The sequence below is a fragment of the Gossypium raimondii genome, chromosome 3, assembly GCF_025698545.1.
Source record: "Gossypium raimondii isolate GPD5lz chromosome 3, ASM2569854v1, whole genome shotgun sequence".
Lineage (NCBI taxonomy): Eukaryota > Viridiplantae > Streptophyta > Magnoliopsida > Malvales > Malvaceae > Gossypium > Gossypium raimondii.
Genome location: NC_068567.1, coordinates 59,386,944 through 59,528,999, shown reverse-complemented (window position 1 = coordinate 59,528,999; position 142,056 = coordinate 59,386,944). Strand labels below are relative to the sequence as shown.

The 142,056-nt window shown below is 33.3% G+C and overlaps 15 protein-coding genes, 2 long non-coding RNA genes and 5 pseudogenes across 26 annotated transcripts; 17 read left to right on the top strand and 5 right to left on the bottom strand.

Moving 5' to 3' along the window:
* Window positions 1-5,452: 5,452 nt before the first annotated feature.
* Window positions 5,453-6,749, top strand: LOC105795102 (acetyl-CoA-benzylalcohol acetyltransferase). Its single transcript, XM_012624573.2, has one exon. The coding sequence runs from the start codon at window positions 5,453-5,455 to the stop codon at window positions 6,743-6,745; it is 1,293 nt and encodes a 430-aa protein (XP_012480027.1). The 3' UTR covers window positions 6,746-6,749.
* A 5,849-nt stretch (window positions 6,750-12,598) lies between these two features.
* LOC128039657 (uncharacterized) lies at window positions 12,599-13,593 on the top strand. The gene is made up of 2 exons (XR_008194111.1): window positions 12,599-13,069; window positions 13,214-13,593. It is a non-coding gene; the product is annotated as an uncharacterized LOC128039657 (long non-coding RNA).
* Window positions 13,594-15,769: 2,176 nt separating this feature from the next.
* Window positions 15,770-21,528, top strand: LOC105795103 (hypothetical protein). Of its 4 annotated transcripts, none has more exons than XM_012624576.2 (6): window positions 15,822-16,074; window positions 16,180-16,263; window positions 17,296-17,378; window positions 17,480-17,682; window positions 18,583-18,661; window positions 21,434-21,528. In XM_012624576.2, exons 1-5 carry the CDS (start codon window positions 15,872-15,874, stop codon window positions 18,652-18,654), a joined length of 645 nt encoding a protein of 214 aa, XP_012480030.1. In that variant the 5' UTR covers window positions 15,822-15,871; the 3' UTR covers window positions 18,655-18,661; window positions 21,434-21,528. The 4 variants fall into 4 exon arrangements, with proteins under 4 accessions (XP_012480033.1, XP_012480030.1, XP_012480032.1 ...); XM_012624578.2 differs by lacking the exon at window positions 21,434-21,528 and adding an exon at window positions 19,427-19,702; XM_012624579.2 differs by lacking the exon at window positions 21,434-21,528 and having other exon boundaries at window positions 15,770-16,074; window positions 16,183-16,263; window positions 18,583-18,813.
* A 221-nt stretch (window positions 21,529-21,749) lies between these two features.
* LOC105796021 (ras-related protein Rab7-like) lies at window positions 21,750-22,902 on the top strand (annotated as a pseudogene).
* A 4,882-nt stretch (window positions 22,903-27,784) lies between these two features.
* LOC105795101 (classical arabinogalactan protein 1) lies at window positions 27,785-28,449 on the bottom strand. Its single transcript, XM_012624572.2, has one exon. The coding sequence runs from the start codon at window positions 28,351-28,353 to the stop codon at window positions 27,988-27,990; it is 366 nt and encodes a 121-aa protein (XP_012480026.1). The 5' UTR covers window positions 28,354-28,449; the 3' UTR covers window positions 27,785-27,987.
* An 824-nt stretch (window positions 28,450-29,273) lies between these two features.
* Window positions 29,274-33,793, bottom strand: LOC105795098 (bifunctional riboflavin biosynthesis protein RIBA 1, chloroplastic). The gene is made up of 7 exons (XM_012624569.2): window positions 33,631-33,793; window positions 31,893-32,289; window positions 31,563-31,784; window positions 30,847-31,169; window positions 30,546-30,675; window positions 30,010-30,306; window positions 29,274-29,819 (listed from the first exon to the last, which is right to left on the bottom strand). The coding sequence occupies exons 1-7, from the start codon at window positions 33,681-33,683 to the stop codon at window positions 29,559-29,561; spliced, it is 1,683 nt and encodes a 560-aa protein (XP_012480023.1). The 5' UTR covers window positions 33,684-33,793; the 3' UTR covers window positions 29,274-29,558.
* A 5,904-nt stretch (window positions 33,794-39,697) lies between these two features.
* LOC105795100 (uncharacterized) lies at window positions 39,698-41,174 on the top strand. 2 transcript variants are annotated; one of them, XR_008194110.1, is made up of 4 exons: window positions 39,698-39,840; window positions 39,955-40,027; window positions 40,115-40,182; window positions 40,920-41,174. It is a non-coding gene; the product is annotated as an uncharacterized LOC105795100 (long non-coding RNA). The 2 variants fall into 2 exon arrangements; XR_008194109.1 differs by lacking the exon at window positions 40,920-41,174 and having other exon boundaries at window positions 40,115-40,354.
* Window positions 41,175-45,817: 4,643 nt separating this feature from the next.
* On the top strand, window positions 45,818-49,178 carry LOC105795097 (dicarboxylate transporter 2.1, chloroplastic). Its single transcript, XM_012624568.2, has 4 exons — window positions 45,818-46,813; window positions 47,287-47,600; window positions 48,154-48,602; window positions 48,731-49,178. Exons 1-4 carry the CDS (start codon window positions 46,004-46,006, stop codon window positions 48,844-48,846), a joined length of 1,689 nt encoding a protein of 562 aa, XP_012480022.1. The 5' UTR covers window positions 45,818-46,003; the 3' UTR covers window positions 48,847-49,178.
* A 4,109-nt stretch (window positions 49,179-53,287) lies between these two features.
* LOC105795094 (phytosulfokine receptor 1-like) lies at window positions 53,288-55,960 on the top strand. The gene has a single exon (XM_012624567.2). The coding sequence runs from the start codon at window positions 53,470-53,472 to the stop codon at window positions 55,534-55,536; it is 2,067 nt and encodes a 688-aa protein (XP_012480021.1). The 5' UTR covers window positions 53,288-53,469; the 3' UTR covers window positions 55,537-55,960.
* A 1,375-nt stretch (window positions 55,961-57,335) lies between these two features.
* Window positions 57,336-64,424, top strand: LOC105796020 (phytosulfokine receptor 1-like; annotated as a pseudogene).
* Window positions 60,937-62,185, top strand: LOC105796019 (uncharacterized). Of its 3 annotated transcripts, XM_052628649.1 has the most exons (5): window positions 60,937-61,133; window positions 61,250-61,544; window positions 61,647-61,718; window positions 61,875-61,950; window positions 62,045-62,185. In XM_052628649.1, the coding sequence occupies exons 1-4, from the start codon at window positions 61,008-61,010 to the stop codon at window positions 61,886-61,888; spliced, it is 507 nt and encodes a 168-aa protein (XP_052484609.1). In that variant the 5' UTR covers window positions 60,937-61,007; the 3' UTR covers window positions 61,889-61,950; window positions 62,045-62,185. The 3 variants fall into 3 exon arrangements, with proteins under 3 accessions (XP_052484609.1, XP_052484610.1, XP_012481120.2); XM_052628650.1 differs by lacking the exon at window positions 61,647-61,718; XM_012625666.2 differs by lacking the exons at window positions 61,875-61,950; window positions 62,045-62,185 and having other exon boundaries at window positions 61,647-61,858.
* Window positions 64,425-65,994: 1,570 nt separating the features above from the next.
* LOC105796018 (phytosulfokine receptor 1) lies at window positions 65,995-76,412 on the top strand. Its single transcript, XM_052628959.1, is given in 7 exon segments — window positions 65,995-68,025; window positions 68,028-68,288; window positions 68,291-68,311; window positions 68,314-68,590; window positions 69,453-69,832; window positions 70,061-70,067; window positions 75,647-76,412. Coding segments are annotated over 7 exon segments (2,067 nt in total). The 5' UTR covers window positions 65,995-67,670.
* On the top strand, window positions 72,825-73,618 carry LOC128039868 (uncharacterized). The gene is made up of 2 exons (XM_052628648.1): window positions 72,825-73,112; window positions 73,229-73,618. The coding sequence occupies exons 1-2, from the start codon at window positions 72,828-72,830 to the stop codon at window positions 73,541-73,543; spliced, it is 600 nt and encodes a 199-aa protein (XP_052484608.1). The 5' UTR covers window positions 72,825-72,827; the 3' UTR covers window positions 73,544-73,618.
* Window positions 76,413-79,107: 2,695 nt separating the features above from the next.
* LOC105795095 (phytosulfokine receptor 1-like) lies at window positions 79,108-81,855 on the top strand (annotated as a pseudogene).
* Window positions 81,856-82,616: 761 nt separating this feature from the next.
* On the top strand, window positions 82,617-83,633 carry LOC105796017 (phytosulfokine receptor 1). Its single transcript, XM_052628958.1, has 2 exons — window positions 82,617-82,938; window positions 83,539-83,633. The coding sequence occupies exons 1-2, from the start codon at window positions 82,617-82,619 to the stop codon at window positions 83,631-83,633; spliced, it is 417 nt and encodes a 138-aa protein (XP_052484918.1).
* Window positions 83,634-83,737: 104 nt separating this feature from the next.
* On the bottom strand, window positions 83,738-87,913 carry LOC105795092 (uncharacterized). Of its 2 annotated transcripts, none has more exons than XM_012624562.2 (14): window positions 87,608-87,913; window positions 87,299-87,375; window positions 86,868-87,026; window positions 86,539-86,752; window positions 86,374-86,460; window positions 86,141-86,280; window positions 86,001-86,081; window positions 85,808-85,872; window positions 85,548-85,723; window positions 85,345-85,475; window positions 85,169-85,256; window positions 84,885-85,098; window positions 84,692-84,798; window positions 83,738-84,597 (listed from the first exon to the last, which is right to left on the bottom strand). In XM_012624562.2, the coding sequence occupies exons 1-14, from the start codon at window positions 87,773-87,775 to the stop codon at window positions 84,184-84,186; spliced, it is 2,121 nt and encodes a 706-aa protein (XP_012480016.1). In that variant the 5' UTR covers window positions 87,776-87,913; the 3' UTR covers window positions 83,738-84,183. The 2 variants fall into 2 exon arrangements, with proteins under 2 accessions (XP_012480016.1, XP_012480017.1); XM_012624563.2 differs by having other exon boundaries at window positions 83,738-84,594.
* Window positions 87,914-91,799: 3,886 nt separating this feature from the next.
* Window positions 91,800-93,923, bottom strand: LOC105795093 (14-3-3 protein 6). Its single transcript, XM_012624566.2, has 4 exons — window positions 93,319-93,923; window positions 92,528-92,650; window positions 92,229-92,345; window positions 91,800-92,125 (listed from the first exon to the last, which is right to left on the bottom strand). The coding sequence occupies exons 1-4, from the start codon at window positions 93,802-93,804 to the stop codon at window positions 92,066-92,068; spliced, it is 786 nt and encodes a 261-aa protein (XP_012480020.1). The 5' UTR covers window positions 93,805-93,923; the 3' UTR covers window positions 91,800-92,065.
* On the top strand, window positions 93,886-96,122 carry LOC105795090 (40S ribosomal protein S6-like). The gene is made up of 4 exons (XM_052628957.1): window positions 93,886-93,906; window positions 94,522-94,630; window positions 94,803-95,075; window positions 95,572-96,122. The coding sequence occupies exons 1-4, from the start codon at window positions 93,886-93,888 to the stop codon at window positions 95,808-95,810; spliced, it is 642 nt and encodes a 213-aa protein (XP_052484917.1). The 3' UTR covers window positions 95,811-96,122.
* A 70-nt stretch (window positions 96,123-96,192) lies between these two features.
* Window positions 96,193-99,322, bottom strand: LOC105795089 (2-carboxy-1,4-naphthoquinone phytyltransferase, chloroplastic). Of its 2 annotated transcripts, none has more exons than XM_012624557.2 (11): window positions 99,077-99,322; window positions 98,671-98,920; window positions 98,314-98,417; window positions 98,160-98,231; window positions 97,936-98,074; window positions 97,706-97,824; window positions 97,523-97,622; window positions 97,397-97,435; window positions 97,201-97,311; window positions 97,016-97,081; window positions 96,193-96,477 (listed from the first exon to the last, which is right to left on the bottom strand). In XM_012624557.2, the coding sequence occupies exons 1-11, from the start codon at window positions 99,172-99,174 to the stop codon at window positions 96,370-96,372; spliced, it is 1,206 nt and encodes a 401-aa protein (XP_012480011.1). In that variant the 5' UTR covers window positions 99,175-99,322; the 3' UTR covers window positions 96,193-96,369. The 2 variants fall into 2 exon arrangements, with proteins under 2 accessions (XP_012480011.1, XP_012480012.1); XM_012624558.2 differs by having other exon boundaries at window positions 97,706-97,812; window positions 99,077-99,321.
* Window positions 99,323-102,273: 2,951 nt separating this feature from the next.
* Window positions 102,274-105,261, top strand: LOC105796016 (ABC transporter G family member 1-like; annotated as a pseudogene).
* Window positions 105,262-112,688: 7,427 nt separating this feature from the next.
* On the top strand, window positions 112,689-118,842 carry LOC105795091 (non-specific lipid transfer protein GPI-anchored 5-like; annotated as a pseudogene).
* Window positions 118,843-132,968: 14,126 nt separating this feature from the next.
* LOC105795087 (ABC transporter G family member 1) lies at window positions 132,969-135,808 on the top strand. Of its 2 annotated transcripts, XM_012624556.2 has the most exons (7): window positions 132,969-133,058; window positions 133,165-133,523; window positions 133,615-134,085; window positions 134,172-134,258; window positions 134,367-134,492; window positions 134,597-134,791; window positions 134,870-135,808. In XM_012624556.2, the coding sequence occupies exons 2-7, from the start codon at window positions 133,281-133,283 to the stop codon at window positions 135,668-135,670; spliced, it is 1,923 nt and encodes a 640-aa protein (XP_012480010.1). In that variant the 5' UTR covers window positions 132,969-133,058; window positions 133,165-133,280; the 3' UTR covers window positions 135,671-135,808. The 2 variants fall into 2 exon arrangements, with proteins under 2 accessions (XP_012480010.1, XP_012480009.1); XM_012624555.2 differs by lacking the exon at window positions 132,969-133,058 and having other exon boundaries at window positions 133,103-133,523.
* Window positions 135,809-142,056: the final 6,248 nt, after the last annotated feature.

Below are 142,056 nucleotides of genomic sequence, written 5' to 3'. Positions count from 1 at the left end.
TTTTATATAAATATATTCTGTACACTATTAATAAAATTTAAAAATTACAATTGAGTCCAGGATACTATCATGTTTTTCTTTCATTTTATAAAAATAATATTTTAAATTCACTTGTACAAATTTTTATTTTATAATATATGTTTATTTATATACACATATTATAACTTATCTTTGTTAAGTAAAAAAATATTTATTAATTACGAATTTAAATAATAATATAAATAGTAATACTATCTTAAAGTATAGTAAGAAGAAGAGTCCGAGGATTTAAACTCAAAGGGACCAAAATAGAAAAAGAAAAAAACCTCCACTTTCAAATGAAATCAAATACTTAATTTATAAAAATTTTCTAATTTTGATCACGAAATTTTAAAAGTTATAAAATATCATTAAATTATTCAAGTTTTCATTTAAGTTATTGGGATGTTAAAAGCACTGTTATATGACATTTTTTGTTCACATTGCTTACACTAGTTGAAAACTCTCATTCCTATTCTCTTCTATAATTTATTTTTTTTCGTGAAACAACTTTTAACATCATGAATATGTGAACTAAAATCCTAACAACTTTCTTCTATAATCTTCGACACTGATCAACATTGACTTGAATTTAAAGTATATTCTTTTACTCATTGATGAGTACTGATCTGTCGTGCTGATCTTTGAGTTGTTGCTTGGAGTTCGTTAGTCAAATTTAAAAAGAACAACTTAACAATCCAGTAACTTAAATAAGGGTGAGCAAAATTCAATTCGATTCGAAAAACTTAATAAAAATTTTAAATTTTAAATTAAATAGTTCGAGTTATTCGGATCAACTCGAATAAAAAATTAAATTTTTCGATTTAACTTGAGTATGAATTACACAATTCAAGTTATCCGAATATCTGAATAAGAAAAGGTAAACTACGTCGTTTTGATAAATGTTTACTTTTTCTAAAGTTAAAAGTCAAAACTATTAAGTTAAAAGGTAAAACTACGTCGTTTTGATGAATGTTTACCTATTAAGTTAAAAGGAAAAATAATTATATTGTTTATGTAGTTAAATAATTTTGTACTTTGTCTACTAGTTAAATAATTGATCTATTTAAATAAAACATTGAATATAAATAATAAGATCAATTAACTCAACTCGATTTGACTCGAAATTTTTTTACTTGACTTCATTCGATTCAATTTGAAAAAATTTCAAATTAAATTTGGTTGCTAAAATAGGATTCATCAATTTGACTAACTCAAAATTTTTTTACTCGATTCAACTCGACTTAATTGAATGTTGACTTTGAAATAATTGAATTAAGTAACTAACTTAATAAATTAGAATAACAGTAGGTGAAAGAGGAAAGTGAGAGAGGGTGATGGCATGGAAAGCGGTGGTGGGAAAGGAGCCACGTAACGCACCATTCTCCCCCACATGCATGTCCCCTCTGCTTGTTGGGGATTGGACTCACATTGTTTGTATTCAATGAAAATTCATTTCTCTCATTAATTATATATTAATTCATTACCATAACCTTACAAACATTCCCACTTCCCTCATTTTCCTTTTTCTTATTCAATCCTCCACTTGCACCTTCTCATTCTCATCTTTCGTGCCTGCCTCCGGTCATTCTTTATTTCTTAATTACCAATTGCACCAACATATATATAGAGTGTAAATAGAGTTGTTCATGGGTCGGGTCTTGAAAAGTGAAAAAATTTGAGTAAAAATATAGGTCCGAAAAATGAATTTCAACAAAAAAAAATACCTATTTTCTAAACGGGTCTGGCATTGAGTAGGTTTTTTGGTCTGGGTCTAGGCCCGACTCAGCCCAAATTTACAGAAAAAAATACTACTACTGTTTTTTATTGTTTTTCTTTTTGCTATTTTTTCATTGTTTTGTTATCATTTTGCCATTATATTGCTACTATTTTATTGTTATTGTTTACATGTTGTATAACTCTTGTTTTATTATTAATTTTGTTACTATTTTAGAGATATTTGTTTGCTAAGTTGAGCTTATCTTAATGTTATTTAAGTTTTTTTCCATTTGTTAGGAAACATTTATTTTAATATTTTTTTATTGTATTTGATATATTATATTTTTAAATTTATTTTATATAAAAAAATAATATAAAAGAATTTTAATACGAGCTATACTTGGACAAAATTTTAAGCCCATTTTTAGGTCCGGGCCTAGAAATCGAGCCTAATTTTTTTACTTAGTCCGGCTCGACCCACGAACAACTCTAAATAGAAGTGTTTATGAATCAAATCAAATTCATATATAGTATTAATGTCATACTTTTTTACTCATGTTCCGTTTGATTTGAAATATGAATCTTAAATTTTATTCAAACTTACACATATTTGTAAATTATTATTCCAATCTTGTTTAAGTCTATACATATTATAAATTATCTAAATTATAATTGAACAAAAATTGCATATTATAAACATGAAAAATAAGTTGATTCAAATTTGGGTTTCCAATAAAGAGCCCAAGCTCAATTATATTTTAAATGAATGTTTAATTTTGTTTAAATTGAGTCCAATATTTTTATCAAAACTCTAGTAAACGTATCATGGAAGTTTTTGTACTAAGAATTAAATTGTATTTTATTATCCCTACTTAAAAAATGGGCAAATTAGTCCCTATATGTAAGATCAAAGAGCAAATTGGTCATTCTGTTAAAAATTCTATCAATTTTTACTGTTAAAAACTGATTTTTGTACATTAACATGAGATGCGCGTGGCACGCCATGTTTAACTGTTTGAATATTTCATTAGCCACACCAGTTTAAACAGTTGAAATAGCTGAAATTTTTAACAAAAAATATCAATTTGCTCTATGATTTAACATACAAAGATTTATATAATCATTTTTAAGTAAAAGAGATAAAATATAATTTAACTCCTAATATTTTTACCTCAAAACTCTTTTGAGTGTGTCATTGACTATAAACAGGTAGGTTAGTACTTTGGACAGGTGTAGAGTGGAGTGATGGGCAAAAAGCCCAAAACCAGATAGATATGCTTTAGATTAGCAGGGGTCCATTGGCTGTTCAGGTCCCATTTTTTTTCTTTCTAGTTTGAATATATTAATGGATAAGAAATGTTGAGAAATGCCCTTTTCTTATGAATCATTGAGGGAAAACAAAAATTTCCCACTTTTTCTTTGTATTTTCCTTTTCACTTTTAAGGGTGAGTTCATGAATGATGTTTTTGGCATTTCATCATTTTTAGGGTTCTCTCTACTTACATCCCAACATGAGTTTTGGTGGGTCAAGCTGACTTGTGTTTGATAATTGAGTGTATTAAAGTTTTAAAACTTTGGAATTTTCTTTGTCAATTGGAGTTTGAAATTCTTTTGGTTTTGGGCCGACTCCAACTCAAAAATCCAAAGATTTTAGTGCATTTTTCTCACGGTTTTGGTCTTGAATGCCATTGATCTCTAAAGCAGCTGGCATTTCAATCAGCTTTAAACAGCACACAATGGCATCCGCCTTCCCCTGGCCAGTTCAAATTGAACTCCGACCGATCCTCGATTGGTAATCGGGGAGCTGCAAGAGCTGGTGTCATTTTACGTGATTGCAAACCACACTAACATGTCTAAACTCCTCACTTATTTTAAGCATATCTTAGTGACATAATTTCTGTTTTAATTCCTTTTGTTTTACTTTTATAATCTATTTTATTGTTTTTTATTATATTTTTTTAATATAAAATATAAATTTCATTATTATTAACTTTTAATCATTATTTCTTGTCAATAACATAAGAGAGCAGTGATTAAAACCTCTTGTTGATATCTCTAAATGACTCGTTTGATTCAATTCTCTCTCCCCAATTGGCAAATTGACTTTGTACTGACTAAACTATCATTTCACATTATTAACATTTTACAATTTCATAGCCCTATTTTTAATCTCACTACCAACAACTTCAATACTACACTAACCACTACTATTTTTTAATCTCACCTAAACAATCTTACCAATATGATTGCCCGCTCATCCAAATGAATCCTTAAATTCACCTATATTCAATTCCCATACACTATAAATCAATAAAGTATCTAACAATTACAATAGAGTTGCTCTCACTTTTCTATGAATAAATGTTCAATTAGTCATTTAATACTGGATTACCCGCCTGAAAAATAGAAAAGTTTGGATGAGTTGAACTTTGGGTAAGATTTTTGGCCCGAATCTAGCTCGACCCGAATATATTATGTTATAAAAATATTATATTAATTATATATGTTAAATAATAATTATATATATATATATTTATTTTATATTTATATTAAATCACTAACCCAATAACAATTAAACTCATTACCCAAAACCTAAAAAAAAAACTTACCTAACTAAATAACCCAACCCAAAATATAAATTTTAAAAAATATATTTAATACAATAAAACATTTATTGTATTTTTAATATAATAAAATATTTATTACATTTATGGTAGTTTTTAAAATAAGTACTTTTTACTGTATTTTTAATGTGTTAGAAAACGTTTATTTTATTATTTTTAGTGCATTTAGTGTATTATATTTTTAAAAAAATATTTTTAAATAAAAACTAATCTAAAAAACTCAAATATGGGTGAGCTGAATTGAGCCCGGGTTTACCGTTCTTAAATTGGGTCGAGCTTGGGTAAAAAGTAGTCCATTTTTCGGGTTAAGACCGGGCTTGAAAAATTGGTCTAGATACTTTGCATGGGCTCAACTTGAACCCGATCCGGCCCATGAATGCCTCCACTCAAGAGTAAGTCTAAGTAAGAAAATTCGAAAAATGATCCAAATCAAGTTATTTGGATGATTTATAGGATACAAGTCCATAATCGTAATTATCTAAACTAAACTAAAATTTATTTTTATTTAATTTATAATTAAATTATTTTATAGTGTAAAAATAAATATTTTAAATTTCAAATAATATAAAAATTATTTTAAAAATACTATAAAGGTTATGTAATTTTTTATTTAATTGAAATTTATTTTTAAAATAAATTTACCTAAAATACATAAAATAAAATAAAACTTATCTTATTAAAATAAATCTAAAAACTGAAAAATTGCAAATAGAAACACATTATGATGAAGGGTTGACAAAATTCCGAAAGAATTTAACTCACTGGATGACCTATAGAATTAAAGTTTTATACAATTTTTTCTCCTGGTCTTATCTGGTCTACCATCATGCAGCGACAAAGAAACTATTAATTAGCTTGGAAAAATCAAAATTAGATGTTGTGGAAACTGATTTTGTTCTAACACTTTGTAATAAAGAAGGTCTTAAAAACCATAATTATGGTGATTTGCGTTAGAGCACAGTGATCTTAACTTATAACTCCCATGCATTTTTCTCTAATCCTTCTAAATTAAATTCAAAGATAGAGACTTGGATGCAGAAAACTCAAAATACCATTATATAAAAGGCATTGCAAAGATCCCAGTTCAAAAAATGGAGGTCCAAATCCAAACACGAAAGTTAATAAAGCCATCGTCTCCAACACCACTTCACCTCAGAGAATTAAAGCTTTCATGTTTCGATCAAATCGCTCCTCCAGCATTCGGTTCCTTCATTTTCTTTTTTAAAGCACCCATTAATGGCCACCAAACACTCAAAAAGCTCGAGTCTTCACTCTCCGATGTATTAACCAAGTTTTACCCTTTTGCTGGTAGGTTCATCCAAGACCGAAACGCCATTGATTGTAACGACCAAGGTGCTGAATATTTAGAAGCTCGAGTCAGTGTTAGTCTAAACCAGTTCATATTGGAAGAGCTCGACGTTAAATTGGTGAACCTTTTGGTCCCTTACCCGAATGAGCTCGTGTTTACCCCAACAATCCTGGCGGTTCAAATCAATGAATTCGATTGTGGTGGTTTAGCCATCGGAACCAGCTTTTCCCACAAGTTTGCTGATGGGTTCACGATTTTTGGGTTCATGAATGGATGGGCTACTTGTTGTAGAATTGGTGTCGATGCTGTGAAATGTTTGAGTTTCGAAACTGAATCCCTTTTGCCTGATGGGTTTAAACCAACGTATAAAATCCCAGTCCCGGATGATAATTTAGATACCCTAATCACAAAGAGGTTCATATTCACCGCGTCCACCATAGCTGCTCTGAAAGCCAAGGTGGGGGTAGGGCAATTTTCTAGGGCGCAGCTGTTGATCGCCCTCATATGGAAGGTACGTATTTCAATGGCGAAAAAGAAGGATTCATTACAAATTTTCCCATACAATTTTCGTGGGAAAACAGCTTTACCCATACCATCAAATGGAGCAGGCAACCTGTTTATAAACATCCTCGTACGATTCACAGCTAACGATGACAGGAACCCTGATTTGCTGCATTTGGTGAATTTAGTGGGAAATGAACTGAGGAACGCCGCTGAATCATTCGGGAAAGCTGAAACTGCTGAGGATTTGTTCTTGTCAGCGACGAATTCATCGAGGGAGATCCATGAAACACTAAGTAAAGGTGACACTGAAATTTGTATCTTAACGAGCTTGTCTAAGTTTCCATATTACGAAGCTGATTTTGGGTGGGGAATGCCTGGTTGGATAGCCAGTGTGCATAAGGATGTAGAAATGGTTTTGTTGATGGATACTAGGTTTGATGGTGGAGTTGAAGCATGGGTGACATTGGAACCTGATAACATGGTTAGATTTGAGCAAGATCCTGACATTTTGGCTTATACTTGCAAACCTTCAGACTACTTCACTCGATGCTTATTGGGTTCTGAGAATTAAAATCCACACAAGTGAGTTTAGTCAACGATACAAGTATTGATGTTATGTTTTCCTTAGATTTGAAGTTTTTTTTTTTTACCTTTATTTGGTATTAAAAATTAAATATATGAATAAAAGCTTAAATTAATTGGTTGACGCAATATTTTTTAAAGTTGACATTCAATTTATGCTTTAAACTTTATTTTTCAATCTTTAAACCACGACGTCTTTCTTAAAATGAAAAAATTATGGAACAAATATGTGGGTTTGAAAATTTTCTTTAAAAACCCATCTAAAGTTGAAGCAAAAGTGAATCTAGTGTTAATTAGGGGCAATTTGCTCTTTCTCAAATTATTAGGGTTTCAGTAAACAACTTTAATCATTGTTTTCTTATGGGGTTTTTTATTGAAATAAATTTAAAAAAAATTAAATGCCGAAATAAGTTGTCAGATAGATTAATTACCGAAATGGTATGTTTTTTTAATGGCGCGACAAGCGCCAATGAATTTTTTATATTAATTTTTTTCTTTTAATAAAATATTATTAATTTTTTCCCAGATCAGTATATGACCCGGGTATAGATACGAGGCGCAACGAAAATAAGAAGATAGGGAGAAGAAAAAAAGAAAGGAAAACAAGAAGAATGATAATGTATTTTGGTTTATTTCTTTTTAAATAGAATGTAGAGTCTTGTTAGTAATTTTATTATTTGAAAGTTATTTTGTTAGGTTATTAATTTTGTTCGCTTCTGAATGAAAAAGTTTGTATTAAAAATTTTATGTAATTTTTTTGCATTTCGAAACTGTTTTAAGAATTTTGAAAAATTTTTAACAGATCTAGTATTGAAGATGGAGAATCAGTTTTTTGTATGCGTTTATTTCGATGGAGAAATTTTGACAACAACCGTGGGATGTATATTTGAATGTCGCAAACAAGTAGCAATGAAATTTAATAGAAATATCTCGTTTGATGATATGAAGGAAAAAATTAGTGAAAAAATTTATAGACGTTGTGGGAGAAGGATATCAAAACTTTTCTACAAGTTTTCAGTTTCGACGGATCCAATAAAATTTATCGAAATGGAACTTGTAGACGATGAAGATGTGGAGACAATGATCGCTCTTTATTGTGGGACTCGGAGCAACCAAAATGCACCGATTCAGTTATTTGCTGAGTTAGCTTGTGTGGAGGCAACTAAAGATCTCACTCCATTAGGTGAAGAAGATGGAGTTCAAGAGCCGTGTATGGTGCTTCTGGTATCGTATGTTGATAGTCAATCAACTATACACGGGACCGATATTGATCTTAATGCTGCACCCAAGACTGATGTGGTTGGCGATGATGTATACTATAGTAGTGATCTTGTTGATCACGAAGTTCATAGTGAGAGTGATCCCGACGTAGACGAGGTCCCGGATGATATTGAAGACGAAGGTGTGAATGAGGATGGAAACGTTAACGCGTCTTTAGTCAAAAACCAGATTCGTGGTATTGTGGTACACAATAGTTCTGGGTGATACGGCGGGAGGAGTGGAGTACGGCGGTGGAGACAAGCCCGCGAAATAGTCATCGCCCCCCAAATCTGGATGATAAGAACTATCCTTAGAATGTAGTTTCGTCTCTACCTCCGGCTCCGGCTTTGGGTCTGGTGCATGATACGGATCTGGAAGGGGTTGCCCAATTCGTGTCGTATTCGGAGGCACTACCATCGATCGCCCACCAAACAGAAATAGTTTCCCTATCTCACAGTACTACTGTATGTACTCTAACGAGGATTGCAGATCCAAAGCACAATCCATCTGAGGTACCCTCCCCATCCGATTGTTCCACATCGTAATATATTCTTCATGCACTTCTCCCCAATCATGTCTATACATCCCCCTCTTGTTCATCTCATGGATCTCCCCCAATTGTATTGGCAGTATCGGGATATACTGTATGCAACCGAACTGCCGGAGTACTCGATTGCCATGATACCGCTCCACTACCTGAAAATTGATAACGGGTGCGCTAATGCACCATAGGTTTGAGTCGACGTGGGCAAATGAGGGGATAACTGCCATAATTTCTGGAACAGAATACGACATCCAAATAAACTGCACAGTTAATAACATTGTTATATTAACGCGGGTTGAGTGAGATAAAATAATAAAATGAAGTTTATATTGGAAAAACTTACCCACTCTCCAGCATGATTCTCAATCATTAGACGGTATATCGGAACCGTGTATGACCTCTCGATACCCGGATTGGTACTCCATCTACGAAAACAAATTGTTAGAACAATATAATCTAAAAAAAGTCAACTAATTATTATAATGAGTAAAAATTCATCACCTATTAACGAGTGGAAATATATATGATTGGTGACTAATGGATGCCAAGAATGAGATCCAGTAAAGTGCCCACGACTGCAGCAGTATGAGGCATCCGCCTATGTCCATCGTAGAAGGATCTGTCGTCCGACAAAGTTCGCGATACCGCATGGCTAAAACAGCGGACCCCAACTGTATAAACGGGTGTTATGCAAATTGGATAATAGGGGTAAGTACATCAAGTGGACCTTACCGCTGTTTGCATCCGGCATGAGTACACCCCCTATAAGGTGCATAATGTAAGCTAGAACTGCCTGCATCACCTCCCATTCATTGGCAGTACTCGACAAATGCTCAAAATTGACCTTTAGCCATGAAAATCTCAAACTGGTAAATTTTCCCTCACTTTGTGAGCGTCCAAGTAATTCATAGAGACTGAACTTACGCCCGTGACCGCATTTCCGTCGATGGGAAGCCCGAGCTATAGTGCAACATACTTTAGAGTGACGACACACTCTCCGCACGGCAAATGAAATGTATGGGTCTCCAGACAGTATCGCTTGACTAAAGCTGAAATCAAGTCGTATCGCAGATCAAAAGTCCGGATCAATGCCGCTGACCTGAACCCTGCTAACTCTAAGTATGGTATTAGGAGTTCATTTGACAGAAACCCTACACTATTAACACAGCTCCTCAATACGCGGTACAGACCCTCATTATTAAATTAGCAAAATAGTTAATACAATATAATTTAATTCAACAAATAACATGAGTGTCAAATAAAAATTTTATTACCATCTCATTAATAGTACTTGATATGTGATTATTATTATTATTAATCAAAGAACCCATTTCTTTGCAAATCGCAATTAAAAAATGAATTCATTTAATTTGTTTCAAAAATACAATAAATTATTTCAAATTTCAAAAAAAAACACGGTAAATAAATATCTAATAATTTCTCATAATTTACCTACAATAAAAAAATTTATGTCGATTACAATAATATAATTAAAATTAATATAAACTATTTTAAAACATACTAATTAAAAAATGAAAATAGAAATAGATACATACCCGAGTAGTTTATGTTCAAACAACCTATAAAATTATATAACAACAAATTTAATCAAAATTTTAATAAATCAATAAAACTGTTAAATAAATAAAAATCAAATACAATTATATTATATAAAAATTAAATGAGTTAACAACAACTATATGATTAAAAGAGTCAGTTATGATTAAACTTTTAATAAAGTGATTTTTAATTTTTTTATAAACTTATACGTTAAACTCACCAAATACTAAAATAAACACAACAATTTATAACTTAATCCTATCTGACAAGCGCGGCCTATTTTTTACCCGTATTTTGACCCGTTGACTGTATTTTTACCTGTATATATATTTAAATATTTTTAATAAAAATAAAAATTAATATTTTATTTAAACAAAAAATATTTTTTAATATAAAAAATTGATTCGAGTCTGTCAGATAGGCGCGACTAAAATTTTTTTTAATACAAAAAATTGATTGGCGCTTGTCAGATAGGCACGATTACAAGAAACATACCATTTCGGTAATTAATCTATCTGACAACATATTTCAGTATTTAAATTTTTTAATATATTTGGGTAAAAACCCCAAGTTGATATAAAAAAATAAATGAGTTAACAACAACTATATGATTAAAAGAGTTAGTTATGATTAAACTTTTAATGAAATGATTTTTAATTTTTTATAAACTTATATGTTAAACTCACCAAATATTAAACTAAACACAACATAACATACTAATAAATTAATTTTGTAAAGTAAGAGATGGAATTCATAATTAAGAGATTGTGAAGGTGTGAACTAATAAATTTCTTTGTTTCTTTTTAACAAAAAACTTTCATTTATAACCAAAATTCCAAGGTAAATCCCACTTTAGTACTTTAGCATAGATAAAACTAGTTTTATATTCTTAAATAGATCAAATGTTATTAATCCCTTAGCGAATTTATAATTTCATAATAAAAAGATAAAAGATTAAACAAATTTAAATTTCGAATATAATATTTAAGTCTTACAAATTTAAATTACTAATAAATTAATTTTAAAATATTAAAAAACACAAAATAATTTAAATTTGGGCACGGGAGCTACTCGAAGTAATTATTGAAAACTTGAAAATCGAATCTCGATTTTATTTGAAAAAGGAGTCGCCACCGATCTTTTTTTTAGGTGTGATCGGACACCAAATAAAATCTTTTTTTTTTAGAAGAATTTTTTTTAAAACTTTTCTAAAAAAGAGATAATTTTAGGTCCACGTCAAAATCCAGAGAAAATTAGGGTCCGGGAGTCGATTACGCGCGAGGAACGTATTAGCACCCTCGCGACGCCCAAAATTGGTATCTTGTTAAACGCATGTTGTCTTAATTTTCAAAAATACGAGTTCCATTTAATATTTAGTCGAGATCCGATTGAAATACGAGAACCCTTTTTTTAAAAAAAACACGAGAGTTTTGAAGCGCAGTATTTCTTTTTTTAAAACGAAAGTTTTTTTTAAAACACGAGAATTTTTGAAAACACGAGAATTTGTAAACACGAAAATTTTAGAAACGCGAAAATTTTTAGAAGAACGAAAATTTTTAAAACACGACATTTTTTTTTAAACACGATTTAAAAAACAAAAAATGAAATGCAAGAATATTTTGAAACACGAATTTTTTTTAAACGCGAGAATTTTTGAAAACATGAAAACTTTGAAACACCGGAGTTTTTGAAAACACGAGAATTTGTGAAACACGAAAATTTGTGAAAACACGTATTTTTTTTAAAAACACGAAAATTTTTGAAACGCCGGAATTTTTAAAAACACGAAGATTTTTAAAACATGAAAATTTTTGAAAACACGAAAACACAAAATTTGTCGAACACGAAAATTTTTTGAAAACACGATAATATCAAAAAATATTCACGAGAATTTTTTATTTTTTTTGAAACACGAGATTTTTTTGAAAACACGAAAACACGAATTTTTTTAAAACACAGGAATTTTATTATTATTATTTTGAAACACGAGAAATTTTGAAGACATGAAAATTTTTTAAAAACGATTTTTCTTTAAAAAATACCGTATTTAACACGAATCGATGATATTCACCCTGATATGGCGATGAAACCATCGAATTAGTGTTAAATCAATTCAATTTAATATTTAATCGGGATTCTAATGAAACACGGGGATTTTTATTGAAATACGAGGAATTTTGAATATTTTCGATTTTTTAGAAGGGCGTCCCGTCTTTAACACGAGCCATCGATATTCATCCAACATAGCGATGAATTCGATGATTCGATGCTAAATCGGTTCGTTGCCTTATGCATTAAAATATTTATCATTATTATTATTTTAAAAAAATATGTAATTAAAATGACATAATAATATCTATGAAAAACTATTTTTAAACATACTATTTTAAATTAAATAAAATAACATTTAAATATATTAAACAAAATAAAATAGATTAAAAAGGAAAAAGAAAAAAAATTTTAACCAAAAGCCCAAAGTCTTGGAAGACAAGCCCTTTTTCCTCTTTTTTGCTGCAAATTGAGGCTTAGTGGGCCGTCAGTGGTGTTGGGCCTGCGCTGGGTCGGGTCCACTGGTGGTGGGCTGCTGGTGGCCTACCAAAAAAATGGGCTGCTGTTTTTACATTTTTTCTTTATTTTATCTTTTTCTCTCTTTTGCCTTTCATCTTTCTGTTTCTTCTCTTCTTTTTTCTCTTCAGTTACCTATTTTACTTCTTTTGCTTGCTGTTTTTTCTGTCTTTGTCTGCTTATTTGTGGAGGTGCGACGGTGGTGGGAATGTAAGGGCGGGCCGGCGAGCACGGTGGCGGCGAAGGAGCGGCGGGTTTTTTGAAGTTATTCTTTTGTTTTTTTGCTACTCTTTTGTTTGCTTTGCTTTTCTATTTGGTTGCTTGCGACTTTTCAGGTGGTGGGGGCAAGGGAACGACAACGGTGGCGGTGGTTGAACGACGGTGGTGAGGGCTTTTGCTTGCTGCTGCTTGATTTTTTTCTCTCCTTTTTTTTGCTTTTTGGTTGCCGAAAATGAAAAAACCCCCATTTCTCTTCAATCCTTTCCTTTTAAAAGCTCCAAATTTTGTCCTCTTTCTCATTGTTTGCAGGTGGCAGATGAGCCATGATGGCCTAGGGGGGGCTGCTGGAGTAGCTCGGCTGGGAGGGGTGCGTTCGGCTGCTGCAGCGGCGATTAGACAAGTCCAGAAGGACTAATTGCATAGGATGCAAAGCTTTTGGGGCAAAAGTGTAATTTTAGCAAAAATATGGGCCAAAATGTAATTTATTAAGAGTTTAGGGGTTAAAGTGAAATTTTGAGAAAGTCTAAGGGTCGAAATGTAATTTTAGAAAGTTTTAGGGTCAAAATGTAAATTTTAGAAAGTTTGGGGTCAAAATGTAAATTGTGAAAAGTACAGGGGTTAAAATGCAAAAAAAAATTTAAAAATTCTTTTTTTTTAACACGAAATTAATCCCGGACAAAATTCAGTAATTACAATTTATGTTCTTAAATAGATCAAATGTTATTAATCCCTTAGCGAATTTATAATTTCATAATAAAAGATAAAAGATTAAACAAATTTAAATTTCAAATATAATATTGAAGTCTTACAAATTTAAATTACTAATAATTTAATTTTAAAATATTAAAAACACAAAAATTTATAACATAATCCTAAATTACTAACAAATTAATTTTAAAATAATTATAAAAAGCAAAAAAAATTACATTCATACAAAATACTAATCTAAAACTATAAACACTAAACATAAATAATTTATAATTAATAATTAATAAAAAATCATAATATCTTAATTAAACTCTTTAAATTATAAACAAAATTATTTACTAAAATAATCTATTACCTTTTTTCTTTCTTTCTTCTTCTTCTTCTCCTTTCTCTCTTTTCTTTCTCTTTTCCGGTTGATACATGGGGTTTGGGGGACCATTTTTATAAGGTCCCCCATTTGTAATTTTTTCCCATTGAAGGGACAATAGCCTAGTGGAAGGGACAGAGGCAGCAGCATGGGCATTGGCGCCTATCTGACAGGTGCGACCCGTTGACTCATTTTTTACCTGTATTTTGACCTGTTGACCGTATTTTTACCTATATTTATATTTAAATATTTTTAATAAAAATAAAAAATAATATTTTATTTAAACCAAAAAAATTAATATAAAAAATTCATTGGCGCCCGTCAGATAGGCGCCATTAAAAAAAACATACAATTTCGGTAATTAATCTATCTGACAACCTATTTAGGTATTTAATTTTTTTAATATATTCCAGTAAAAAACCCTTTTCTTATGTTATTGACTAAAATTTTTAACTTTACCATTAGGTTTTGATTTGGAAAGATTTGACGAAAGTAAATTGTGGTTTTAAAACTAAATTAAGGCTAAGGAGACAAATCTTGTTATTGTTAAAAAAATCGAGATATTTCAAAAGAACAAATTTTGAAACATTTGTTTATAAGTTATTATATTTCATTATCTAATAAAAACCAAGTTGAGAGGGTGGACTCGCACATTTAATCTAAAAAACTAGTGTGTGTATATATATTTGAGTCTTTCTACTTTTACGATTTTTATCTAATTTAATTCATCCTCCTTAAATCTTAAAAGTATACATTATATGATGAAGTATTCTTATGTCTAACACGTATCAAGCTTTATATGTTGGCATTAGATTCCCACCACCTAATTGAATTCAGGTCAGTTCTTGACATTTTTGGTTTCTAGGCAAAACAATAAAATGGGGTTTTAGATTCTTTCAAAATTGGAGAAAAATTCTTTTAGGTCCCTTAAAAGTTGGTAAAAAAAATTTGAACCCTTAAAAGCTAAAAAAATTTTTTTGAGGCCCCTTAAAAGTTGGTAATTTTTTTTTTTTGACTTTTAAAAGTTCAAAGAAATTTAAACCTTTTAAAAATTAGAAAATAATTCATTGAACTCCTTTCAACCTTAGCCCTGAACGGCCTCCCTCCAGACGACCCGAGGGCCAGGCCTGATTGGATTGCTGGCAATCTTCTTTCTTTCTGTTCTTTTTTATTAAGGATTCGTTGCTTGTAGAAGAAACTTATATTAGTCCCATTAACCAAATTATTTAGTCTATTGTTACACATTTGTTGATTCATATTCTAATATGACAACTAAAGTACCCATTATGAATATTTAATACGCAGATAATAATACTATCATTACATACATGTCATTATTTAGTTCAAAAGAATATTTAATATACTGTCACTTCATAAAATTCATGCACCATTTATGAATAATAATACTACATTTTATTAAAGTTTTAAACCCAAAATCTTAAATCTAAGGGTTATTAATATTTTCTGATAGATTTAAATAAAGCTATTATTATTTATTTATAAGTCCTCCATATTTTTTATTTAATTTAAAGATGACGTATCATATTATTATTCATCGATGGTGCGACGGTAAATAAATATTATCCCGTACTAAAATACTAAAATCAGTAAATGTTTTGGTTTGCAAGGAACAAGAAACATGTTTTGAAATTTCGTGCTTTGCTCAATTCAGTATGTAAGAAAGTTGAAGAAGCAATATAGGGGTTTGCCTTTAAGCTTTGTTTTGAGTCAGGTTTAACTTGTAAGGAAGAGATATCAGGAAATACATGTGAAAAACCATAAACATTATCATCATCATCATCATCCCTTGGCGTGCTGGAACACTCTTTGGTCCTTTTTTAAAGCAGTTTCACAACAAAATCCCATTGATTAACGAAAAAAAGGAATTGGTGATGAAAAAGATGTTTACCAAAGGTTGGTCAGTTTCCTACATGCTGCAAAACCGCATTGAAACACTGTTTCATCCTTACAAAACATTGGGAAAATCTTCAGGTGACAAGGGTAAGTTACCTGGTTTCGCTGTCAACAACAACAACCAAGGGCTGAGATTCATTAGCAACAATATGGGATTCTGGAGAAAAGTCGATACTAACATGTCAGTAAATATTTATAATCTTGTTGAATTTCCATTTTGTACACTAATATTAACCAGTTTCAGGCTTTGGGTTTAAACAATTTTTTTTTTCTTTGCGTTTAACAGTAGCGCTATGAAGGATGTGAGGGAAAATGATCACAGCCCAGCAGGTGCTGGTTCAGGTCTTCCATGGTGCAGCTTCTCACGCTGGTATCAACATGCTGGGGTTTTGTTTTTGGGTCAAATTCTGGGTTTGGTCCCTCTATTATGCATAATTTTGAGATTTAGTACTTACACTTTGATTTATTATGATTTGATCCCTATATTTTTATAGTGTTTTTAGTTAGATCATTAACTATTTCTGTTAAAATGGTCACTTTGATTTTTTTTATAATTTCCCTAACTTAACAATATTATTTTGTGTTGAAAGGCATTAATTTTTTTAATTATTTTAACTAATAATACTAACGAAGCCTTGACATTATTGGCTAAAGCTAAGGTCGTGAGATATTGATGCCCCATGCATAACTTCGGTTAAATTATGTGTGTTGGGTTAAATCTCATCATATGCATCTTTTAAAAAAATAAATTATTTGGCTCTTGATATCAGTCCAATTGCTCTATGTAATACTCGAATTTGATTATAGTTGATTTGATTGAAAGGAGTGTTTCTAAAAGAAATCCATGTCAACCTTTTAGTTATTTGTGCCGACTTATAACATTAAAAATGGTGAATGTACTCAAGAAGTCCCTTTATTATAGGGACCGGATCAAATTATTCCTTTTACTAATAAATGGGTCAATTTAATCCATATATTATTAGAAAGAATCAATTAAGACCAAATTGAATAAGAGATAATATTTACTTCTTCTTTTTCTTAAAAAATGACATGAAATTTATTTTATTTCATTTATAGTTCAACCCAAAACAAAATATTTCATCTACAAAATCATAAGAAGCTTTCAAAATATAACTCATTTAAACAGAAATGACATTTTAAAATAATTGAATTAGTAAATTGATCCATTTAATAGCAAACGGATTAAATTTATACAGTCCCTATAATAGAAGGACCAAACAAGTACATTCACCCACTAAAAAATTATATTGACCAAATTATGTCAAATAAAAAACACAGGGACTAAAGTTTCAATTTGAGCATAATGGAAGGATCAAAATCAAATTTTAATCTTCATTTTTCAAAGTTTTAAACAATTCTGAGGATCATCAATTTCTTGCAGGGCAAGATGCCTTTTGGGAGCTGTGTTAGGTTTCTTTTTTCCACTCTGGAAGGTACAATGTGCCAATTTAAAGAGGTTTGAAGGTATATTTATGTCAAAATCCATTACTATCAGTTCCAATAAGAAAAAGAACCCTTGGGAAAACGTATAATACAATGATTACAAATTTGAAATGCATATTCAGGAGAAGCAGAGATGGTGGTGGAAGGGGTGGAAACGGTGGCGGAAGTGGTGGAAAAGGTAGCAACGGCGGCGGAGAAAGTATCAGCTGAGGTGGCGGAAAAGCTTCCCGATGATAGCATGCTGAAAATTGCAGCAATGGAGGTGGAACATGTTTCTGAAATAACTGCCCATGATGCTCATGCCACTACACACTTCATTCACCAGGTAATAAACCATATATCCACACTATTATTCATCAATTTTATTATGAAATTATCAAAAATTCGTTTCTTTTACATCATCTCAACTTTACCATATTAACTGTAAAAGTAGGCCCTTGTAATAAAAGTAAGATCGCGTTTTACTTCCTTTACTTAAAAAGTGGAAAATTCATCCTTGTACGTTAGATCAAAGAGCACATTGATTTTTTATGTTAAAAATTTCATCCATTTCTACCGTTGAAAACTTACGTAATCGACAGAATAATCAAAATGTTACACATGATGTGTCACGTGCACCTCATTTTAATATATAAAGACCAGTTTTTAACAATAGAAATGGATAAAAATTTTAACAGAAGGATCAATTTGATCTTTGATTTAATGTATAAGGACTAATTTACCCGCTTTTTGAATAGAGGGGCAAAGTGTAATTTGACTCTTAATACAAGGGCCCCATAGTACTTTTACCCGATTCTAACAAAAGTTTCATTTGTTTTTTTTTATCGATTTTTTTATAAATATAATTGTTACATAAATTTTTTTGACTCATAACATAGACGTGTTATAATTTAGTGTGTATGTGTGTGTAAATATACACATCGTATAAGATTCTTTTATCGTAGGAACAAGATTAAATTAGTTTTTTTACTATTAAATTAATCAATTTAGTTATTCAATTATTTAAAAAATAAAAAATGCCAAATTTTATGAGAGTTAATATTTATTATTTAAAAAGTATTATTTATTTTTAATAATTTTTTATAGTTCCAATCCATAAATGGGGAGGATAATGCGTTTCAGCGCACTCAGACTTACGTTTTCCTACATTGACAATCATACTCATGTCAATCAAGTTAAGACTCAATCGAAAACTATTGATACTTTTTGGTTAAACATTATACAGGTTGAAGAAATAAAGCATGAGTTGGATGATTTGGTTAACAAAGTTGGAGAAGCAAGGACCCCAAAAAATTGATTCATAGGTAAAACTTCTTTGAATAAGTTTTTAAAAATAAGTTTGCTATTAATTTTAACAATTCATGTAATTTTTTTTTAAAAAGTCGTCGTATTAATTGTATTAATTGTATAAATATGAATATAATATAAATTATTTAACACATTATTTTTTTTTAAATTTATTGTGTTTTGTGAATAAAGATATTAGATTTATTATAACAAATTTGTGTTAATAAAAAATTAATGAACTTAAATTTTTGTAATTTTTAAAGTGCCGAACAGAACAAATTTTCTATTTTGAAGGCTAAAGCTCTTACTTGCGCCTCTAACATCAAACACTAAATTTCACTTTGTGTAAAAATATGTGTGGGCATTGTTTAAACTTGTTTATGAGCTAGCCACACTCGAAGGCTCGCCTGAGATATGTGAGTGTTTGAATAAAAATATGTGATTCGAAAAATAGGTTCGGCTTGAGCTTCAATATTTAAAAGATGGGTTTGGTTTGGATTTCAACATTCAAGGCCCAAATCCAGTCAAGTCCGGCTTATTTTACACTTTTGTAATATAGTTTATTTCACTTTCATATATTATGTAATTTATATTGCATAAAATTAAATATTTAATAATACAATACTGTGTAAACATTAAAAAATATGTTAAGTTCTCTAAAATTAAAAATTTTAATAAATATAATTTAAAAAGTTAAATATTAAATTAAAACAATATATTTATTTTAAAATAATATGAGTGAGCATAAAATGGGTGGGCAAAATTTTAATATCATATTTCAGGGTGGGCCGAGCTTTTGCAAACACAAAGTCATACTTAAGCTTGATTTGAATCCAACCCAGGCCATGAACACCTCTAGCAGTGTCTAGATTTATTGTGACTTAAATCTCGTCATGTGTGGGTCCTATCCAGAATTATTTGAGTCTAAATAGATTATATCCTATTTGTGTTTTGTAATGTTTAATTCTATTTATAGTAATGGTGATGTAAAATGATACAAGAGAAGAGACGACTACGTCTATTTATAGGTTAAAAATTCACCAACTGTTGTTTTTCTATCTTGCCACTCTTTTTTTAACAGGAATTTGAGTCACACAATTTTAACAATAGCAAAATTTAACCTTCGAATGATGGGAAAAAAAGCCGTCAACTATACGATGGCTGAATGAACAAACACAAGTTGGACCAAGTGAAAGCACAAACTACATTTTATGTTATTTCATAATTTCAAACAGTAATACATCTTGGAAAATTCATATAATATTTCTATATAACATATTATTAAGAAAATTCCCTAACGGAGAAGTAACCTTATTTGCATCTGATTACGTATGTAATGTATCATTTTCTTATTAACTACTAATATGTAATTCATTCATTATAATAATATTTTTGATAACATTGCTTTTATGTCTCTAAACAAAAGAGACTAAAGAGAGTAGAATGTTTATCCCATGGTTTGAACTAGCCCGTATAATGCTAGGGGAGGCAACAGCATTTGATTCGTTTCGTTCCACTTAGATTCAAAAATATTTTCACTCAAGCTTCATAAAACATCAAAATGTGAGTAGACTGTCCGACCCGACTAGATGACTTGATCTAGTAATACGAGCCACGTTTAATGTTTGAGCTATTTCTCTAAACCACCTAGTAGCCCCAAGAACTTGAAGGTGTGTTTGAGGTCGAAAATGTTGTAGCCTAAGAAATAAGCCAATTGATGCACAAACGAGTCAAGATGCAAAGGCAGTGGACTTTGAGTAATAATCTTTAGCATGAATCCGAAATCATAAGTGCCATAAAAAGTAATCCAGGTAATACTTTTCAGACCATAGCAGTTGAAAACCAAACCGTAATCCCAAAACTTCTTTGCAAAATTTTTAGAATCAATCCCCTTCTCTTTATTCTTCTCAAAATTTATCCCTTAATGTTTGAGCAGCTCGATCGAATCGCTAGCATAGCGGTCTCGATTGATATCGAAATCTCTGAAATTAAATTCCCAAACGTAAGAAAAGGGAGAATAAAAGTCCGGTAAATTACCCCCAAGCATCTGAAATACTCAAGCCGAGCTGAATAATTTGAAGCATGTCAACATTCGACTTCATATACTAATAATTGATAACCGGATTGCCATCACGGATCACTTGCTTATTGGGTTTAAATATCATCCCTGGAAATTCAGTATCTATAAAGGATACCTCAAAATTGCTGCCTTAATCATCAAAAGTTCACTGTCTAAATCTTCAGCAAAAACATGTCTCATAAGGATGGACTTATTGCCAGAAATCGACATAGTTGGTCACAATAATCTCTTCTTTCTCAATTTTATAGTATTTCGTTACTGTCTCTACTGAGTGCCGACTTAAGTTGTTTTGTGTGAACTTTAAGAAGTGTTTTTAAGCTTGTTTATTGAATATGTGTAATTTCACTCAATTGAGCTAAGATTATATATAAGCCCCACAATTAGACCCACCTCAATTAGGATTTATCTTTGTAGTTTTTCATTTAATCCCACCTCAATTAGGATTTATCTTTGTAGTTTTTCATTTAATCCCACCTCAATTAGGATTTATCTTTGTAGTTTTTCATTTAATCCCACCTCAATTAGGATTTATGTTTCTAGTTTTTCATTTAATCTCAGGTCAATTAGGATTTATGTTTTTAGTTTTTCATTTAATCCTACATCAATTAAGATTTATGTTTTTACTTTTTCATTTAATCCCTACTCAAGTAGGATACTTCTGTTCGAATTACCGGTCTTGTTTGTTGTCGAATGATTGTGAATTGTGCAGGGTAGGGAAGACGTGTTTGATGAATCAGTATCCTGCAGCAGTCGTTTTTTACTAATTATTGAGGAAAGCAGAGAAATGAAGTGTTTTTTGTTATAAGTTAATTTGAATTAGTGCTACTATTAGTTATGGTTTTGTTTGCCTTTTAGATATGTAAATAAGAAGTTTAGCAACCAGTACAAGGCAACGATTGGAGCTGATTTTTTGACAAAGCAAGTGCAGTTTGAGGCTTAGATTTCACACTCATCTCTACTTTTTAACATTTAGATGAGATTGTTTTAGTTGCTGTATTTGTTTCTTTGTGGGATCTTAATCTACAATGAACGACTATGGTGTGCTATTGACTAGTGCCTACTCCTTTGTTGATGAACCAAGCTCTAGCTTTGGTGAACTAGTGCTTAACCAGGATTTCTCTATGATATTTAACTCAGAACTGCCAATGCTAACTTTTTCCTTTTCATTCATTGAAAAACTCCATGGCTGCTTTTTTCTTTAGTTATATCATTGACCAATTGACGAGGAGTTGTGGTTATTTGACTAGGGAATTATGTTGCGCCACTTGTTGACTAGACTTCTGTGATTTAGCATTAGACAACCTCATGGATCACTATTGAGTATTTTCTAGCAGATTGTAGCATTGCATTCTAAAACTATCGAAGTTTCTTTTAGCCTTTTTGTGTTATGAGTGACCACTTAGCTCAAAATTCATCAATATTTTCCCCCAGATCTGGGACACAGCTGGCCAGGAAAGATTCCAGAGCCTAGGCGTTGCTTTCTATCGTGGTGCTGATTGTTGTGTTCTTGTATATGATGTCAACTTATGACAACAATGGAGAGAAGAATTCCTTATTTTGGTATATATTCTGAACTTCTGAGTAGTGATGAAAACCATCTACCAACTCTCTGGGATTTATTCGGTAGAGAAATGACAATTTGAGATACCTTGCAGGCAAGCGCTTCGGATCCTGAGAATTTCCCCTTTGTTGTTTTGGGGAGCAACATCGATGTTGATGGCGGAAACAGTAGAGTGGTATGTATTTTTCAATTCTTCCTTTACAGTGTCACTTGGTATTCTCTTTCTTCCTAAAAGATACAATTATGAATTATCCACTTTGTTTTGACTCTGTAGGTGTCTGAGAAAAAGGCCCCAGCATGGTGTGCCTCGAGACATCTGCCAAGGAAGGAGTTAATGTGCAAGAAGCTTTCCAATGCATAGCGAAGGATGCTCTAAAGAGTGGGGAAGAGGAAGACATGACCATAAAGTAGTTCTACTGCAACAAACATAACATTCAGCCGTTTCAAACAAAGATTATCCCCTGTTTCCTCTGCACTTTCAGCTGCTTTTAAAAGTTTCATCACTATCTTATTACTCAAATTGGAAACCTTGAAAGGGTTGTTATTGAATGTAAATCAAATATGGAGGATTGACCAGAATAGGGATTATTTTCTTGATAGACATTATAACAGTAACTACGTATAATATATAATAAATAATATATACCTAAATATACGGAAAGATATATAATATATTTAGATATTCGTAAAATATAATATCCCATAATAATATCTTAATAAGAATACCTTAACTATATAAAAACCCAAGGGTTCAATTCTTGTAAAATCAAACAACCCCAGCACCATGGAAAGCACCTAAACATCACTGATATGTACTCTGCCAATTTATGATTATGAATGTAATGCATCTTTTTCATGTTTTGAATATCCAAGCAAATACACTAAACCCATCATAATGAAGCTTCAAATTCCAAACAAGTAGGAGATTGTAGTTTTGGAAACATATTAATGTAATATCTTCAATAACATTGCTTTTATGTCACTAATCAAAAGAGACTTAAAAGAGAGTAAAATATTTCATCCTATGGTTTGAACCAGTCCGTATAATGCTAGGGGAGTTAGCAACATTTGATTCGTCTCATTCCATTTAGATTTAAAAACATGCTTACTCTTGAGCTTCATAAAACATTGAAGCGTGAGTAGATTGTCTGACTCGGCTTGATGACTTGATCCGACAATATGAGTCACGTTTAATGTTTGAGCTATTTTCTCTAAACCACCTAGCAACCCCAATAACTTGAAGGTGTGTTTAAGGTCGAAAACATTGTAGCCAAAGAAATAAGCCAATTGATGCACGAATGGGTGAAGATCCAAAGGCAATGGACTTTGAATAAGAATCTTTAGCATGAATCCGAAGTCATAAGCGCCATGAAATATAATCCAAGTAATACTTTTTAGATCATAGCAGTTGAAAACCAAGCCATAATCCCAAAGCTTCTTTGCAAAATCTTTAGAATCAATCCCCTTCTCTTTATTTTTCTCAAAATATATATGTTGACGTTTGAGCAGCTCGATCAAAGCGCTAGCATAGTGGCCTCGATTGATATTGAAATCTTTGAAATTAAATTCCCAAACATAACAAAAGGGAGAATCAAAGTCCGACAAATTACTCTAAGCATCCAAAAGACTCAAGCCGAGCTGAATAATTTGAAGCGTGTCAACATTTGACTTCATATAGTAATAATTAATAACATGATTGTCTTCACAGGTCACTTGCTCACTGGGTTTAAAGATTATCCCCGAAAATTCAGTATTCATAAATACAAAAGGATACCTCAGAATTGCTACCTTAATCAACTAGAGTTCATTGTCCAAATATTCGACCCTCGGCCTTCGCCCCCACAGATTCCCCATCCTTCCACTTTTTTTTTAATAGGAATTTAGGTGACACAAATTATTCGAGATTTTTCATCATTGAGAACAATAGAGTAAAATTAATCTATATTTCCTTTAAGAATTAATTCTTATTTCAAGAAAAATTCTTCAATAATTCTTTAGCCAAACTGGGGTCAAAGATAAACAACATTATCTCCTCGTTGAAGAATTCCCAGTTTTACGTGACATGGGGTCACGTTTAACGTTCCAAGTTACAACATTGGGATACAAAACTTTCACAATTTCAATTCTGCTGTCCCCTTCTTTGAATCTCCTTTACCTCATTAAAATTAATATCATCGCCATAAAAGAAAATAATGGAATTAAGCAACAGGAAAAGAAAACACTAACTCAAATAAGACTTACCGCGTCCACCCCATCCTAATCAACAATCTACAATAATTTGTAAAAATCTCTAAAAGAATGAGTTGTTTTATTAGCACCCAACAGAAGGGCAAGCATTAAAATTGAGACTTCAACCACAAGCAATAGCAAACCATGATGCCAAATTCAGAAACATTCAATTAAGAGCAGTCACAATCGGACCACAAATTAAAACACAATACATCAGCTCAGCTGTGTTTAAGCATTTTTTATCTTCTTCAACATCATAGGAAATTTCATAGTATCAAATAAAAAATTAATCCTACAATTTTATATAAAATTTCTAGCTATTATATGTGTACCCTTTTCCTTCTTTTTTTTCACTCAAAATCCCTACATTACCATCATCTAACCGGCAGTCATTAGACCAATAACAATGGATATCCTGATCCAAAATCTCTGTTCAAAACGGCGCCGTTGTACGACAGCTGCTCTTGGAGTCGTCGTGATCGGCGACAGAGCAGGACCTGGCTTCTCGTTGGTAAGCAGCGACAACAAAGGAACAGGCGAAAGGTTTGGTGCCGGAGAAGTTGACGACGGTGAGGTTGACGAAGGTGGTGCTGATGCAGCAGGGATTGTGTCATTGTAGAAACCAAGAAAACCATTAAGAAAAAGCGACGAATGGTGGAATGAATCATCTTAATTGGAATATTAAACTAATGGTTATAGAAAATTGAGAAAAAAAGAGATTGAATTATGTTGGGAAAGTTGAAGAAGTTTGAGTGTTGACCAAATGCAATGATGATATGATGAAAAACCATAGGTTTATATAGAAGACGATGAAAAGTTGGGGGTAACATTTGAGACGAAGCTTCGAAAACATGATTTTTGAAGATTTTCAAAGGAAAAGACTGAGAAAATCCAATTTTCATTGAGGCGTGGAGGCTTTGATTTGGTTTTATGCGTGAACGTTAAGCTTCATCCATTTACTAAATTATGATTTATTCACTCAACTTTAAAACATTACAAAATGATCATTAAACTATTTAAAAGTTTTTATTTAAATGTTAAAATCGCTATTGTATGGCCGTCTTTGTTCGCATTGTTTTCACTAATCGAAAACTCTTCTTCCCCTTCAACTATTTTTTTTATGAAACATCATGAATCAACGAACCAAAATTTAAACCGTTTTATTCTTTGATTTCTAACATTGATTATCAGATTGACTTGGATCTAAGATATATTCTTCTACTTGTTGATGAGTACTGATCTACTATACCACTTGTTACTTAGAGCTCGCTAGCCGAATTTAAAAAAAAAATAAAACTTAACAGCCCAATTATTTAAATGAAAATTTTCGAATAATTCTGTAACTATTTTGTAATTTTTTAAAGTTGAACAATCAAAACGTAAATTTATTAATAATTTAGTGCCATTGAGTATAATTTTTTTCTATTATTAAATTAATCCCTTAAAATGAAATACATTTTTTTAATATTATTTATTATTTATAATGTTGGAATTTAAAATTTATTAGAAAACTCTAGGAATTTTGGTGGAAATTAAATGATTGAGCAGGTGTTGAAAACATGTGATGAAATGATATATGGAAACATCAAAATTCAAAGCGAAGATACAATGCATGTTCCCTCTCTACTTCCTCATTTGCTACCCTTTACACCAACAAAATAACATTATTATATTTTAAGTTTTAAAAAGAAAAAGAGGAGTGTTGTCAACGAGACGACGACGTCAAATGCACTCAATTTAGTGGAATCATTACAATTCTAAAAAAGTTTTAACTTCTACTATTACTCCATATGCTTTGTGAAAGTTGTAAATTTAGTCTATGGGTTTTTATTTGATCAATTTGAGTCTTTGTACTTTTCGAATTAGCCAATTTTAATCCCTATGTATTTTAAATTTTGAAATTTTATTCTGATTCAAACATTAATAGCGATTAAATATGTTTGGTTAATTTTAATTACTAATCATATACTATTCATCCAGTTGTCTATTTAGTCTATTTTCTCCACTTAGATCATTTTAAGTCCCTACAATTTTCAATCTTGAAATTTTCGTTTAACATAAATGACAGTTTTAATCAATTAACTAACATGACATGACATGGTGCATCGATTTTGGAAATAATATAATTTTATTTAATGAATTTAAAAATTATTATTTGGCAGGATTAAAATTTTAAAATGTTAAAAATACAAGAACTAAAATGACTAACTAAAAGTATAGTGATTAAATCTGCTTTTACTAAGTACGGTGACTAATAACAAAATTTAACCTTCTAAAAGATGCACTTGACTTGATCTGGACCACCGCGTTAGAAATCTTTAAAATAAAATTATTAAAATATATAAAATGTTAAAAGACAATTATAAAAATATTCAAATATTATTAAAAATATTAAAAATCAATAAATGGCAAATTAAGGTGACTAAATGATATTGGAGCATTTCAAAGAGAACTCACATTGTTGTTGCGCAACTAAGCATACTTCCTAATGGTCTTCGGTAAGTAAATTAATTAATATTAAAATGCTACTGATAACTTTTTTCATCGGACTTTTTTTTACCTCCATTTTGATCGAGAACAATAGCGCCTATCTAGAGGTGTTCATGGCCGGGGCGGCCCGGCCCGGCCCGACGGCCCGCCCGAAATATGGGAGGGTTTGGGTAAAAATATAGGCCCGAAATATGGGCTTGGGCAAAAAAATGAGGCCCGATTAAAAAACGGGCCGGGCCTCGGGCACCACTTTTTTGGCCCGGGCCCAGCCCGGCCCGGCCCAAATAATAAATATTTTTATTTTTATTTTTTATTTTTTAACTTTAAAATACTTTTAAAATACTTTTTTAAAATTTTTTTAATTTTAAATTTTTTTTAAATACTTTTTTTAATTTTTTTAATTTTAAAATTTTTTTAAAATACTTTTTTTAATTTTTATTTTAATTTTTAAAATAAATTTTTGGTATTTATTTAAAAAACGGGCCGGGCCGGGCCCGGGCTTATGAATTTTTTCCCGGGCTGGGCCTGGGCAAAATTCTAGGCCTATATTTTGGGCCGGGCCGGGCCTAGGACCCAGGCCGAAATTTTTTCTGGGCCCGGCCCGAACCCGGCCCGGCCCATGAACACCTCTACGCCTATCCCACGCTCCGATCATTGTTCGCGGAGATGACGAGTTGGCACCGTCGATGGGGACAGTGTTAATGTTACCATTTTTAAAAAATCAGATCACATTTAAGAATGCCAAAATCTTAAGATCTAAATATAGAATAAGAGGATTAATTCACAAATATAAATACTATTATATTATATACGAATACAGTAATTGAAATCGCAAGCATAATACATAATTCATAGGCAGTAATATAGGTAATTGTATAAATTTACCATTATATAAAGAACAAAATTTCAAAATAAAACTAAGGAGAATACATAAGCTAAATTTTATTTATACTATCATCGAGAGAAGGAAGATCTGGATATGCCTACAGTACCATAGCGACCATCAACACTCCAACCGCAACAGATCCAGCAGCACCAAACCTAACGGCACTATTCTCCGCTGGTCCCGGAGCTCCGGCAGGAGGTTCAGAAATTGACGTGGGACTGGCATTCGGTGACAGAGCAGAAGGAGATGGAGGTGACTCAACAGTTGCTGGAGACGGTGTAGTCGCTGACGGAACCTCCGACGGAGACGGAGCAGATATTGTAGGAGGTGAAGAGATCGGTGTCGGAGTAGATGACGGAGATTTCTTCGGCGAAGAAACAGGAGACGGCGTCGGAGATTGTGCTATAACGGAGCAAAAAAGCAATGCCAGCGTGATTAAGTAAACGAAACGAGAGAGAGCCATTGCCGTTAAAAGAAATGCAAAGAGGGATTTAAAATAATGGAGATTTTTAAATTTCTTCTTTTTTGCTTTAGTGTACGTACGAGGAAGAGGAAAGGACCCCGGGGGGCTTATATAGATAACAGGATTCAATAATAACCGTTGGATAGTTTCTATCACGGATCTCTAGGAAATCAAACGGTTGTCATTTGCTCTAGTAAGAGGGTTTGCTTTTGTGCTTTTATTGCTTTTGCTTTGGCCTTGACTGATTGGCTTTGGCTTCTTTACTACTTTGATTTTTTGTGCTTTTTAGTAACGACTACAAAGCACGGTCGTCGTTTGCATCTTGACCGTTGATGTGGGGCATTGTGATTAAATCTGAAGCGTTGAAGCTTCTGCTGAGTGGGTCTACATGTTTGAAACGGTCGAGAACCTGGAAGATCTAACGGTTCTGATCAACTGCGAAAGACAAGTACTGTACGGATCTACATGACACCACCTGGAAATAATATTTGAACGAATGATTTAAATTTGGATACTTGTAATTTCTTTGTATTGAAAATTTGAATTTTGAAGTTATAATTATTATCTTCCATGTAATTAGCAAATGTAGATAAATAATAAATGTAATTTTTTAAAAATTCAAATTCAAATAATTATAAATATATTAATTTTGATTTTCTCATGACACTAGTTTAATTTATTAAATCGATATCTTAGGTGATGCATTATAAATGATAAGTAAATAATTAAAATATTTTCAGGGCATATTTCAAAACTTGAATTTTAAAAATAGTATAAATTAAGTAATAAAATATTTAAAATTTGTTAATAATTTATTCAATTGAATTTGAAATTTTCACTATTAGTATATAAATACTTTTACATTCACCAAACATAAATTCTAGATTAAAATCCCATTGTGAAAATAAAAGCGAAGTACATGCTAAAAGCATTTTTCATTTTAAATTTTATTCATATAAAATTCGAATTACAACACTAACAAATGAGAGATGTTATTTAGAAAAAGAATGAATGGCAATGGCTCTTCCTTTTGTATAGGAAACCGAATCATATTTTCTACATGGAAGCATATGCCAAAGTGAATGCTTAAATCTTCATATTTTTAACCAAGTTCAGAGATGTGATGTATTGATGTCAATTTGTAGCAATGGATCATGTCAACGAGTTGCCTACTACATCTAAAAGCAAAGCAGCAGCAGCAGATTCTAGGATTCAGATGCAGTCGGAGCAACCGTGTTACCATTGCCGCCGATAATGAGACTGTTCAAACTGCCGTTAAAATCTAAGCCATATACGTGACCCATTTTAGCTCGTTTTGTTTCCAAGTATCTCTTATTCTCCCTTGTAATAGGAGTTAGTAGTGGAACCCTGCTTGCTATTGTTAATCCATAACCCTTGAGTCCACTGTACTTGGCCGGATTGTTAGTCATCAGTTTCATCGTTCGCACGCCAAGATCCCTCAGTATCTGCAAAGAAGAGTCGGAGGTTATGTTTTGCCAAACATTTTTGAGAGGTAAGAAATAAGTAAAATCCATCAGAGCAAATGGTTAAGCCCACAGGTGTAAACCAGGATTCGGATCCTTCTCGATTTATTATTTACCAAACTTTGTTTTTAATTCCATTCATTATTTCTTCGTTTTAGAATTAGATATATACCTGTGCGCCAATGCCATATTCTCTTGAATCAACGGGCAATCCAAGTTCCACATTTGCTTCGACTGTGTCACGACCAGCGTCCTGAAGATTATATGCACGAAGCTTGTGGCCCAAACCAATTCCCCTGCCTTCATGTCCACGAAGGTATACCAAAACACCCCTGCCAGCAGCCTCAATCTGTTTCATTGCAAGGCCAAGCTGATTCCCACAGTCACATCTAGCGGATCCAAATATGTCTCCCGTGAGGCATTCCGAGTGAACCCTCACAAGAATATCTTGCCCATCTCCAATCTCACCCTGTTTACACCGAAAAAAGAATCATGCAATATTCTTCAGAATGAATGCTTTTGATCTAAGAAAACCCAAAGTCTAAAAGAATATATAGAATGATGATACTTATGGAAATATAATAGGAAATGTGATGAAAATAGATTAAAACATTTCTGACTTGACTAACCATTAGGAAAGTATTTATACAGGATTTACAGATAATACGTGGAAGTGAAACTTCCTATAAGAATTTAATATGTCCTCACCTTAACCATTGCTATATGCTCAATCCCATCCAATATCGACCTGTAACAATGGGCGGTGAATGGCCCCCACATAGTTGGAATCCGTGCAGCACCAGCAAGCTCAATTAATTTATCCCTCTTTCTCCTATACCTGTCAAATCATAAGTAGCATTAGAAGTAGTCCTTTCCTTTATTGTTCTTCAAGGAATCAATAGACAATTGATAATAGTTTTGGCAAATTCAACCAATGCAACTTAACCATAGGCTGCATGAATGATATAAGTAGAAAGCACAGAGCTGGATATGATACTCATTTATTTACCTAATTAAATCAGCAATGGATATAATTTTCAAGTTCTCCCGCTCAGCAAATTGGCGAAGCTTTGGTAATCTAGCCATGGATCCATCATCATCTACAACCTCACAGAGAACTGCAACAGGGTCCAGTCCAGCTAGCACTGCTAGATCAACAGAAGCTTCTGTATGCCCAGCTCTTTTTAGGACACCACCTTCCCTATACTTCAGTGGGAAAATGTGACCCGGGCGGTTGAAGTCCTCAGGTTTGGATTCTCTAGAAGCAAGGGCCAATACTGTTGTTGCTCTATCATGAGCTGATACACCAGTTGTAGTACCGTGTTTTGCATCCTGCAAAATTGATTTTCATGGAACAGAAAAGTTGAGACCCATTGAAATTGTTCAACTATATAGTCTTGAAGCCATCTTTCTGGAACTAAAAGTCTAGAACCAACTAGTCCTCAGTCATACGTTGTTTAAAGTATTATAAAATGGTGTATACAAAACTGTTCTATGAGCTTAAAAAAAACTATAGGCAATCACGATCATAAATATCTTCCACGTATGTAACATTATCAGCATTCAGATTCAGCCCCCAGTAGCTGGCTATAATTTTCAAAGCATTAACAGTAAGAAACAATTAAGCCTGAAGCTTTAAGTTAGTATCATTGAAGGAACTTCTTTCCAAATAGAAAGTGAAATTACTCATGTATTTGGATATGGATATAAGACAAAATAACATACCACTGTAACTGTGAATGCAGTGCGGAGTTTCTCTTCATTCTCTCTTTGGTTCACCATCAAAGGAAGCTGCAACCTCTCCAGATCTTCCTCTAGCATGCTCACACAAACGATCCCAGTTCCATGCTTCACGATAAAGGCCATTGCTTCCGGTGTCGCCAACTCAGCTGCCATTATAAGATCTCCTTCATTCTCTCTGTCCTCATCATCTACAACCAATACCATCTGCAACATTAATTCAGATTAGTAAACGAAAGGACCAATATGCAGTAAAATAAAATACAAAAGTATTATCAGCTCAGGGAACAAAAAGAATCCAAGAAAACAACAAACCTTGCCCTGGCGAATGTCCTCGATTGCCTCAAGGATGGAAGCAAAACCTTCAGTTGGACGATCCAAATCAGAATCATCATTATTAATGGGAAAGCCATTACTTGTAGGAGCAGTATCGGCCGCAAGAGTTCCAAATGCTATTGCATCTTGTTGTGCTTCGATCCCTACCGATTTATCACGGAAGAGGGTACCATTTGTTGTAGCATCATTGCCATTCGAATAAGACAGGATGTTGCCTTCTCCAGATACAAGTGCAGCTCTAGTTTTGCCACCACTTTTAATAACAAAGGATGATCTACTATCCAACCGCGTCAAGGCCAAATCAGGTAAGCAGCCATTTGTTAAGAATAGATTTGTGCTGTGCAATCCATTAAAGAATTTGAAACTTTTGGATGACCTGAGCAGAAAGATAGTTGAATAAGAATTTCCAACAATCAAACTGTACTGATAATTGTAAAGACTGCATACAACATTGATAATGCATTAAACATCAATCACTTGGGGTGCGTCCGGACAAAATCCCCCCAAATATTTTCTTTGAACAAACTCTAGCAACTTCAGGCAGAAATTCAGCATTATTAGAATCTGATAAACATACCCAAAAAAGTTACCTTAAAAATAGTATGTAGATATGAGTGGAATGATCTGATGATTGCTTATCAAATTGATCAAATGTGAAATAGCAGCAAAAACAAATAAGTGTTGTATAGGTTATTCTTTTGTTTGGTTTACTAAAGTTGTACCTTTTATTTCTTTCTAGTTCTAGCCGTTTATTGAACACTAAATACAAAGGCATTTATCATTCAAAGAATTCGTAAATAACATTGCCACATTGCTTTCCAGCCAAGGCTAAATTTTTATGTAAAGACAGGACATTTTTGACAAAATGGCTAAATTTTTAAGTTAATAGGTAACAATCTCTGGTTGCGAGGTATGGGACTTGGATAGCACTTTAGAAAGTATAAGATTCCCTTGTGCATTTATACAAACTTAGGCTCTCCTACCCTAATAGCTAGCTTTTCAGGTGCAATCCGCCAAACATTCACCGTATCTCTCAGTGGCTAATAAGCAACACTTGCGATGAGCTCAACATTGCAATGTCTGATCGAGGTTCAAATAAATAAAACTAGTGTCATCTGCCGCTCTGATGGTATTACCGGAATTACAGCATTTGTCGAGGTTAGATTAAGCCAGCGTAGAGTCAACCACCGTAAACACCAAAACTGCAAAAAAGCTTGGCGGACTAAAATATGCCTAATGGTAAGATATAGGACAAAGCGTGATGAACTAGTATATACCTAATCCCAAGGTATAGGACTTGGATCTCGCATAAAGTACGGAATTTCCTTAAGAATATGGACCTAGGCTCTCTGATCCTAACGCCTAACTTTTGGGTGAGATTCTTCAAAGTTTCATATCACCGGCCATCGGAAACCTTGAGTCGTTTAAAATAAAAGTCAACGACCAATCAAAATAAAAGTGAAAGACCAAATCCAATATAACCAAAGCGTCTGTATCAGATCGAAACGGAACAATTACTCCATAAAAATAAAAGTTGACATTTGATTCAAAATTTGATAGGAAAACCAAATAATAGAAGGAATCCATATTGGAGCAAAAAAAAGAAATGCCAAAGAGAATACATAAGAAACCTAACTTACTTAAAAAAAAAGAGTGAGAATTTTAAATACAAACTATTAGAGCCAAACCCGTAAAAGAAACAGACAAGAGAGCTTACCGAAGACGAGAAAGAGCTGCAGTTGAAGGAGAAGATACGTTGAAAGAAGCCATTAGCAGCCAAACGAAGAAGCTAAAAGAAATTTAATGGGAGGAATTTCGGTATTGTAATTTTAAAGGTTTGGTCCTCCACTTTTTTGTTTATATGTATATATTTATAGAGGGTGCGATGGGAAGGAAGTAAAATGGAAGGTAATTCACGAAACAGCGGCGAATTGTCGTTGTCTAGTTGTGGTCTCATCCCTTACCCGCGGGTGAGCTAATGACAGCTTAATTCTTTTCAAATTCGTGTAACTTTTTTTTTATGTTAAATTTCCTTATTTTTTATTTTAATAGTTCATGTAAAATAGAGATAAATCAACATACTGTCTACATTCAATAAAATAATAATAATATTTAGTCCACAAATTTAGAGTACAAATCTCAAACTTATACATGAACTTGATTTAATGTCTAATTGTATACATGAACTTTAATTTGATGCAATTATACACGAGGTTCAAATGTATACTTAAAACTTTAATTTTGACATAATCATATACATTTAAATAAATAAATATATCAATTTATTTTTATATTTGATAAATATAATTATTTATGTATACAATATATAAATATAAAATGACTTTATATCAATAATTGTATTAATAATTTACAATAATTGGATCAAATCAAAATTTCATGTATAAAAAGTACACAAAATCAAAGTTCATGTATACATTTGTACATTAAACCATGGTACATATACAGTTTTGAGATTTGTCCCATAAATTTAGTATTTTTTTCTAATTTGGTTAATGAATATTTTTGTTCATACTAATCCAGAACTTGACAATTCTTCTCAATTTTGATATCCAACCGTTAAGGTATGATTATGTGGCATTCGAGATTGTGTCATATCATCACTTAAAAATTCTTAAAATATATATAATTGAAAAATATATTTTTTAAAAAATAATGATGTGACATAATATCAAATTATAACACCATCGTACCTTAACGGAATCTAAATTCATAGACCAGTTTGAAAAATCTATCAAATTCTAAAATTAATATGAAATAAAAAAAATATTCAAAGGACAATCTAAACAAAGTTACCAAGTATTTAAGGTGTTAGTAAAGACTTGTTAATCAATTCCCCAAATGTGTGTTATGTATATTTTTTATAATTTATTTTCTTTCACTAATATTATATTTAAGTGTATAATTAAATTTATACCTGAGTCAATTAAACACTTATTTAATTGAGAAATGACTAAAAATTCGTTTTTTCTTTCAAAATAATAAATTTTAATTTGAACATAGAGCACTACGATGATTTAAGCCTCAACTTCTTTCACTAATACTTTTTTTGTCCACAAAATTCCAAGTCAATACCTTACTTAATAGACATCGAATTATTTATCGCACCGCAATTTCCTTGAACTCTTTTTAAGTGAGATTAGAAATCAGTTCCAATTGTTGAAATAGGAATTTTATCACTATTGTTTAAATACAACCTGTCATTTATAACAACTTTTCACTTATAAAAGTAACATCCATAATTATGAAGTATTTTATTTATTAAATTAATTCTCTACAACAATATATTGCCTGAAATTTTAAGTAAAATTACAACTATTTCATATAATCAACCCTATTAATTATAATTTATTCAATTAAAATAATGTTAATTAAAATATTATTTCAATAAAGTACTTAAATTTTATATGAAAAATATATTAATATTTTTATTAAATAAAATAATATTCAATGAGTGGAATTAAAAGAAATTAATTTCATAGACTATTAAGTTTCCTAGTTAAATATTTTATTACGAAAATGGAATATCATAAACTTATAAATTGATTACTTGAATTTAGTAACTCATGATAAATTAATTACTTTAATTTGATAACTAATACTAATTAATTGGACTTGTTAGATTTATGAACTCCGTAATTAGTCAAGTGAAAGAATGTAAAATAAAAGACGTAATGATGCATGCACCCGATGTACGTATTTTAATTTTGTTGATTTGCTTCCCATTTTTTCTTTTGGTAGAAAATGACAGCATTAAGCAATTATAATAGATAAGCCATAATTAAGAGGAAATAGATCCATTGTGATCTCTTCCCAACAAGCTCATAACCAAAGTTGGTGGGGCTCTAAATAAATGTATCATAGAACTATCTGTATCAGCACATTCAGTCATGTGATCTGCAACACCATCAAGAGTTCTTGGGATATGCCCAATAAGAATCTTCCATTTCCGACACAATACTTGATGTAACAATCGTAGTTCCACTTTTTCTTTTTTGAATATAATTCTCATTTTCTTAATTTGATAGAATTTCACAATATGAATTCTATGATAACTTTACAACAAATGACTCTCTATAATAGTGTGTTGTCATAGGTAAAATATTAGCAGATAAATGAAATTGTTATAGAGAAGGTTGATAGTATATAAAATAGAGGATGTGCATATTATATTAATTAATCGTGGTAACTATCTTGTATCATGCCCGATTGAATTACAATCCAATCTTTTCTTTATTTCAAATGCAGTCATGAATAAACCCAATTTAATAATTTCTTTATTGTTTAAATAATATTAAAATACTTTTTATTCAACTAAGAAAAAATTATTAAATGAGTCAAAATTTTAAAATAAGATATATGTTATATTAAATATGTTTAAATATATAATTATCCATTATATTATTCATCTATGTTGAATATGGAGAAATTATTTTATAAACTTTTCTTACCACATCATTAATTGTTCCATTCTAATTATTTACTGACATTTCAACAATTTTTTCATGTCATTAGCACATAGTTTTGCTAATTTTTTTCCTCTGAACCCCAAACCCAAATTTTTGAACTGTGAACTCTAACATTGAATCATGAACCTCGAACACAAACCTCAAAGTTTAAGGTTCAATGCTTGAGGTTTGAGGTCAATTTTAAGGCTTAGAGTTTGCGATCGAGACTCGCGATCTGGGTTTCGAGATTCTAGGTTTGATGCCTAGAATTTAGGGTTCAAGATTCTTAGTTCGGGTTTGAGGTTTAGGATTTAGGATTCGAGATTCGAGGTTTAAAATCCACGATTCATGATTTGAGGGTCGGGGATCACAATTCAGGGTTAAGAATTCTTGGTTTAGGACTCGGGATAAAAAAAGTCGTCTAAATTATATGTCAATAACATAGAAAAAATTACTAAAATATTATTAAATAAAAAATATCATTGATAATATTGCGAGAAGAGTGTATAAAATAAATGCGTAAAAACATGTCATATATAGATAAGATTAATAATAATAAATAGTGTCATTGGCCCACTTGAAGATTGAGACGTGTAGCATCATCACCATTCACCAGTCAGCCCACCAACCCAACAGATTAATAAAAATAAAAAAATGCGGCAGGTTGGAAATACTGAATTCATGGCTGACGTTCTCCATTGAATATTACACAATTCCAATAAAATTAAGATTATTCAAATTAAATCAGTATTTAGGGTATTTATACATTTTGGTACCTGAATTATCTTCAAAGTTCATATTGGTACTTAATATTTTTTTTCAATTAGGTATCTAAACTTAGCATCAATGTTTAATTTGGTATCTAAACTATTTTTTACCCAATTAAGTACCTGAACTTGCCTTCATAGTTTAAATTACTTCAAATAACTAACTACTAATTTCGACAAGAAGAGTACCAATTTAAATCAAAAAGCCAAGTTCATATATCTATTTGGACCTAAAAAAGCCTTAGACACCAATTTGAATCATGAAGCAAAGCTTAGGTACTAAAATAAATATTTACCCTAGATTGTTTTTATGTTATAAAAATAATATAATTATTAATTATAAAAATATATTTAAAAACTATAAAATAAAATCATTTTATTAAAAATAAAGCTAATATTAATATAAAAATCAAGCCTTCGAATCTAAAGGCGGCTGTTGAACTCCGCCCTACCTTCTTCTTCGAAGCATCTTAAAAATATTATGTTGACTGCTCCTTTTTTTTTCACATAGCCAGCCATCATTTTTGTGGTTGACTTTTACCGTTGACAAATGACCTTTGAAATGTTTGAACATTATCGGTTTTAATTCTTGATTTTTTTAACACAATTAAGAATTATCAAACTAATAAATTAAAATATAGGGTAAACTATTAAAATAGTCATTTTTGTTTGCCTCAAGTTATAGTTTAGTCACTTATGTTTAAAATATTACGTTTTAGTCACTTACGTTATCGTGTTGTAACATTTTAGCTACTAAACCGTTAATTTTTGTTAATAGTGTAACCGTAAACTGACTGGCATGTTAAATCATCATTTCAAACAAAAAATTTAGGTTAAATTCTAAAATGGGTCCTTATATATTTTCATTTTGAGCAATTTGGCTTTTTTTTTCTTTTATGTTCTTTTAACTTTCCTATTCTCTTCTGCTTGTCCCTCTGTTTTCCTCCATTCATAATTTATTTTAATGTAGCTTTTCTATGTTTTCTATTTGTTAAAACTAGTTTACAAGCTCGCCTCACTCAAAAAAATAAAAGTATAGGGACTAGTTTTAACAAATGAAAAACATAAAAAAGCTATGTTAAAAGAAATGGAGAAGGGAGGAAAACAGAGGGAGAAATAGAAGAAATGAAAAATAAAAAAGAAGTTAAAAGAATATAAAAGAAAAAATTAAATTGCTCAAAACGAAAAAGATATAGGAACCGATTGTATAATTTTTTTGTTTGAAATGATGATTTAACGTGTCACGTCAGCTTACCATTACAACATTAACGACAATTAACGGCTCAGTGACTAAAATGTTATAATGCGATAACGTAAGTGACTAAAACGTAACATTTCAAACATAAATAACTAAAATATAACTTAAGGTAAACAAAAGTGACTATTTTAATTGTTTACCCTAAAATATATCATATATATACATAACTTACATGTTATTTATTTGTATAGATTTAATAAAAATATTGTTTTTTTAATATAAGGTCAAAGCTAACTATAAACTCTTTATTGATTTTGAATGATAACTTACAAAATATAGTAAAGGAAAACAGAAAAAGATTGTATGGAAAAAATTATATTTTCGCCCAATATCTTAATTAATTCTTAAATTGTGATTTTTATGACACTATTTGTCCATAAATTGTCTTGAACAAGTTTGTGAAGTGTTATTTGTTTTGGAGTAGATGAATTTCTTAATGAGTTGGTATTGTCCTCGGTCAAGTCGAGTCAGGGTTTGGTCTCTCGATTCTGACATGAAACACTAATGCTTGAGACAAGGTTCACAAAGTGAAAGTGCTATGAGCTCAAATCCTACTATTTGCAGATGTTCACGTCCTTTTGATAGGTGACCAACGGATACCTCACATGTTGGATTAAAATCTTCAATTATGAGCACATATGTATAATGTATAATGCTATTATAAAGTGTGATACAAGATTAAATGACCAATTATGTTATAAGTGTCATATGTATTAAAGTGTTATGGAAATAATATTTAGATGCCATAAGTTGTATTTATAATTTGATGAGGGCCAAATTAACCAAAAATTGATTTAATAATCGTTATTTAGAGAGGTAATGGTTCCCAAGAAATAGGGTTATCTATTATATTTTTTCGAAGATAAAAAATTGTAAGATCTAAACAAATTTCAATGAATCGATGTTCGTGCACGCTTCGTATCTAGTTTTATTTATGATCTATTCTTGATGATTTTATATGAGAGATCCCGATTTATTAAATTTTGTATAATATTTTAACGATTCTAACATCAAATCCTCTTAAGTACTTAATTTATTAAGAGTTATATCAACTTCAAATGAAGAAACACTATGTAAACCTAAAAAAAAAAAGAGAAATCGACCCCTCTACAAGTAGTATGTCTCTTTCATATGTCGTTCTTTGATGATTTTCTTTTGGTTCATTTTCTTTGATGTTTGACCGATATTCTTATTATTTGGTAAATAATTGGCTGCTGCCATTAATGCATGTAATAATAATAAATTATTCATACGGCAGCAATTATTGCCCATCTAAACCCACTAAAAGAACAGCTGAAAGTAACCATCGGATAGAGGAAATGGAACCCAAGGCAACCAAGAAGAACTTTGAGTCATAGGCTTCAACAAGGAAGGGACCATCTTCGACCCACATGCACCAAGGCTAAGGTGCTGTCGCAGCATCAGTTTCGGCAAAGGTAAAAATGGCTGTTGATTGCTTGTTTTTCAGATCCCCTTATTGCCCACATATTTAGTCACTAACGCTCTTTTGAATCTCTCTCTGTGGACAATGTCGATGTGCTCCAAAACAGGATCACCAAGTCTCCAACAGCATGCAGAGGGCATCCTTCTGAAACTGGGACATGACGGCGTCGGCATAGGTCGGTAAGTAACTGTTGAACCTTCACCATGCCACCAGTTTAACCTTGGTCGATAAATTATTATCCCACAAGCTATGAAAATTTTGTGTAGATGCATGTTGAGTATGGGATATGCTGGTGGTGGCCGAGGGTAAGCACTCAGCACCTTGGCCCGAAATGGTAAAATATCATATAATAGTAAATTTGCACTTTGAGTACCTCAGAATTTATAATTTAATTTTGATCTCTCATAAAAAAAATTTCTGATTACTCCCCTAGAGTATAATGGTCATTCGCCACTATCACGATGCTGCCAAAAATTTATAATTTCTTTCTTTTTATATAATTTTTAATAAATTTTCTATATTTTTATCTTTTATGATAAATTTATAATAATTTTAATTTTTAAAGAGTTTTCTATATTTTTAAAATTATCTTTTTCTATTTTTAATAAATTTCTATATATATATTTTTATCATTTATAATAATTGATAATAAAATTTAATAATATTTTATATTTTATATTTTTGATAAATTTTTATTTTTAATATTTTCTGTATTTTCTATATTTTATAATAAATTTTAGTAATTTTTATATTTTTATAAAATTTAAAATTTTTCTATACGTTTTCATAAATTTTAATATTTTTCTATATTTTATTTTTCAAATAAATTTTCTGTACTTCTAAACCCTTGTGTGGCTCAGTTTGGTCCATTTCATATTTTCTCATTAATGAAGCAAATCTTAAACCCTATCGAAATGGAGATAAAAAAAGCCCATATCTCAAGTTTTTTCTTTTTTCAGATTGTGTTATCTGAAATTGGGCCTTAGGAGCCTGTTGTTTTGTTGCCTAAAGTTATGGAGATCAAAATTTTACTTAAATTTGACAACTAATTTTCGAGATTATTGGTCAAAGGAATCCAGAGTCTTCTTCAGATGATGTTTGTCTAGAGCATGTTTATCGGGAGGCAAATGATGTAGCCGATCCATTGTCTAATAATGCGAAAACAAGGGAGCTTGGATACCATTTCTTCAATGAACCTCCAGAAAAAAGCTAAGTCTGATTTACATGGATAATTAGGCAGTAGCCATTGTTGTTTTCCTCTATTATGTATATAAAAAAAATTATATACCTAAATACAAAATTCTTTTATTGATATTGTTTACATAAGACTTGGGTTTCAATAACAGTTCATACCGGTTGTGCCGAAAGTCGTAGACAGAGGTTTCAGTAACAATCCTTTTATGGATGGGTTATTTATAGGCTCCTCCTCAGGGTTCTCGAGTCTTTATTTAAAGGTCCCTTTTTTTTCTTCCATTGGAAGTAGGTTTTAATGTCACCATATGATGTCCGCAGCAAAGGCTTTACAATGGGCGACGCCATATTTACTTATGGTCAAAGTGATTACCTAACAAATATTTTAAGATGTATAACTTTTTTATAGTACACGACAATGAAATAGAAACCATTTAGGGAATTGGGCCGATTTTTAAGAAATTTAAGAAAATAGATCAATTTTGGGAGTATCAGTATATAGGTGGTGTAAGTACGTGTTACTGGATGCGTCTTCGTTTCTGTGAGCATCTGTCAAGTAAGTAACATTAGGTTTAATTAGGGCTATTAGATAAAAAAAAAAGGAAAACATACGACTGTCATATTAAAATTTTAATGATTTTAATCCTGATAATCCTGAGATAACTTGTCAGTTTTAAGTTTTTCTTAAACTCGTTTTGTCTCTTCCATCAGATGACAAAGTCTTCATGTAAAATGGATGTTGGGAATTCTAGGCTGAATTTTTAAAAAAAAGGCTACTCGTTAGAAACTTTTTTTTATTATTTGTGTAGTCATATCCGATCTTTTCAAACATTTTGAAAAATGTTTCATATTATGTGGTAGAGTTTTCGTATAAAATGAAGATGATCTGGCAAGGGTTCCAAAGTTAAATTTCAAGCAAAAGATTTGCATGTTGAGAAGAAGGCTGTTGATATTAAATATTTTAAATTGTTTTATTAATTTGCTTAAACAAAGGTCATATTTGTTGCAGCGAAAGTTGGAAAATCAACCTAACAAACTAAATTAGTTCAAGTAAGTAAATAATTATTTGACGTTGTTATCTTGCTTAAATTTGGTTAATAATTATTTGTTTTTTCTATAATATTATCATTTTTATTTTTTATTAAATATGTGAAACAATTTTATTTTTTTTTTGGCAAAGATGAGTAAAAAATTAAAATTAACTACAACGATCAAACTTTTTACATTGACATCGAAGTCATTTTTGTTTTTGCCCAATCTACAGATTTAGCTTTCAACAAAAGTATCAAATTGAACAAACTTCCATCAATAATTAGAAGAAAAGCCTCGGATTCAATCTAGAGGAGAATTTCAAGCTTGAAATATAGATACCTAATGTCAATGATCCTTGTATGATATGATACATTTAAGCTAAATGGCAACACGAATGTCGAGTTAATGCTTAATGTGCATTGCTCAACTGGGAACGTTGTAGTAAAGTTATATGCCCAATTTGTCGATGTAGAGGAAGATGGTCCGAGTTCATCAACAATTCCAATTAATACGCTTAAGGTTTTGGCTAGGAATAAGAAGCAAAAAATCCAACAACACGGTTGTGCGATAGTTTCACAGCATTGTTGAAAAGCTCGTATTAGGGAATGCCGGAATCACCAATGGGAAGATATTCCTCGATTGAAGCCTTCGGTTGCAACTTTGGTGTACCATCAAAGTTAGTTGTAACCCGAACACGAAGATCCCGACACGACATACTATAAGCACCTTTGATTTCGACATCAATATGTTGATGTCCTATGTTGGAAACCCTTATGCGGGTGAGCCATAAAGTTATATGAGAGGACATTTGTAAGTAATATTGGTTTTAATGGAGGGTTGTAGAAAATATATGATGTTCTCATTACCATTGGCACTTGTGAAGGGACATCTATTCTGGTACATTATAACAAAGAGGAAGTAAAAGTGATAAAACCGATAATGATCTAGTTTAGGACTCTGACTATGATGATTCAAAAATTACATTATTTTTGAACCAGAGACCATTCTTACTAAACCATATTTTACAGCGTATGAACCTCCACCCCACATGCTTATTGTTGACATTGATGCTCAACATAAGGTAGAATTTTTAGAATTGTTTCATAGAAGATCGGGCCATACAAGTTTTTCTACCAATTTTGGTAATTTACAAGTTGGAGCGAAGTTTTCCTCCAAAGATGTTATTGTTGCAGTAAAGCAATATAATATAAAGTATGGAGTCAATTTTCATGTTAAAAATTGTGAGCAGGAAAATATTAGATGAAGTGTACAAAGCGTGACAATAGATGTTTTCGGAAAATCAGGGCATCGATGAAGAAGACGAGACCATAAATGGTAAATAAATATGACGCTCCATATACTTGTGTTGTTGGAGGTATGTCATGGGATCATTCGAAATTAGATTCTGACATTATCTCTTATATTGTCTTACCTTTGGCGAAAGCAAATTCTAAGATTCTCATTTTGGTTTCGGTTGCTAATATTTGCACTGAGTATTATTACATTGTGTCTTACTACAAAGCATGAGTTGCAAAACAGAAGATAATGAAAAAACTGCATAACGAGTAGGATAAATCATATAATAATCTGTGGCATTAGTTGAGCGTACTGAACTAATATGTCCCAAGTACCGTATTCGATTTGCAAATAAAGCCTACATATCATGGAGATCGAATCATCCAAGGCAAAAGAACTTTCAATCATCTTTTTTGGACATTCAATCTATGCATTGATGCATTCTGATATTGTAAGTCACTTGCCTAAATTAATGTTACATTCATGTACGAGAGATATGAGCATCACTTGTTGTTGGTTGTTGCACAAGATGATAATTGGAGCATTATACCAATAACATTTGCAATTGTTAAATGAGAAACTGCGAATGTATGGGACTTCTTCTTGACTAACTTGAGAAGCCATGTCGTGTTGCAACCTGAGATATGCACCATTTCTGATAGGGCACCCGGAGTACAGGTTGTGATTGATCAAAATGGAAGCCTTTTATTTACTTCGACAGGGTACGAGCTCATACAACATTGATTCCATGGCTTGATTACGATCGACCATTAGGAAGTCAATGTAGTAACAAATTTGGTAGCAATTCTATAATAGGCAAAGACATGTCCCAATAAGTTTCATTCTTCATTGGTGGAACTCATGTTTCAGAACGTTGAAAATATGCTTAAGTCTATACATACTGTCAACATATTCCATGTAAGCAAAAACACATGCTGCAACTAGATCTCATAATCGACCACCTTTGAAGGATATCTACATAGTATTGCAGGACAATGGGACCTATATGTTGCCCAAAAAGACTCATACACCTAACCATCATTGATTTTTCTTTTGTACAATTAGCATCCATAGCCTGTGTCAGTTTCTCGCAAAATACGCGTCCAGCATTCATCATTGCAACTTGTTTTCTTCCCATCTTTACAAACAATCTCCTTGACCGATACATCGTCAGCATAAGGATCACCATATTTAGAAACATGGTCATTGTCATGTGCAACATTCTCAGTTGTCGAACCCATAATGTTTAGTACCAGATCATGTCTTGCACTATTTGCTCACAAACCAAATGTCGATAACCTATACGCCAAAGGTTGCACGTCCTTAACCAATTATGGACCAAGTGCTTGTACTAATATGTATTTTCAGGAATATGAGATGCTAAATGCTGTTGGAAATAGATGGTTTAATAGACTCACATGTCGATGGACTAAATTAAAAAACAAATAAAACAAAATGAAGTTTTTTAAAGCCGATTTGCAGTCATCAATCAAATAGTCCTTTTTTTATTGAATTAAAAATAATAATAAAAAAACCGAAATCGATTTGCTTAAAATTAATTTTCTGTGGTCACGACTCACATTACCTTACATCCATCACTCCTTTTTATTGAATTAAAATGAAAAAAAGTCAAAATTAGTTTTTAGTAAATTGATTTCTCTTTATAGAAAATGTGTTTCGGTTTGGCAAATAATTTAAAAAATTGTATTAATTTAGTAATTTTACTAAATTTAAAATTTTTATTACTGGGATAAAAAAATCCCCTTCTAACGTATCTAGTTTCCACGCAATAATTGGTTCTTTGCCTAATATAATGGCTACAAAAACTGGAAGATAAAAAAGATAAAATGTTCTTTTATCCATAAAAAAACACAAAGCCAGGAAAAAACAAAACACATTTGCCCTCAAAATATTTAGGGTAAATTACACCAAGGTCACTAAATTATTAGTAAGCTTACATTTTGATCACCCAACTTCAAAAAATTACAAAATGATCATCAAACTATTTGAAATGTTTTCATTTGAGCCATTAGATTGTTAAAATAATTACTGTAAGGCCTTTTTTTTCCGCACCAATTGATAGCTCTCATTTCACTTCTCTTCTATAATTTAGTTTTTTTCCCTAAAACAAACCAAAATCCAAACAATTTTCTTCTCTGATCTCCAACATTGTTCGTTAGATTGACTTGAATCTTAAGTATGTTTTTTTACTCGTCAATCGAATTGCCACTTGGAGCTTGCTAGCTGGACTTTAAAAAAAAACTTAATAGCAGATAACTTAAATACAAAATTTTAAAATAAATGACCAAATATAAATATATTAATAATTTAGTGTAGTTAGATGTAATTTATCCGAATACTTATGAAAATTTCAGTCTAAGCAAAGAGAGCCTCAAATAAAAACCTCAAAAATATAAAAGCGAAAAAGAAAAAATATAAAAAAACTTCCCTCCGTAGGAAACTAGACAAACCCGACCCAATTCACCACCAATCACCAGTTTCAGATTCGCCACTCCCTTTGGGATTTCCGTTCCTTTTCATTTCAATCAAAGGTCATTCTTACTCAGAATCAGCCATCGTCTTTTCCTTTACTTGATTTTCAGCTTTTTTCCTTCCATTTTCTCTCAATCCAAACAATGGAGAGCTTAGCCCTTCAAGCTTTCTCCACTGTTACCACCACTCCCTTCTCGCTTTCCTCCCGGTCTTCGCTTCACCTCCGGTCTAGACCCATTACGAAAATTTCCCAGCCATCCGTTTTCCCTTCATCTTCAATCCCCACCCTTCGATCTCCGCTCAAGCCTCTCTTATTACTTCCCGAACGACCCAAGCCCCTCATTTCACCTATCCGGGCCGTTTCTCGAAACGACAGCACCCCACCTACTGAAACGACCACCTCTCCTCCTCCTCAAGGAGCCAAACTCTTCCCTTTGTTTCTCTCAGTTTCCATTGGTCTAATTGTTCGTTTTCTCGTTCCCAAACCGGTCGAAGTAACTCCACAAGCCTGGCAACTTTTGGCCATCTTTTTATCCACAATCGCCGGTCTAGTCTTAAGCCCTTTACCCGTTGGAGCATGGGCTTTTATAGGTCTCACAACTTCCATCGTCACCAAAACGCTGCCGTTTGCGTCCGCCTTCAGTGCTTTCACCAATGAAGTCATTTGGTTGATTGTCATTTCCTTCTTTTTCGCTCGTGGATTCGTGAAAACGGGGCTCGGGGACAGAATCGCTACTTATTTCGTCAAATGGTTGGGCAAAAGCACGTTGGGGTTGTCTTATGGACTGACTTTGAGTGAGGCCTTGATTGCGCCGGCGATGCCTAGTACTACTGCTAGAGCTGGTGGGGTTTTCTTGCCCATTATTAAGTCCTTGTCTTTGTCTGCTGGAAGTCGGCCTGGAGATTCGTCATCCAAGAAGCTTGGGAGTTATCTAATTCAATCGCAGTTTCAGGTTTGCCTTAATTTCTAGTTTATTACTGATGATCATCTACTTAGTTTAATTTCTTATAATATTAGTTTGAATTTATGGGTGGGAATAATTAATATTTAATTTGTATACTGTTAGATTATGGAATTAGACTTAGTTTACTCTGTTAGATTAATCTGGATTCTGGGTTTTAATATAGCTAGACTCTTGCATTCCTCTGTCCCATTTGAACTAGAGAATACCCTTTACTTGGTTTATTTTGTTTATATTGTTAGCTTAGATTCATGGGTGGGAAACTGGGAATAATTAATTTTATACTGTTAGGTCCTGGAAATAGGCTTTTGTTACTCTGTTAGAGTAATCTGGATTCTGGGTTTTCATATGGTTAGGCTTTTTGATTTGTATGTCTCATTTGAACTTGTGATTATCTTTGTTCCTAGTTGCATTAGTAGTTTTGGGTCTTTGACTTATGCATTACTCGTGGTTGTCTATGACAGTCTGCTGGCAACTCCAGTGCTCTTTTCTTGACTGCTGCAGCTCAGAATTTGCTATGCCTCAAATTAGCAGAGGAGCTTGGGATTGTCATTTCAAGTCCTTGGGTTTCGTGGTTCAAGGCGGCTAGTTTACCAGCACTTGTTTCTCTACTGCTTACTCCATTGATTTTATACAAGCTTTATCCTCCCGAAACCAAAGACACACCAGATGCCCCTGCAATGGCAGCAAAGAAACTAGAGAACATGGGTCCTGTCACTAGAAATGAATGGATCATGGTTGGAACAATGCTTCTTGCAGTTGCTCTATGGGTCTGTGGGTAAGTCATAAGTGACAGTTCATCATACCAATTCACCTTTCTTTCCATTTGAGCTGAGAATTTGATGTCTTTGCATCCTATGTTTGTGTGTACGTGAAATATATGTTTGTATAAAAATGGAATAAGTGTATCTTGATTAACTACCTTGTTTGCTTTCCTGTTAAGCTCTGCTCAGCGAGGATACCATCTACTATTACTTATGATGCTTATTTTTAAAAAAAGAATGTGGTTATAGAGGAAGTTGTAGATGCATCTATGAAATTAACTCCAATCAGTTGTGTACTCCAATGTTGAGGAAATGATTTATTTCTAGAAATGAGTTTGAAATATTGAAGCATGATTGCCCTGCTATAGTTCAAGGCAATAAAAATGTTTCTTAGTAGTGACTTGCATGCACGTGTGCACTGACTATTTTTCTTATCATTTATGGTCAATGTCCATGCATGCTCATAGGCAGCGAATTTGTAGCTATGAATTTTGTGGTTTGATGTTTGTTTCAGAACATGTAATTTACAATTTCCTGATTTGTCGATATTTCCTGAACCATGTGCAGTGAGAGTCTTGGTATACCAAGTGCTGTGGCTGCAATGATCGGTTTGTCAATACTCCTTTTGTTAGGCGTGCTCGACTGGAATGATTGCTTAAGCGAAAAATCAGCATGGGATACATTGGCTTGGTTTGCTGTTTTGGTAGGCATGGCAGGCCAATTGACAAACCTTGGGATAGTGAGCTGGATGTCTGGTTGTGTAGCTAAGGTCCTTCAATCTCTCTCATTGAGCTGGCCAGCTGCATTGGGTGTTCTTCAGGCATCATACTTTTTCATCCACTACCTATTTGCAAGTCAAACCGGTCATGTAGGTGCATTATACTCCGCTTTTCTCGCCATGCATTTGGCAGCTGGAGTACCTGGCATGTTAGCAGCACTGGCTCTTGCTTACAACACCAATCTTTTTGGTGCCCTAACACATTATAGCAGTGGTCAGGCAGCTGTCTACTATGGAGGTGTGTCTCTTTTTTCCTCTCTTTTTACACATGCATATGAGCACCGTGCCTTTGCACAAACAAGGCCTACTTTTGTCCACTCGGATTTTGCACCGGGAACTGATGAATTCATTTGTTTTTGTTGACAGCCGGATACGTAGACCTTCCCGAGGTATTCAAGATGGGATTTATAATGGCTTCCATTAATGCCATCATCTGGGGTGTTGTTGGAAAATTCTGGTGGAAATTTTTGGGCCTCTACTGATTGAAACTTACTCCTTCAATGTCATTCTTCACTGTCGTAAGAAGTAATATTTTTTGGGAACACAATTGAGCTCAAATTGAATTTACTTCCATAGAAAATTTTCATAGTTACAACTTGGCCTAATTTTTTGACTGCTCTATTTTCAACTGTTTGTTAACATTTCAGCAGGTTTATATTGCTTATTCAATTCAGTCCATAACTGTTGTCCTCCCATATCTTGTGTGTTTATGTTTTTACTGGAGATTGAGACCTGTTCTCTCATGATATTTTAGTGGCCTTGTAGCATTAGCCCCCAATCCATATGTAATAAAAGGAAAGGACTGTTCACATGACTCTGAAGTTTTCTTTTTTTGGGATCCATGAGACCCATTCCTTGGGTTTCCGAAGTAGTGTAAAAAGAAAAAAGAAGTGCCTCGAGTAATTGCTATTTGAGCCGGACTTGTTTTCAGTTGAATTGGAAGACTGAAAATTTGAGATTTCACTTAAAAATAATTTTTAACAGAAATATTAGGGTTTTCATTATGTTTTGTATGGAACAAAACCATTTCTTCAATTTTTCAGAAGATGACCTATTATAATTCTTTTTTGTTTTTTATTGTGACCACTTAGAGACAACCAACACTGTCAATTGCCATTAGGGTGAGCATTTGATTGAATCGAGTGAAAAAAATTTCGAGTTAATCAAGTTGACAAGTTCTATTTTATCATCTTAATTTAATTTGAAATTTTTTCGAATCGAGTCGAGTGAAATGAAATTTGAGTCGAGATGAATTGAGTTAAATTATTTGAGTCAAATTAAAATCATGTTTACAATATAATTAATTTCATGCAAGGACACTTAAATTTGGTTCTTAAATTTGAAACCATTATTTGAAAATTTTTCAAAGCAAAATAAGAACAAGAAAATACTTAGTGTCATAAACTTGAAACCTTAACTAATTTATTTAGGTCTCAAAATTATTATTTTAGAAAATTTTAAAATTTTAACTTTATTTATATATTCTTTAATATTTTTTAAAATTTTTGTATTTTTTAAAAAATAAAATTTGGAGCTTTTATAAATGTTTTGAATTTTAAAAATTATATTGATTTTTTAAAATTTTGTTGAAAGAGGCCAATTAGCTCATTTTCAAAATTGGCAGGGACTAAAGATGTATTTATACCAATCTGTTATTTGAGTTATTCGAATTGTAAATATTTAAGTTGACTTGAAAAAAATGAATAACTCAAAATATTTTTCGAATCGAATCAATTTTTGGTCTCCCCTAATCACCACATCTACCTTTTGTCAATGGTTGGTGAGGCGGTAGAAATAGTATAACTATAGATTAAAAATTAATGAATTAAAATAAATATAAGAGTATCCAAACTTATAATTTATGAAGAAATGAACCCAAATGATAATAGATGATGTAAACATACCTATTTGACCTATTGATCAATGATGTAAATAATTTACGAAGATTCTTGCTTTTTTCCCCTTAAATTGTTTAACCAAAACATATTGAAAAAAATTAAGCCTATGTATGGATTGGAAGTGGAGAAAAGCCTTTCCCTCGATAAGTATTCCTTGTTTTTCCTTGAGACTTAAATTTTTTATTTAGCCCAATTTGGGGAAAACTAAGGAAAGGAAAGCAAAACAAATTTTATTTTGTCATCTCTTTCTTTTATAAATAGTTTTATGATCTCTCGCAATATTTTTTCCCTCCTCTTTTTATCACAAATACCGAAAATTCAACCACCAAAACACCCACACCTACATCAGCCACCAACATTAACCAAACCACCGTCATCCCCCATCAATCATCTCCCTGTTCTACCCACTTCCTATGTTGTCAATCACCTCACACAAACTGGTTCGTATATTTCTATTAACATGGGGTCCCAAGTTGATACGTAGTGCCAACTGCCTTGTGGATTCTACCATGTCCGCAAGTAACCAATCTAGAGTACCAATCTTGGCAGTGGCAAGATAGTCTTGTCTATCATGCTATCATCGCATCTGTTGATTCAACAATTGTCACTATCATAGCCATGCCAAAAAATGCTCATCGAGTCTCCGGTATATAATTTGCATGAGACTCTTAAACAAAATCTTAAACGTACCAACCCTATCACTCACTATCTTAATGAGTTACGCACGATTGTTGATGAGTGAACTATATCAAATTATCCTTTGCAATTTGAATATGACCCCATAAATATTAGCAGTCGAGAAACAATCATCTCTTTTGAATAACTTCATGAAAATTTTTCTATTCATGAACTTTTTCTTCGACATTAAGCAACAAAGCATGAAAAACAAACCACTATTGCTCAATTCACCCTACGCTCTAATTAGGGAAGCTGACAGATCGCTTCTATCTTATGACTTTCACTCCAGCGCCAAGAGCTTGGTGTACAAAATTTTACTATTTTCTTCTATCTTATGGCTTTCACAATGCTCAGTCAGATACTTGTCTTTTTACTCTTCAAGGGGCAAATTATATTGTTTATATATTGAAGTTCGTTCCAGTCTAAAATATATCCAAATTCGATCTATTGTAAGCCTGTTTTTCATACTTTTCTTTTGGGCTTTAGACACAAGCTTTAGCCCAATTTTAATTTTGGACTTGCCATACTTCCTCAAATATCATAGCCCAACTTGTATATATATTATATATTTGCTTTCTCAATTAATGCATGGCAATGGTGCATGTTAGGTTTTGGGGCTCCATGCAAGATTTGTAATGAAGTACATGACAAAGGGCATGGGAAAACAAAGAAAAGTACAAAAGTTTAAAGGCACAATAATTCTTTTACCTACTAACTTTACAAAAAAGTCATGATATTAAGATTTGAACTCTAAATATTTTGGATGTCACTTTTAAAAGGTAATTTGGATGTACCAACCAAGCTAATCCTTGGGTTCATAATGCAAAGAAGCATTGCATATCTATTGACAAGCTTGGGAAACTAGATTTGGCAATCTTTTTTTATGCAACTCCTCTGCTATTCCCATGGTTCTTTCTTGTTTTAGTTTTAAGTCTTTACTAATGGTTCAAGGAGTTTATTGACGAATGGAAGCTTGTAAAACAGGCTATTAAAGTTCTAATATGCTTCTAATTTAGGTAAGATATTTACTTTAAGAGCAATTGTTGCAAGTCGAAGAACACATTTTCCTATTGCACCAGCCATGTACTAAATCCGCTTTTTATTTTCAACCAACACTGTCTATCGTCATATGCCTTTAGCCAATGGTGGGAGGGTGGATGGTAGAATAAGTAAAACATTTTTCAAAAGTAATTTTTATTTTTTATAATTTTTATTATTTTATAATATCTCAATAATTTTAAGTTTACAAAATTTAAAAATTAATTAAGCTACTTATATTATCATATTTTTACTTCATCTGCACCATCAATATAAATTTAACGCTTAATATAATATTTGGTATCTGAACTTGACAATTTTTCCTAATTTGATACCTAAACTTTTTTTGGTCCAATTTGGTACTCAAACTTGACACTTTTTCCTAATTTGGTACCTAGACTTGACATTTTTTTTTAAAGTTGATACTTAAACTTTTTGAGGTCCAATTTGGTGCTTGAACTTGACTCTTTTTTCTACTTTAGTGCCAAATCCTTTTTTAATATTAATTCGTTAAGCATAGCTCAATACCTATTTTTAACATTAATTTTCTTTAAAATTGACTATTTTTTGTAGCATAACAAAAAAATTTTCAACACCGTTATTGTTTTATGTAATTTTATAATATTTAATAAATTTAAGTACCAAATTGAATATAAAAAAAGCTCATGTACCAAATTAGGAAAACATGCCGAGTTCAGGTACCAAATTGGGAAAAAAAAATTTAGATACCAAATTAGGAAAAGTTGTAAAGTTTATGTACCAAATATTATTTTAAGATTTAATGGCAGCCAAAACTTAGATGAAAAATGACTCAATTTATGGTTGAATTATTTTGAATTTTGGTTATATTAAGCCTCCATACGACGGAAGTAAAAATAATAAGATTTAGGGTAAAATTAGATTAGATAATACTAATATGGCAAGGCATCAACCTATTGAAATGAAGGGCAGTTGAAAGTTCTGCCCAGCAGTATTCGGTAATTCCTGCTCTGTCACGCTCGTTGAAATATGTAGCTAAAAACCGCGTTTTCAGCATCACCTATAATACTTCAACCTGCTTTGAATTGTGATCTTTAGGAGATCCTCACCTAAACTTGGACATTTCATCAGTTTCATGCTTCACAGTAGGCTGCCACCCATGCTATTATACCAATATATATACATAAATATCGAAGGGTTGTTATACCAATATATTATACGCTAGTAAATAAAACAAAGTCATGGGGCTTTGCCCCCTTACAACGTTGATTGAGAATGTCAATAAGATTATTATTACGTTATAATCATAAATTCCCGTACTAAAGAAGCAACAGTGATGGATTGTTAAAGCTCCGAGAAAGTCATGGGGCTTTGTCCCCTTACACGGGAAAGACCCAAAGTGAAGGAAAAAATATTAGTTGATTCAGTCATTTTAAGTTTCACAGAGTCGTGGACTAATAACTACTTTAATTTCATTCAGAGCTCATAAAAACCAGTAACAGCTCCTTCTTCATGGGCATCCCAAAGGTGTCTTTGGCTTTCATTATGGTGGTTATCATGTTTCAGCAGATGATACAGGGATCTCAAGAACCGGCATGCCATATGAATGACTTAACGGCCATCAAGGGTTTCGCCAAATGTTTAGAACCGGATATTGGCGGGTGGAACTGGAGCAGCTCCAATTGCTGCTCATTTACAGGTATCACTTGTGACAATTCCTCTGATATATATGGAAGAGTGGTCGGGTTAGAGCTTGGGAACAAAAGACTCACAGGCACAATATGTGAGAGCTTGGTTGGATTGAAGCAACTCAGAATCCTGAACCTCTCGCTTAATTCTCTCCATGGTAAAATTCCTGCCAACTTGTTTCATTTTCGGAACCTAGAAGTCCTTGACTTGAGTAACAATTATCTCGTCGGTCCACTTCCTTCTGCAATTCATTTACCATCAATTAAGTATTTGGATCTCTCAAAGAATTATTTCTCTAGCTTCATTAGCATGCGATTATGCACAAGTTCATCTCATATCCAATATCTTGATCTTGCACATAACTTCTTCGGAGAAGGTTTGATATATTTGGAGAATTGTACTTCATTGCAGTATGTTTTCCTTAATGGAAATGGTCTGTCAGGAACTTTCCCTGAGAATTTGTTCCGGCTACAACATCTCCGAGTTCTACACCTTCAACAAAATCAGTTTTCGGGGCCTCTGAGTTACGGAATTGGGAACCTTTCTAACCTTGTTGAATTGGATATCTCCTTGAATGACTTTAGTGGAAGTCTTCCAGACGTTTTTGGGAGACTGAGAAAGCTAGAATCCTTCTCTGCCAGCTCAAATAGATTAACTGGATTATTGCCTGCTTCATTGGTGAATTCGGCTTCACTTTTGAGGATTGATCTGCAAAACAACAGTCTTGACGGTCCGATTAGAATAAATTGTTCTGCAATGGCCCGAGTCACCTCACTTGATCTCGCTTCTAACAATTTCCAGGGGCCAGTTCCTGCTAGTCTATCCTCTTGCCAGAGCTTGAGAGCTCTGGATCTTGCACGCAACAAACTCGGTGGTGTAGTTCCATTCGAATTTAGAAATCTGCACGCATTGGAATCCCTCTCTCTCGGAAACACCAGCATCAATAATATATCCACAGCACTTGAGATACTACAACACTGCAAAAATTTGACTATATTGGTCCTTAGTTTGAACTTTTACCAGGAAGAAATGCCTAGCAATGTGAATCTGCAATTCACGAGTCTTAAGGCACTTATTATTCCATTTTGTCACCTGAGAGGTTCTCTTCCAATTTGGTTGAGTAGTTCTAAAATGTTGCAATTGCTGGATCTGTCGTGGAATTCATTGGGAGGTTCCCTTCCTTCTTGGATAGGCAAGTTCGAATATCTCTTTTACTTGGACTTGTCTAACAATTCCTTTTCCGGGGAGATACCGGAAAGTTTAACCGGACTAGAAAACCTTGTCCACAAAACTGCTCTACTGAAAGAATCATCTGAACACTTCTCACTGGTAAAAAGCAAAGAGCAAGGTAGGCCATATTTGGTGTACAATGATGTATGGAGCTTCCCGCCGACTATTGATTTAAGTCATAACATGTTTAGTGGACCAATCTGGCCAAGTTTTGGGAACTTGAAGAACCTTCATGATTTGAGTTTGGAAGAGAACAACCTTTCAGGAAGCATTCCAGAGAGTATATCAGGGATGACAAGCTTGGAAGTATTGGATTTGTCTCGTAACAATCTCTCTGGCGAAATACCTCATTCTCTAACGCGTCTCAGCTTTTTATCTATATTCAACGTATCATACAATAGGCTTTACGGGGATACACCCTCAAAAGGTCAATTCATGACATTTCCTGAATCAAGCTTTGAGGGGAACCAGGCTCTTTGCCCTAGACTACTGGCACCATGTCAAAGAAAACAGATTCCTCCACTTGTGTCCCCTGGTAAAAAGATGAAGATTGTGGATTGGAACTTTGGAATTGGAGCTGCAACTGGTTTTCTTCTCACTGTCTTCTTTTGCTTCAAATTAGGCTGGGTTCTTCCTAAAGGAAGGGTATGCAGATACTGAGATTTGAGCTGTAATATCTGCCGGATGCCATTTTTTAGGGGTGATTGCATGTACCAATTGTGTTGAAAATTGGCCAACCATGCTGCTGTGATATTTTTGGTTAAGTGCATGCAGCTTGTAAACATACTGCAACACATATGCTTTCTGTAACAGCAAGGTTTTATCCTTAATTTCATTGTAATCAAACTAGTTGAAAATGAACAAGTTGATGACAACTTGATGCATTAGGTGTTGAATAACTAGTTTAGGTGGCTTATTTATGTGTACAAGCAATGTTTATCAAGTTACTAGGCTACTTAGTGATAGTAGGTAGTATTTGGTGATGTATTTGACTATAAATGTATTGTTTTTCTAGTTGAATGAATGAGCTGAATGAGCGATCAGTCACAAGCTCCCTTGCTGCACATTTGTGAGCAAGTAAAAATATTTCTTGCGTCTTGTTTCATTGTTCTATGCTCTCTATTCTCTTCTTTTGCTACTGTCAAAAACCCAACAATTGTTAAGGACTGCTTGTAGAGAAGACAGCAACAGCTCAACCCCGTGAGACTCCCAAACAAGCTTGAATAAGCTGAAGGAGGAGTTTCAAGGAAAGTATGTGAGCTTTCCAATGTGTAAGCTGAAAACTCAGCAAAAATATGCAAGCCGCAAGCTCAAGCTGCGAGCTTAGCGAGAAGTGTGAGTTATGAGCTCAGCAAGTGGTGCGAGCTCATCTAAAGGTGAGAGCACTATATAGTTGCAAGCCTGTTGAAGACACCAGTTAAAGATAGTAAGCAAAGTTCGAGCCTGTCAAAGTGTGAGCCTATCGAACTGCAAGCCGAAGTGGCGAACGGTTTAAATGCAAGCTCGAGTAGGTGCAAGCCAAAATGGCAGACTGAAGGCAAGCAAACTATACTCATGAACTGTTTGTGCAAGAAGGAACAGGACTATAATGAACAATGAAACAAGGCAAGATGTGTTTGAAGGCAAGTTATCAACCAAGGCTGTGAAGGAGGAGAAGACTCCATTTGATGAACAAATCTTTGGCACAAAAGACTAGGATAGTCAAGTGTGTAAATAAGATTTGGTTGAGAATGAAGCCAATGTTGAAAATGAATAGCTTGAGCAGAGTCTGCTTGAAACAAAGCATCTAAGGACTGCCAAGTTCAAAAAACTTGATGAATGATTTGAATTTGTAGCATGGAGTCCAAGGAGGAGTGTTGAAAATTGGCCAACCATGCAGCTTGTAAACATACTGCAGCATATATGCTTGCTGTAACAGCAAGGTTTTCTCCTTAATTTCATTGTAATCAAACTAGTTGAAAATGAACAAGTTGATGACAACTTGATGCGTTAGGTGTTGAATGACCAGTTTAGGTGGCTTGTTTATGCGTACAAGCAATGTTTATCAAGTTACTAGGCTACTTAGTGGTGGTAGGTAGTATTTGGTGATGTATTTGACTATAAATGTATTGTTTTTCTAGTTGAATTAATGAGCTGAATAAGTTATCAGCCACAAGCTACCTTGCTGCACATTTGTGAGCAATTAAAAATATTTCTTGCATCTTGCTTCATTGTTCTATGCTCTCTGTTCTTTTCTTTTACTACTGTAAAAAACCCAACAAATTGAGATAAGCCTTGGGCTAATAATGCAAAGAAGCATATTTATTGACAAGCTTGAGAAACTAGATTTGAAAATCTTTTTTCTGTAACTCCTCTGCAATTCCCATGAACTTTCGTGGGTTTTTCACCCAAATATTAAAAAAAAATTAAATACCAAATAGGATGTCGAAAAATTAATTACCAAAATGGTATGTTTTTTAATGGCGCCTATCTCCTTGAATGACTTTAGTGGAAGTCTTCCAGACGTTTTGGGAGACCGAGAAAGCTAGAATCCTTCTCCGCCACTCAAATAGATTAATCGGATCATTGCTCGCTTCATTGGTGAATTGGCTTCACTTTTGAGGATTGATCTCGCACAACAAATCTTGACGGTCCGATCGAATAAATTGTTCTGCAATGGCCCAAGTCACCTCACTTCGCCTCGCTTCTAACAATTTCCAGGGCCGCCTCGCTAGTCTATCCTCTTGCCGAGCTTGAGAGCTCGGATCTTGCACGCAACAAACTCGATAGTGTAGTTCCATTCGAGTTTAGAAATCAGACGCATCGAATTCCTCTCGCTTGGAAAGACCAAAGATCAATAATATATCCACAAGACTTGAGATATCGCAACACCGCAAAAATTTGACTATATTGGTCCTTCGTTTGAACTTTTACCGGAAGAAATGCCTAGCAATGTGAATCGCAATTCACAAGTCTTAAGGCACTTATTATTACATTTTGTCACCCGAGAGGTTCTCTTCCAATTTGGTTGAGTCAGGATTCAAATAACGAACGTTTTCGAATAGCGGCCGTTATATAGTGGTAGCGCCACGATCGAAACCGCTATTGTGAAAATAACGGAGGAAGCGGATTCACACCGATAACGGTGGATAGCGGCCGCAATTTAACGGATAACGGACATCATGCGACAATAACGGCCGCTATTCCGTTATTCTCCGCTTCCATAAATTAAAAAAAATCAAGTGTAGATGGATGGTGATTCGGTGAATGAAATATTGAATGAATAGTGAAAAGTGAGAAGAAAGATGAATCAATGTACTTGATAATAAAACAAAAGGCAAGGGAATATATTCCTTCCAACCGCAAAATCGGTCAAGTTTCAAACTTTCAATCAAAACAAAGTAAAGTAAAGTAAAGTAAAAGACCGAAAGTCGATTAAAAATCAAAACTCACTCACAAATCACAATACAAGTCAAGAAGTCATGACTCACAAACTCACATTTCACGTAATCACAAGCAAACGAAAAGGCAAAATATATTTCTTCATTCTCCATATTTCTAAGCAAGGCAAAAACATAGCCATGTGGCAGGCAAAGAAGCAAAGCAATAGATCAAGTAAGTAGAAAACTAACCCAAGAAGTAAAGTACTTGCATGTCTTGAATCAAGCAACATAGAGTGATTTTTGAGATTTTATCCCTAGATCTATATTCTACACAAAAAGGGGTTTAAAATATTTTCGACGATTTCACCACCACTGCAGCACGACGGCGCTGCCGCCGGTGAGCTGCATGGTCGCCATAAAGGGCCGATGGCCTGGATTCGGGCAACCACCGAGAAAAAGAGAATTGAGAGAAAAAAGAAAAAAATTATTTGAAGAATGGTGAAATGAAGATTCAAATTTTTTTATTTAAATAGGCCTTCAAACGACGCCGCTTTGGGCAAAGACTGGCACCAAACGACGCCTGCTTTTGGCCTAACTCACAAGACTTACCCAACCCGCTTCCTAGGATCCGTGTGTTTTTAACGGAAGGGTTAATTACGCTTTTAGCCCTTCCTATTTTTTATTATTTACATCAAGCTTATTTCTTTTTAATTTTGTCCTATAATTTATTTCAGATTTCAATTTGGTCCACCTTGAAGTGTGCATTTTGAAGGATGGGGATTATTTCCATTTGATCCATTTTTGTTATTTGTGCATTCAATTTGGTCCTTTTTCTTTTATTTATTTCAGATTTGCCGTAAATTTATGTTTTAAGTTCGATTTAGTCCCGCTTTTGTTATTTTTGCTATTTTATTATTAAATTAATTAATTTAATATTACTATTACTATTATTATTTTCCTTTATTTTATTTTAATATTTATTTACTTGTTATTATTACCATATTATTAAAATTTAATTAGTTTTGCATTATTATTTCAATTATATTTCTTTTCATATTTATTTACCTAAATATTTTAAATACATTTGTTTTATTATATAATTTTATTTATCTATATAGTATATCCTTTCATATAATTTTTAATTTTAAGATTTTTATTATTGTTATTATTATTATTAATACCATCATCATCATCATCATCATCATCATCATGATTATTATTATTATTATTATTATTATTATTATTATTATTATTAAATTGTTTTACACAATATTTATTTATTTATTTCTATAATATTAGGTCTTTACTTTAGCTTTAAATTTTGTTTACTTTTTTTGGTATTATATTGTTGATAATATAAGTAATGAGTTGCTTATATTTCTAAATATAATTTTATGTTTCTTATATAAATAAAAATAAAGCATGCCACCACGTGAAGAGTTCCCGACTAAAGGATTGGAGGGTGCACCAAGTAATGATATAGGTTGGCACTTTGGAACTCCAGTGCCAAATGCGAGAGGAAGTATCGTCTGTAAACTTTGTGGTAAAGTTGTGAAAGGAGGAATAACACGATTTAAAGAGCACATTGCTCATAAAACAGGCAATGTTGCACCATGCCCTAATGTTATTGGTATGTGATACTTTATTATTATTATTAAATGTTATTGTAAATTTATCAATAAAGATTATATATAATTAATAATAATATAAAGTGTGAATTATTTTTATTTTATTAACAGGTTTCATTAGAGAAAGTATGATGAATGTACTAAAAGAAAGCAACACAAAGAAAATAGACAAAAAGAGGAGAAAAGATGAATTCTTATCTCAATTAACAGAAGATGAGGATGAGCACGAGGGATTCATTGATGAGGTTTCTGCTATAAGGCAAGCAACTCGAGAAAGTATCCAATCACAACACGAGTGGCATAGAAGGGAAGAATTCAGACGAAGTACTGGTGGTTGGGATAACATTTATAAAGAAGGGCGATCTTCTCATGGATCAGCTAGAGAACATAATAGAGAAAGAACAAGTAAATCTATTCCAGGTGAGTCTGAGTTTACCTTAAGGGGAGCTATACCTGAATTGGTTAGAAGCAAAAGTTCAAAGCAACCAAAGGTCAATGACTCTTTTTTAAAGAGTTTTCGAAGGAAGATAGGTGAAGCGGTATCTAAATTTATAATATATGAAAGACTTCCTTTTCAATTAGCAAGCTCTCCATGGTTGTATAACTTAATTCAAGTGGCAACAGAAATTGGACAAGGTGTAAAGCTCCCAACACCTTATGAGGTTTCGATGTGTATTTGGAGTCGAGTATCAACGAGTTCATGATTGGGTAAATGTACTAAAGACTTATTGGAAAGAATTGGGTGCAACTCTAATGTGTGATGGTTGGACCAACAGTTTGAATCAAATGCACATCATTAATTTTCTTGTTTATTGCAAGAAGGAACCATTTTTGGAAATCGGTAGATGTCTCAAGTGTCCGTAGTAGAGATGTCAATTCTACTACCGCTTGTTAGATTCAGTTGTAGAAGAAATTGGAGAAAATTACATTGTCCAAATAGTGATCGATAATGAGGCAAAGAATGAAAGTCATTGAAAAAATTAATGTTGAAAAGACAACATCTATATTGGACCTCATGTGCATTTCATTGCTTAGATTTATGCCTTGAAGATATTGGGAAAAAGCCCGTGTAGCAAAAGTGTTAGATGAGGAAAAGAAAGTGACTTGCTTTATATACAATCACATTTGGACTGTTGATTTGATGAAGAAGTATACACCGTGGAAACAAATACTTCGACCTGCTCTTACTCGATTTGCAACTCATTTCATTCAACTTGAAGAGATAACAAGACAAAAGCAAGGTTTGAGAGAAATGTTTAATTTAAAGGTCAGTATTTTATAATTAGTTAATATAATTACTTAAATATAGTAACCTTTAGTGATTTTATTAGTTCCAAATAATTTAAATTATATTATTTTAAAATTTTTCTTATGAATATATAGGAATTTAAAGAATCAAAATGGGGAAAGCAAAAGTCAGGGCCTGCTTATGAAGCCAAAAAAATTGTTTTGGGAAAAGGTTTTTGGAAAAAAGCCAATGACCTCATAAAAGTTTATGAGCCCTTAGTAAGAGTATTGAGACTTGTGGAGAGCGATGAAAAACCAACGATGGGCTTTATTTATGACGCTGTTGATAGGGCTAAACGAGCAATTCAACAAAATTGTCGATATTTCATAGAGTATGAAAAGATTATTGACAATAGATGGAATTTTATGCATTCCGACTTGCATTCAGCTGGTAAGATAAAATGTTTCATATAATTAAGAACTATTTTTATATTTTATTATTTTAAGCTTTAGATTATTATTATTTGATGATATTCTTATAAATTATACTTAGGTTATTTTCTCAACCCTCAATTTCAATTTGGGGTGGAGCATTCTGAGAATGTACTAATAGAAACATTAGAAGGTACACGATCAGTAATTGAAAGATTAGAACCTTCTATGGATACTCAAGTCAGGATGGTTAATCAAGTTAGATTCAACTACTATTATTTGTAACTTAGTTAAATAATTTGAAATAGAATTTTTATTTTTATTTTTACTCTATCTTTTATTTATGCAGTTGTTACTATTTAGAGATAAACATGAGACATTCGGTACTCCACAAGCACAAAAAGCTTGGAAGCAAATGAATCCGGGTAAACAGTTAATTAAATTATTTAATTTAATTTATATTATTTAATTATATTGTACATTTTAAAGTTATTTTGAAATTTAAATAATATTATGCAGCTGAGTGGTGGATGATATACGGCACATGTGTTCCCGAATTACAAAAATTAGCAATTAAAGTGCTTAGTCAAACAACTTCAAAGATCAAATTGCGAACGAAATTGGAGCACATTTAGTTATATTCACACCAAGGCAAGAAATAGGTTAAAGTATAAAAACTTGAAAACTAGTGTTTACCTATTATAATATGAGGCTTAAGATGAGACATCAACAAAGAATGAGCATCGATGATATAAATGCTAGTTTTAATCCTATCACCTTGATTATATCTTTGAAGATGTTGATCCACTATCGTAATGGCTTCATGAGAAAGAGAATCCATTGTTAGATGGTGAAAATGCGTGTGTTGCCTGTGGATACCTCGATGATGAAATGGATGTTGATCAATCGCAACAACAAATTTTGTCTCATTCAAGTTCTAGGTCAACTCCAAGTCGAGTGGCGATGGACCCGATGGTGGTGGTTTAAGTCCAATTGATGAGGATGACGGATATAGTGGTGATAGAGGTGAAATTAGGTCTTCTAGTCAAGATGGAGGAGAATATGGGGTGGTACCACTGGTGGACATTTTCGTGATGATCGAGTTTGATGGAAATATGTTTCTGAACCTAGGAGAGATAGAAGTGAACCTAGAGCTCCATCAAAGGGAAAAGGCAAGAAGCATACTTCTATAGGCTCTTCATCCGGTAGTGGTAGGAGATCGAGTTCTAGTAACCTTGGGTATAGTGATTCATCTACTAGCACTCAAGGTTTTATCCACCGTAACAACCTTCACATGGTTATCCACAACCATATGGTTATTATCCACCATTTCCTAATTATGGCGTGCCATACCAAACCTCAAATGTATCCTCCTCCACCAATGTATCACCCACCTCCACCTTTCATGTATCCTCCTCCTCAAATATATCCTCCATATCAATTGAATGAAAACTAAGGTGAAAATGTTTTTTTTTTGGATATATTTTTGGACAAAGGCCAAGAGAATCAAGTCAAGAACGCTCCCAAAGTGAAGGTGAAGGATTTGATCTTCCTCGTCATTCCACTAATTGGTGAAAACTAAATCGTGCCACTATCATTATTTGTAAGGTATTTTTTTAAAGAAATCTTTTGTTATTGTTCTTAATTTTGATGATATTAAAACATTTAAAATAATATATATCTTTAGATAAATGAATGAAGTATATTTTATGAAAAGATAATGAAGAATCAAGCATGTTAAATTATATATGAAAGTAGAATGAGATGAGAATAAGTGGTAGGAAATAGGAATAATTAATGAGAATCTATTCATTAATTTATCTATTCCTTTTTCCTTTTGCAAGCATATTTATATTTTCACTATCTTCAAAGTCACAAGAAATATTGAAGTCTCATGTCATATTAATAAAGGTTCATAAGTGTTAGAAAACACTCTAAAAATCATTAAAAGTGACTTTTATAATTATAATTATAATTACTATGTTTTACAAGAAGTTGTGCGAATTTGAAAAAATTCACGATCGCGATACCAAGAAGGACCGCAATAGCGTTCGTTATGTCCGCGATCGCGACAAACGTGACGTGACCAAAAAACGCGATCACGACCGCAATTTAAATCCCTGGGTTGAGTAGTTCTAAAATGTTGCAATTGCTGGATCTGTCATGGAATTCATTGGGAGGTTCCCTTCCTTCTTGGATTGGCAAGTTCGAATATCTCTTTTACTTGGACTTGTCTAACAATTCCTTTTCCGGGGAGATACCGGAAAGTTTAACCGGACTAGAAAACCTTGTCCACAAAACTGCTCTACTGAAAGAATCATCTGAACACTTCACACTGGTAAAAAGGAAAGAGCAAGGTAGGCCACGTTTGGCATACAATAATTTAAGGAGCTTCCCGCCGAGTATTGATTTAAGTCATAACATGTTTAGTGGACCAATCTGGCCAAGTTTTGGGAACTTGAAGAACCTTCATGATTTGTGTTTGGAAGAGAACAACCTTTCAGGAAGCATTCCAGAGAGTATATCAGGGATGACAAGCTTGGAAGTATTGGATTTGTCTCGTAACAATCTCTCTGGCGAAATACCTCATTCTCTAGCACGTCTCAGCTTTTTATCTGTATTCAACGTATCATACAATAGGCTTTACGGGGATACACCCTCAGGAGGTCAATTCATGACATTTCCTGAATCAAGCTTTGACGGGAACCAGGCTCTTTGCCCTAGACTACTGGCACCATGTCAAAGAAAACAGATTCCTCCACTTGTGTCCCCTGGTAAAAAGATGAAGATTGTGGATTGGAACTTTGGAATTGGAGCTGCAACTGGTTTTCTTCTCACTGTCTTCTTTTGCTTCAAATCAGGCTGGGTTTTTCCTAAAGGAAGGGTATGCAGATACTGAGATTTGAACTGTAATATCTGCCGGATGCCATTTTTTAAGGGTGATTGCATGTACCAATTGAGATAAGCCTTGGGCTAATAATGCAAAGAAGCATATTTATTGACAAGCTTGAGAAACTAGATTTGAAAATCTTTTTTCTGCAACTCCTCTGCAATCCCATGGTCCTTTCTTGCTTAGTTTTAAGTCTTTACTAATGTTTCAAGGAGTTTATTAATCAATGAAAGCCTGTAAAGCAGGCTATTAAAGTTCTAATATGCTTCTAATTTATAAACTTTATAAAGAGAGGTAATATATTTACCTTAACAGCCAGTACTGCCTGGAACTTATGACTTTCACTCAAGTGCCAAGAGCTTGGTATACAGAATTTCACTATTTTCTTTTATCTTATGGCTTTCACGATTCTCAGTCAGATAATCGTCTTTTTACTCTTCAAGGGGCAAACTAGTTTATATATTTAAGTTAGTTCCAGTCTAAAATATATCAAAATTCGATCTATCGTGAGCCTGTTTTTCGTACTTTTCATTTGGGCTTTAGACACTAGCTTTTAGCCCAATTTTAATTTTGGGCTTGCTTTAAGTCCATATTTTCTCAAATATCATAGCCCAACTTGTATATATATTATATATTTGCTTTCTCAATTAATGCATGGCAATGGTGTATGTTAGGTTTTGGGGCTCCATGCAAGATTTGCAATGAAGTACATGGCAAAGGGCATGGGAAAGCAAAGAAAAGTACACAAATTTAAATACCTGTAACTTTACAAAAAGTCATGATATTGAGATTCAACTCTAAATATTTTGGATCTTTGTTTTTAAAAGGTGATTTGAATGTACCAACCGAACTAATTCTTGGGTTCATAATGCAAAGAAGCATTGCATATCTATTGACAAGCTTGAGAAACTAGATTTGGCAATCTTTTTTTATGCAACTCCTCTGCTATTCCCATGGTTCTTTCTTGTTTTAGTTTTAAGTCTTTACTAATGTTTCGAGGAGTTTATTGATCAATGAAAGCTTGTAAAGCTGGCTACTAAAGTTCTAGTACGCTTCTAATTTAGAAACTTTATAAAGAGAGGTAATATATTTACCTTGACAGCCACTGCCTGGAACTTTTACAGCTTCAAGCCTTCAACTTCAGTTGGCCTGCAAGTCGAAGAAAAAACTTTCCTATTGCATCAACCAAGGTATTTTTGAACTCTGCCAAATGATCATACCCAACTATCAGACTTTCATATGTACAATTTATACTCCTGCAAAATAATAAGTAACAAAATGTGTGGAACCTCTTTTACATACGAAAGGATTTAAGACATAGCTTAAGCTTTGCACCGTGTTAAAATAATGGAGAAACAACTGACCATATTTTTCTGCAAAGGTACAGGAAGTAAGCCTTGTATACCATGACAGCAAAATGAAAAGATATTGAAACTCAAGTTTCTCGTCCCCGCATTAGAATAATAAAGTAGGAACAAGCATGAGGTACAAGCCTCCAAAGGCATACCAAGATTCAGCAGTGTTTTTGAAATTACTAACAAATCCTTTTAAATTTGGGTGAGATAGTCATGGAAGATTCAATGCACAAAATAACCGTTACCGCATCTAATCTGGCGGTGATGTCAATTTCTGAGCATAAGCACCGCATGTCTGCAACATCAAAAGCACCAAAACCAGCTTTGGTGATTGGAATTGGATGTCGAAGTAACCCCACAAGCCTGGCAACTCCTTGCCATCTTTTTATCTTAAGCCCTTTACTTGTCCGAGTTTGGGCTTTTATAGGTCTCACTACTTCCATCATCACCAGAATGCTGCCGTAAGCTACTCAATTCGTCGAACGTTTGGGCAAAAGCACGTTGGGGTTGTCTTACGGGCTGAGCCGGAGATGCGTAGTACCACTACTAGAGCAGGTGGGGTTTTGTTGCCCATCATCAAGTTCTCTTTGTCTGCTGGAGATTCGTCATGTAAAAAGCAATTGCAGGTTTGCCTTAATTTCAATTTCTTTACATTTTTAGTTTGAATTTGGCGGTCGGAAATATTAATTTTATACCGTTTGAATCTGCCTTAATTCAATTTTCCAGAAAATAGCTCACCATAAATTTTTTTCTTTCTTCTTCTTCCTCCTGACAACTTACTGAGAACATGCAGGCTGCGATCATCATATGCGTTTTGTCAATGGTGGGTGGGTGGTAGAATAAGTAATATTAATGACCATAGATTAAAAATTAATCAAACAAAAAACAGTAATAGATTATCCCAACTTCTAATTTACTAAGAACTGAACCCAGATGATAGATGCTATAAAGATAGTAGTAACAAGTCTTTGGTAAAAATACGGTAAATCATGTTAATATCCCATTGCCATCAACATCAATTAGGGTATTGCTGTGAAGCCTAATTAAAACTTCTGCTTTGCGTGTCACTGCAACCTGATTTCATCTTTGGAATCTTATCCTCTAACCTTATTTAGACTTTTCAAGAGCTAACGTTTTATGCTTGGCAGTAGAAAACCACATCAATATAGCAATATATTACTCCAGTGAAAGCAGTATCTTCTCTCTGAAGTCAATTATACGTTGAGAGTACCTAAATAACAAATACAGATAGAGGGTAACATCATCATCATCAACATCATCCTGTTACATTTGTAAGAAAGAAGCAACAGCGATGGATCGTCCGAGCTCTGAAAAAGTCATGGAGCTTTGCCTCCTCAAAACATTACGTGGGAAAGCCCCCACAAAATAAAAGAAAACATAAGTTGATTCAGTCAATGCAAGGTCAGAGTTGTAGCCCCATCCATGACAAACATGTGGCAAACTTAGAAGACGCTTAAACAGTAAACTTACCACAAGCAAGTCCGGTGGTCACATGTGAGATCACCCTCTTAGTAGACTAACCGAACAATGAATGGTTTAATCTTAATTGGAAACATGAATAAAATGATTTATCCTATCATAGATATCCTTGTCCTATCAAAGATATCTCTCTTACGATTCCATAATGAAGTGGGAACCCTTCAAGAACAGTAAGCCTAAACTCTGTTAACATTCTTCCAGCCCTCAACCTTCAAACTCTCTTCATAGTTATTCTCCATAATCTCCAACTCTCAGCCTCGACTGGTGAATCAACCTCCTCAGCAACCATTCTCTTTCCTCTATACTTTTATATTGTTAAGCCCTGTAGCAACATTAACTAAATAATAATAGATACCATACCTTCATCAGTACACAGTAAAAAAACAGTAACAGCTCCTTCATGGGCATCCCAACTATGTCTTTGGTTTTCATTTTGTTGGCTGTCATGCTTCAGCAGATGATACAGGGATCTCAAGAACCAGCATGCCATATGAATGACTTAACGGCCCTCAAGGGTTTCGCCAAATGTTTAGAACCGGATATTGGCGGGTGGAACTGGAGCAGCTCCAATTGCTGCTCATTTACAGGCATCACTTGTGACAATTCCTCTGATATATATGGAAGATTGGTCGGGTTAGAGCTTGGGAACAAAAGACTCACAGGCACAATATGTGAGAGCTTGGTTGGATTGGAGCAACTCAGAATCCTGAACCTCTCGCTTAATTCTCTCCATGGTAAAATTCCTGCCAACTTGTTTCATTTTCGAACCTAGAAGTCCTTGACTTGAGTAACAATTATCTCGTCGGTCCACTTCCTTCTGCAATTCATTTACCATCAATTAAGTACTTGGATCTCTCAAAGAATTATTTCTCTAGCTTCATTAGCATGCGATTCTGCACAAGTTCATCTCATATCCAATATCTTGATCTTGCACATAACTTCTTCGGAGAAGGTTTGATATATTTGGAGAATTGCACTTCATTGCAGTATGTTTTCCTTAATGGAAATGGTCTGTCAGGAACTTTCCTGAGAATTTGTTCCGCTACAACATCTCCGAGTTCTGCACCTTCAACAAAATCAGTTTTCTGGGCCTCTGAGTTACGGAATTGGGAACCTTTCTAACCTTGTTGAAATGGATATCTCCTTGAATGACTTTAGTGGAAGTCTTCCAGACGTTTTTGGGAGACTGAGAAAGCTAGAATCCTTCTCTGCCAGCTCAAATAGATTAACTGGATTATTGCCTGCTTCATTGGTGAATTCGACTTCACTTTTGAGGATTGATCTGCACAACAACAGTCTTGACGGTCCGATCAGAATAAAGTGTTCTGCAATGGCCCAAGTCACCTCACTTGATCTCGCTTCTAACAATTTCCAGGGCCAGTTCCTGCTAGTCTATCCTCTTTCCAGAGCTTGAGAGCTCTGAATCTTGCACGCACCAAACTCGGTGGTGTAGTTCCATTCAAGTTTAGAAATCTGCACGCACTAGAATTCCTCTCGCTCGGAAACACCAGCATCAATAATATATCCACAGCACTTGAGATACTACAACACTGCAAAAATTTGACTATATTGGACCTTGGTTTGAACTTTTACCTGGAAGAAATGCCTAGCAATGTAAATCTGCAATTCACGAGTCTTACGGCACTTATTATTCCATTTTGTCACCTGAGAGGTTCTCTTCCAATTTGGTTGAGTAGTTCTAAAATGTTGCAATTGCTGGATCTGTCATGGAATTCATTGGGAGGTTCCCTTCTTGGATAGGCAAGTTCAAATATCTCTTTTACTTGGACTTGTCTAACAATCCCTTCTTGGCTAATAATGCAAAGAAGCATATTTATTGACAAGCTTGAGAAACTAGATTTGAAAATCTTTTTTCTGTAACTCCTCTGCAATTCCCATGAACTTTCGTGGGTTTTTCACCCAAATATTAAAAAAAAAAATTAAATACCGAAATAGGATGTCAGAAAAATTAATTACCAAAATGGTATGTTTTTTTAATGGCGCCTATCTCCTTGAATGACTTTAGTGGAAGTCTTCCAGACGTTTTTGGGAGACTGAGAAAGCTAGAATCCTTCTCTGCCAGCTCAAATAGATTAACTGGATCATTGCCTGCTTCATTGGTGAATTCGGCTTCACTTTTGAGGATTGATCTGCACAACAACAGTCTTGACGGTCCGATCAGAATAAATTGTTCTGCAATGGCCCAAGTCACCTCACTTCGTCTCGCTTCTAACAATTTCCAGGGGCCAGTTCCTGCTAGTCTATCCTCTTGCCAGAGCTTGAGAGCTCTGGATCTTGCACGCAACAAACTCGATAGTGTAGTTCCATTCGAGTTTAGAAATCTGCACGCACTGGAATTCCTCTCGCTTGGAAAGACCAGCATCAATAATATATCCACAGCACTTGAGATACTGCAACACTGCAAAAATTTGACTATATTGGTCCTTCGTTTGAACTTTTACCAGGAAGAAATGCCTAGCAATGTGAATCTGCAATTCACAAGTCTTAAGGCACTTATTATTACATTTTGTCACCTGAGAGGTTCTCTTCCAATTTGGTTGAGTCAGGGATTCAAATAACGGAACGTTTTCAGAATAGCGGCCGTTATATAGTGGTAGCGCCGCCGACCGAAACCGCTATTGCTGAAAATAACGGAGGGAAGCGGATTCACACCGATAACGGTGGATAGCGGCCGCAATTTAACGGATAACGGACAATTGCGACAATAACGGGCCGCTATTCCCGTTATTCTCCGTTTCCATAAATTAAAAAAAAAATCAAGTGCTGTAGATGGATGGTGATTCTGGTGAATGAAATATTGAATGAATAGTGAAAAGTGAGAAGAAAGACTGAATCAATGTACTTGATAATAAAACAAAAGGCAAGGGAATATATTCCCTTCCAACCTGCAAAATCGGTCAAGTTTCAAACTTTCAATCAAAACAAAGTAAAGTAAAGTAAAGTAAAAGACTGAAAGTCGATTAAAAAATCAAAACTCACTCACAAATCACAATACAAGTCAGTAAGTCACAGACTCACAAACTCACATTTCACAGAATCACAAGCAAACGAAAAGGCAAAATATATTTCTTCATTCTCCATATTTCGGCAAGGCAAAAAACATAGCCACAGGGCACAGGCAGCAAGCAAAGCAATAGATCAAGTAAGTAGAAAACTAACCCAGTAAGTAAAGTACTTGCATGTCTTGAATCTGCAACATAGAGTGATTTTTTGAGATTTTTATCCCTAGATCTATATTCTACACAAAAAAGGGGGTTTAAAATATTTTCGACGATTTCCGACCACCGTGCACGACGGCGCCGTCGCCGGTGAGCGGCGGCTGCCACAGTGGCCGATGGCCGGATTCTGGGCAACGGCTGAGAAAAAAGAGAATTGAGAGAAAAAAGGAAAAAAAATTATTTGAAGAATGGCTGAAATGAAGATTCTGAAATTTTTTTTATTTAAATAGGCCTTCAAAACGACGCCGTTTTGGGCAGGCCACTCTGGCACCAAAACGACGCCGTTTTGGCCTAACCCGCGCACTTACCCGACCCGTTTCCTAGGATCCGTGTGTTTTTAACGGAAGGGTTAATTACGCTTTTAGCCCTTCCTATTTTTTATTATTTACAGTCAAGCTTATTTCTTTTTTAATTTTGTCCTATAATTTATTTCGTATTTCAATTTGGTCCACCTTGAAGCTGTGCATTTTGAAGGATGGGGATTATTTCCCATTTGATCCATTTTTGTTATTTGTGCATTCAATTTGGTCCTTTTTCTTTTTATTTATTTCAGATTTGCCGCAAATTTATGTTTTAAGTTCGATTTAGTCCCGTTTTTGTTATTTTTGCTATTTTATTATTAAATTAATTAATTTAATATTACTATTACTATTATTATTTTTCCTTTATTTTATTTTAATATTTATTTACTTGTTATTATTACCATATTATTAAAATTTAATTAGTTTTGCATTATTATTTCAATTATATTTCTTTTCATATTTATTTACCTAAATATTTTAAATACATTTGTTTTATTATATAATTTTATTTATCTATATAGTATATCCTTTCATATAATTTTTAATTTTAAGATTTTTATTATTGTTATTATTATTATTAATACCATCATCATCATCATCATCATCATCATCATGATTATTATTATTATTATTATTATTATTATTATTATTATTATTAAATTGTTTTACACAATATTTATTTATTTATTTCTATAATATTAGGTCTTTACTTTAGCTTTAAATTTTGTTTACTTTTTTGGTATTATATTGTTGATAATATAAGTAATGAGTTGCTTATATTTCTAAATATAATTTTATGTTTCTTATATAAATAAAATAAAGCATGCCACCACGTGAAGAGTTCCCGACTAAAGGATTGGAGGGTGCACCAAGTAATGATATAGGTTGGCACTTTGGAACTCCGATTGCCAAATGCGAGAGGAAGTATCGTCTGTAAACTTTGTGGTAAAGTTGTGAAAGGAGGAATAACACGATTTAAAGAGCACATTGCTCATAAAACCAGCAATGTTGCACCATGCCCTAATGTTATTGGTATGTGATACTTTATTATTATTATTAAATGTTATTGTAAATTTATCAATAAAGATTATATATAATTAATAATAATATAAAGTGTGAATTATTTTATTTTATTAATGTGTTTCATTAGAGAAAGTATGATGAATGTACTAAAAGAAAGCAACACAAAGAAAATAGACAAAAGAGGAGAAAAGATGAATTCTTATCTCAATTAACAGAAGATGAGGATGAGCACGAGGGATTCATTGATGAGGTTTCTGCTATAAGGCAAGCAACTCGAGAAAGTATCCAATCACAACACGAGTGGCATAGAAGGGAAGAATTGACGAAGCAATTGGTGGTTGGGATAACATTTATAAAGAAGGCGATCTTCTCATGGATCAGCTAGAGAACATAATAGAGAAAGAACAAGTAAATCTATTCCAGGTGAGTCTGAGTTTACCTTAAGGGGAGCTATACCTGAATTGGTTAGAAGCAAAAGTTCAAAGCAACCAAAGGTCAATGACTCTTTTTTAAAGAGTTTTCGAAGGAAGATAGGTGAAGCGGTATCTAAATTTATAATATATGAAAGACTTCCTTTTCAATTAGCAAGCTCTCCATGGTTGTATAACTTAATTCAAGTGGCAACAGAAATTGGACAAGGTGTAAAGCTCCCAACACCTTATGAGGTTTCAGATGTGTATTTGGAGTCAGAGTATCAACGAGTTCATGATTGGGTAAATGTACTAAAGACTTATTGGAAAGAATTGGGTGCAACTCTAATGTGTGATGGTTGGACCAACAGTTTGAATCAAATGCACATCATTAATTTTCTTGTTTATTGCAGTAAAGGAACCATTTTTTGGAAATCGGTAGATGTCTCAAGTGTCCGTAGTAGAGATGCTGAATTCTACTACCGTTTGTTAGATTCAGTTGTAGAAGAAATTGGAGAAAATTACATTGTCCAAATAGTGATCGATAATGAGGCAAAGAATGAAAGTCTGCTGGAAAAAATTAATGTTGAAAAGACAACATCTATATTGGACCTCATGTGCAGCTCACTGTTTAGATTTATGCCTTGAAGATATTGGGAAAAAGCCCAGTGTAGCAAAAGTGTTAGATGAGGAAAAGAAAGTGACTTGCTTTATATACAATCACATTTGGACTGTTGATTTGATGAAGAAGTATACACCAGGGAAACAAATACTTCGACCTGCTCTTACTCGATTTGCAACTCATTTCATTCAACTTGAAGAGATAACAAGACAAAAGCAAGGTTTGAGAGAAATGTTTAATTCAAAGGTCAGTATTTTATAATTAGTTAATATAATTACTTAAATATAGTAACCTTTAGTGATTTTATTAGTTCCAAATAATTTAAATTATATTATTTTAAAATTTTTCTTATGAATATATAGGAATTTAAAGAATCAAAATGGGGAAAGCAAAAGTCAGGGCCTGCTTATGAAGCCAAAAAAATTGTTTTGGGAAAAGGTTTTTGGAAAAAAGCCAATGACCTCATAAAAGTTTATGAGCCCTTAGTAAGAGTATTGAGACTTGTGGAGAGCGATGAAAAACCAACGATGGGCTTTATTTATGACGTTGATAGGGCTAAACGAGCAATTCAACAAAATTGTCGATATTTCATAGAGTATGAAAAGATTATTGACAATAGATGGAATTTTATGCATTCCGACTTGCATTCAGCTGGTAAGATAAAATGTTTCATATAATTAAGAACTATTTTTATATTTTATTATTTTAAGCTTTAGATTATTATTATTTGATGATATTCTTATAAATTATACTTAGGTTATTTTCTCAACCTCAATTTCAATTTGGGGTGGAGCATTCGAGAATGTACTAATAGAAACATTAGAAGGTACACGATCAAGAATTGAAAGATTAGAACCTTCTATGGATACTCAAGTCGGATGGTTAATCAAGTTAGATTCAACTACTATTATTTGTAACTTAGTTAAATAATTTGAAATAGAATTTTATTTTTATTTTTACTCTATCTTTTATTTATGCAGATTGTTACTATTTAGAGATAAACATGAGACATTCGGTACTCCACAAGCACAAAAAGCTTGGAAGCAAATGAATCCGGTAAAGCAGTTAATTAAATTATTTAATTTAATTTATATTATTTAATTATATTGTACATTTTAAAGTTATTTTGAAATTTAAATAATATTATGCAAATTGAGTGGTGGATGATATACGGCACATGTGTTCCGAATTACAAAATTAGCAATTAAAGTGCTTAGTCAAACAACTTCAAAGATCAAATTGCGAACGAAATTGGAGCACATTTAGTTATATTCACACCAAGGCAAGAAATAGGTTAAAGTATAAAAAACTTGAAAAACTAGTGTTTACCTATTATAATATGAGGCTTAAGATGAGACATCAACAAAGAATGAGCACTGATGATATAAATGCTAGTTTTAATCCTATCAGCCTTGATTATATCTTTGAAGATGTTGATCCACTATCAGAATGGCTTCATGAGAAAGAGAATCCATTGTTAGATGGTGAAAATGCCGGTGTGTTGCCTGTGGATACCTCTGATGATGAAATGGATGTTGATCAATCGCAACAACAAATTTTGTCTCATTCAAGTTCTAGGTCAACTCCAAGTCAGAGTGGCGATGGACCCGATGGTGGTGGTTTAAGTCCAATTGATGAGGATGACGGATATAGTGGTGATAGAGGTGAAATTAGGTCTTCTAGTCAGTATGGAGGAGAATATGGGGGTGGTACCACTGGTGGACATTTTCGTGACAGATCAGAGTTTGATGGAAATATGTTTCCTGAACCTAGGAGAGATAGAAGTGAACCTAGAGCTCCATCAAAGGGAAAAGGCAAGAAGCATACTTCTATAGGCTCTTCATCTGGTAGTGGTAGGAGATCGAGTTCTAGTAACCTTGGGTATAGTGATTCATCTACTAGCACTCAAGGTTTTTATCCACCAGAACAACCTTCACATGGTTATCCACAACCATATGGTTATTATCCACCATTTCCTAATTATGGCGTGCCATACCAGCCTCAAATGTATCCTCCTCCACCAATGTATCACCCACCTCCACCTTTCATGTATCCTCCTCCTCAAATATATCCTCCATATCAATTGAATGAAAACTAAGGTGAAAATGTTTTTTTTTTGGATATATTTTTGGACAAAGGCCAAGAGAATCAAGTCAAGAACGCTCCCAAAGTGAAGGTGAAGGATTTGATCTTCCTCGTCATTCCACTAATTGGTGAAAACTAAATCGTGCCACTATCATTATTTGTAAGGTATTTTTTTTTAAAGAAATCTTTTGTTATTGTTCTTAATTTTGATGATATTAAAACATTTAAAATAATATATATCTTTAGATAAATGAATGAAGTATATTTTATGAAAAGATAATGAAGAATCGAAGCATGTTAAATTATATATGAAAGTAGAATGAGATGAGAATAAGTGGTAGGAAATAGGAATAATTAATGAGAATCTATTCATTAATTTATCTATTCCTTTTTTCCTTTTGCAGCATATTTATATTTTCACTATCTTCAAAGCTGTCAAGAAATATTGAAGTCTCATGTCATATTAATAAAGGTTCATAAGTGTTAGAAAACACTCTAAAAATCATTAAAAGTGACTTTTTATAATTATAATTATAATTACTATGTTTTACAGTAAGTTGTGCGAATTTGAAAAAAATTCACGACCGCGATACCCGCAGTGACCGCAATAGCGTTCGTTATGTCCGCGACCGCGACAAACGTGACGCGACCGAAAACGCGACCGCGACCGCAATTTAAATCCCTGGGTTGAGTAGTTCTAAAATGTTGCAATTGCTGGATCTGTCATGGAATTCATTGGGAGGTTCCCTTCCTTCTTGGATTGGCAAGTTCGAATATCTCTTTTACTTGGACTTGTCTAACAATTCCTTTTCCGGGGAGATACCGGAAAGTTTAACCGGACTAGAAAACCTTGTCCACAAAACTGCTCTACTGAAAGAATCATCTGAACACTTCACACTGGTAAAAAGGAAAGAGCAAGGTAGGCCACGTTTGGCATACAATAATTTAAGGAGCTTCCCGCCGAGTATTGATTTAAGTCATAACATGTTTAGTGGACCAATCTGGCCAAGTTTTGGGAACTTGAAGAACCTTCATGATTTGTGTTTGGAAGAGAACAACCTTTCAGGAAGCATTCCAGAGAGTATATCAGGGATGACAAGCTTGGAAGTATTGGATTTGTCTCGTAACAATCTCTCTGGCGAAATACCTCATTCTCTAGCACGTCTCAGCTTTTTATCTGTATTCAACGTATCATACAATAGGCTTTACGGGGATACACCCTCAGGAGGTCAATTCATGACATTTCCTGAATCAAGCTTTGACGGGAACCAGGCTCTTTGCCCTAGACTACTGGCACCATGTCAAAGAAAACAGATTCCTCCACTTGTGTCCCCTGGTAAAAAGATGAAGATTGTGGATTGGAACTTTGGAATTGGAGCTGCAACTGGTTTTCTTCTCACTGTCTTCTTTTGCTTCAAATCAGGCTGGGTTTTTCCTAAAGGAAGGGTATGCAGATACTGAGATTTGAACTGTAATATCTGCCGGATGCCATTTTTTAAGGGTGATTGCATGTACCAATTGAGATAAGCCTTGGGCTAATAATGCAAAGAAGCATATTTATTGACAAGCTTGAGAAACTAGATTTGAAAATCTTTTTTCTGCAACTCCTCTGCAATCCCATGGTCCTTTCTTGCTTAGTTTTAAGTCTTTACTAATGTTTCAAGGAGTTTATTAATCAATGAAAGCCTGTAAAGCAGGCTATTAAAGTTCTAATATGCTTCTAATTTATAAACTTTATAAAGAGAGGTAATATATTTACCTTAACAGCCAGTACTGCCTGGAACTTATGACTTTCACTCAAGTGCCAAGAGCTTGGTATACAGAATTTCACTATTTTCTTTTATCTTATGGCTTTCACGATTCTCAGTCAGATAATCGTCTTTTTACTCTTCAAGGGGCAAACTAGTTTATATATTTAAGTTAGTTCCAGTCTAAAATATATCAAAATTCGATCTATCGTGAGCCTGTTTTTCGTACTTTTCATTTGGGCTTTAGACACTAGCTTTTAGCCCAATTTTAATTTTGGGCTTGCTTTAAGTCCATATTTTCTCAAATATCATAGCCCAACTTGTATATATATTATATATTTGCTTTCTCAATTAATGCATGGCAATGGTGTATGTTAGGTTTTGGGGCTCCATGCAAGATTTGCAATGAAGTACATGGCAAAGGGCATGGGAAAGCAAAGAAAAGTACACAAATTTAAATACCTGTAACTTTACAAAAAAGTCATGATATTGAGATTCGAACTCTAAATATTTTGGATGCTGTTTTTAAAAGGTGATTTGAATGTACCAACCGAACTAATTCTTGGGTTCATAATGCAAAGAAGCATTGCATATCTATTGACAAGCTTGAGAAACTAGATTTGGCAATCTTTTTTTATGCAACTCCTCTGCTATTCCCATGGTTCTTTCTTGTTTTAGTTTTAAGTCTTTACTAATGTTTCGAGGAGTTTATTGATCAATGAAAGCTTGTAAAGCTGGCTACTAAAGTTCTAGTACGCTTCTAATTTAGAAACTTTATAAAGAGAGGTAATATATTTACCTTGACAGCCACTGCCTGGAACTTTTACAGCTTCAAGCCTTCAACTTCAGTTGGCCTGCAAGTCGAAGAAAAAACTTTCCTATTGCATCAACCAAGGTATTTTTGAACTCTGCCAAATGATCATACCCAACTATCAGACTTTCATATGTACAATTTATACTCCTGCAAAATAATAAGTAACAAAATGTGTGGAACCTCTTTTACATACGAAAGGATTTAAGACATAGCTTAAGCTTTGCACCGTGTTAAAATAATGGAGAAACAACTGACCATATTTTTCTGCAAAGGTACAGGAAGTAAGCCTTGTATACCATGACAGCAAAATGAAAAAGATATTGAAACTCAAGTTTCTCGTCCCCCGCATTAGAATAATAAAGTAGGAACAAGCATGAGGTACAAGCCTCCAAAGGCATACCAAGATTCAGCAGTGTTTTTGAAATTACTAACAAATCCTTTTAAATTTGGGTGAGATAGTCATGGAAGATTCAATGCACAAAATAACCGTTACCGCATCTAATCTGGCGGTGATGTCAATTTCTGAGCATAAGCACCGCATGTCTGCAACATCAAAAGCACCAAAACCAGCTTTGGTGATTGGAATTGGATGTCGAAGTAACCCCACAAGCCTGGCAACTCCTTGCCATCTTTTTATCTTAAGCCCTTTACTTGTCCGAGTTTGGGCTTTTATAGGTCTCACTACTTCCATCATCACCAGAATGCTGCCGTAAGCTACTCAATTCGTCGAACGTTTGGGCAAAAGCACGTTGGGGTTGTCTTACGGGCTGAGCCGGAGATGCGTAGTACCACTACTAGAGCAGGTGGGGTTTTGTTGCCCATCATCAAGTTCTCTTTGTCTGCTGGAGATTCGTCATGTAAAAAGCAATTGCAGGTTTGCCTTAATTTCAATTTCTTTACATTTTAGTTTGAATTTGGCGGTCGGAAATATTAATTTTATACCGTTTGAATCTGCCTTAATTCAATTTTCCAGAAAATAGCTCACCATAAATTTTTTTCTTTCTTCTTCTTCCTCCTGACAACTTACTGAGAACATGCAGGCTGCGATCATCATATGCGTTTTGTCAATGGTGGGTGGGTGGTAGAATAAGTAATATTAATGACCATAGATTAAAATTAATCAAACAAAAACAGTAATAGATTATCCCAACTTCTAATTTACTAAGAACTGAACCCAGATGATAGATGCTATAAAGATAGTAGTAACAAGTCTTTGGTAAAAATACGGTAAATCATGTTAATATCCCATTGCCATCAACATCAATTAGGGTATTGCTGTGAAGCCTAATTAAAACTTCTGCTTTGCGTGTCACTGCAACCTGATTTCATCTTTGGAATCTTATCCTCTAACCTTATTTAGACTTTTCAAGAGCTAACGTTTTATGCTTGGCAGTAGAAAACCACATCAATATAGCAATATATTACTCCAGTGAAAGCAGTATCTTCTCTCTGAAGTCAATTATACGTTGAGAGTACCTAAATAACAAATACAGATAGAGGGTAACATCATCATCATCAACATCATCCTGTTACATTTGTAAGAAAGAAGCAACAGCGATGGATCGTCCGAGCTCTGAAAAGTCATGGAGCTTTGCCTCCTCAAAACATTACGTGGGAAAGCCCCCACAAAATAAAAGAAAACATAAGTTGATTCAGTCAATGCAAGGTCAGAGTTGTAGCCCCATCCATGACAAACATGTGGCAAACTTAGAAGACGCTTAAACAGTAAACTTACCACAAGCAAGTCCGGTGGTCACATGTGAGATCACCCTCTTAGTAGACTAACCGAACAATGAATGGTTTAATCTTAATTGGAAACATGAATAAAATGATTTATCCTATCATAGATATCCTTGTCCTATCAAAGATATCTCTCTTACGATTCCATAATGAAGTGGGAACCCTTCAAGAACAGTAAGCCTAAACTCTGTTAACATTCTTCCAGCCCTCAACCTTCAAACTCTCTTCATAGTTATTCTCCATAATCTCCAACTCTCAGCCTCGACTGGTGAATCAACCTCCTCAGCAACCATTCTCTTTCCTCTATACTTTTATATTGTTAAGCCCTGTAGCAACATTAACTAAATAATAATAGATACCATACCTTCATCAGTACACAGTAAAAAAACAGTAACAGCTCCTTCATGGGCATCCCAACTATGTCTTTGGTTTTCATTTTGTTGGCTGTCATGCTTCAGCAGATGATACAGGGATCTCAAGAACCAGCATGCCATATGAATGACTTAACGGCCCTCAAGGGTTTCGCCAAATGTTTAGAACCGGATATTGGCGGGTGGAACTGGAGCAGCTCCAATTGCTGCTCATTTACAGGCATCACTTGTGACAATTCCTCTGATATATATGGAAGATTGGTCGGGTTAGAGCTTGGGAACAAAAGACTCACAGGCACAATATGTGAGAGCTTGGTTGGATTGGAGCAACTCAGAATCCTGAACCTCTCGCTTAATTCTCTCCATGGTAAAATTCCTGCCAACTTGTTTCATTTTCGGAACCTAGAAGTCCTTGACTTGAGTAACAATTATCTCGTCGGTCCACTTCCTTCTGCAATTCATTTACCATCAATTAAGTACTTGGATCTCTCAAAGAATTATTTCTCTAGCTTCATTAGCATGCGATTCTGCACAAGTTCATCTCATATCCAATATCTTGATCTTGCACATAACTTCTTCGGAGAAGGTTTGATATATTTGGAGAATTGCACTTCATTGCAGTATGTTTTCCTTAATGGAAATGGTCTGTCAGGAACTTTCCCTGAGAATTTGTTCCGGCTACAACATCTCCGAGTTCTGCACCTTCAACAAAATCAGTTTTCTGGGCCTCTGAGTTACGGAATTGGGAACCTTTCTAACCTTGTTGAAATGGATATCTCCTTGAATGACTTTAGTGGAAGTCTTCCAGACGTTTTTGGGAGACTGAGAAAGCTAGAATCCTTCTCTGCCAGCTCAAATAGATTAACTGGATTATTGCCTGCTTCATTGGTGAATTCGACTTCACTTTTGAGGATTGATCTGCACAACAACAGTCTTGACGGTCCGATCAGAATAAAGTGTTCTGCAATGGCCCAAGTCACCTCACTTGATCTCGCTTCTAACAATTTCCAGGGGCCAGTTCCTGCTAGTCTATCCTCTTTCCAGAGCTTGAGAGCTCTGAATCTTGCACGCACCAAACTCGGTGGTGTAGTTCCATTCAAGTTTAGAAATCTGCACGCACTAGAATTCCTCTCGCTCGGAAACACCAGCATCAATAATATATCCACAGCACTTGAGATACTACAACACTGCAAAAATTTGACTATATTGGACCTTGGTTTGAACTTTTACCTGGAAGAAATGCCTAGCAATGTAAATCTGCAATTCACGAGTCTTACGGCACTTATTATTCCATTTTGTCACCTGAGAGGTTCTCTTCCAATTTGGTTGAGTAGTTCTAAAATGTTGCAATTGCTGGATCTGTCATGGAATTCATTGGGAGGTTCCCTTCTTGGATAGGCAAGTTCAAATATCTCTTTTACTTGGACTTGTCTAACAATTCCTTTTCCGGGGAGATACCAGAAAGTTTAACCGGACTAGAAAACCTTGTCCACAAAACTGCTCTACTGAAAGAATCATGTGAACACATCTCTCTCGTAAAAAGGAAAGAGCAAGGTAGGCCACACTTGGTATATGACAATATATGCACCTTCCCACCGACTATTGATTTAAGTCATAACAAGTTTACTGGACCAATCTGGCCAAGCTTTGGGAACTTGAAGAACCTTCATGTATTGAATTTGGAAGAGAACAACCTTTCAGGAAGCATTCCAGATAGTATCTCAGGGATGACAAGCTTGGAAGTATTAGATTTGTCTTGTAACAATCTCCGGTGAAATACCTTATTCTCTGGTACATCTCAGCTTTTTGTCTGTATTCAATGTATCATACAATAGACTTTACGGGGATACACCTTCAGGAGGTCAATTCATGACGTTCCCTGATTCAAGCTTTGATGGGAACCAGGCTCTCTGTCCTAGACTAGTCGCACCATGTCAAAGAAAACAGATTCCTCCAGTTGTGTTCCCTGGTAAAAAGATGAAGATTATGGATTGGAACTTTGGAATTGGTGCAGCAATTGGTTTTCTTCTCACTGTCTTCTTTTGCTTCAAATCAGGCTGGGTTATTCCTAAAGGAAGGGTATGCAGATGCTGAGATTTGTTCTACCGGATGTCATTTTTTTAAAGGTGACTGCATGTACCAATTGTGTTAATCCTTGGGTTCATAATGTAAACAAGCATGTCTAACAAGCTTGAGAAAATGTTTTTTATGCAACTCCTCTGGTATTCCCATGGTTCTTTCTTGCTTGAGTTTTAAGTCTTTACTAATGTAAACAAACCTAAAAGAAAATTTTGAGAGAAAAGTAACGAGTGATAGAAGAAAATAAATGGATTAAGGATTTTTGGATTTTAATAGGTAAAAAGAGATTCATTTATTTTTATAGAACATAATTTATTTTATAAAATACTTATTTTTTAAAGATTTTGGTAGAAAAATAATGTTATTTGATTATGAATGAAAAAAAATTTGAAGTCATGTATTGACTTTGGTGAATTCTGCTTCACTTTTGAGGATTCATCTGCACAGCAACAGTCTGGACGGTCCCATCAGAATAAATTGTTCTGCAATGATCTGAGTCACCTTGCTTCGTCTTGGTTCTAACAATTTTCAGGGACCAGTTCCTGGTAGTCTATCCTCTTGCCCGAGCTTGACAAAGCTTCATCTTTCACACAAAAAAACTTGGAGCTACATTGGTCTTTGGTTTGGACTTTTACCAGGAAGAAATGCCTAGCAACGTGAATCTGCTAAGGCACTTCTACATTTTGTCACCAGAGAGGTTCTCTTCCAATTTGGTTGAGTAGTTCTAAGATGTTGCAATTGTTGGATCTGTCATGGAATTTGCTGGAAGGTTCCATTCCTTCATGGATGGGCAAGTTCGAATATCTCTTTTACTTGGACTTATCTAACAATTCCTTTTCCGGAGAGATACCGAATGCATCTCACTGGTAAAAAGTAAAGAGCAAAGTAAGCCTCGCTTGGCATACAATGATGTATGGAGCTTCCCGCCAACTATTGGTTTAACAAGTTTACAGGTCCAATCTGGCCAAGCTTTGGGAAGTTGAAGAACCTTCATGTTGAGTTTGGAAGAAACAACCTTTCAAGAAGCATTCCAGATAGTATATCAGGGATGATAAGCTTGGAAGTATTGGGTTTGTCTCCTAACAATATCTCTGGTGATACACCTCATTCTCTGGTACATCTCAGCTTTTTGTCTGTGTTTAATGTATCATACAATAGGCTTTACGGGGAGATACCTTCAGAAGGTCAATTCATGACATTCCCTGAAGCAGGCTTTGAAGGGAACGAGGCTCTCTGTCCTAGACTATTGGCACCATGTCAAACAAAATAGATTTCTCCACTTGTGTCCCCTGGTAAAAGAATAAAGATTTCGGATTGGAACTTTGGTATTGGAGCTGCAATTGGTTTTCTGCTCACTGTTTTCTTTTGCTTCAAATCAGGCTGGGTTCTTCCCAAAGGATGAGAATCATATCTGAAACAGGAATTGCTGCATCCAAAATTGTGTATTTGGTAGTGCAAAGCATATTTTGTTTTTTGTACAAAGGAGACCACTACTTGAAGAAAATGGAAGTGTATGCAAATGTTGAGATTCAAACTCTAAATCTGCTGGATGCCACTTTTAAGAGATGACTGCATAAACCGAGTTAAGCCTTGGATTCATAATGCAAAGAAGCATCTATTGACAAGCTTGTGAAACTAGATTTGACAATAGTTTTTTTGTATGGTTCCCATGGTTCTTCCTTACTTTAGTTTGAAATCTGTCTAATGTTTTCAGGTGTGTAATGATCAATAGAAATCCATAAAGCAGGCTATCGAAGTTTTAATATGCTTCTAATAACCATTTTCTTGCTGCATTTTATATTATGTGCGCTATGACACAACTGCATCCCTTTCAGGGTTCTTTGCAGCTGAGCGGACTAGGACAATACCAAACCTGCTTAGCAAGGAACCAGTGAGTGCCATATCGACAGAGACAACTAGGTTCAGTTAAGTTTAAGAACAATAAGTATATATATAAATAAGAGAAACATTTAAGGAAGATGAGAAACTGGTTCTGTAAATTGAAGTATCAAGATCATAGTGTCCTTTGGGATTTGTTGCACCAAAGACAATTGTCCTGGTACATGTACATTAAAGCAGGTCCATATATGGACTGAGACAGATTCAGGGTTGAGGGTGAAAATAAGGAAAAGGGATAAAAATGAGAATGCCTTTCATTTTACAGTAAAGAGAGAACTCCATAATACAACAAACCATCTGTAGCAACAAGGAAGCAAACTTTCTTAGTCAATGATCAACCTTAGTGTACAGTATCCCTCAGATTGTATCTGGTGTTTTTCGACTGTGTATTTGTTTCTTCCCCTACTCCGAAGTGAGTTGTAGCAAAAATTGTGTGGCTTTGGTAAAAACATTTCAGTGTTGCTTACCACAGAAGCACACGCATGCTTCGGACCTCGGTGAGAAATGAAGTCATCTTCTGATTCACTTCCTAAAATGGTTACATTCAACATCTAGACTGACCAAAGTTTCTGCTCTCCGGTTCAAAACATACGATCATTGTCAGCACCATAGTCTCTAAGGTCCAGAGTCGGTCGTTTCAATCTCTGGAAAATATCATCAAGGGATTCAGACGAGGAAGCGATGGAGGACAATGTGTTTTCTTCTGTCTGACGTAAAGGGAGGTAGTTGTTCACTTCTAGGATAGATTTGAAATTTACAAGACCGGACTTCATCAATTCCCATTTCGAGGATAATTTCTCAGATTTCGGTCTCATTACACTCTTGAACGAAGTTGATTCTTCTAGTGTTGACTTCGTGTTAGATGCTTGCTTGTTCTGGTGTTCTCTTGTGCTAGAATGTTTCTTAGTGATAGTTTCTCTGCTTGTCACATGTTGAACCTCTTCATTCAGTGGTTTAAATTGACTCATCGTTCCAATTACTGCACTAGCCATCTGCTGGTACCGCATATGTATCGGATACGAATATGATTTTCAGACACAGGTACTTAAATAAAAAAAATGAAAAGTTCAAATGCAAGAGCAGACATACCGTGTTGTTGCTTCCGGGTTCAATGTCAACATTCATGCTGCTGAAATTCCTTGCCAATGGAATAATATGCTCACCAACTCTATGTCCTCGCTCGAGCCAAGCCCGTTCTGAACATTTTACAATTTGTAGATTGTAGAAAACAAAGAAGATGACATTTTAGCAAATGCTGATATCGCAAGGTGTAGTAAACTACCTTTCTGCAAGATAATTAGACCTGACGAGTCGAATCCATCTGCATCATCGTCTTGATTTTGAAACTTGAATATTCTCCAGTTTCCGAAATAATCAATGACACGGTCAAAGAAGTTTGTCACATGTAACAATGTGTATATAACCATAATGAGAGGATAGATTTTGTTGAATCCTTTACCAAAGAAAGGGACAGCATCATCTATGTTCCCCATTCTCTGCAATATAAATTGATGTTTACATGAGACTAACTCAAACCACATTTTTTGTATATATCAATAGACTAACCTTCTCGAAGATCGTTTTCCTATTATCAGGGATACGGATAAGGTTGAGAAAGTTGTATGAAATCGGAGGAGCATATCGCGCAACCATCCTAATAGAGACATTTATGAGTAAGATATCCTAGAAAATGAGAGAACAAGTAGAAGCTTTTTAAGATGGAAGGGAAAAGGGAGTATTACGAGCATATCATAAGCAAGCTGACTGAGCTTGTTTGTCTTGGTGTTAATGAATAGAACATCAACATTCCGATTTTGAACAAGGAAAAATAGGTGCAGATGCACATATACAACAGAGGGACGAAAGCAGCAACCTGCAAACCAATACGATCATTCGATATCGATACCACCAAGTCCTATAGGCTAATTGTGGAAATATAATTTACCTGGACAAGCATTTCCTGCTTTCCCACCGAATTTATGAGAATGGAAAAGAGAGATAAATCAACACCAGCGGGCAGTATGGTAGCTTCTGCTAAAAGAATTGCAGCAGATATACATCCCAGAATTATTGCCAAGAGTTTCTCTAGTTGCTTTCTTACAACACAACGCCATATGAACTCTGCAAGGAAAAAATATTAGCTGAGTTAATGGTAAATGCATAACAGATACTTAACAAAGAACCATTAAGGATAAAGTAATTTACCCATCATATCAAAAGATGGTCCTAGCTTGCCTGTCCGTTCGGGCTTGATACTTGAAACGAATTTCCTGCAACACCTTAAAATGAATCTTGGGCAAACTTAAAAAAAAAAAAAGGGACAAAAACACTTTTAGCGATGCTGTCCTGCATATAGCTTGATATGCAAGCAAGGTTTGTATGAGTGCAAAGTACACACCATCCGGTTATATTACGGCGCTCGTAGTTTCTGACAGTATCTTCCAGTTTGAGAGCTTCCAACACAAAGCTTGAATATTCACTGCAAAATTCTAAGAGTTAACTTCAATGAGACAGAATCAAGCAACAAATAGTCCATACCTTCGGTACCGACAGTATTCCTCTCTAGCTATCCTAAGTCGGCGTCTAAGCATCGCCATTGATTTGTGATCAGTATTGTAGTCCATATCATTCTCCCCAAACCTTCCACCTTGAGGTTTGAAGGAAGGATCTTCTTTTAACTGCAAAATAGAACATATAATTTGTTTGAGGGAACTACTTGGAAACTCCATTTTTGACACTAAACAGACCTCATAGACAAAGTGGGGAGGTACCATTTGATATAATATGTTGTCAATGATATTCATATAGGGTCTTAGTGGATCATGGTTCGTTATCTGATTCAATGTCGCTTGAGCAACCTAAATAAATTGCACCTTCATTAGTTTGTGCAGAGGCAAAAAGATAATACCACCAAGACTTGATTGTGATTTACTTACTACTATAGCACTAGAGAATTCTTGATGAGCATCATCAAGTTTAACAGCCATTTTTGCAACTTTGTGTGAAAGAACTTTATGGCGAAAAGTCCAATCCACATTCTTCCAAATGCCCTTTGGGATTTCACTAAGACCAAAGCCAAGGAGGAATGCACCAGTAACAAGTCCAAAAGTATTTGAGCAAGCCATGGCAAAACCAAGAATGTCTCCGCTCCTTCCCCCCAAAAGAAAAGAAAAGGGTCAGTCTACACAAACAAAATAAGGAACAAAGTATAAATAAAAAACACAAATGAAACAGAGCAATCAGTAAGAATAGAAGGGACACATGCCAATTTTTGCTGAAAATAATGAATAAAATGAGTCCAACAAGTGCAATAGAACCAACACATAGGTAATAGACCAAGTTTTCATGTAAACTAGTCTTCAATCTTTCCACCATAGTGAAATCTCCAGCATCTTCATAACCCTGAATAGTAGGCACCACAACCCTGTTTAGGAAATAATTTAATATAAATCAATGAGAAAACAACGCATCTATTAAGCATTAAGCTTCTAAAACATCTACCCTAGACCTCAAGCATGATAAACAAAAGGTAATGAAAGCATAAGGAATGACCAATTGCATTTTGCTCCCTTCACTAAAAAAATGAGCAAATTAGTTGAGGAGACAAAATGCAATATGACTTCTAGCCTCTATAGTACTTTTACCCAAAGGAACTTATGGTGGGAGACAATATTTTGTTGATAATAGTATATTTACCAAGTTAGCAAAAATGTACTCCAATAGGTTAGGCTCCAAAAGAAAGATATCCCACCACTGTAATTACCAAATATTGTCTGCATGATGGAGAGAAGAAAAGCAAACAATCAATAAAAGTAAGTGCATAATTTCTAGGCAAAAGCAAATGCCTACAATCATATACTCGTATTGATCAAATAAAATTCAGCTTTCTACCCACAATATTGATCAAATAAAAACAAAATAAGGGTAACCAAGAAAATATAAGTATGATGGGAAGAACTGCAAGATGGAATTAAGGTTGTTAATCTAAAAAAAGGAAAAAAGTACCGTCCAAATATCGGCAGGGACGAGGATGATAATGGAGAAAGAACAAAACCAAGTATATCCAACGGTGAAAAGAACATAATTAGGAACGTCTGGACTCGAGAAATATTTCAAAGTCAAAATCACCATCCCCATTGTTAAAGGCAACGAGATGAAATAGAAAAACAACATCTTTCTTTCTATCTCCTCCTTTATACAATACTTTGACAATCTAATCTATTCTATTTTGTTATTGTTTAAATAAAGTACATATATTATCTGGGTAATTCCTCTCATTTTCTCTTCCCCACGAAAACAGTAGGGAAGAGAAAACAATGGTTGGTTTTGCATTTGCAAAGAGCTTTTGATTTCGTTTGTTCTTATATTACGCTTAAACTTAAAGCGCAACTATATTAATGCAAAAATTTGCGTAACGGGTCTAGACTAAACCTGATAATGGGTGGGGTTGAGGTTCGAGGGATGCAAAATTTTAATTTGGTTTTTTAATGTTAGAAAAATGAACTTAACTTACTCAGATTAAAAATCTTTGAAGTTGAGTTTTACTCGGTCCATCTGTATTTAATTTTTTTAAATTATTTTTTATATAAAATAAATTTAAAAAATATAATTAATTAAATACATTAAAGATATTAAAATAAATATTTTTCAACAATAAAATAAAAGTTATACAATATTCAAATAATAACAACAAAGCAGTAATAATATAATAGTGAGATGATAGCAAAACAACCGTAAAATGGCATTGAGATAGCAACAAAACAGCTGATTTGAGTCGGACTTGGGCTAAAAAAATCTTACTCAAGGTTCGGCTTGTTTAAAAGACGAGTCTCACTTTTCGAGCTTATATTTTTACCCAAGTCTTCTCACTTTTCGAGTGGAAGCTACATGAACTTGTTGAAATAGACATACACTACAAATAATTTGTCATATATCAATGCACATTTTTTATTAATAGTTAAGTTATGTCAGCAAAAGTATTTCCATTTCAACGATTCTATTTGAACACCGGTTACCCATATTCTTTATTTCTTTTTCTTAACCATGTGATAATTTCATTTTTTAGGTAAAATTAATTTTTTAAACAAAATATCCTATACCGTCATATTGTTATTTTAATTTCTTTTAAAACAATCTCATTATAAATTCTGATCATATCTGTTCTTGTTGACACAATACCTAGAACTACCCGTAACCCCTCTCCAACCCATATATAGGAGGATAATGTGCTTGAGCGCACTCAAACCTACATCTTCTTACATTGACAACAATATCCATACTAATTGAGCTAAGACTCAACCGACTACTTTAAATTTTAATTCCCAGACACATAACCCATTTTAACTTTCCCGTTTCTCCTTTCTTAGTCACTTCCAATATCTTGTTACTTATGCTTTATTAGTTTGTTGAAGATAATTTAAAGTTCTTTTATCGTTGATAGTGTAACATTTTACATTCGATTCGGAAGATGATCGGATGCAAAGTGTCACATTATAAACATATTTTATGTAGAAATACCAAAATTTAGAATTAAAATAAATTCAAACAAAGTGATACAATTTAAGTAAGATTTAAGTGTCAAATGAACTCAAATGGACCCACATACAATAATTCAAGATCAAAGACAATTAAATACAAAGTCAAACCACAAATTCAAATTCATATTGAAAAAAATACAAGGTTATGTCTCGAGACAATAAAGTCATGACTTAAGACATGTTTTCCCTATTTCAAATTTTTAATTTTGAAGTTTCGTGTCTCGAGACAATGGTACCATGTCTCGAGTTTTAGAACCTCACGTTCCGACACATGCACTTGAAAATGCACAATCTCATATAAAATGTTCATGAGATCTCAAGACTTTTACTCAAAAACGCAAAAATTTAACTATTCAAATTATTTTCACATGTCGTTGAATGGTTCCTAAACATATCCAAACATATACAAAAGTTCTAAACATGTCAATCCAAGTCCAAAACACAAAATTTCTCATTCGATAATATATTTCACTAAAATTTAGCCACCTAAATGAAATTACATGCATAACATCATTTTGCATATCTTCAAATTCGATATTATAGTTTATTTCCTTAGATTAACATTACTTGAGCTCTAATATGAATTATAAATACTGAGACCTATATACGAAAAATAAATCTTCATATTGAATAAGAAAATTCATTAATACAAAACATATTTCCAAATATACTATATCCTAAAACTAAATTGAAAGTCATTCTAAATAACAAACATTAGAATTAAATCTCAGTAGCATATAAATAAGATTAAGCATAAATAATGACATTACTAAAATTGGCATTATAGCATGTTTAGAAGATCCACCAAGTGTAAAATTTCACAACGTAGCTAGCATATCCAAATCTGAAAACACATCACTAAATAAAGGATTCACATTTTCAATTCCCAGTAATACATATCTAATTAGTTGAAACCGAATTCATGATATTCAATCAGTTCTCTAATAAGATAGTATGTGTGCACAGATAAAAAGTACATACTAATAAATCTATGGAGCGCGTGTAACATAACTTACCAACCAAATTTATAAAATTACACAAAACGTCATAAATCAAATCTCTCGAACATACAAGAGCTAATTATACTCGATACTGACGTAAATGAAATTAATTAGTATGTTTTCCCTCTCTTTCATGATGCATTGCCATCTATACCGACATAGCTCCATCAACATTGAATTTCAAATGACCAGTGGGTGGGAGGCTTCCAATATTGGGTAATCTTCACATGTTGCTGCTCTTGATCCATTTGGATGTACTGCGGAAAGCGAAGGATGTTGTCATAGTGCAAATTACACCAACAAGTTACCCAGGCAAGGATCCTTTAAGAGATCATTTTGCTTCTATGGTTCCACAAGGACCAAGCAATCACAATGAAAGCGATTCTTCATAGCTTGTCACACCATTTCTTCTCAAAGTGCAAATTGCCATGCCATAAACCGATCCTTCCTCTTAAACATATGCAGCTTTTTCCTCGAAGAGAGAAAATTGCTCATAATGCTATTGAGATGATTATAGACATTCACAGGTAGTAGAAACACTGACAAATAAATAAGTCGGCAGACATATCAAGGTTGATCTAACAAGAGTGACCCTTCTTGGTTTTGAACCCTTGAAGGGTAGACTTCTAAATGGTTGGAATTTTCATGGTGTCTAGGGGTCATCCAAGATACTATGATGGGAGCGAACCTGCAGCATAATGGAGGTCACTTGCGCACTAAGCTATCCAATCCCACTCCAAACAACTTGCTTTGGCACAAGTTGAGCTTGAGACCAGATAAAGCTTGGAACCTCCTAAGCACAAATTCAAATTCCAAATAGAGCATTAACCCTAAGGATTATAGATTTTTTATATGAATTTTATAATATATTAATAGTCTATATTATACAAATTTTGATGTGTAGTTGTGTAGAAAATTAACCAATCAAGCTTCCCGAGGATAGTTGAAGCACTAAGAACGGTTCTGCTAGACGTCTGATTTTGTGTGGTTACAGTGAACGACAGATGGCATAGGTGGGCTCGACCATTATTTGTGCAACTAAGCAATGGGATTCCAATTCCTATTCCTATTCCTATTCCTATTCCTATTCCCATTCCTAACCAAGAAAAAGACAAGTTGAAAGCGATCACAAATTGATTGGTACCTTCTTCCCATGGCTTAATAATTAAGTCTCTGACTATGGGCCATAGCATAAAGTTTCCCATTTATTTGTCATAATCAAATTGCAAAACTATTTGAATTTTGGACCATTCCTTTGTAAATTGCAACCAAAATACAAAGAGGGAGAAGATAGGGAGAGGCATGGATGAAACTAAGGACCAGCAAGCAAAGCAAATCTACAATAATAACCATAAGATTAATTGATTCAAAAATTGCATTAAAAACCAATGAACACCTGTTTTGCAGCATGTTTTAATCTCCAGGTAATCATCTTTCATGGTGCATACTCGACCAAGAAGAATCTCGAGACAAGCATATAAGTTTAGAGCAAGCTAGTAGATGAAGCCAATGACAAATATATATTGGCATCAATTGAAATATAAGGGACAAGGGGATAAAGAGATGCAAGCATATTCCCTGTGGTAAAACAACAAAAGCTATATCAATATCGAACGGAGAATTCGAAGAAAACAAATTTCAAACCTTAAGCATAGAAAATATCTCAACCATCAGCTCCATTATTGTCGTGAAAACAATTAAGAAAGTGTGCACATAACTTCACTGCCATTACAAAAGCTAGAAGGCTTCAAACTCAAAAACAATAACCAGTGAAACACTAAGAAATTCTTAGGAGTACTTCCAAGGTTCATAAATTGAGGCCTGATCTACTAAAAACAAGTAATTGAAGACGATAGTAGGACCACGCAACTTCTCCATACAAAAACAACCAGAGAAGTAAAACACTACCATGAAGATTAGAGACTTCACGGTTGTTTCTCATCCTCTTGTTTGGGAGCTTCTTTGATTTCATCTGTCCCATCATCCTAAAGTAGATAAAGAAAAAGGTATTAATAATTAAAAAACTTAAGGTATAACAGAAGGCAGAATATAAAGGTCAAAAAGAAAAAGAAATGTGTGGGGTCTAACCTGCATGTCTGAGGTCCACAAAGTGAGGTTATCACGAAGAAGTTGCATTATCAAAGTGCTGTCCTTGTATGAATCCTCTCCAAGTGTATCCAGCTCGGCAATGGCTTCATCAAAAGCCTAAGGAAAGAAACAAAATATGTTGACTAATGGAACTATAAGACAAATTAACGACACTCCAAAGGATGAACAAAAAAGAATTTCTTAATACCATTCAAAACACGAGCGTGCACACCAATGTTTTTCAAAGAATAAGATTAATATAAAGACTAAACTAAAATTCTGAAGTCCCGTTATCCTACCTGTTTCGCAAGAGTGCAAGCGCGATCAGGAGAGTTCAAGATCTCATAGTAGAAGACGGAAAAGTTGAGAGCCAATCCTAATCGAATAGGATGAGTTGGGGCCAGCTCTGCATTCGCAATGTCCTGAAAAGAACACAGAACAAAAAAGATGCAGATAACATCGAAAGGGCCCGAAATTATGGACAAAACACAAGTCATAATCACTTTAGCAAAGGTAAATATCTTCTATTCAAATGTAAAAGTGTGAAAATACAAATAATAATAACAGTATATTCAGATCCAGACTAATTGCAAGACTTTAAAGAAAAGAGAATAGCGGTAAAAATGTCAATATAAACAGGAAGTGCATCAATTTGTGACATGACCTGAAAAGGCCCAATAAAGAGAAGCAGCTAATAGTAATATTAGACTGTGTTAATTGAATTAATACAAACAACCAAAATGATTTCGAATTTTAGGTTGTTGGGGGACCAAGTAAAGGGGTGACCTTTGATCACTAGATAAAAACAATTTCTCTTGGATTTAACAAGAAATGAAGCTATGCACATCACACGTAAGTGATAGTTTTAAATTTAGATACTTCATATGCTTCTCTACTCATAGATTTAGATCTCTTGTAATATTTTAAATTGTGAATTTCGCTGATTTTATACGATTTTTTCTTCTCCAAGAAGAATTTTAACTCTTAATTTAAGATACTCATCGTAAACTAATGAAACCCAAAAAATAAAGCAAATCAAGACAAAAAAAATGCACAAGATCGAAAAGAACTTGACGAAATAACCACAAACCTGAGCAGATTTATACGCAGTGAGCGTATTCTCGGCAGCCGCTTTCCTGTCATCGCCAGTCTTGAACTCAGCCAAGTACCTATGGTAATCTCCCTTCATCTTCAGGTAAAAGACCTTGGAATCACCGGTCCCGGCGGCCGGAACGAGCTTCTCGTCGAGAAGCTTCAAAATTCCGGCGCAAATCTCGGACAATTCGGCCTCGATCTTGGCCCTGTACTCACGGATGACAGAGACGTGGTCGGCGTTGCCACGTCCTTCCTCTTTCTGCTCGATGGAGGAAACGATCCGCCAAGAGGCACGGCGAGCGCCGATCACGTTCTTGTAGGCGACAGAGAGGAGGTTCCGTTCCTCGACGGTGAGTTCGTCGGGGGCAGGGACGGCGGAGACGACGTTCTCCATGAACTTGACCATCTCCTCGTAGCGCTCGGCTTGCTCGGCGAGTTTCGCCAGGTAAACGTTTTCGTCACGTGCGGAAGGGGTGGCCATGACTTTTGGTTTAGGGCGTCGTTTGGATGGGGAAATGAAAACTGAAAAAGATTTGAGAGGTTTGAGTTGTGGAGAAACGAAATGAGAGTTCTTGCCTTGGATGTTACCAGAGGGACTTTAATGGAATTTTTAGGTTATACATTTAATATATTTTTGGATTAATTGTATCAGATGTCTTAACTTACCACTTAAATTCCAAATTAGTCCCAAACTTTAAATTATTTTAAATTAAATCTTAAAATATCAATATCTTATCAATTAGGTATATATTGACCCTACGTTACGACGCTGCTACTTTAAGAATCAATTTTATGTTTTCTTTCCAATTTCATTTAAAACAATATTTTATTTATTGTTTTTTTTTGAGTTTATGTAAGTTTATTTTTTATGTTATTCTACGATCTATATTAATTATCCCAATTAATAATATCGTCTCAACCTACGTCCTTCCTTTAAAATGTGATGTGTTTACTATATTGGTTATACCATTCTTCTATAAAATACAAAAAAATAGAGGTATTCCACTTGTATATAGTTATATAGATTAAAGAAATTAAATTAAATATTCCTTTTTTATAAAAACTAACTAAATTTCATTCTATTTTCATCACTCAATTATTAAATTTTTTAATTTAGTTACTAAATTTTTTAAAATTAAATATTTTGGTCTTAGTTGCTATTAAATTTTTTTACGGAAAACTGACTTGAAATTTTTAGAATTTCTTTTTCTTTTTCTTTGTTCTTTCTGACTTCCTTTGCGGCTCAACTCTCCATGTTTCCACCTTCTTCCTTCAACCTCTGTCTCTCTGTTACTGCCAAACAAAACGTGGGGAAACGTAACAGCATGTTTCTAATCATACATGACTTGGTTATTTGATTTTCTTTTGCCTTACCATTATGATCTCTATTTCTTGGTGTCTCACTTGGAATCTAGGTTTTTGCCTTCATGTCTTCCTCTGCAGAATTGGAGCTTGATTGCGTTTATGGTGCTTGAGCAGGCACCCCTCGCTTCCGGGGATATGGAAGGCGTAATGGGGGGAGAAGAAGGAAGTCTGTTCGTGGATGCATTGTTAGCCATGACCTGTCTGTTTTGAACTTGGTTGTAGTGAAGAAGGGTGAGAATGAATTGCCTGGGCTGACTGACACTGAAAAGACAAGGATGAGAGGTCCAAAGAGGGCATCCAAGATTAGGAAGCTCTTTAACTTGTCCAAAGAAGATGATGTCCGGAAGTACGTCAACAGTTACAGGAGGACTTTCACAACAAAATCTGGTAAAGTTTCTTTTTCCTTTGTAATGGATGGCCACAAGATGTAAGAGACTAGGTGGCTGTTTTATGTTACGATAGCGATGTAAACATTCTCCAATTATTTTCTTATGATGAAATGGTCTCCTCTGACGTATAAACTTGTTTTCTAGACCATAACACAGTGCTTAATGTGCAAAGAAATAGGGTAGAATTTTGTGAGGGTTTCTTCTGTTATCGTCACTGTCTGTTCCCGATGTTCCTGTCAGTGTGCCCAACCATAGCTTTCTAACATTGTTAAAGTTGAGTATGCACGTAGCACTTGCATGCTTCACTTGCCACACCATTGCCAACCTTTCCTATGGAGTTAAAACAGGTTTGGCTTTACCATTTACTCATGCGTGGTGTATGCTGGAAGTAGGATATTGGATTTTGGGTTTCAGCTGGAATCATATAGGCTTGGTGAAAATGATGATTTCTTGATTGTAAATATTACTTGCTGATAACTTTTCTGGTTTTGCAGGCAAGAAGGTCAGTAAAGCTCCAAAAATCCAGAGGTTGGCAACTCCATTGACACTCCAGAGGAAGCTAACTAGAATTGCAGAGAAGAAGAAAAGAATTACAAAGGCCAAGGCTGAGGCAGCTGAGTACCAGAAATTGCTTGCCATGAGGTTGAAGGAGCAGAGGGAGCGCGGTAGTGAGAGTTTAGCAAAGAGGAGTTCCAAGCTCTCTGCTGCTTCTAAGCCTTCTGTTGTGGCTTAGACTGCTTTTTAAGTTTTGATAAACAGTGGGCCTTGTCAGTACTTGGTTTTTGTAGTGTTATATGCCGATCGTTTTGCCTAGTATTAGATATTTTGAATAGTGAAGACCCAGAGTTAGCTTAGGCTTTTTTGTGAATTCTGAGTTTGGTATCCTATCTATTATGTTATTTTATGTGGTCTACACTTATGCCTTGAGGATGTGCTCCTTTGGCATGGCAGATCTGTTTATTGTGTTTAAATTGTAGCCTTATAGTATAAATATATGTTATTATGTGTCGCACGCATGCCGTCCTCAATATTGAGTTTTCCCTCATCAGAATTCTACTCCTGATACCTAAGTGATTCTTTTTATCCAATATTTGAGTACTTTCACTTTTGACCTCTTTTTGAGTAGGGCGAGAAAAGATAAATGATTTTTGAATTTCCTGATTGCTTCAGAGTACACAGGTTCCAGGTGGCAAAAAGCTCTTAATGTCCAGCCTTGTTAGAGTTGAATGCAACCAAAACTACTTATGTGAGGAGTGATGTAAGGAAAAACTGAATTGGAAGCTGTGAACATATCATTTAACAAGTATCCTAGCTGAGACCAACCCTGCAGTCATTGCAGCTCCAAATAAAGCATGCAACCTCACACAATAATATTTTGCCATGAAGATCATCCCTTTGTCCTGTAAGAAAGAATTTCAATCAGAATTTTCGGTTGGTTAATGTTAAGATGTTCAAATCTCAGCATTCATTAGGCTTACAGTTCAAATCTCAGCATTCATTAGGCTTACGGTTCAAACCCCAGCATCCAACAGGTCTAGGATTTTAACCACGGTATCTGCAACCCTTTCTCTATTCTTAGGGTAGGGTTTCCTTTTTTTATTTTTTCAAATTGAAGGGGGTGTGGATGCTGCCAAGACTTAAACTCTAGACCTTAAATGCCAATGCAAACTTTTTAATCTCTTTGTTTTATGAATAGGACCAGTGGTCGATGCGGTTTTCAGTCCCACTGCCAGTTCGGTTTCAAGTAAATAAAATATTAAAAAATAAAAATGATTAGACAACTAAAAGAACATGACCCAATCAGATGAAACTTTGGCTCAGTTGATTTTTCTCTTTATCCCAATTCAATTGATTTGTACTAATTCATGGATCAAATCACCACCCAAAGACAAGGTTGTTGAAATCGGTAATCTTTATCAAGCAAGTTTAACAGCATACCTTGTGGTTCTCTTCAACAAAGTTAACCACCAGTTTCCCTATAGGTAAGGTCAAGGCACAAAGCACCTAGATAAAACCAACACAAGCACAAACAGTTACAATATGCATACTTATGAACCATCAAGTATTTTAGCATCAAGCAGATTAAATTCATTTTCTTAAATCAATTTTAACCTTTTACTTACAATGCAAGTTAGTGGAAGAGCTTTGCATAGACCAAGACTAAATAAAAGAGAATAGAGTGTTAAGACTGCCCCTTTCACAACCATTGAACCTCTCTCAGTGCCCATCTTTACCTGCAATCCAAGTGATAGAAATAAATTTCTTTTTTCTGCCTCTGCAACGGAGAAAAAACCACAATACTTGATGGAGTGTACATACCAAAGGTGACATTTTCCCGACGGCGATATCTTCTTCAATCTGAGATAAACGAAAATCATGTCATTCATATAAAACCTATGATGAGTTTGTGAATTGTCCCACACAAAAAGACCGAGAAATATTAACCTGATGAAAATGGCTACAGAACAGAATAAGGGTAGTCGTCAAGCCTACGAGCACCGATGCAGAAAGAACGGTGTGTGTCAAGGGGAGGAAGATTATCTCCCTGCCAAAATCACCCAAAATTAATGTATTGAAGGAAAACAAAATTGAAATCTAGAAATTCTGCATTAGTTTTCAGTAAGCAACCTTGTGCTGCCCAGTAACAAGTAGAAAGCAGTGGTAGCAAATGGGCCAAACGCTGCAAAGCACAAGGGCTCTCCCAATCCTTGGTAACTTAACCGAAATGGTGGGCACTGCAATAGAACCTGATGTTAAGTATGTATCGGGATCTCATAAATGTTATAGTATCTGGATGGAAGTGATCATTGAAAAAAACCATATTGCCCCTCGTGTAAATGAATGAAAATTCACTCTACCTGATATACGTAACCACAAAAGATTGCACAACCAAGTAGCAACAATGAACGCATATTTCTTGCATCTGCAGATGCCCATGTCAACCCAATGAAGCCAAGGGCAAGTGACGAATAGGCAGCAATAAGGGGCCCTGACCGGCTTTCACAAGCACAATACAGAACTTTTTATGACCAGGAAACATAGTAGAGAAATAAAAGAAGATACACATTGGCAATAAGATTACCTGCCAACCAAATTTACTACTGATTCCTTTTTGTTCTTGTCTGCTCCGGTATCAAAATCATAGACATCATTGCTGCACATGCACAAAACTTAAATATTTTAAGTAGCATCCTAAGCATTGCTCTGATTACTAGCTTTCCACCCCCATAGCTCACCTTAAATTGAGCCAAGTAATAATAAGAACGGAAGAAGCCAAGAGTGTCATATAACGCCTAGCTGAAAACAAGCCTGTTTGCAAATAAGCAACTGCACCACCTACCTGCTCAAAATTATAAACAAATATTGCACAAAAAGTTATTGAATGAGATTCTAGAGACACACATTGGTGAAAGAGAATAAATCAATAATACAAACGTTTCGTTTGACCACTGCAAGATATTGACTAATGCTCTATAACACTTCTGTTTGAGATCACATTAGAACTAAGGAATCAAGTGAATTCTGTCAAAATTAAGCTATCTCAATAATCTAGTTCATTATCATAAAACTTCCATATGTTAAAAGAAGCTCACAGTCAAAGGAACCAAAGCAACAGAGTAAATCGGCAACTTAATTGCCCTCCATATCAATGTTGCTTTAGAAACATCATTTTGGTCTTGATGAGTGCCATCAGCTGAAATGTGTGCTATATTGTTGGGAAATACATGTTGCTGGTGCTGGCACCTGGTTTTTAATCTTCCAATTCGGGAAAAATTTTGTTCATCAGAATTGAAATGCAATGAACCTTTGGAAGTTTTTGTAAAACGAGACCCTTCATAAGACCTGAGGGAAAAAATATTCTAATTCAAGTGGGGAAGGAGCATTTTCTGTATGTTAACAGGTAATCCATAAAAGATTCTAAGATTAAACAAAAACCATCAATTATATGAACAATATTGCATCATTGTAGAGAAAATAAAAACAAAAAAAAAAATTCACCTGATAAGGTCACCATGCTTTGTGAAGTATACATGGTGTATCCGTACACCTGACCCTAAGCACGAGGAGCTGAGCGTTGTCGTCAATGGCTTCAACATATCTCAATCTCTACAAGAAGATGGAGAAAACGAAAATGGGTCATTGGTTTTCAACTCTCCGGTGACCGTTAGTTGAGTTCATTTTCCCAGTGGCTGGATAATGGTTTGAAAGATCAACTGAAAACCGACAGAATCTTCACTATCACCAAATCTTATCCATCCATAAAAGATGTTAATTACATGGGTCATGTAAGCCACTAAGCTCATGGTTTTGGCCCGATGGGCCTTTAAGGCTTTGCTTAGACTCCATTTCTACCGCTGCAATGATGGTGGTGCTTAAGTGCTTAAACGTGAGAATGAAATAGAGTGAGAGTAGAGACTATTTTATTTGGTTAAGTGAAATAATATTACGGAATAAAAGCAAAATGATAAATTTAATGTTCTTTTCTTTTATTAATTAAACATGGCCTGCATTTTGTTCAAATAAAAACTAAAGTAAAAAACAATCACCTAAACTAAAACAAAGGCCCAAAAAGAACCAAAACTGGCCATATTTCAAAATCCTAAAAAACCCCTTTCCCCTAACAGAAACCTAAGAAAACTATCTCGCTGCCCATCTTCATCTTCGACGGACTCGCCTTCTCAACAGATCTTCTTTACAAGCTACAGAAATATGGGTGAGGGCGATTTTTTTTAGTGGGTATGTAGAGGTTATAATAATTATTTATCCTGCTTCATTATTTGAAATTTACATTCACGCATGTATATATGTAACTATTAAAAAGATAAAAATGTAAAAATGTACTATAAAAAAACCTAAGTTCTTTAATTTTTTCTCCTTAACCATAATTTTCATATTTGAAGTCTAAATTGAGAATATTAAAATAATTAGTAAAAATGAAATTGAGACGGGAGGAGAGCCCGATTGCTTAAAGCGGTTTGTTCAACAAAGTGGGAGTACTTCGTCAAAATGAGCTGTGAGTGGTGCACGACCTAAGGTAGTTAGTGCTACACTGGTGGTGCACCGTTTTTTTACTGAAATTGATACGTATTAGTGATGGTTTGTTTTCGCATACCATCTTGGACTTATCAATACTTTTGAAAATTGTTTAATATGTATATAAAAACATTTGCAAATATCAAATAAACGAGATTAAATAAATTTTAAATATAAAATAAAAAAGGAAAAATGATCATTCTACACGTTAAACAATAAAATTATCCACAACAAAATCATCTCATTCTAAACATATAAGATGATAATTTTATAAAATGTATACATAAAATTGTGTTCGTGAAACTTTGAAGGATTTTTTTCTTTTCATTTTCTCGTTATATAAATTCTTTACTTTTTTTATTCTTTATTCCATTTTCTACTTAAAATTTAAACCTTAAAATTGAAAGTCGGCAAACTTTAACGATTGAAGTTGATTGAAGTTGAAGGTTTTAGGGTAAACTATAGAATTAGTCATTCAACTATCAGCGTGTTTTAAATCATTTTTATTTTGATCACTACTCTCCTTTAAATGGTTAACGAAAGCAATGATGTGGCCTTTTTCTAACTGGTATAATAACACATTTAATCCTTAATACTAACAAATTCTATCAACTTAATCCTAATTCTAAATAATTCAATAAATTTAACTGTTCACATTTTCAAATTCTATCAATTTGAACCTCAAACACATATAATTAAATATAATTATAATTAAACTTATATAATTAAATCTTGATAAACTTACATGTAAATTTGTGATTTTGATAAACCCAAAACTCAATAAATTTATGATTTTTATAAACTTCATCCATGATCGTGTTAATAGCATAGAGGAACCCAATTTTTCCTGTGAAACCTATCAAGTAATTAACAAATAAAAATAAACAAGAAAGCTTCCTATAAGCCTTTTTCAAATCATCATCTTTTATATTCTTGTCACTTGAAGAATTGTGTAATAATCTGCACCCATCTCTAAGCATTAATTTTATTGTAAAATTTATCTTCATCTAATTTATTTGTAGTTTAATCAAAAAAGATGTAACTTTTTGGGTTTTTATTTTCCTAACTTGAATTTAAGATTTTTTTATTTTGTAGTATTTTTAAATTTTAGATACATATATTTTATATTTATAATTTCTTTTATATTTTAAGAAATTTATATAATATATATATTATTTTAAATTTTAAATATTTTTATAAAAATTAGATTATGGCATCATTAGTGCCACGTGTCACAACCTAAGAATGTCACATATCCTATATTTAACACAGTTACAAAAAAGTATCAAAACCCTTGACGAAATGAAAATTCAAGTATCAACTTGGGACAAAAAAAATCATAAATACTAACTTGGGAGAAGGTGTCAAGTTTAGGGGGCTAAATGCATATTTGAGCCTTATAATTATAATTAAATTTAAACACATATAACATTATTTATATAAATAAAATTATTTTTTTTACTTTTTCATAATATATAATTTATATTTAATTATATGTGTGTGAAGATCAAATTAGCGTGCAAGTATTGATGACTAAATGAGTTATTATATCAGTTAAAAGAAGGTCACATCATCAATTCTGTTAACCATTTGACGAAAAGTGTGACCAAAATAGAAACAATCTAAAATGTAAGTGACTAAATAGAAATGATCTAAAATATTGGTAACTAAATTGAAAATTTTTATAATTGGATAACCGAAACAAAAACATACTAATAGTTGGATAACTAATTCTATAGTTTTCTCAAATTTTTATTACTATAAACAATAATAAAATAAAATATTTATATTTTTTCAACATTATTTATGCAACAGCTAATGTATATCAATTTGAAATAAAGATTTGTGTATTCCAGTTTTGTGCTGAAATGGTACGCATTGGCGGATATTGCTGGAATCAAGGCGGAACTGACTAAAACAAAAGTTCCTTTGCCCGAAAGAAATTCTATATAAGCATCAACTCCTTCATCTGCATTGCTGTTATGGATAAAGTGTTTACCGGAGAAACATTAAATGTGAAGTGTAATCAATGCAGATTCTAACAGATCTTGTGGGATTGTCTTATCTGGTTTTCTAATGTAAAATCTCTTTTCCCACATCAAATAACAACAATCCAAACTCATCTTCTCGCCATTGATATAAATATTTGATGCAGTTGCAGCATGCAGGATAGACCGGAGATCGAGGCTGTATTAGAAATGGAATCCATTAACTCAACGCCAAGGATTCATACAGGAAAAAGTAGCAGCACGGATGCCGAGGATGGCGTTTTCTTAACATGGAAGGATTTGTGGGTCACAGTTGTTAATGGTAAAAATGGTCGACCAATCCTACAGGGCCTGACTGGCTTTGCACGTCCCGGTGAGTTCTTGGCTATAATGGGTCCTTCAGGATGTGGCAAGTCCGCCCTTCTTAATGCCTTAGCAGGTTGTAAGCCATGCATTTTTTATAATCTCAAAGAAAACCATTTCAATGTAAAATGTTTTTCACTTCATTATTTCATTTTCCAGGGATATTGGATCCTCACACAAGGAAGGCAGGAGATATTCTTATCAATGGGCATAAACAGACCATGGGTTATGGAACATCGGAACGATGACACTCAATATGTATCAAATCCAAAAATCAAAATCAAACATTAATCGCCATCTTGGTTTGTTCTCATTTCTTTAACAGGCATACGTAACACAAGATGAACCACTGATTCATACCTTGACCGTAACCGAAGCCGTATACTACTCGGCTCAGCTGCAGTTACCGGATACCATATCGAGGTCAGAAAAGAAACAAAGAGATGAAACGACGATCAGAGAAATGGGACAGCAAGACGCCATGAATACAAGGGTCGGTGGGGCAAATAACGGGCTAAGCGGTGGCGAAAAGAGGAGACTTAGCATTTGCATTGAAATATTAACACGCCCTAAGCTTTTGTTCCTTGATGAACCCACCAGTGGGCTTGATACTTGATAGTGCAGGTTCGTATCATGTGATGAGAAGCATTGCCAGCCTGAATCGAAGAGATGGGGTTCGAAGAACAATCATCGCATCCATCCATCAGCCTAGCATTGAAGTGTTTCAGTTATTTCAGTCTTTTTCTTCTATCTGCAGGCAAAACTGTGTACTTTGGTACACTTTCAGCTGCAAACGAGGTAACCCCATCTTTGTTTTTCGCATTATTCATCTTTGTTTTTCGCATTATTTTGTGATTTACACGATGGAACTAGAAGAAGAATGAAGTTTAGAATCACCTATTTTGAGTTTGAATGTGTAGTTCTTTGCTTCCAATGGATTCCCTTGCCCGACTCTTCAGAATCCATCGGATCATTTTCTCAAAACCATTAACAAGGATTTCGACAAGGTACGTAGATGTTTCCCATAAACTCCATTGGAGATATTTTTTAGCATTAAATATAGGGTTAATTCCACCTAATCAAATTCTAAATCTTTAAATTTTAAAAGGTTGTAATAAAATACTTAAATTAATGATTAGGTGTTGATTAGACATCAAATTTAAAATCTAAAATCTAAGCATAGTTAAGGAATATTTGATGAAATTAAAATATATAAATATTGTTTGCTTCTCTGCTCATTAGGATATTAAGGAAGGCTTCGTTAATGAAATCCCCACCGAGGAAGTAATCAACATTCTGGTGAACTCATACAAGTCTTCTGATATATTCCAACATGCTCAGACAGAGATAGCTCAAATTTGTAAACAGGTTTGCAATCTGTCTCCAAAAAGGCACTTTCTGTTTTTTGGGGGGAAAGATTACAATAACACATGTTGGACTCTATGGATTTCACTTCAGCACAGCAGAGCAGTGGAGAAGGAGAAAAGACATGTAACCTTCTTTACCCAGTGTCATGTTCTTACTAGAAGATCTTTCATTAACATGTATCGAGATCCAGGTTACTATAGATGGCGTCTAGCTGTCTATATTGCATTGGCTTTAACCCTCGCCGTCCTGTTTAACAACCTCGGCCTCAGCTACGGTTCAATCCAGGTAACCCAGAAACCAGCTGCAATTCTACTCCTCATGCTAAATTTCTATGGTAGATATGCCAAAACTCTTCATAAACCCTAAACCCTAATTTTAAAAGTCACCATAATTTTAAAATGCTTTTGTTTTTCCTTGACAAATAAATTTAAGGTTACCCTTTTTCAAATTTATGGTTCAGTTTGAGAATGACGGACTGTTATCCTAAAACAGTAGTTTTATAAAATTTGAATAATCAGGCAAGAGGTGCATTGCTTTTGTTTGTAACTGCAATTCTGACCTTCATGACCGTAGGTGGATTCCCTTCTTTTGTGGAGGAAATGAAGGTCTGTAATACCTAAACCCTAAATAAATTCGCTTCCTTTTTTTTTTAAGCTATTAACTCCTCCATTATATGTATATGTTTGTGTTCAATATTCAGGTGTTCGAACGAGAAAGGTTAAACGGGCACTACGGTATCATTGCTTTCGTCTTAGCCAACACCATTTCGGCTATTCCCTTCCTGATAGTAATTTCACTAATCCCAGGCACCATCTGTTATTACATTCCGGGTCTTCAAAAAGGGTTTCAACACTTCTTTTTCTCTATATCCACCTTATTTGCTTCTATGATGCTGATCGAGAGCTTAATGATGGTCGTTGCCAGTTTGGTACCCAATTTCCTTACGTGAAACATAGTGGGTGCTGGGATTCAAGGTATAATGATGTTGGTCGTCGGATTCTTCCGATCACCGGCCGATCTTCCAAAGCCAGTGCTGAAATACCCTTTACACCACATTGCTTTCCACAAGTATGCTTACCAAAGATTGTTAAAGAACGAGTCTGAAGGGTTGAGATTTGAGAATGATCATAATAATAATAACAATAATGTTGGAAGTGGAGGGGCGAGGCCGATGATCTTAACGGGGGAAGATGCGTTCAAGGATATATGGCATGTGGAAATGGCGACCTCGAAGTGGGTTGATCTTGGGGTACTTTTTGCCATGGTTGTTTTTTTATAGGGTTTTGTTCCTCGGCATCAACAAGTTAAAATGCAAATGTTGTTAACATATTTTATATTTGTTCAAGTTTGATCTTGCTTGAAATATCGATTTAAAATTTTATTCGTGTAACAGTCTATTTTTCAGTGGTATCGAAAATAATGGTTTTAAAATTTCGTTTTTCGATAATCGAGTCATTAATATTATTATTTAATATTTATGAGACTATTTTAATATTATATTGAATTTTGATACAATTATTTATTTGAATAAATAGTTAATTAAGGTACAAAGATTAAATCGTAAAAGTCATAAATGTTAATCGCTATAGATTTTAAGTTGTCAAGGGATTAATTAAACAATTAGACCAATGTTTAGTAAATTTGGTGGATGATGATGTTGTCATGCATATTAAAAGAGTTAAACATGATTAATAATAGATTAATTAAGATTAAACTGAAAGATCTTAATATTTACAATTTTACTAAGCTTTATAAGTTAAATTAAAACAAAAAAAAAATATCATCTTCCATCTATTTTCATCTCCATTACCGTCCAAGAGAGAAAGAAAGGTTCTTTAATTTTTCAAGCTTTGTTCTTCAAATTGGTAAGTGATTTCAAGTCTTTTTTTTGTAATTTTTATGTTTTTGAGATCCCAGAAGCTTGATTTAGCTAACCTAGGGACTATTTTGCAAAAATTTTAAAGTTTATAAAAGCTTCCATTGTTGAATCTTGAAAATTTTGGTACTAAACTGATAGATTTTGAGCTTAGATCTGAAAAGGGACTAATCTGTAAAGTGAAAGTTGTTAGTTTTGAACATAGGGATTAAAGTGAAAATATTTTCAAATTAAGGTTAAATATATGTAATTTTCGATATTAGAGAGCTATATAAGGATGAGATTGAGATCGGTTTCGAAATCGAAACTCAAATTTGAAAGTTATGGCAAATTCGATTTTAGGGACTAAATTGAATAAAATGCAAAACTTGAAGGAATATCTAAAAAATGAAATTAAACTGATATATAGCTATAGTATGCTGTTAAATGATGTTTAGAATTGATAATTGAATTAAATTATTATTTAGATTGGGATTTAAACCAATCGAAGGATATTCGTAGAAAAAGAAAAATTGCGGATTAGTCATTGCCAAGTAAGTTCATATGGTGTAATTATGTTTTAATCCTTATGGATATTATATTATGGACATATGTGATTAATAGTTAAAGTCGTAGATGCCTACTTGGCGTATATTATAGATTCCACTGAGTCTAGGAAGGACATCAACCAAGTTCCGATTGTGAAGGATTTTTCTGATGTGTTTTCGAAAGAACTCCCAAGCGTGCCACTAGACAGAGAGATAGGGTTTTTGATTGAGGTAGCGCCTGGTACTGCACCCATATCTTGTGCCTAATACAGGATGGCGTCATTAGAGTTGAAAGAGTTAAAGAACTAGCTACAAGATCTTCCGGACAAAAGATTTATACGACCTAGTGTTTCACCTTAAGGTGCACCAATCTTGTTCGTAAAAAAGAAGGATGGGAACCGTCAAATGAACAAAGTGATTGTGAAGAACAAGTCTCACTACCTCGGATAGAAGACTTGTTTGACCAGTTAAGTGGAGCTACAATTTTCTCCAAAATTGACTTACGGTCTGGCTATTACCAAGTAAAGATTAAAGGTGATGATGTTCCAAAAATCGTGTTTCGCTCACACTATGGACATTACGAGTTCTTAGTAATACCATTTGGATTAACGAATGCACCAACAATATTCATGGATCTGATGAATAGGGTCTTCCAGCCTTGGACTGTTTTGTAGTTATCTTTATAGATGATATTTTATTCTACTTTAAAAGCATGACAGATCATGAAGAACACCTAAAGATTGTGCTAAAAACTCTGCAAGAGAACAAGTTGTATGCCAAAATCATTAATTGCGAATTTTGGCTGAGAGAAGTCAATTTTCTAGGTCACGTCATCTCTGCAGAAGGCATCAAAGTAGACCCTAATAAAATCAAAGCTGTGCTCGATTAGAATCTGCAAAGAAATGTCACTGAGCTACGTAGTTACATGGGATTTGCGGGTTACTACAGGAAATTTCTAAAAGGGTTTGCCATGTTGGTGACACCTCTCACGCGACTGTTAAAAAAGAAAGAAAATTTTGAGTGGATAGAAATGTGTTAGAGGAGCTTTGACAAGCTGAAAGCAGTTCTAACAGAGGCTCCAATTTTAGCTTAGACAGAGTCTGGCGTGGAGTACATTGTTTACTGATGCATCCCTAAATGGGCTAAGATGTGTGTTCATGAAAAAAGGGAAGGTTGTGGCATATGTATCTCGCCAACTCAAGCAGTATGAGAAGAACTATCCAATACGTGACTTAGAACTAGCAGTTGTGGTGCTAGCACTAAAAATATAGAGATATTATCTCTATTGGGAGAAGTGTCGCGTGTTCTCAAACCATAAGAGTTTAAAGTACTTGATGACACAGAAGGATTAAAATCTACGCCAATGATGTTGGATAGAGCTACTGAAAGACTACGACTTGGCAATCGAGTACCAAGTATTCAACCCAACCCAACCCAATCATAAAAATTACAAATAATTTAATAAATAAAAATAAAATTCTAAAACTAAAACTAAAACTAAAGTCTAAAAATAATTTAATTATGTAGTGATTCAATTCGGTTAATTCGGTTAATTCAGGTAATTCGGTTAATTCGGTTAATTTTTAACCAAAAATAAAAAATACATAATTTTCGGTTAATTCGGTTAACCGACCGAATTAACCGAAAAAATTTCGGTTCGGTTAATTTTTTTTGAAAAACTTTCGGTTCGGTTAACGGTTAAAAATTTTGAAAGGTCGATTAATTCGGTTAATATTATTTCGGGTCGGTTAACCGAATAAACACCCCTAATTTCCATTATTAGACTATATATATATATATCAATTCAAACATAAATGTAATATTATTTCCTTGTTAATTCAATTATATTAAAGATAAAAGTTCGAACATCGTTTTATAGATTAAATAGATTATCAAAGGTGAATATAGAAAGGAGAAAACTTCTTAGTGAAAATTTTTCAAATAAAAAAATAAAATTAATATATAATAGACTTATACTCTATCTCACAAAATAAAAATATTTTTATTTAATTCCTTTAAAATAATAATAATATAAAAATTTATAATTCAATTTTCACCTCCTAAAACAATTTAACTTTCATTGTGAAAATTATAAATAATTTAAAAGTTGTATTGAGATGTTGACGTGCTCCCAAAAGGATTTTTGAAGCAAAAACGGGTGATGGAAATCCTCTTGAGTCTATTAATGATTCAAGCTCCAATCCAACGGGACCTACATTGAGTTGTGCAAAATTTTAGTCCATTTATAGACTAAACAAATTTCTTAAACCTAGGTGAGTAGTTGAAGCCTTGCGAGTCTAGCAAGATAGCCCGTTGGTTATTGATTAAACCGATTAAATTAAAATAATTGATTTTGACCGAATTGATTGGAAAAAATTAATTAATCACTCGTATAAATGTTATTATCCGAAGTTATAAGCTAGTAATGTGATTGGTGCAATGGGAACTTAGTTGAATTGTCATATAATTTAATTGAGGGCAAATGCAAAAATGGAAAATGCAAAGGAAATTAAGGTACTTTTCAGTCCAAACATGAAACCAAGAAAGAGGCAGTGGTGGTGAGTGAAGTTTAATATTCACATTAAATTTAATCACTTTGTGGGTTAGTACCATTGGTGGACCTATATATTTCAGGTGTTTTAATCATGCTGTTTGAAACCCATACGGTGATGGGGTTTGGTAAAAATAAGAGCTCCCCGACGGCCCCTCTTGCGATCCCTCGTGCGACGCTGGCCTATACATCGGCGGTCCACTCGGTGTAATCGAATATGAAGATGAATCAGGCCATTGACTCCAACCTGCCATAGGACTAGAGAAAGGAAACATATAAGGGTTAGGATACAAAAAAAGGCTAGGATACATAAAAAGGCTAGGATACGCACCTGGCATCATATGAAGAGGCTGTGCCGTGGGTATCGTCGGTTGAACTGCTGGGTCGAGTGACTGTGTCGGTGTTGTTGCTGGGCTTGGTGATTATATGAGCCAGGTGAATGTTTGGGCCTCGTTGATGGGCTTGCGTCGTCGTCCCTTCTTCTTGGATTTAAAGGGCCACGTCATTCCCTTTGGACACGCAAGTGCCGCTGCCTCTCCTCTTCCGATAGTAAATACGGCTTGCCATAGATCCTAAACCATGGAATGTATTCCGGCATGCGCGTTAACTCTGGAATGACGATCGGTTCCCGAGTTGGTATATAATCATACCGATCTTCCCACATTTGGATGTAGTGTGACCAGAATCTCGACCAATCCATATGCAATTGACGTAGGTCAATTTTTTGATGGTCATCCAACACTCCAGGTGCCACGGGAATCGATTATCAGAATCCAAACTGTGGTAATACTCTGTCCGATTGGTGCATCTCCACAGTCGCAAAGTTGACCAATGGGACTTTCGTATGCCAAGCGTTTGGATTTTAGAAATACTCATCCGAAATTACTGCCCGAATTGTCGGATGCTCGTATGGTGTCCATTAAAACTATATGACCATGATGGAAATATTAGTTATATACTAAATACGGGTTATACCAATCGACTATCTCATGATGGAAATATCTATTTTATTTAATACTTACTTGTGCTTTCGACCGTTGGTCCAATAGAAGCCGTATATCTTCAAGCGAGGTAGGTAATCGAGCATAACTTGCCGATGGTTCCACCTAATTAAATAAATTTTTAGCATACGATTATGTTTTAAATCTACGTAATAATTGCAAAATCTAATATAAAATTTACCTCGTTATGAGTGGGAATGTATACGGGTGGTCCACTTGAGGACGTAAAAATGGAAAGCGAAATCGTGCCCATGACTGTAGTAATGACAAGCAACCTCCGATTTTCGCTTTATTCGGTCGCGTCACCCCGCACATCTTCCAGTACAATATTGCTAACACGGTAGACCCCCCAACTATATTCACCAGCTGCTCAAAAATCAACGAGTTTCAGTAGCCATCTTAGATGTACGAGGTTCCGTAACAAGTCCGGCATCAGATAACCTCTAATTATCTAAAGAATGTATGCCCGAACATATCGGATTCTTTCTAATTCGGTTGAATCATCATCCGGATCTGAGGATGTGTCTCGTAACCAGCCCATCTCGATTCGACCTCCGTTAATATTCTCTGGAATAGCGCCCAAAAGCTCGTAGCATACTGCTCCTTAATCACCAGATTGAACAGACCCGGTGACTGCGTACCCGTCCACCGGCAATCCCAATTGCAAATTAACATATTCCAAAGTGATAGTGCACTCTCCACATGGAAGATGGAATGTGTGCGTCTCAGGTCTCCATCTCTCAATCAACGCACTGATAAGTTTCAGGTCCAACTTGCATCCCTAGCCTACCGTCGCCACGTGCCAAAAACCTGCCTCCCGCAGGTAATTCTCTACGAACGGTGATGGAGGACCATGCATATTACGGAAATAACATTGCAATATCCGATTTACAAACTTTTATAACAAATAATAAAATAAAAATTATTTAAAATTGCATGAATAAAAAAATCTTAAATAATATTTAAAAATTAAATTTAACACTTACCATTTTCATTTGTTCGACGGATATATGCTTGTCATCAAGACGAATCAATTCTTCGGCCATTGCTAAATTGGTACAAATTTTTATGATTTAAAAAAAATCAAATTTTTTTTAAACTTTTTTAAAAATAATTTAAAAAATTAAAGCTCTTTTAAATAGAAATTTGAGAGGAAATTGAGAGGAATTTAAGAGAATATTAGAGAGAAATTGAGAGAAATGATTTAGTTGTGAAAAAATGAAGGTGGGGGGTTTTATAGTTTTTTTTACCGTTGGGGGGTCACTAACGGTCAAAAAAAATCTGTTGGTACTGTTCACGTGCGAGCAAAACGCGTCCCCAGGGGAGCGTTTACGTGGCAGGAAAACGCGCCCTTGAGGGAGCGATTTCTGTCCACGTAGGCAAAACGCTTCCTCAGGGACGCGTTTTTCTGCCACGTTCCCTGATATCGCGCTGACGTGGACGCGCTTTCGGGGAATTGGGCTATTCCGGTAAATAATTATATTCCAGGCCCATTTCGGTAAATTTAAAAAAAAGGGCTTTTATATGTAATTTGCCCAGCTAAAAGGCTAAAACTTTAAACGTTCCAAAATAATTAATTACCTAACAAGCCGATGCCCCTATCTCCGCCCCTTAAAAATCATACACATTTTTTTTCTTTTTGAGAATGTGTTTTTAATTTTAATTTGTGCTCGCTTCGAAAATTCGGTTAAATTAACAAAATAAACAGAATAAATTAAAATAATTTTTTATTCAACTTTTTATTTTGAATATTCAAACTGAATAAACTGATAAGCTGATTAAGCATTAAATCCAATTCAATATTTTTTTTGAATATTAATTTCGTTTTCTTATCATATCTACTCTTTTTGATACAATGCTTAGAATTATCCATAACCCCTTTTCCAACCCTTAAATAGGAGGATAATGCGTTTCAACTCATTCGAACCCATATTTTTCTACACTAATAACAATACCGATACCAATCGAATTAAGACTCAATCAACAAATCCACCTCGATATTTAAATATACAATACCTAGGCCCGTTCTTGATATTTTTAGGGCTCTAGGCAAAATAATACAATGGGGTTTTAGGTTCCTTAAAAGTTGGAGAAAAATTTTTTTAGGTCCCATAAAAGTTAGTAAAAAATTTTTGGATCCTTAAAAAAAAGTTTTTGGACGGAACCCCTTAAAAACTGGAAAATAATATTTTAGACATTTTTCAACCTTCAACCTTGGATGGCCATACCTCCAAACGACTCCAGGGCCGTACCTTAAAAGATACTATTTGGAGTAACTAAAAGATACGGCTCCTTTTTCTTTTTCTTTTTAATTATTATAAGATAATGGTAAATTTGTAATTTCGATATCCCTATTAAAATCACATTTGAGACTTAGTCTTTATATTTTAATTTGACATAATTTTATCACCTACTTTTACAATTATATTAGTTAGTCCAAATAATTAATATCTTTAACCATTTCGATTAAAATGATGACATGAATTTCTCTTAAAAACATTTCTAACACAATATATATAAAAAATGGGATCAGCGTGTTTTTTTTAAAAATGGGCCATTTCACTCTCAGTCCTTCCACCTTTTAAGTTGTTTTAATTGGGTCATAATTCTATTTATTTTTCTTTTAGAAATTATACCATTTAATTTTTTGATTGTTTCAATTTAAGTTGCACCACGGGGCGCTGCAAAAAAAAATGGTTCAATTCGGATAAATGCAGTTTTAAATTTGTAAATTGAAAACTGAATTAAATCGAATATGTTTAACTAATAATCAAACTCAAATCCTACTTGAACAGGTTTGATTTAGGGTTTAGGATAATATTCAAATCCTATTTGAATATGTTCCATTGCAAAGTCCTTAAAGAATTCCCAGAAATTTTATCTAACCAAGAGAAATTAAAGTAATGGCAAACATGAAGATTGCAACATGTTTTATCATGGTCCTAATGGTCATGTTTTCTGCGGGAGCTAAAGCTCAATCAGGTTGCACTACTGTATTGTCAGCATGTCACCTTGCCTCAATTTCATTGCGGGAAACTCGTCGACCCCGTCTCAACAATGCTGCACACAGCTTGCCAGTGTCGTGCGTTCGTCACCCCAATGCTTGTGTGAGGTCCTTAATGGTGGTGGTTTGTCGCTGGGGATCAACGTCAACCGGACTCAAGCTTTGGCCTTACCTAGCGCATGCAATGTTCAGACTCCACCCATCAGTGCCTGTAATGGTATGGTTGCAATTAACCTATCTATGTGTTCCTTTTCAATCTCATTCTTGCATATATGAAACCAAAATAAAAAAACAGTTGTTTAAGTACTTAAGAGATAATTGTAATTTACTCAATCTGCTATATATTCTGCTAACACCATGCTTGTCTGCTTATTACTATAACGTGCTTCTCCAGCGCCTGCAGACTCTCCAGTTGGATCACCAGAATCTGGGAGTACAATCCCTACAGGTATATCATTGTTATTGCCTTGATCAACCTTTCCTTTAAGCCTATGTTACTTTAATTCCTCATTTCCGTTGAAGTACTCACGTCCAACATTCATATCTTGCACATAGCTACAGAGAGAGATATAGCATGAAAATAGTTACCCCAATCCTTTATAAGTATGTTGATTGATAAATATTGAAAGTTGGTGCAGAAGGTGGATCTAAAACTGTACCATTGATTAAATGCTAAAGTTACATATTTTATGTAATTAAATTGGTTAATTTATGAGAGTGCACCACTAATTTTTCCATGTTTTTGTTGAATTTTGTGCAGGGGTGCAATTTGGGGCTAAATAGAAGAAAAAGAAGATAATTGGGCTAGATTGAAGAAAGAAGCAAAGAAGGAGGACCAAAGCATAATTTTTTCAAGATTAATTAGCTGAAATTTTTGTTGACTTAGTGGGAGATTATGTAGGGATTTTTAATATTTTATTCCTTGATTTTCTATACTAGTTGGCTCTTAATTTAGCAAAGCCACTAGTATAAATAGTGGACTACTTTGTTCATTTTATCATCAAGTCTTGAATCAAGTCATTAATCAAGTTTTTAATTACCAAGTTTTTTTATTAAGTATCCATTTCAGCTTTAGGCCGGAATTAGCCTCGTCAAAACCCGTGAGTTACGCACCCGAGCAAATTAACTCCTAAATTCCAGTACTTATTATTTCTCCGGATTAAGAGTATGATTTTGTCAACTCACAAAGTCAGATCGACATTAAGGGTCTGTTTGATTGCCAGTAAAATATTTTCCGTAAAATGATTTCTGGAAAATGTTTTACTTTTTCGTAAAATGATTTCTTGAAAAATATTTTCTAGTGTTTGATTGAATCTGTAAAATATTTTCTTGCTTGGTGATTTTTGAAAATATTTTTCGGAAAAGTTGTTTTACATATATTAATATATATTAATAAATTTTTATATTTTAAATTATTTTTACATATATTGCATTGATTTATTTATAATAATACTCAATTATTAAGCTACAATATTAATCATTATAAATTGAAAAAAACTAATATCAAATAAATTATTTGTAATTGTGTTAAAAAATAAGTATTGAATAATTAAAAAACAAGTTCTTGGAAAATCGATAAATGAAGCAATTTTCTACGGAAATGAAGGAAGGAATGAAGGAGGCGATAGAGAGGAGAGCACGGAAAATGTCTTACGGAAATTGAAAGGGTAAGACATTTTCCCTAAAATGTAACCCATTTTCCCTTGTTTTGGAGTTCATTTTCCAAATGGAAAATATTTTCCGCCAATCAAACGCTGGAAAAGTTGGAAATGATTTTCCGAAAAATCAATTTCGTCAATCAAACAGACCCTAAGTCAAAAAAGACGTCGTTTGATTTAGTGTGGTTAGACGTACAGTTGGAATTTCGAAAGGAACATTTCTAATCGGTTTTCTGTGAACACATTGGCGTGCTAAGTGGAGATTGCTGTTTGGTTCTGTCAAGGGAAGTAGTAACCGAATTTAAATGTCTCACGCGGTAGAGGGCATTGGTTCGAGCTAGGCTCTTCTAGAACGCAAAGCTGTCGGAGTTCTAAATCACGAACGTTTCATGGTTGTTCGATCGGTAAGGGTTAGTTATTGGACGTTCCATAACTAATTTACACAAGGAAGAGTTGGTGTCTGAGGCGTCCTTGGTAGTTATAACTAGCTTATTGGAAAAGAGGAGTTCATCTAATTTCGAGGATCGGTTCAAAGACGAGGAAAAATCTATGCCTAAAGCTGAGCTTATTTTAATTAATTTTTCTTCAGATTTATTTAACTGCTTTTTATTATTTATTTCCAGCTTTTACTTTTTACGCATTATATTTATTTATTTCAGGTTCAAGGTTTTCGATTTTATCCTCCCCCCAAATTTCTTGGGCACGATAACTGCCCCGACATAAATCTGGTCAAGAGAGCAACAATTTGCAGTAAATCCAGTCTCTGAGGGATCTACCCTACTCCCTATACTTTAAAATTGCAAAATTAGGTGTAGGTTTATATTGGTGGATTCGACACCCATCAACCATCCTCAGAGGAAGATGGATCACCATCATCATCATCGAATAGAAGCACCATAACCAAATTGACACTCTCATTACTGTTCTTCCTCATTGTGGCCATATCACATTGAATCTTCTATCCTATTTGAAAAACATTTTATGATATTATTGATTGTGTTACATAGTTTCCCATTGGTTGTGCATACTTTGTGATGTTTATTACTGAAGAGAGTTATATGGCTTCTCTTCTTTTGTCAATAAAGTTTATCTATGTTTGAACATCCCTACTCTCCTCTAGATATGGCAAAAAAACTTAAAATCCACGAGTTCCGAGTTGATCTTAGGGTCGTTTTCTTTAAATTGAGTTTTGAGGCGAGATAGATTAATTTCATAAAATTATTGGATTGAGTTTAGCGTGAAACCACCCCGCCCTGCCTTAAGATATTTATAAATTTACCCTTCTACATATTTAATATTAAATAGGTTAAAAATCTTTAAAATCTATCACTATCAACTTCATTTTATCACCTTTACTCCCATTTCACACTAATTTTTTTAAAATTTATTTTCCCAAATCATGTTTAGCATGATCTTTATTGAAAATAACAATAGCTCCAAAAGTAAACCATGAACACAACAATTTCAGTGTTGAACAAAAAAAAATGAACACATCAAAACCAATGGGAAGTGGTGCCAATTTTTTTAAATAATTAATCACAATTTCAAAAGAAAAGGTTTGAACTTGGGCCAAGTTGGATCGGGATAGGGTATACAATTAATTTTCAGGTTTAAGTTTAAGTGGATTAAAATTTTTAAGATCAAAATTAAGGTCAAGGCATGACAGTAAAGTATTAAATCATTGAACGGTTAAAATCGCTATTGTTGACCTTCTTTATTTGTACCATTTACACTAAAAAAATCACTTCTACTTCTCTTTTATCTTCGATTTTTGACATTAATCGTCAGATCGACTTGAATCTTAGGTATGTTATTCTACTCATCATTGGGTACTGATCTATCGAGCCGATCGTTGTATTGCCTCTTGGAGATTACTAGTCGGACTGTTTTGACAAAAAAAACTTAACAGATCAATGCCTTAAATAAAACTGTCTGAATAGTTCAGTGATTGAAATAAAAACTTTCAAATAGTTTAATAACTATTTTGTAATTTTTTAAAGTTAAATGACCAAAACATAAACTTAGTAGTAATTTAATAACAATATTAAGTGTAATTTGCCCAAAGAATAAAAAAAGTATAGGTAAGAAAATCAAATAAACCATGCATGATGTAAAGTTATAAAAAAATTAAATAGATAAAAAAAAATAAAAGTGAAATGGTAAGACAATAATGTCGACATCATGTCATAGAAAATAATAAATAACCTAACCTTAAATATTTTCTTCCATGATGTAACCTTAATCTTGATAACTTCGTGACCATGCAATAAGCTTAAGGTTGAAAATGGGGTCCAAACATATTTACATTAGGGGTGTGCAAAATTCGGGTAAAACCGAAAAAATTCGGTTAACTGATCGAATTCGGTTAATCGGTCGGTTAATCGATTTTTTTCGATCGGGAGTCGGTTAATTATTTTTTAATTTTTCGGTTAACGGTTAATTAGGTTCGAAACCGGTCGGTTAACAGAATTTTTTCGGTTTAACCGAAAAATTAATAAATAAAATTATAATATATAAATAGGCCCACTATTCACCTAAACCCAATCCAAACCCAAGTATTCAACCCAACCCAACCCAATCATAAAAATTACAAATAATTTAATAAATAAAAATAAAATTCTAAAACTAAAACTAAAGTCTAAAAGTCTAAAAATAATTTAATTATGTAGTGATTCAATTCGGTTAATTCGGTTAATTCGGTTAATTTTTAACCAAAAATAAAAAATATATAATTTTCGGTTAATTCGGTTAACCGACCGAATTAACCGAAAAAATTTCGGTTCGGTTAATTTTTTTTGAAAAAATTTCGGTTCGGTTAACGGTTAAAAATTTTGAAAGGTCGATTAATTCGATTAATATTATTTCGGGTCGGTTAACCGAATAAACACCCCTAATTTCCATTATTAGACTATATATATATATATATATATATCAATTCAAACATAAATGTAATATTATTTCCTTGTTAATTCAATTATATTAAAGATAAAAGTTCGAACATCGTTTTATAGATTAAATAGATTACCAAAGGTGAATATAGAAAGGAGAAAACTTCTTAGTGAAAATTTTTCAAATAAAAAAATAAAAATTAATATATAATAGGCTTATACTCTATCTCACAAAATAAAAATATTTTTATTTAATTCCTTTAAAATAATAATAATATAAAAATTTATAATTCAATTTTCACCTCCTAAAACAATTTAACTTTCATTGTGAAAATTATAAATAATTTAAAAGTTGTATTGAGATGTTGACGTGCTCCCAAAAGGATTTTTGAAGCAAAAACGGGTGATGGAAATCCTCTTGAGTCTATTAATGATTCAAGCTCCAATCCAATGGGACCTACATTGAGTTGTGCAAAATTTTAGTCCATTTATAGACTAAACAAATTTCTTAAAACCTAGGTGAGTAGTTGAAGCCTTGCGAGTCTAGCAAGATAGCCCATTGGTTATTGATTAAACCGATTAAATTGAAATAATTGATTTTGACCGAATTGATTGAAAAAAATTAATCAATCACTCGTATAAATGTTATTATCCGAAGTTATAAGCTATTAATGTGATTGGTGCAATGGGAACTTAGTTGAATTGTCATATAATTTAATTGAGGGCAAATGCAAAGGAAATTAAGGTACTTTTCAGTCCAAACATGAAACCAAGAAAGAGGCAGTGGTGGTGAGTGAAGTTTAATATTCACATGAAATTTAATCACTTTGTGGGTTAGTACCATTGGTGGACCTATATATTTCAGCTGTTTTAATCATGCTGGGGGTAGTAAAAGTTGACATTTTTAGCTAGTTTTTATTTTAATTTTATTTTGGGTGTGTTTTGTTTAAATTTATTTTGATTTAGATTTAGATATATTTTGATATTTTTGTGTTTAGTTAATTTTAATTCTATTTTTATCAAACATATATTATTTATAATTTGTATTATTATTGTATTACTATTGCATTTACAATAACAAAGTACCTACAAATACAACAAGTTTTCAGTCACACATTAACATCAAAAGAGTGGGGATGATTGCCCTTTGTGGGCACCCTCCACCAGAAAGAAAATGACTCACTTAAAAGCTGGTGTATCCGAGTATTTAGCTTCAAACGAGAACACCAAAACAGTAGCTCTTTGACGGCTAGAAATCATTATAATAACAGCTGAAAGTGTGGTGCAAAAGGCTATGAACCTTAGCAGGAAAGTGAAGATCCTCTTGGTTTCAGCCATGGAAGTTGCAGAGAAGGTAGGAGAGGCAGATGATGGAGGTGTGGACTTAATAGACATGTTTGAGGCTTTTGTAGTTTACTTTTTGTTAGTTGAAATCTCCAACTGTAACCCCTCCACTGCCCATTGCAAAAATTTTTCTACGTTGGCTGCTTCCATTGGATACTTGTAGCTAATGATTATTGTTGTCATATGTGCAATTCTTTGTTTAGGTTAGGTTACCAGTTTCTTACATAATATAGATATGTGTGTGTGTGTATACATGTTTTTTTTTTCTCTCTTTTTGAATATATACATGTTGTTTTCATTACAAAAGGCTCAGTTTGATGCTTTATTTCCAACCAACAGTGTAGAAGACTTTTTTAAAACAGGGTTAATTGCAACAAACACCCTCTCTAGTTTAAATTCTTAATTAGGCTTCAAACTTTAATTATTCTTATTAACTTCTTAGAGTGTTAATATCATTAAATTAGGTCATTTTGTTAGTATTAGAGCCGTAGACAAGGGGACAAGTAGGGGCCTGTCCCCCTAATGATAAATCTCTCATTTAGTACCTTTAAATTTTGTTAAATTATAAGTTAGTGTAAATTACACTTTGGACTCTCTAAAACTTATAATTCATTTCTAGCCCTTTTAAAACAAATTTCTAGCTCTGTCCTAGTTAGTATATTTAAAACATTGATCAAATTATTTTAAACATATTTATACTTATCAAATGAATAATTTGGATCTAACGTATATACGAAAAAAGAAGGGTAAACTACACCCAATTTCACTAAACTTTTGGTTTACGTTTTGGTCACTTAACTTCAAAAAGTTACGAAATTGTCACTGAATTATTCAAAAGTTTTTATTTAAGTCACTAGGTTGTTAAGTTTTTTTTAAAGTTTCGCTAGTAAACTCTAAGCAACGATTTGACTATCAGTGAGTTGAATATGCATCAACGAGTAGAAGAACATACCTTAGATCCAAGTTGAATTGACGGTCAATGTCGAAGATCGAAGAAGAAAGTTGTTTGGATTATAGTTCGTATATTCATAACGTTCAAAGTTGTTTTATAAAAAAAAAGCATAGTTGATTTTTATATTAACATATCCTTCTTGAAATATCGATCTAAAATTTTATTCGTGTAACAATCTATTTTTCAGTGGTATCGAAAATAGTGGTTTTAAAATCTTGTTTTTCGATGATCGAGTCATTAATATTATTATTTAATATTTATGAGACTATTTTAGCATCATATTGAATTTTGGTACAATTATTTATTTGAATAAATAGTTAAATTAAGGTACAAAGACTAAATCGTAAAAGTTGTAAAAGTTAATCTCTATAGATTTTAAGTTGTCAAGGGATTAATTAAGCAATTAGACCAATGTTTAGTAATATTTGGTGGATGATGATGTTGTCATGCATATTAAAAGAGTTAAACATGATTAATAATAGATTAATTAAGATTAAACTAAAAGATCTTAATATTTAATATTTTACTAAGCTTTATAAGTTAAATTAAAACAAAAAATTATCATCTTCCATCTATTTTCATCTCCATTACCATCCAAGGGAGAAAGAAAGGTTTCTTTAATTTTTCAAGCTTTGTTCTTCAAATTGGTAAGAGATTTCAAGTCTTTTTTTTTTTTGTAATTTTTATGTTTTTGAGATCCTAGAAGCTTGATTTAGCTAACCTAGGGGCTATTTTCCAAAACTGTTAAAGTTTATAAAAGTTTCCATTGTTGAATCTTGAAACTTTTGTTACTAAACTGATAGATTTTAAGCTTAGATATGAAAAAGGACTAATTTGTAAAGTGAAAGTTGTTAGTTTTGAACATAGGGATTAAAGTGTAAATATTTTCAAATTAAGTTTAAATTTATGTAATTTTAGATATTAGAGAGCTATATAAGGATTAAATTGGGATCGTTTTGAAATCGAAACTCAAATTTGAAAGTTATGGCAAATTCAATTTTAGGGACTAAATTGAATAAAATGTAAAACTTGAAGGAAATCTAAAATGAAATTAAACTAATATGTAGCTATAGTATGCTGTTAAATGATGTTTGGGATTGATAATTGAATTAAATTATGATTTAGATTGAGATTTAAACCAATCGGAGGATATTCGTAGAAAAAGAAAAATTGCGGATTAGTCTTTGACACCTTATCGATTGTTGTTTTTCCCAAGTAAGTTCATATGGTGTAATTATGTTTTAATCCTTATGGATATTATATTATGGACATATGTATGTTTTGTTAAATTTTGAATTAATTATAACTTAGTACTAAATTGTGAGATTTGGACTGAATTGTAAAGAGTTGAATATGAACTTACATGATGGAATTACCCCCGATGAAACCTTGTTAATGTATTGTATACATGATTACATGTTTATTTTTGATGATTTTGAGATCCAACATTTATTGCAGACTCAAAGATACATGTGACACAGGTTTAGCTCGGACAAGTAAGTACCTAATGTCGTTTTATAGGTTTAGCCCAGACGTGTAATCTTACATGTATATACAACTTTGGCCAACTATCTAATGTATCAATAAAGGTTTAGCCCGGACGGGTAACCTGACACTAATATATATTCAACTCGGACGAGCAACCCGAGGTCGTTTAAAGGTTTAGTCCGAACGGGTAACCTAACCTATACATTACAACTTTGGCCAAGCTACTTGACGTGCCAATAAAAGGTTTAGCCTAGACAGGTAACTTGACACAAATGGATATATATATGTTTAGCTCGGACAAGCATCAAACGAGATTGATACCAGTGTATTGAGTTCTTTTACGATGTTTCATCGGGTAACTTATATGATATGAAAAGGGAAATTATGTGTTACGAACTAAATGATCAAGTATGGAAAAGTAAAGGATTTGATAACAAGTTTGAGCATACTTATGTAATCGAATATGAATCAAGCTCATTGTTTTGTGATTATGTTTTGATATATTAGGTAAATTTTGGCTATACACATTAGTTTAACCTATGTACTTATTATATGAGTTAAGTTAACTGTTTATATTCATATAAGCTTACTAAGCATCCTGTAATGCTTACCCCGTTGCTTTTCCTATTTCTGTAGATTTTGGCTTCAGAATGTGTCGATTGAATCCTCGAAGAGCTTACACTATCCATCTCCTAATTCAGTGGACTTTTAGTTGTTGAACTTGGTTATATGTGGCATGTACTTAGGAGTGTCAAGTTGTATGAAATGTTACTTATTTGTAAGACTTAGTTGACCTTGAACACGTATAGTAACTTATGGTAATATGATTTGTTCATGTTTATAGTTTTGGCATAGTGACATGCTCATATGGATTGACAAATATAATGAGTTTGGTATGCTTAAGTCAACTTATTGTTTTGAAAAGTTAAGTGACATGAAATGGCTTAAGTAGACGAAATGGTTTGGAATGATTTGTGTACACTTGCTGTGAATTGGTGCAAAATGTGACATTGGTTTCGTGGATTGATTATGTGATTATATGTTATGTTAAAAGCATTTCTTTAGCCTAATTGAATGGTTGAGGGCCCTTTTGGATGGGTGTTTATCTCCATTGCGGTGCGTTTAGTTTTATTTTTGTCTCATACTACAGTGTCTAATCTCACCACCACCACTATTTTTACACTAACCGCAGGTAAACGCACTGCCCATCTAAAGGGACCTTGATTTGAAGCAAGAATCAAATGAACTTAATGTACCAAAAACATAATTCACGTCACGATGACATATAGTGGTCGTCCTGATGAGAAAATGCCTGTAATGTCATGTTGAGACGATGAACTTCGTCGTCTTAACGAGGCCAAACAGTGAATGACATTGCGACGTCAAGTGGATCGACACCATGCAGTGATAAATTGTTTTGGCGACGTCATGACGAGGAACTCCCTCACGTCACGACGTCGTTTTGAACTTTTGAAATCTTTGCGGTTTTGTCATTATTCGATCCCGAGTTAACTTTAAAGCTCACGCAAACTCGTATTAAGCTCGGAAAAGGTTTAAATTTGTTCTGAATAACTTATATCATGATAAATAATGAATTTTTATTTGAATTATCTATTAAATGTCTATAACTGTTCCATTTTGTAATGGAGCATTCTGCAGCTCAGTCTCGACGATCAAGATGAGCTAGGGGTGTTACAATTTGAATCCGTCCATATTTATAAATGGTTAATCTAAGCCCATTTTAAATTCGCCCATTTTATTTGTTTTGATTTTTTTTCAAAAATGATATATTTTTAGGGGGTAAGATCTACTTACACCGCTAAACTAGTAGTTTTACACCCTTTTGTATATTTTTATACGATATATTTTAATGATCCAACTATCATATTTCATTCATATATATTATACATGTCAAATTTGATGTAAATTTAAAATTTTTAACTATTTATTTTAAGTAAAAAAGTTTCAAATGTTCACTAAACATTAATATATAAACGTTTTAAAATGTTAAAGTTTACTTGTAATTTACAAAAGTTGTAAAATTTGTTTTTTTTAAATTTGATCAATTTTAGTCCCTGTACTTTTGAAATTTTAATTCTACCCCAAACAGTAGCAATTCAATTTGTTTGGTTAAATTCAATTACTAGTCATGTACAATGCAAACAGTTGTAGATTTTGTACATATTCTCCAATTGGATCATTCTAAGTTCTTATGCCTTTTAAATTTGAAATTTCAGTCTTGACACAAATGTTAGTCATTAATCCATTAATTGCATTTTTAATGAGTAAAATGTGGAAATAATACCTTAACGTAACACTACATATATGATAATATGCTTGGTGCATCAAATTTTGGAAATAACATAACTTGATTTAATGAATTTAATAGTTATCGTTTGGTGAAGATTAAAATTTTAAAATTAGAATAATATACAAAATAAAATTAATAAAATTAAAGTATAAAAAGTAAATATATTAGATTTAGTACAATTTAACCTTTAAAAGAAATGATTACCTAAAAGGCTAAAACTTTAAACGTTCCAAAATAATTAATTACCTAACAAGCCTATGCCCCTATCTCCGCCCTTTAAAAATCATACACATTTTTTTCCCTTTCTGGGAATGTGTTTTTAATTTTAATTTGTGCCCGCTACAAAATTTTGGTTAAATTAACAAAATAAACAGAATAAATTAAAATAATTTTCGATTCAATTTTTTATTTTGAGTATTCAAACTGAATAAACTGATAAGCTGATTAAGGTTTCACCTCGAGCTCAAGCTATTTAGCGAATAAAATTTGAGTATATTAAGACTTTTTTGACCTGAATCTATAACCGATAATTGTTTAAGAAAAATAAAATGCGTAATCGAAGTGATAGTGGAAGTGAATACTCCTGATAGCATTGCATAAAACAAAACAAAAACAAAAGATAAAAGTTTGTTTATGCAATTCAATTTTCCTATGTTTGAGTGAGTAAATCCGTTATTTTTAATCCCAATACAACAAGTGATGTAAGTCTTTATCACATCTCGCATAATAACTTCACTTTTGTGGTTGAAGATCTAGATCACTTACCTCTAAATTCTTCCCCTACAAACTTATAGTTATAAAACCAAGTAACAAATTTGTTTTACACTCTCAATAAATTCTCAATTACAAATTCCGCAGTGAACAAGTAAGTTCTATCAACTATGGTTAGTTCTAACTTGCACAAACTTCAAATATATAAGTGTTTAAGACTTGTTAATATAAAGATCAATTACAATCAAAATCTCATAAAAGGCTTTACAAATACTCCGTAAAGTTCGAATAAATAAAAAATCTCCAAAGTAAGTCCATTTTAATTTGCTTAAATCAATCATCCTTAATAGAATGATACAAAAATCATAAAATCAACGCATATATTCTTGAATTGCATATATCAAGATATAAGGTAAATAGATCACGTAAGAATCCTTGAAAAATAATTTTATTTGATCCAATCTCTTGTCCAATAATAAACACGAGATTAATTGCACAAAATCCAAAAGAATGAAAATAAATAATCAAAATATTTTAGTATTTTTACTGTATTTTTAAAGTTATTATTTAACAAAAAATATTTTAGCCTAATAAGTTGGACTAAGTCTTTTCTAAAACAATTTATAATAATTACCAAAATTATTACGTGTGGTAACTATTTGGAATAACTAAACGATACGGCTCCTTTTTCTTTTCTTTAATCATTATAAGATAATGGTAAAATTGCAATTTCGATATCCCTACTAAAATCACATTTGGGACTTAGTCTTTATATTTTAATTTGACAACTTTTGTCTTCTACTTTTACAATTATATTAGTTAGTCCAAATAATTAATATATTTAACCATTTCGATTAAAATGATGACATGAATTTCTCTTAAAAACATTTCTAACACAATATATATAAAAAATGGGATCTGCGTATTTTTTTAAAAATGGGCTATTTCACTCTCAGTCCTTATGCCTTTTAAGTTGTTTTAATTGGGTCCTAATACATTTATTTTTCTTTTAGAAATTATACCATTTAATTTTTTTATTGTTTCAATTTAGTCCTCAGTCTGCTGACCTTCTAGAGAAGGACACGTGTCCAGGAGCTTTGGGATATTTTCCCATTTAGTCCCTATTTATTTCAGTGCGTTTCATTTTGGTCCCCTATTCTTTTTTTATTTTTTACAATTTACGCCCCTAAATTTCATTTAAATTTTGATCTAGTCCTTATTTGGTTATTTTATTACAATTAGGCCCCTTTATTTCATTCTGATTTACCCTTTTAATTTCATTTAAGTTACAATTAAGTCCTTTGTTTATTTTAATTCTTTTATTTATTTATTTATTTACTTATTTACTTATCTATTATTACTTATTTTTTAATATATAATTTTTTATTTTCTTTTATTGAAGCATTATTTTTATGCCTTTATCATTATTATTATTTTATTATTTTATTTATTTATTTATTACTCTTTATATATTTAAAATGGATTGTTTACGCATTTTATTTACTCATTTGTTGTTATTGTATTATTGTTATTATTATCGTTATTATAATTATTTATTTTATATTATTATTTAATTAATATTAGAATTGGTGATCATAATATGATCATTGTCATCGTTATTATTTGGTGTTTTATTATTATTATGGTTATATCATTTACTAGTATGATATTTTTATTTTTTCGTATATCATCGTTTCATTTTACGCGTTTTCATTTTATTTTATTTTATTTTGCTATAACTACATCATGAATTGTTTTTAAACATATTTATGTATTTTTATATTATGCCTAGATAAGCTAAATACACAGTACTTTAAATTTTATATTCAACTTGGCACAATGCATAAAATGAATTTTTTTAAACCGAGGCCAATGTTCATTATTTTGAATTTAGAAAAGTCATGTTCTAACTTACGGAATATGATTTCTTTCTAAAATCGAGATAATTGAATATATTTAAAAAAAATAAAATTTTTAGCGTTTATTCTCGTTTTCAAGGATCCAAGGCATTATGTCTTAACTTATGGGACGTAATCCTTTCTTCTCGATTAACTTAAAATAAGTCTCTTTTCGCGCAAATTAATTTAATTAAGTAATATTTTAACAAATGATCGTATTTTAAAATCTCCTCAAATTTTCAATTTTCGACACTAAAGACACCAAGTAATCAACTAGGTACCAATCTTGGGCGCAATGAGGGTGTTAATCATTCCTCGTGTGTAACCAACTCCCGAACTCATTTTCTATATTTTTGTAGACCGAAAAATATTGTTTTAATAAACCAAACCTCTTATTAAAATGATCAAATTACGAGATGACCCGATCATGCCTCTTAAAAGTAATTGGTGGCGAATCCCATTTTTATTTTAAAATAAAAAGCCGATTTCCCAAAAAGGTTTCGACACTAGCCATAGAAAATGTATTAATTTAATGTTTTTAATTTAATTTTAATAATGTATAATTTAAAATTTTATTTTAAAATTTATCAAATTATGAATCCCTAGCACAAGTGCGGCACTTAACACTAGTAATAATAAGGGTTAATATATTAAATGACACCTGAATTTATCATGAAAGTTCAATATGATATCTATATTTTTTTGTTTCAATTAGGTACTTATTTTATGTTCCTATTAAATAAAATAGTACCTAAGTTTAACATTGTTAAGTTTAAAATTGCAAACCAATCCACAGCCTAACATGTGTTCTTTCTTTGTCGAATCACATTTTTATAACTGAGTTAATTTTTATATGTTTAGTATTAATTTTAAATCACATGGGTTCGAGTGCGCTGAAGCGCATTATCTCCCATGTTGACCCATTATGAGTACCTTATATGATTGAAAACTAATAGGTTTAACCATAAACACCGAAATCTATTTTAAAAAATATCATGTCTTAATTAAGTTCAAAATCAATAAAATCTCACTTTATTTTTTAATAAACAAACAAACAAAAAATCATCCCTTTCAATTTAAAAAACAAACACTGACGTTGATTGAGTCTTAACCTGATTAGTATGGACATTATTGCCAATGTAAGAGGACGTGGGTTCGAGTGTGCTGAAGCGCATTATCCTCCTATTTATGGGTTGGGGAGGAGCTATGGGTATGTTCTAGTATATAGAAAAATACATATAGATGATGGAATTTGAATCGGAGACCTAATTGCATTTATAAATTCAACTTTACCATTTCAATTAAAATCACATTTAATTTTCATTTTAACTTTTCATAAATTTTGTTACATAATTTTACTCATATCGTGAATATGTCATAATCTAATGTTATAATATATTATATATATATGAAATTAATACGAAACAAGGGCAAAGCCAGGAAAAAAGTTTAGGGGGTTAAAATTAAATTGTCTATATTTTTATAATTTTTAAAATATTAAATCAATTTTTTATCATTTTTAGGGGAGTCAAAGTGCAATTTTACCTTTACTGATTTAAAATTTTTAAATATTTAAAGGGACTAAATGAAAATATTTCCATTTTAGGGGGCTTGAGCCCTGTCAACCCCTAAATCCGCCTCTAATAGGAAATATATTAAAATTAACCCATTTAAGAAAATGTGACTTTAGAAAAACACATATTAACTACCGGTTGGCTGAAAATTTTGGGTAATTTACCAATAAAAGCCCTTTTTTTTCAAAATTTACCGAAATGGGCCAACTATTTAATTATTTACCGGAATGGTCCATCTTCCGCGAAATCGCGTCCACGTCAGCGCGATGTCAGGGTACGCGCCAGGAAATCACGTCCATGTCAGCGCGACTTGCTGACGTGGATGGAAATCGCGCCCTAGAGGACGCGATTTGTTGACGTGGCATGAACAGTTTATATTTTTTAGCTTGAAAAACTTTGAAAGGCCATAACTTTTGGCTCGGTTGTCCGATTGAGACGATTTTTTTTATTTGGAATAACTTTTCGAGATCTACGCGCTGACAAACTGCTTAGAGATGAATAGGGACTAATTTGTAAAGTATAATTTGTTAGTTATGAGTATAGGGACTAAAGTGTAATTATTTCAAAATTAGCACAAAATTTTTGTATTTAAGAATATTTTAATGTTATGGAAGGATGAAATTGAATTTTAATTGAAAAACGAAGCATAGATTTGAAAATATGACTATATAGGTTTTAGGGACTAAATTGAATAAAATGGAAAACTTTAGGAACTTCTCAAAAGTGGAATGAGTGACTTATACCTATAACAGGATGATATAAGACAATTCAGTAAAAAATATACGGTTTTACTTCAAATAAATAAGGAAAATAATGATTTGAATGTTTAAAATTTAATTTTAAACCGAAAAATTGAAATTTAGGGCAAAAGGATCTTTTTCGACAAAAGCTGCAAACCGCCTTTACTGTTTGTCGGTCGTAGATCTCAAAAATTTATTCGAAATAAAAAAAAATCGTCTCAATCGGACAACCGAGCGAAAAGTTATGGCCTTTCAAAGTTTTCCAAGCTTAAAAACATAAACTGTTCATCCACGTCAGCAAATCGCGTCCTCATAGGCGCGATTTGTGTCCACGTAAGCAAATCGCGCTGACGTGGACGCGATGTCCTGACACGTACCCAGACATCGCGCTGACATGGACACGATTTCGCGGAAAATGGCCCATTCCGGTAAATAATTAAAAAATCGGCCCATTTCGGTAAATTTTGAAAAAAAACGGCCTTTATTGGTAAATTACCCGAAAAATTTTTACTACTATTTTAGGCTAGTACCACAAATTTACAAGTACCACATTGAATTTTTATACAAAAGTTAGGTAACATTTAATATATTCACCTAAAATATTTTTGGCTTTATGTTGCCGCGTTTAATGTAGGGACATGAAAACGGGCAAAATACCAAAAAAAGTCACTTTTTTTTAATTTATCGAAACGGGCCGGTATTTTATTATTTACCGGAATGAGCCATTTTCCCCTAAATCGCGTCCACGTCAGCGCGATGTCAGGGGACGTGCTAGAAAATCGCGGCCACGTCAGCGCGCTTTGCTGACGTGGTAACAAATCGCGTCCACGAAAGCACGATTTGTGTCCACATCAGCAAAGCGCGCTTACGTAACCGCGATTTGTTGCCACGTAGCGCGCCCCTGGGGACGCGATTTGCCCGTTTTCCCCACGTTAGGTTTTTGGATTTTAGGGTTTAGGGTTTAAGGTTTAGGATTTTTAGGATTTTACCTTTACTGATTTAAAATTTTTAAAAATTTAAAGGGACTAAATGGAAATATTTCCATTTTAAGGGGGTTGAGCCGTGTCAGCCCCCTAAATCCGCCTCAAATACGAAATATATTAAAATTAACCCATTTAAGAAAATGTGACTTTAGAAAAACACATGTTAACTACCGGTTGGCCGAAAAATTTTAACTACTACTTTAGGCTAGAACAAAAATTTACAAGTACCACATTGAATTTTCATACAAAAGTTAGGTAACATTTAATATATTCACCTAAAATATTTTTGGCTTTATGTTGCCGCGTTTTATGTAGGACATGAGAACATGGTATGGGCCTCCCTTACAAATGCCGTGTCCGGCCTTTTATAATACTTTTCTTCTCCATGAATTTCTATTTTATGTATTTATTTGTTTAGTTTATAACAATAATTAAAAATTCAAGAACAATTAAAAACACGTAAAAAGCACTAATATTAATGTATATATATGAATTCCATGAATTAGATGTTGTCAGTTTAATAAATATATAATTATTTGTATTTTTTTTATACCTCATTTTCCTGTTGTTATTTTTAATAAAAAATTGGTTTACTAATTTTTTCCATTATTTATTTGTCATAATATGGTATGGTTACTAAAAGGTTATGTCTGCTAAATAGGTAATATATGTCGATTTTTTTTAATTTGTCAAATAGGTCTTCTTTTTAATATTTAAGAAAATAGATTAATTTTGGAGAGTGTGTGTGAAAGCGGGCTTAACTGGATGAGTTTTCCTATCAACTGTGCAAAAACTGCATCCAGCTGGATGCACTTTCACACGCACACTCTAAAATTGACCTATTTTCCTAAATATTAAAAAAAAAGGATCTATTTAGCCAATTAAAAAAATTGGCATATATGGCCTATTTAGCCGGTTATATCTGCAATAAGATGTAAACTTTATATATTAGATATCACACTTTGAGTGAAAAAAATATTTTATTTATAAAATTATATTAAAAATAATGTTATTTAAAACAATTAAGTAACTTTTAAAGAATTTTTTTAAAAAAAGGCTAGTAGCTTTTTTATTGATCAAAAGCTTAATTAAATTTTCTTTTAATACATCTACTTAAAAGTTGATTTTTTTTATATTTTTTAAATAACATTAATAAAATTAATGTTGTATAGGTGACGCACTGACAAGTAAACAAAATTAATATATTTTAAATAGGATTGATGAGGGAATCTTGTACGGATCATGCGATTTCATCTTATGTGACGCAATGCTTTCACGATTCTCCTGACGAGGGTGTGAGGTTGAGATTGGTGTCATAGGAGGGTATAACCCTCTTATTATATCATTTTAAAATTTAAAATACCTAATTAGCTTTTTTATTTTTAAATTCAACATTTTACTAGTTTTAGTGCATTTTCATGTAATTAATGACACCAAATTAACTCGATTAATTATTATTCTAATTAAATCGAACTAATCAAAGTCTAGGTTTTCGAATTCGAATAGAAGTTGGGTGGCTTGAGATTGATTGATGAAACATGAAGGACCTCAGGACGTTTGAAGCGCAATTAAAAACATGGGGAGGCGTCTCTCACCGTGGAAAACATGGCCACGTGAAACACGAGTCGCGTCTTAATTTTCTCCTATTACTTGCACGTTCAATGTGACAGGTGAATCAGTTATAACCAGTCACCAATTAGGTTTTATGGTACCTTTACAATTTGACTTTTAACTCATTAGAAAAAATCAGTTTTGGCTTCGGCTGATTTTATGTTCATAATTCAAAGAATATTTGATGCAGCCAAAGATAACCTCATCCATACATTCGTATGGTGAAAGGATGTTTTGATATTCAAATAAAAACATCAGTGGCTCCAACTCAATTAAAAAATTTATTTTAATGTCGTTTAAAATAAATTATATTATTTGACAGTATTTTATTTTTTTATTTAAAAAAATATTAATTTATGATAGATTTGAGCCTATACCAATTGAATTGACAAAATCTTCAATTTACCATTCAATCAAAGTTTTATTTCAATATATCTCTACATTTAAATTTTATTATGTACATTTTATTACCTGTATTTAGGGACAAAGCTAGGGGATTGGCAGGGCCCCGACCCCCTAAAATGAATTTATTTTCATTTAAGTCCTTTAAAAATTTTAAAATTATAAATTAATAAAAGTAAAATTACACTTTGGCTCTCCTAAAAATATAAAAATTTATTGTATTTTTACTATTATAAAAATTACAATTTAATTTCGACCCCTCAAAATTTTTTTTCTAGTTTTTCCCTTCCCTCTGTCAATTATATATTTATACTATTATTTAAACTCCTGACTGAGTTGGTGCCATGAGTCAATCGGGCACCAATTCAGTTAGAGAGATTACAAAAATACCCTTTCATATTATATTATTCAAGGGCATTTTAGTCTTCTTCTTATTTTTTTAAAATATACTTATGATTGGATTTGAACCCATATCAATACGTATAACTTTAAATTTGCCACTTAACTAAAATTTTATTTTGTATTTTTTTTATACATTTTTATTTTATTATGCAAATTTTATTACCTTCGTACCTTTTATTTTTTTATTGTATGTTATTTTTAAGCACAAATATGTGTTCTAAACATGTGGTTTTATACGCAGACACGTGCGATAAAGTTTCTAGCCTATACTATTTATAAAGCCCTTTACAGCAACCGGATCTCAACTCAGTTAGGAAAATTATTTTAATGTCATTTCGCATTTAAAATAAATTATATTATTTGAAAGTACTTTAATATTTTTTATTAAAAAAGAATAAAAATATGCCTATGATGAATTTGAAACCAAGCCATTTAGATTAACAAATTTCCTTCAATTTACCATTCAACCAAAATTTTATTTTGATATATTTCTACATTTAAATTTTATTATGCATACTTTATTGCCTCCATCAATTGTGTATATCTATACCATTATTTAATCTATCCTATTATTTAAGTGTGTGGTTGTGTTGGTGTCCCGAGTCAACTAGACACCATCTTAGTGTATGAAATTACTAAAACATCCTTACATAGTTTAAAAGTTATATTATTATAAGGGTACTTTTACCTTTTCTTATGTTTTTTAACTAATAATAAGATTGTAAATGTGTAGATCTGAACCCGTATTACTAGTCACTAACATTTATAAAAAAATTTACCACCTACACCAAAGTTTTATTTTAATATTTTATACTTTTTAATGTTATTACATGATTTGTTTCACTTACATTATTTGTATATATTGATAATGTTGCTAATTGAGTTGGTGTCATAAGCCAACTCGATACCAACTCAAGAAAATAATAATAACATTTAATATTCTTAATCTAATATATTTAACTAATTAAATTTCTTTTTACTCACAATTAAAGTTATATTTTATTTCAATTCCATACAATTCCGTATGTGTTATTACGATTAGTTTCAAATATCATGTGTGTTATTTTTAAATGCATATTTGTATTTTAAATAACTGATTTATACTCAGACTTTTATTCTGATATTAAAGCTAAAATCTTTAAGCAGTACTCTATATAAGTAAAGACAAGAGGTAGACTTTTTTTTTAAAGAAAAATTAAAAATATTAAATTAATCATCTATTTCATTAAAAATCATTTATAAAATATGATATATACCAAAAGCTTACACGATTCTTGGGGGAAAAAACCTTACACGACTAGGCACATGTAAGACCTGGAGTGGAAGATCCCATTATAAATATAGCATATACATTTAACCTCAGTCTTAACTCCTTCTGACCTCAGTTTCTTTTTGTTTTCTTAATTATGGCAGCTTCCTTTCGTAAGTCAGAACCAGTGCAGGGTAGATCACAAACCCATGCTACCTTCGAGGTTGAAAACCTTAATCCAACGCCAGCGAGTAACAATGGATGCCGAAGTAACAGGTTTATGGAGGATGGTGTTCTCTTGACTTGGGACGATTTGTCGGTCACGGTTGCTGGTGGAAGACCGATCCTTCAGGGCCTGACTGGTTACGCTCGCCCTGGTGAGCTGTTGGCCATAATGGGTCCTTCGGGTTGTGGCAAATCCACACTTCTTGATACCTTAGCAGGGAGACAGGGTCCCAACACAAGCCAAGCAGGACATATTCTTATCAATGGACGTAAACAAGCCTTGGCTTATGGAACATCTGTAAGGAGAAATTCCATAATAATGAATTTCATTATAAAGTTCCCTTTTTAATTGCATGCAAATTAAATTACTACCATGGATCACACCGCAGGCATATGTAACCCAAGACGATGCGCTGATTACAACACTGACTGTAAGAGAAGCTGTTTACTACTCTGCTCAGCTCCAGTTACCGGATACTATGGCCAATTCAGAAAAGAAGGAGAGAGCCGAAACGACGACCAGAGAAATGGGTCTGCAAGACGCCATGGATACTCGGATTGGTGGGTGGGGTGCTAAAGGACTAAGCGGTGGCCAAAAGAGGAGAGTTAGTATTTGCATTGAAATATTAACACGCCCTAAGCTTTTGTTCTTGGATGAACCAACTAGTGGCCTTGACAGTGCGGCTTCATATTATGTGATGAGCAGAATCGCAAGCCTGAATCAGAAAGACAATATTGGAAGAACAATCATTGCATCCATCCATCAGCCTAGCGCTGAAGTGTTTCAACTATTCACCAATCTTTACCTTTTATCTGCAGGCAAAACTGTGTATTTTGGTCCTGTTTCTGCAGCAAATGAAGTATGTTCTTTTTCACTAGTATAACATATACATAAAGAGAGAGTTGGCAAAACAAACTAACCTATCCTATTTTCTAAAATATGTAGTTTTTTGCTTTAAATGGATTCCCTTGCCCAAGTCACCAGAATCCATCTGATCACTTCCTCAAAACCATCAATAAGGATTTTGACAAGGTATGATATTGGTCAAGACCGTGAGCCCAATATGGGTTGGTAACTAGTCTACAAATATTTCCTAATGTACATCAAGTATCCTGTATGATGTTTTGTTCTTTTAAACAGGATATTGAGCAAGGGTTTGCTAATGGAATCCCCACACTGGAAGTTATTGATATCCTGGTGAAGTCATATAAGTCTTCAGATATATACCAAATGGCTCAGAAAGAGGTAGCTCAGATTTGTAAACAGGTTGGTCAGGTTTATAACAGCTCATTATTTTTTTCTCTGAACAGAATCTAAAATAGATAATCCAAAAGGCATTAAACATATTGGATGTTGGATTTTCATGTCAGGGTGGTGGAGCATTGGAGGAAAATAATAGGCAGTCTGGGTTCTTCACCCAATGCCATGTCCTTACCAGAAGATCTTTCACAAACATGTCTCGTGACCTTGGCTACTACTGGTTGCGTCTAGGTATCTACATTTCACTTTCTATTGTACTTGGCTCTGTGTTTAGCCACATCGGGATGGACAATGGATCAATCCAGGTTCGTAAATGAATACAAAATACTGATTGATCGATTTCAACACTGCAAGTGATCATATAAGTTTTTTTTTTTTTGCAGGCTAGAGGTTCACTTATGATGTTTGTGGCATCATTTCTAACCTTCATGGCCATTGGTGGATTCCCTTCTTTTGTCGAGGAAATGAAGGTATTCGAACGTGAAAGACTAAATGGGCACTACGGTGTCACTCCCTTTGTCATCGGAAATACGTTATCTGCTCTGCCATTCTTGGCACTGGTCGCACTTATTCCAGGCGCAATTACATATTTCCTTCCAGGACTTCACCATGGATATCAGCATTTCTTGTTCTTCGTCATCATATTATTCGCTTGCATGATGTTGGTGGAGAGCTTAATGATGATTGTGGCAAGTGTGGTACCCAATTTCCTGATGGGAATCATAGTAGGTGCTGGAATTCAAGGTATAATGATCTTGGTCGGCGGATTCTTCCGACTACCCACTGATCTTCCTAAGCCGTTGTTGAAATATCCCTTCTACCACATCGCGTTCCACAAATATGCCTATCAGGGAATGTTTAAGAACGAGTTTCTAGGCTTGACTTTTCCCAATGTTGAAGCTGGAAATGGAGGGTCGCCAACCATTACTGGTGAAGAAATTTTGAAGCAAACTTGGCATTTTGAAACGGCATACTCTAAGTGGGTTGATCTTGCTATCTTGTTTGCAATGGTTGTTTTTTATCGAGTATTATTCTTGATTATCATCAAGACTACCGAGAAGGTAAAACCGTTGATGGTGAAATTCATGTCCGCAACTCGAAAGGAAAGAACACAGGTCACGGTGAATCCATCGGCCACACCTTCGGCGACGCCTTATTGTGCGGATAAGAGACAGTGCCAGTAATCAGGGTGTATCAATAGTTTTTTTTCATGCGTTACAACAAATATAGTTGCTAACCAAGTTTTAGTTTGGTTGAAATTATCATAGGTAGGCACCATATCCTAGGAGTCCAAACTATGTGATTGAATAAATCTTCCTTTATTTGTTGCGGGTTTTGTACTCCTTCTCCTTCCCCTTCTTCAAACTCCGATTCGTATTTTTTATAGAAATTTCTCTGATCAACGATAAAACAAGATCTGTTTTGCATCATATATAAGGGATTCCTCGACTCGGACCAAAGAAGCAATGTTACTCGATCATTATCAAACTGACCATAATCTTTTTCTGTCCGTGAGGATCCCACCAGAGCGCCTTCTATTTCTAATAGGCCATGAACTTGATTAGAATCATTCTCAACAAACCCATAAGTGATCCTATTTTTTCATCGGATCCGAGTAGAAACCAAAGGTCTTGAGCGACCAATCTAGCAGACTCAAAAGATAAAGAAGTATCGTTAATTTCTTCATGCTCATTCCAAGCTCAAAGTACCATTTGTACAAATAAGAATTCCCTACCTATCTAATTGTATTAGTGTACCAATAATTGATTTCTTCTGTGTAATACTAATTGATAGAGCCTCATTGGTAAGTGCTACAAGATCTCGTGCATTGGAACCCGAATCCATTAGTATGAACATTTTCTTTTTATCTTCCTATTTAAGGGTTAACAGTATTACTATAGTTGCATTGTTTATCCATAATTAGGATTAAAATATGTCATAAGTTCTCGTACTCTTCATAAAATAGGAATTTGCTTTTTTTTGTACTTTTAATTTCAGTAATTTGGTTACTTTCCTTTTCAAAATTTAAAATTTAGAACCATTTTGGGCCCAATTAGTCCAAACATTTTGCATCACCCACACTATACAAGTGGTGCCGACTCCAATGGGTTTGGATCTACACCTCCTATGCACAAGACAAAATTTCAAGCTTAGTTATTCAAGCATCCTTCAAGTGGATTCTCATATATATACACATTTCGTACTTGGTATTTAACCAATGTGAGATCTAAACTTTTCTTTTCCTCAACAAATATTTCCAAGTAGCTTATTTTGAGCATAAATCTCTCATCCATCACTCAATCATTTTACTCAATCATTTTGAGCATATGATATATGTAACAGCCCGGTTTAGACCTTAGTCGGACAGTGGTTTCGGGACCATGAATCTGAGTCAGAAAAATATTTTAAAATTTCTTTTAGTGTTTACAGTATGTGAATAAATACGTGTGAAAATCTCGTGTAAAAATTTTATCGTTTGTGTGCTTAATTTGATAAAAAGACTTAATCGCGTAACGTGAAAAATTTTGAGGTCTTTTTGTTGAAGGCATCAAATTAATGTAAAATGAAAATTTGGAGCACTTGCATGTCAATTATACCATTAATAATAGTGGTGGACAATATTGGACAAGATTAGGTGGATTTTAATGATAATGCATTAAGGGTAAAATGGTAAAAAGTATAATAACTTATAATTAAATTAAATAAAACATAATATAGCCATGCAAATGGCTTTATTCTGCCGAGACGTGAGAAAGAAAAGAGAATTTCGAGCTTTGTATTTTCGGCAATTAAAAGATTAAATTAGGTATGTTCTTTGTTTGATTTTTTGATAATTTTTACGTTTTTTAGATCATTGCTTTGTATATTTCCTAGTCCATGTGTTAATTTTGGAATTGATTATGATTTTGAGAAGTGTCATTGTTGATAATATTATGAAATTGTTGTTGATAATGAAAATAAATATTTGTTGATAGATTATAAATTTTATTAAATAATTTTAATAAAAATCCAAATTAGGGATTTATTTGTGAAAATGAAAAAATTGAGGGGCTAAAATGTGAAATAAATGAAATGTGTGGACTAATATGAGCTATAGGAATATTCGCCAAGCTAGATATTTTAAATTATGTGTATTTTGTGTTTTGTGAAATAGGGACTAAATTGTTAAAAATGTGAAATGTTAGAGGCTAAAATGTAATTTTCCCATTTATGTATTTTTGGAACAAATTTGAGTGAATATGTTATTAAATAAGTTAAATTTGTATTAAATTAGATCAAGAAAAGAAGAAATTAGATTTGGATTTGGGGAAATCAAAAGTTGTCGAATAATCGTCTCGGTCAGTTCGTCTTTGTCCGAGGTAAGTTCATAAGTGAATAAATGTCTCTAATTTCGAATGTATATGATTTATAATTGCTGAATTGAATTATTAATTATATTTGGGTAAATGTCGAATTTGATATAAGCATGAGACAATTAATTACGAGTTCGATTTGATCGAATTACGACATCTGAAAGCCCCGTACGAACCATAGGAATAATTAGGATACATATGTCATGACCTAGGATTTCGATATGTGATTTCGTGTAAGATCACGTCTGGGACGTTGGCATCGATTTGAGATTTACGTGTAAGACCATGTCTGGGACATTGACATCGTGTATGATTTTGTGTAAGACCCTGTTTGGGACAGTGGCATCGGTATTTGATTACATGTAAGACCACGTCTGGGACGTTGGCATTGTACAAGCTTGCCGAGTTCATGAGCATCCTATTTGATTCCGAACGGTTCAACGGGCAATGGTACGGTAAAACCGAATGTGAGTTCGAATTTAACGATTCAGGTATGTTTAAGTTTATATAAAGTTTGATAATAAAGGTAGGTGTTGTTGTGTAATATGATTGTAACACCCCTTACCCAATACCGCTGCCGGAGTCGAGCATGAGGCGTTACTTGACTTAACTTAAAAGTTCGGGGCATAAAAATTTACTTTCAAATTTAATTTCATCATTCATAATAAAGCTGTCCACCTGTACAGCAGTCACTAAAATAATTATAATTCAAGCTACGAAACTCGAAATTTAGATCCGTAAATTTTTCCTGAAACTAGACTCATATATCTATTCACCATAAATTTTTCAGAATTTTTTATTTAGCCAATTAGTACAGTTTATTAGTTGAATTCTCCCCTGTTTCACTAATCGACTATCCTGACCACTCATCACTAAAATTTAATCATATCTTATTAAAGGCTTCATATGGTGATTAAACTTATTTATACTGAAAATATACTCATTAAGGAATCTATACATATAAATTATAACTCATAATTCCTTCTGTACAATTTTAATGAATTTCTAAAGTCAGAACAGGGACTTCAAAACATTCTTGCCCTGTTTCACTAAAATTCAAATATCTAAAAGTATATAATTATTTTGCTTACTCCACTTCTTTCATATGAAATTAGACTCTTTCAGCTTTAATTTTATATCTCACTCAACTTCTAATTCTATTTCCACTATTTTTGGTGATTTTAAAAGTTACATCAATGCTGCTGTCCAAGAACTGCTCCATTGCAATTTTAAAAAATTCAATATAACCCTTTATAATTGTCTAACCTTCCTGCAAATTTCAAATCACAACCAATTCCAGATTTCATCTACTTCATTTAAATACTAATGAAGTTCAACCAATCAACCATTTCAAACTAAAAACATGTATATATTTCGATATCTAACATAACCATAACATTCAAATTTACTTTTACTTCAATTCCTATACATGCCATATAAATCCAAAAGTTGCTTAACATAATCTACGGAGTATATCTGGATAGTGTGATTCTTGATGTAGATCCGATCCTCCGAATGTATAAATCGTTAATCTACAAAACAATAAACACACACATGTAAGCTTATAGAAAAGCTTAGTAAGTTCATAGGCATAAAACATAAATCTTACCAAACACTTGTACACTTATACAATATACACCATTACTAAATTTACACATCAACCACAATCTTTGGTGAGTTCCTTGGTATAAACTCACTACTACTTATTCTTTTACCATAATTCCTTTGGGCCCATTTGTCACTTACCATCCTTGATCAAAATTAAGGAACGGTTACGGAAAATTGAGTACTTCACTTTCACTTTGACATATGACCTCTTATCACTTGTCCTTGATCAGATAAGTGTAGCTAGGCTACCACTTATCACTTTGCCACTTGATCAGATAAGTGTAGCTGAAGCTACCACTTATCACTTTATCACTTGATCAGATAAGTGTAGCCACTTATCACTTTGTCTCTTGATCAGATAAGTGTAACCACTTATCACTTTGTTTATTGATCAGAAGTACTCAAATCCGGCGTTCCACTTAATTTGATCATTTATTCGATTTTCACATTTTTATTTTATTCTCATTTCAACAATAAATACATTTCATCATACATTGTATAATTCATGAAATTAACATTTAATCATTAAATTTCAGCCATATGAACTTACAGGTCGATTTGCGAATTTGCAAAAGTTCGGGACTAATCAACTACTTTTCTTTTCCTCGGCTTGCTTGGGTTCTCGATCTAAAATACAAATTTATTCATTCATCAGCATATAATTCTATTCTAATCCATTTCACAATTTATGCCCTTAAATTTTCGAAATTACACTTTTACCCCAAACTTTACAGTTTTTACAATTTGGTCCCTACTCAATTAACCCCTCAATTGATCTAATTTTTCTCAATTAACACCTTTTCTGACTATTTTATACTACTACATAGCCTCTCATACTCAAAACCGCAACACCAAATCTTAATTCCCAACTTTTTCACAATTAAGTCCCTAAAATCAATTTCTATCAAAATTACTTAATAAAATCATCATATAACAAAATTAAAGATTTAATTCCATGTTCATTCATCATATACTTCCAGCATGTATTCATAGAAACTTTCAAAATCAGCCATGAAATCAAAAACTAATGAAATAATTAGTTGGGCCTAATTGTAAAAGTATCAAAATCACAAAATTAGAAGAAATAATCAAGAATTAAACTTACATGATTCAAATATATGAAAAACCAGCTTGTTTCAGACCTCCTATGGCGTTTTTCTGATAAATTGTGAAGAGATCTCTAGATTTTTCACTTTTGTCTTTGTTTTAAATGTTTAATTTGTTAAGTTTCCAATTTTGCCCCTATTTCTACTTACATTCTGCTGATTTTTCTTACCCAACAGTCCAGCCCATAAAATTTGGGCCTAATTGCCTTTAAATCCTTCCTCATTAGTCACTTAAGCTATTTAATCACAATTTAACAAATTTTACACTATTTTCAATTTAGTCCTTTTTAGTTAATTAACTATCCAAACGTTAAAATTTTCTAACGAAACTTTAATACCAACTCAATGACACTCTATAAATATTTCTAAAAATATTTATGGCTCGGTTTAAAATCTTGAGGTCTCGATACCTCGTTTTTATTTTAATTATTTTAATATTTATTCCTAGTACACTATTCACTATTTCAAAAATTTTCTAACTTCACATTTAACTTATACTTACTAAATTTATAATATTTTCTACTGTTTGTCAGATTTAGTGATCTCGAATCACCATTCCGACACCACTGAATATTCAGGCTATTACAATGATATTGAGAACTAACTATTTAAATGTGATTATAAAAACATGTATTTGAGATTAGGAGTATTCAGCCTACTTGAAATAATCATACTAATGTTCATTTGATAATTTAATTACTTATGACTTACTAAGCTTTCCAAGCTTACTTGTACGTGTATTCGTTGTTTTATACATTTTAGAGGTTAGTTACGAGCTCGGGGGTCGTCAAGGAAGTCCGTGTAATACCCCCTACCCATATTCGCCGCCAAAATAGGGTATGAGGCATTACCAAATTTTGCCAAATTAATTTTCCATTATTACGAGTTAAATACTATTCATTTATCAAAACATGTCATGACGTCCATTTATTAGGCCTCCGAAGCCCAAAACATACATCTGGACCAAATCAAGATTAAATTGAAACCATAAGAACTTTTTCGCAAAATCCCAAATTTTTTTTTTGAACTCAATATAACCCCTTTATAAATTTCTAACCTTCCCTGCAATTTTAAACCGAGACTAATCCAACACAACCAATCCATTTCAACATATTTTCAAGATAGATTTAACATATTCATAAGATACCCTCATCACATACCAAAACCAAAATTTGTTAGCCATACCAATGGCTAACCATACATTCATTTCACATTAACATTTACTTTACTAGCTTATACATGCCATTGATTTCCAAAATAAAGTTTCTTTATATACCGAGATCTTGAGGTTGATAGTGTGATGCGTCTCCGACCAAATCCAACCTTCGAGCTCTTAACATTACAAAACAGGGGAAAAGGAAACAGGGTAAGCACTTTGTGCTTAGTAAATTCATGTAATAAGAATTATACTTACCTAATATTTTCAATACAATGCAATAAACATTCATACACCCATTCCATACATTATTCCCCTATCATGCATAAACTCAACATTCAAATTAG

Excerpts from the sequence above, each read along its gene's own strand:
- LOC105795092 (XM_012624562.2), bottom strand. The coding sequence starts at position 87,775 with ATGTTGTTTTTCTATTTCATCTCGTTGCCTTTAACAATGGGGATGGTG. Across the intron at positions 85,724-85,807 it reads ACCATCTTTTGATATGATGG|AGTTCATATGGCGTTGTGTT; the intron begins GTAAATTACTTT and ends TTTTCCTTGCAG. Across the intron at positions 84,799-84,884 it reads TCTAATTATCTTGCAGAAAG|AACGGGCTTGGCTCGAGCGA; the intron begins GTAGTTTACTAC and ends TAAAATGTTCAG.
- LOC105795090 (XM_052628957.1), top strand. The coding sequence starts at position 93,886 with ATGAGAGTTCTTGCCTTGGAT. Across the intron at positions 93,907-94,521 it reads TGAGAGTTCTTGCCTTGGAT|AATTTCTTTTTCTTTTTCTT; the intron begins GTTACCAGAGGG and ends TGAAATTTTTAG. Across the intron at positions 95,076-95,571 it reads GACTTTCACAACAAAATCTG|GCAAGAAGGTCAGTAAAGCT; the intron begins GTAAAGTTTCTT and ends CTGGTTTTGCAG.
- LOC105796017 (XM_052628958.1), top strand. The coding sequence starts at position 82,617 with ATGGAGCTTCCCGCCAACTATTGGTTTAACAAGTTTACAGGTCCAATC. Across the intron at positions 82,939-83,538 it reads TGAAGGGAACGAGGCTCTCT|GGTTCTTTGCAGCTGAGCGG; the intron begins GTCCTAGACTAT and ends CATCCCTTTCAG.
- LOC105795097 (XM_012624568.2), top strand. The coding sequence starts at position 46,004 with ATGGAGAGCTTAGCCCTTCAAGCTTTCTCCACTGTTACCACCACTCCC. Across the intron at positions 46,814-47,286 it reads TAATTCAATCGCAGTTTCAG|TCTGCTGGCAACTCCAGTGC; the intron begins GTTTGCCTTAAT and ends TGTCTATGACAG. Across the intron at positions 47,601-48,153 it reads GTTGCTCTATGGGTCTGTGG|TGAGAGTCTTGGTATACCAA; the intron begins GTAAGTCATAAG and ends AACCATGTGCAG.
- LOC105795101 (XM_012624572.2), bottom strand. The coding sequence starts at position 28,353 with ATGGCTCTCTCTCGTTTCGTTTACTTAATCACGCTGGCATTGCTTTTT.
- LOC128039868 (XM_052628648.1), top strand. The coding sequence starts at position 72,828 with ATGTTGAAAAGACAACATCTATATTGGACCTCATGTGCAGCTCACTGT. Across the intron at positions 73,113-73,228 it reads GAGAAATGTTTAATTCAAAG|GAATTTAAAGAATCAAAATG; the intron begins GTCAGTATTTTA and ends ATGAATATATAG.
- LOC105795094 (XM_012624567.2), top strand. The coding sequence starts at position 53,470 with ATGGGCATCCCAAAGGTGTCTTTGGCTTTCATTATGGTGGTTATCATG.
- LOC105795089 (XM_012624557.2), bottom strand. The coding sequence starts at position 99,174 with ATGTTGAAGCCATTGACGACAACGCTCAGCTCCTCGTGCTTAGGGTCA. Across the intron at positions 97,825-97,935 it reads TTTGTGGTTACGTATATCAG|GTTCTATTGCAGTGCCCACC; the intron begins GTAGAGTGAATT and ends ACTTAACATCAG. Across the intron at positions 97,436-97,522 it reads TCTGTAGCCATTTTCATCAG|ATTGAAGAAGATATCGCCGT; the intron begins GTTAATATTTCT and ends CGTTTATCTCAG.
- LOC105795103 (XM_012624576.2), top strand. The coding sequence starts at position 15,872 with ATGAAAAAGATGTTTACCAAAGGTTGGTCAGTTTCCTACATGCTGCAA. Across the intron at positions 16,264-17,295 it reads TGGTGCAGCTTCTCACGCTG|GGCAAGATGCCTTTTGGGAG; the intron begins GTATCAACATGC and ends AATTTCTTGCAG. Across the intron at positions 17,683-18,582 it reads CTACACACTTCATTCACCAG|GTTGAAGAAATAAAGCATGA; the intron begins GTAATAAACCAT and ends AACATTATACAG.
- LOC105795102 (XM_012624573.2), top strand. The coding sequence starts at position 5,453 with ATGGAGGTCCAAATCCAAACACGAAAGTTAATAAAGCCATCGTCTCCA.
- LOC105795087 (XM_012624555.2), top strand. The coding sequence starts at position 133,158 with ATGGCAGCTTCCTTTCGTAAGTCAGAACCAGTGCAGGGTAGATCACAA. Across the intron at positions 134,493-134,596 it reads TAGCTCAGATTTGTAAACAG|GGTGGTGGAGCATTGGAGGA; the intron begins GTTGGTCAGGTT and ends TTTTCATGTCAG. Across the intron at positions 134,792-134,869 it reads TGGACAATGGATCAATCCAG|GCTAGAGGTTCACTTATGAT; the intron begins GTTCGTAAATGA and ends TTTTTTTTGCAG.
- LOC105796019 (XM_012625666.2), top strand. The coding sequence starts at position 61,008 with ATGAAGAAGTATACACCGTGGAAACAAATACTTCGACCTGCTCTTACT. Across the intron at positions 61,134-61,249 it reads GAGAAATGTTTAATTTAAAG|GAATTTAAAGAATCAAAATG; the intron begins GTCAGTATTTTA and ends ATGAATATATAG. Across the intron at positions 61,545-61,646 it reads TTCCGACTTGCATTCAGCTG|GTTATTTTCTCAACCCTCAA; the intron begins GTAAGATAAAAT and ends AATTATACTTAG.
- LOC105795093 (XM_012624566.2), bottom strand. The coding sequence starts at position 93,804 with ATGGCCACCCCTTCCGCACGTGACGAAAACGTTTACCTGGCGAAACTC. Across the intron at positions 92,346-92,527 it reads CTTGCACTCTTGCGAAACAG|GCTTTTGATGAAGCCATTGC; the intron begins GTAGGATAACGG and ends TTCTTTCCTTAG. Across the intron at positions 92,126-92,228 it reads TGTGGACCTCAGACATGCAG|GATGATGGGACAGATGAAAT; the intron begins GTTAGACCCCAC and ends TATCTACTTTAG.
- LOC105795098 (XM_012624569.2), bottom strand. The coding sequence starts at position 33,683 with ATGGCTTCTTTCAACGTATCTTCTCCTTCAACTGCAGCTCTTTCTCGT. Across the intron at positions 30,676-30,846 it reads TCCATTGCTGATTTAATTAG|GTATAGGAGAAAGAGGGATA; the intron begins GTAAATAAATGA and ends ATGATTTGACAG. Across the intron at positions 29,820-30,009 it reads AATATGGCATTGGCGCACAG|ATACTGAGGGATCTTGGCGT; the intron begins GTATATATCTAA and ends TCTTCTTTGCAG.